The sequence below is a fragment of the Lytechinus variegatus genome, chromosome 17 (genome assembly GCF_018143015.1).
Source record: "Lytechinus variegatus isolate NC3 chromosome 17, Lvar_3.0, whole genome shotgun sequence".
In the NCBI taxonomy this organism is placed as follows: domain Eukaryota; kingdom Metazoa; phylum Echinodermata; class Echinoidea; order Temnopleuroida; family Toxopneustidae; genus Lytechinus; species Lytechinus variegatus.
Genome location: NC_054756.1, coordinates 27,928,208 through 28,072,386, shown reverse-complemented (window position 1 = coordinate 28,072,386; position 144,179 = coordinate 27,928,208). Strand labels below are relative to the sequence as shown.

The following is a 144,179-nucleotide window of genomic DNA, read 5'->3' as shown; positions in this document are numbered from 1 at the left end:
CAGTGAGTTCGACCCAGGACTTGAAGGCTCAACGTGTCTGAAATTTTAACTTGGGTAATGGTTTGTGTTGTGTAGCATACATGAACCATAAGTACAAGTCCAAAACTAAACTATTCAAGACCACCCACTACAGGCCGCACATCAGTGAGTAAAGGCTCTACATTTCTGAACTTATAACTCGGGTAATGCTTCGTGTACTCCACACAAACCATCAGCACAAGTCCAATATGTCTTCTTTAATAATTATAAAATAAGAACCTGTATGATTGATGCAAAAAATGAATGTACAACTTAAGCATCTTCATGATGTATTCAAATTGTATAATTCCCTCTTGTTCCAGGGCTTTATCTGTCTCAAAATTTGTGATTTTAGTGCTGTACCTTTTTCATCACATGTAATCCCTTCCCTGGCAAGGCTTTTTAGGTTTGGTTATGTGCTTTAAGTTTATGATATCTCATGTGGACATTGCTATTGTCTATTAGGCTGAATGAAGTTTTGATTTCAAGCAAATAGGAATCTGTATAAAGGAGATTAGGTATCCCATGAGTATCAATTAAAACACAGGACATTGTCATTTTGCTTTATTCAATAAAACTTTGTTTTCTAAGATTGCTCGTCCCTGGGGACGGGGTAAATTGCTTGTTGTCTTGAATTGTTTATCAAAAGTTGTTTGTTTAGCACTTTTGACAATTATAATAGACTGTATTCTGTAAACTAATGCACTTTGATGAGGCCATACTTTTTATTTTATAAAATCTCGATAATCATCATCACCATTATTACTGTTATTGCGATTTGCTGGTTTTGCTCTCATCACTTTGTCATGGTTATTAGCATTATTAGCATCTAATCAAGATGGAAAGTGCAGTATACAAATTTCATGCATTATTATTATTTCATTATCATCTTCATATTGGTCATTATCATCACCAGTATCGTCTTTGTTGAATGGTCAATTTTTTTCCTCAGAAATTTTAATTTTTTTCTCCACTCTCCATCTGATATGCACACTATATTTCATCCTTCTTATCAGTGGATTAGCCTTTAATGACATTCCTAATAATAATAATTATTTATTTACCCAGCTAGGGTAGCCACTTCGGTTATAAAACTACTCTTTCATTGGGCCATGCATAACATATTACGTGATATTTTTATTACCCTTCTCCAATCTAAATGCTGACCACTTAGCAAGAAGACAGAAGGTCCCACTTTTATAAGTCTTTGGTAGGACTCGGCCGAGGATCGAACCCACGACCTCCCGTACACGAGACGGGCACTCTACCACTGAGCCACCATGTCCAGTAATAACAATAATTGTCAGCATTGTTTATGTCTCTTTTTCTTTCACAGTGCCATGAGGATTTTGCTGTCCCGGCTGCCACGGCCATGGATTGTAGATGAAAAGAAAGACGATGGTTATACCGCCCTCCATCTTGCGGCTCTCAATAACCATGTAGAAGTTGCTGAACTCCTTGTCAACCAGGTAAAACAAAAGGGTTTTTTTTCCCCCATTAAATGTCCAGTCAGTAGGATTAATCGCCCCCCTGTTCTCATTACAGTCTTAAGTCTAGATTAGTGGAAACCAGTTAAGTGGAAACTAGTTTAACCTCTTGGAAGCGATCTTCCAAACCAGTTTGGAAAACCACCCCACAAAGGTTTTCGAGATCCCTTTGCCTTTTTAAACAGGTTTAAGCATTGATGAGAACATAATGGTTCTTCCGGAAGCAATTTTCGTTTGGAAGTAAAGAGTGTTTTTCCTCGCGGATGTGCTACTGCGTACTGCGGTTTCAAATTTTGCATGAAACATTTTACTTTACTCGGATCGTACCCATAGCAACAAGATTACAACTTAATTCTGAAAGTTTAAGCCCATATTTCAAGAAGCTCAAAGCTATGATCAATGAACTACGTATAAAGATGAAAAGAGAGATGATATACCAGTAGTTCAGATTCCATGAAGCTTGGATGGATTTGAACACAGCAAAAATGCTGTTTAAAATGTTTATGCAATGCTGATTACTGTACAAACCTTGCAGTAGTTGTTTAAGCAGTTGAAACAAATGTTTAAAATTTCAAACAACAAAGTTCCATTTTAAAAATTTGATTCACAATAAACAATAAGCATGTTTTTTTATTTATTCACTGCCCTTGTCTGAGATTAACTATCATACACTACACCTTTAAACTTACTGTTTAAGGAGTTCTCCAAAATTATTTCACACAACTTCTCAGTTACAAAATCATTGAAAGAGGTCATTTCCATGAAACTTTTACTCAAAAGTTTTTTGTGTGTGCAAAATTTTGATGTTGCAAAGTCAACTGCCACAATATTATACAGTATACATGTATTATTTCATGATGTTGGCAAGACTGTCAGAGTCACTTGTTTTTTAAGTGTTTGTTTGAATAATGGAAAATGGATGTGTACACATCATCATTAACATCGTTATTCATCATCATCATCATTATTGTCATCATCATAAACACCATTATCATCATCATCTTCATTGTCATCATCATTGATATCATCACCATTATCATTCTCATCATCATTGCCATTATCATCAAGTTGTCAAACTCTAAGGTCAATAAAAAAGGCAGCAATCCTTTTAGGAAGAGAGTTTACAGAAAGGAGCTACATGTAGGTTGGCTTCTTTAGTGAATTAGTTCTGACAGTCAATCCTTTTAGCTCTGTTTTTGTTTCTTTTCACTTCACGATAATTCTCTACAATTAAAGGAGATGAATAAGAAAACAGTATTTAGCCCAAAATGGCCCCCAGTAGTTTTCATTTTTTCAAAAACAAGAAAAGCAATGAAAAGAAAAATTGTGCTCACCCAGAGGAAAGCTCGGTTATAAAACATCCACAACTGCTGTTCTTAGATTATTCCATTCATAACATAATGGATAATTAGTTTTGACAGGTCTTACCGGCGAATGCTCAGAGCTCTCAGTGCTCGGGTATTACACAGTTGTGTTAGCTAATACATTGCCCCCATTTTTTCCCCAAGTAAAATGTAGGTTTGCAAATCAGTGCCAAAAATAAGCCTCATGAAACGTTTCCTAGATTAAAATTATACAAGGCCGTTTCCCAGTTTCTTTCGATATTGAAATTGGCTTTTATTTCAGTTGGGGTTTCCAACTTCCATTTCACGTTGGTGTTTAATTCGAGGTGAAGTGAATGGTTTTAATTTTTTTCACCCACTGACTGATTATCGTGATAAATTGATGGAATTTTTAAAGCTCAACTTTTCTCCGAAGCCGCTCGCCTTCAAGTCACTCATTTGAAGAACTATGTTAAAGTGATAAAAGATTAAAACAGAACTTATTTTCACAAAAGTACATTATCGTGGTTGGGCTGATAAAACCTTGTATCTCAAAATGTAAATAGTTTAATGACAGCTCAGAATAAGCTAGATTTTAGAGTTATAACGTGGGTAGGAACCTTCTTTTGCCTCGAAAGAGTTATACACAGGTAATAGAAGACTTTTTTTCAGACAATATGAGACTGCCACCATTGCTACATTATGTAGTCTTTTCTAAGCTGCCCTGAAAATTTTTAAATTTTGAGATACAAGGTTTTATCAGTCCAGCCATGTCAGGGACGCACGATTAGATATCCAGGGGGGCTGGAAATTTTTTCCCCAAAACAAAAACTTGACTCGTTATATTAGCCCCCCAAAAAAAATTGACTTACCATCAGAGTAAAAATAAAACTTGGTCACCGACAAATCATCTGAAAGGGGCAAAAAAATTGTCTCACTGGACTAAGAAAAAAAAATTCTCAAGGAGAAAAGAAAAAACATTGTTTCAACCGAAACTTCCAGATCCCCCCCCCCCCCCCCCCCCTCCCCGGATATCTAATGGTGCATCTGTTTTGCTGGTTCATTCTTGCAAAAGATTTCCAAGGAAAGTTTTTATTAATGGTAGAATGAGAAAGCTCCATTTTATCTAAAGGGGATATTCACCTCACATGTCATGTCATAGGCCCCTATTCTGAAGTCGGGTTTAACTTAGACTCAGGTTTAAAGTTGTGGTTTAAGTATGGCGAGCTGATTGTTACATAAATTACTAACAGTAGCGATATCATACTTCAGCTCATTTTGTTCTCAAATCATTCATAATTGTCTAGGAAGTATAAAAAGATTATTGTCTTCACCATCGATGAATCAGGAAAGAGTAAAGTAAACATAAGAAACATACAACTTACTAAAAAATATGATACTTTTGGCTTCCCATACTTAAACCACAACTTTAAACCTAAATTTAAGTTAAACCCGACTTCAGAATACGGGCCATAAAGTTCATCTTACAGAAACATAAGAAAAAAAAACCATTAGAAGTACCGGTAGTAGTAGTAGTAGTCATGGGCAGAAATCTAGGTGACATGTCCCCCCTACCAAAAATAGTAGGGGAGACACACTATCAAATGTCCCCCCTACTATATTCTTTTATGATGGAGAGAAAGATACATCATTCACAATCGAAATAATACACATATTTTGACCTTACATTTTTGGTGAAAACCTTTTTTTTAGGTCGGGGTCAGCCCCTGTCCCCCTACCTTCGGGGACAGATTTCGGCCCATGGTAGGAGTAGTAGAAGTACTAGTATAGTATTGTCATTGTTGTCATAATTGTTATTTGTATTATTATCATTATTACTAGTAGTAGTATTACTATTATTATTGGATTGATCATTTATTTATTCCATTATAAAAAAATATTTACTCAATTATTACAAGCAATGCATGTATACAAATATTAAAATCGAAACATTAATGCATGAAGAATGTTTATCATTTGCAAAAGATTGATAATTGAAAATACTATTCCCGATAGGGCCTAAAGTACTTGCAATGAATTAAACAAATGGAATTATACAATCTAAAAGAACTACCAAGTGCAACTGAGTGGGTTTTTAAATCCTTTATGAAAGTTGCTGGTGCTTGTCTATGTGTAGGAATACACATAAAGCAGAGCTGTCAGTTAGCAGGAATTTATCGTATTTAGGCCGTGTTTATGCTTCCACTTTTCAGGCCAGAATCAGCGTTTCCAAACGTGATTAGTCCAAAACACGGTTGCGTCCATGCTTACTTTCATTTAAACGCTGTTTCAAAACGCTGATCGTAAACTCACAAAAAGGTGCGTTTGTAAACGTCGTTTGACCAGAATCAGGCTTTCTGGGGAAGCATAAACAGAACCACGATCGTAAACGTGTTTAAATGACGTCATTTGGTACATGCTTCCGGTGAGATGAAAATCCGCGGGCAAATACAGTCGTATTGCTCCATGTTATCTCTACGTAATAACAACAATCGGAAAAAAAACTTCCGAAAAAAGGCGCGCCCAATTTGACCTCGCTTTACGATGCAAAGCCAGCTGGAGATCATGATTTGCTCTGAAAAGTGAAGCATAAACAGCACTCCCAGAACCACGTTTACGATCGGCGTTTTGAATCGACGTTTGAAATCGCTGATTCTGTCCTCGCAATGGAAGCATAAACACACCCTTAGTATAATTTTTAAGGATGATGTTTTGGTATGTTTTTCAGGATTTAAGGAAAATTGGATTTAAGATTTGAGAATAGGATCAAAAGACTGAGAATATTATTTTTTCAGAGTAGGTTGCAGTTCTGTATAAAGTGATGCATAAAAATATGGATTTCACATGCAGCCGGAACCATTGGCCTTTTAATGGCTAATGGGCATTCAACCAAAAAGACTTCGATAATGAATAATACACATGACTTATCATTTGGATTTTAATATTTTTTTTCTAACTTCTACTTGACCTCAGGATAGAATTCCCAGTTTAAATTGAAGGATAATACAAGATTGGTGAAGTCGTGAAATATTACCATTGGCTTTGGAGCTCAAGTGTGATGTTGCATTATGATAATGATTCTGTATTCACTCAGCTATGTTATTGCTGTTTATAAATTCCTAGTCCTATAATTTATCTCACCGACTTCTTATTCATAATTACCTTAGACTTAATGTAAACAGCAACTGGAAGTGATTTACAAATGGTTATAATTGATTCATAACAGTGGCAGGCCAATCAAATTCTCAGAAAAATTCTTTTTTTTTAATATCTCATGAATTATCAATTTTTTTTTCAAATAGTAGGTAATGACCCAAACTACGTAGTTTGGGTCAAAAAAGATGCACAATTTATGTCTTGACAATACATTGCATAGTTATTTTGATGTTATGCAATTAATCCGACTAGGATTGCTCTTAGGTTTATCATATGACATCTCTTTTACTGTAAAAACTTTGTTTGTATAATCATCTCTCTCTCTCTCTCTCGCTTTCTCTCTCATACAGGGTCGAGCTAATCTAGATATTCAGAATGTCAACCAGCAATCGGCTCTTCATTTGGCCGTTGAGCGTCAACACACACAGATTGTCAGAGTAAGCCTATTCTCAAATATCTTGAATGCGTTTGTTGGCCTGTGTTCAAGTATGGCAACCAAATTAAGATGGGTCTGTACTACAGTTGCCTTTTCCAACACATCTGTGAAGCTTAAAGACTCATTTACATTAATGGCGCTGTGCTTGGGATAAAGATCCAACAAGGAGCTGGAGCAACGGGCAATTGCATCCTCAAAACTGCCCAAATCACCCCCAAAATTCTCAAAATGGAATCTACTCTAACGTTGCCTCAAGATCTGCCACGTACAATATTCAGGAGCATTTAGAAATTAACATTCTAAATATGACAGAATTAGGAGATTTTTTCGACAGTATAATTAATCACTGTATACAAAAATTAAAATGAAAGAAATATCCCTCAAAATATAGAAATTACCTCATTGTGAATAGCCCCCTAAGAAATTCACATTTATATCTTGCTCTGCCCTGAAATGTAAAAAAGTGGCTACAGAAGTTGTTAAAGGTCCCCAATGAATTATTACGGGTTCAATACAAAATGAAATTTCAAATAAACTTTTTTTTTAATTGTATTTCTTATTGTTTGCTGCTAGCTATGATTGATTTTTTTTTGCCAAACAAGTCTGATCTATTCTGAATTTCCAAATATATATATATATAAATTTCATCACTGTATTTCCTGATTTTTTATAATACAATTGTATTTAAGCCTTCATATGTTCATACATAATGTTAAAAGTTAAATCATTATACAGGTGCAGAAATGATTACCTGCATATAAATACAAAAAAAAATACTATTTCTATATTGATGTACTTTTGTACTGTGGATGAAAAAGTTGAGTAATAGTCGTCAAGAGAGGGAGTCCTGTGTTCAGAGATGTGTCCAACATTCACCTCTTTTTCACCATAGTAATGCCAGCTCAATCGAGAAAGATATAAATGTTAAAAATTTGCAAACCTAAAAGATTATGGTTGTTTCCTATTGTGCATACATGTACATTTTAGAGCTGGATCCATTATTTTGTGGATGTAGGGGCATATTTGGCTAGGGAATACAACTGCACTTCCCTGAAAATCTTGCAAGCAAAATACACGTTATCAACTTCATAATTGGTTTAAAAATGTCCTTTTAAAAATATCACTAACTAAAGAAACGTTATCAACTTCCAAATCAAATGAAATTTTACTCCCTGAATGATTTGAAAAGCAAAAAGTGAATAAAGAAAGAAAAGGTTACCTCTAATAAAATAAATACATCAATGAGTCTTCCAGGGGAAGCCCCCTCCCCCCCCCAGATTTTTCTGAGCTATGTGTATAGTACCTTTGCTCATCCAGTCTCATATTTTTCATCTATGACCATGAATATTTAGCTGCTGGTGCGAGCCGGGTCTAAGCTTGATCTCCCGGACAAAGATGGAGACACACCCCTCCACGAGGCGCTACGTCATCACACCCTCTCGCAACTCAGACAACTGCAGGACATGCAGGATGTTGGCAAGGTAGGGTAATGCCATGTATACGACCTCCCAGATCAAACCTATATACAAGTCAACCAAAATGAATTTCAATGGCTTGCCCATGTGACCAGCCACCCCAAACCAACAATAATTCAATAAGAATTTTAACTAAATGAAGATATTTAGAGTGAAAGTGATACTGCTAGCCGCTAAGTTATTGGTCAAACATGTGACTTGGTCACTTCAAACAAACCTCCATAATACCTTCCTACATCACATCATTATGTATCTACTAGCTTTAAGATAATAATCCAACACTAATCAATCGTAAATTCAGAAATTATTGTTATCGTTCTTCTTCTTTATCTTGTTGTTCTTTTTCATTTGGGTTAATGCAGCAAACCAGACTTTTTTCATTTTCATTTTTTTCCCTTTCCAATGATTGTATCAGCTCTTAATGGGTCTAGGAACTCAGTCTGGTGACAAGAAGAGCAGTGCATCCATTGCGTGCTTCCTTGCGGCGAACGGAGCAGACCTGAACGTCAAGAACAAGAAGGGCCAGTCCCCGATGGACCTGTGCCCGGATCCAAACCTCTGCAGGGCGTTGGCCAAATGTCACAAGGAGAAGCACAGGTGAGATCGCAGTACAGGACCTCTCCCTCTTCTCCTTGTTCCTTCTTTTTATTTTACCCCTCTGCATCTTCCGCAATGGTATTCCTAATAATTTGCCATTGACCAAAGGTCACAAGGAGAAGTACAGGTTAGTTAGTGATACAGGACCGGTCTCCCTTCTCTTGCTCCTTATTTTCACCCTCTGCATCCTCCAAGGTGATTTTCTTGTATTTCAAATTGGTTGAATATCACAAGGAGAAACACACGTGAGTTGGTGAGTAATGACTTTTCCCTCTTCTCTTATTGTTCCTTCTTATTCTACCTCACAGCATCTTCCACAGTGGTATTCCTGTATTTCCTGTTGTATATATGACATAAGGAGAAGCACAGGCCCCCATTCCAGAGAAAGGAGCCCTTTGAGACCTTTGAAAAGCCAAACATTGGCAAAGTCTTACAGCAGTCTCCTAGATCACTGAAATTTGAAACCTCTTTGGAATGGCTCCGAAAGACCCCCTCAAAGAAGTCTGAAAGACTAATTGATACTTCTTGTCTTACTGGGCTTAGAATAGCCTATACCTATAGAGATCTTTCAGAGATCTTTTATGCAACAAGTGATCTTTCAGAATTCTTTCCATGGACTTTTCCTGGTCTTTCAATGATCTTTTAATGATATCTCATGGGTCTTTCAGTGATCTCTGCAAAAATCTTGTGACACTGTTTAAACATCATGGATAGACTAATAAGAACTTTGAAAGCTCATCAACAGAGTGCTGAAAGATTGCTGAAATATCTTTTTCTGAACCGTTTTTGAACCGTTTCAAAAAGTTGTGGAGATCATGGAGACCACGAAGATTACTGAAAAGATCAATCGTGAATTTAGACAGACCTCCGAGGTCTTTGAAAGTTCATTGAAATACCTTTGAAAGATGAGCAATTTTCATGGTCTTTCAGCAGTCTTTCAGAGGTCTCTGTGGAATCGGGATCCTCTTCTTATTGTCCCTTCTTTACGTTTTGACCCCCTTGGCATCTTACAAAAGGTCTGGCATTCAGTGTGTTTTAGCAAAGATACTACAAGGGGAAGATCGGACACTTCGGCGATTTTTTGAAACGCTCGATAAATGCTTATGGGGAAGGGCGCCCAACAGCGTTGAGTAAGTAAACCTTCGCATATCGGCACGCGACTGTGTATAAAACATATGGGGAAAATGAGAGAGTGGAGTTTGGAGAGGGCTCAAGAGTGGCTCGTGAAAATGTTTCCATATTTTCTTACCAAGAAACATCTGAAATATACTCATCTCAAATATAAGGGGGGAAAATTTGAAGAAAAAAAAATTTGAAATGTAAAAATAGTCTATCCCTTCAACCCTTCATCATTTCTCTCATATGTTTTGTACACAACTATCTCGTGATACGCAAAGGTCAAAAAAGGTCGTTACTTACTCAACGCTGTGGGGCGCTCTTCCCGAGCGTTTCATTTCTCGGTCTATGTACTGTCCGATCTTCCCCTTGTAGTATCTTTGGTTTTAGTGTCATTAATAATAATAATAGCCAATTTTTATAAAGCGCTTTTCCCAGAATGGCCCAAAGCGTGTTACAGCATATTATTACCCCGGTCATTGGATTCATTTCAATCAAGCAAGAAAAGTGCACAATTTCCACTCCCTGGGGAGCGTTCCTTGCATTCGTCGCAGCCACATTATGGCGCTGGCAAAATCAAACATACAATATCTTTCACATCCTACCGTGTCATTACTGCATTTACAATTGTTTTGCATGTATTTTCACTGAAAAAGGAGGATTACAGAGGCGATATGATATTTATTTAATTTCTATCAATGCATCCACTTTGTTTATTGTTTTAGCCAATCCAACCTGTTAATGGATGGCACAGATGGCGGCGAACAGGAATCGTTGGAGGAATGCATGGTGTGTTCAGACATGAAACGGGATACGTTGTTCGGTCCGTGTGGACACATTGCCACCTGCTCACTCTGCTCACCGAGGGTCAAGAAGTGTCTGATCTGTAAAGAACCGGTCCAATCCAGGACCAAGGTTTGTACCCCACAAAATTATACTTTTCTGAATTTTGGCGAGAATCATATTTTATTGTTATTATTATTATATATATTGTATATAAAAGATGAAACAAATCAAATTTAACAAATACATGTACTTCACTGGATGCAGCTAGATGAAGGCGTAGTGCTTGGGTCAGTGAGGCGGGTCACAGCGCAAGGAATTTTGTGTTATTGTCCTCGTTATAGCCATTCAAGTGGATGAATAGCTTAGATTAAAGGGATGTACATGTATCACAGTTATTGAAGTAAATAGTAAATGTATAACTGGTCCACAGATCACCGTAACCCATACCACATCCAGGAAAATCCAAAGTCACATTTGTATTTTTGCATTAAATCTCATTTTTGAGCAACTGGGGGTTTGACATGCACTTATAAATGTTGCTGGACTTTGGATCTTCAAATTTGGTCTCAAGATTTGTGAGAGACTCAAAAAAAAAGAGGTTATTTTGGGGAACAGATTAATCATTTTTGGTTCAACACATGTAAGTAGGCGGGTACATTATTTTGAGTATTCCTAACACATTTTTGTTGTTTTTTCACTCTCTTTCTCTCTCTCTCTTTCTGTCCATTAGATTGAGGAGTGTGTGGTGTGTTCAGACAAGATGGCTTCCGTCTTATTCCACCCTTGCAGTCACATGTGTGCTTGTGATGGTATGAACACATCCATTATTCAATTAAAACCTGAAACTGGGAATGGGAGGGGGTGGGGACCAGGGTTTGTGTAGGGTGAATTTTATTGCTCAACATTCATGTGGTACTGCAGGACAAGAACTTGTTAGTTTACAGGGCATAAACATTGAAAAATATTATTTTCACCTATCATTTTCTTTGTAAGAGATATTTTTGCTTCGTGGGTGATAGTTGTATTTACATTTAGTAGTAGAAGGTTCCAACCAGGGGCCTGTTTCACAATACTTGTTACTGTAACAAATTTGTGTGATTGAAATTTTGACTTCATCAATTTACATGGATTGTATGAATGTCTTTCAGTCAATTTTCAGTGAAAATGGTATTGATTGTTCTCATTTAGTTTGTTGATTAACATTTATGTGTTACTTTTGAGGTTATTCTTTTTCCTTCATTCCCAGGTTGCGGAAGTTTGATGAAGAAGTGTGTCCAGTGCCGTGCAGACATTGAGAAGACTGTCCCGTTTGTGGTTTGCTGTGGAGGAAAGGGTAAAATGTCAAGAAACTTAGCTATAACAGTAATGATAATGGTGGCGATGGTGATGATGATGATGTTGATGATGATGATGATGATGATGATGATGATGATGATGATGATGATGATGATGATGATGATGATGATGATAATGATGATGGAGGTGATAATGGTGATGATGGAAACTTTGTGATTTTATGGTGATGATAATTTTCATGAACTTCACTCTCATCAACAGTTAAATTGTTTTTCTTTGGTGTAAAAAATACACTAAATCTCACAGCTTTTTTCAGTGTTGGCTTAATTTGTTCAGACTACCCTCTCATTGATATAGACTTCAGGGAGAACTATGTTCTTTCTCATCCTGTTCTTATCTGTGAAAGTAAAGTTAATACTAAATAACTTGTGAATTGTGGGGAAAATACCCTATGCTGTCTTACTCATCTGTCTTTCATAGATCTTTCTCTTATTCCATCTGTTTTCTTCACGTAGCAGAAAAACTTTTATTAGGCCTGTTGCATAAAAGAAAAACTGGTATTTTTTTTACCATGAGTTTTTTAAAATAAGTTTAGTGTCAGTGGCATCATTTTGTTTGCCATTGATTTTTCTTGTGGCAAGTTTTTTATGCAGCAGGCCTCCTATGTACAAAAATTCTAGCGGATACTCTCAATTTGGAGAGCCATTTCTGTTTAGTTGCTTGTTAATGTTTTGAAGAGAAAACATGTGCTTGTGACAATTGATTACAAACTTGTGTTGCAAGCTACTGGCCAACTTGTACCAAGCCTTTCTGGTATTCCTTATAAATATTCCTTCTTCAATTTGCTCTTCCACCTTTAGCGCCACCTTCGTCACCTACAGCACCTTCTCCGCCATCCAACGCTGCAGCTAGCAACACTACCGCCAACACTAACACCAACACCAATCCAAGCACCGGGGGTGCCAACATTGCGATGTCATCCAGTCAGAAGCCGGTCAAGATGAACAATACTAACCTGGAGGTCACCAAGCTCAAGCAGCAGCTACAGGACATCAAAGAACAGGTGACATATGAAGATCAGTCTTTGGGAGGGGTTTCAAGGAATTTTCAATCAATTTTTACCTTAATAACAATATTAATATGGAATCAAACACACCTCAGCACATGCAAACACATAACAAACATGCATGAGTATTTCAAACCATGTTATCTCACAGATCTCCATGTTAATGTTGATGTTGAGGTGCATGATAACAAAAGAAACTGCTGAGAAACACACTCATCACCACAGAAAAGAAACAGTGACTTTCAATATTTTGTCATTTTGCAACTTTTGAATTTTGACCTTGCCCCCACATTTCAAGGCACTGCACCTTCATGTGAACCATAATCATATCATGTAGGGTATCATTTTAAAGAGAATAAAATGATCTAATCATTGGTGTATCAATCAGACATTAATATTTACTAGAACCGAGGAGGGATTTTTCATCACAGTCAGATTTCCAAACCTTTTTTGAGGGGTTTATGTATATATGTATTTTATGTATCATCTGATTATTGACCTTCCTTTGTTCTCATAAGTCTGTTTTTTTTTTCATAAAACTTGAACTCAATGTTATTGCAAATTTGTAATCATCAGCTTTATGCCAAAAGGGTCTTAAATTCCACTATAGCGATATATCCATTTGAGTAAAAAAATTGACACCTCACAAATTATTTTTTATGGCCTGAAAGAGTATCTTCTCCAAAATAATTTGATACCATATTTGTGTGGTATGTCTTCATGTTTGGATAATCAGTAGGTATTCTTTGCAGTGATGTAAATTTTGATTTGTGGCAAAGTGTGGCATGACTGGAATGAATGAATACAGATGCCAGTGATGTCATAATACTACAGTAGTTGGTAAACCTATTAACTAAGCCATTTTCATTGAAATTAACTTGAGAATTGATATGTGTTTATTACTGAAAAGGTGTTTTGAAATGGATTTTAATGCAACCCTTTCTTATGTGATATGTTATGTGTAATTCTCCTTATTTATGATTTTTTGGTTGAAAATGTACTGTATAACAGCTAAATATTGTCATCATTTTCTCTTTTTCAATTTTCTCTCTCTTTTTTCAGACCGTTTGTCCTGTGTGCTTGGATCGTATCAAGAACATGATCTTCCTCTGCGGCCATGGTACTTGCCAGCTCTGTGGTGACCGGATGTCCGAGTGCCCGATCTGTAGAAAACCTGTGGAAAAAAGAATTCTACTCTATTAAAATCAACTGCATGTGAAGTGGAACATGTGGCCAGGCACTGTGAAGGATACTCACGGAAATGCATGTGTGGGACTGACTTTTGTATTGCAGAGCAATTGGCAACGCACTGTGAATTATACTCACGCAGAAATGCATTTATGGGACTGACTATGTATGTCAGAGCGATTGGCAAGGCATTGTGAATTATACTCACAATTATTTGCATGCATGGTACTGGCATTTGTGTTGTGGTATATTGAAAATTTGGATGTGTTGAGGAAAGGGAAAACATCACCATTTTGGAAATTTAAATGTGTTTACAGCTGATTAGGAGTAGCAAAAAAAAACAGAAATTGTAAATTCGGAAAGCACTATTTTTAAGTTAATTGCCATTTTAAGGATAAATTGATTATTTAGTCTAAAATTTATTTTATTATTTCAATTTATTTCAACCATAAAATACTATTATACAATTAATGCACATTTATGAGTGTGTTATGACGATGCAGCACACTCGAGGGTATTTACAATTATGCGAAAGCAAGAGGCGCTTGCGCCGAGTGCTTTTGCATAATATTGTGAATGCCCGAGAGTTGCTCGCATCGTCACTAACATCACGAATCTTAAAATGTGCATTAATTGTTTTATAAACGGGTCGGCAAAATGAATTTTTCATGGAAATCTTGTTCAAATCCCTCCAAATTGTGTACGATCGCACAGACGAAGAGATCACAAGACTGTCAATTATGACATCACAGGCGTATCTACTATGCGCGCCTAAGTAAGCGCATCAAAATCCTAGCCAGCCTCTTTTACTGAACGCGTATCAGTTTTTACGTGCTATTGGAACTAATGCTGCACAAAAATTGCACAGTGCTGCACAAAAAATGCACAGTGCTGCACGAAAAATGCACGACTGGAAGGTTGCGCGTAATTAAAGCATGAACACGTGACTTGAATACGCACTCTCCATTGGCTACATCCTTGAACCCGTTTTATAAAAAATACTATAACTCAATACATCAAGCATCAAACACAATTGTTAGGCTACCCTTTAAAACCGGAGCCAACCCTACATGTATAGTAAAATTTAACAAGTGGGCTCAGCATGCTCAGATTTGTTTTTCTCTGTATTTTTTTTTTGGTAAGTGCGGGCTGGCTCTCAAACTCAAATAATGTCTGAAAACATAATAATCATGACATTTTAATTGAATTAGTGACAATATATTGTTCCAAAGTTACCTTGTGCACGTAATTCTTATAAATGTCTTTCATGGTGTGTATTTACTTGGATACTAGTAAGGTAAATTTACCATCCACTGGTAAACTACCTATCTTTACAATCAAGAAAAGAAAATACCATAACAACTGGGCGTTGTGGCATGCGCCTGTAATCCAAGCTGTGGGGAAGTTACAAATTGATGCAGAGGTTCGAGCCCTGGTCACGGTTTCGGATGGTGACGTTAAAGGTCGGTCTCAGACGTAAATAATATCTGATTGATACACATCTGACAAAACTAAAATACACACACACCATGAATATTTATAATGACTCTATAGAACTTGTGTATTCATCCCCATGATACAATATTACTAAAAACGATAAACAAATACTCTTTGTAAAGAAATGCCCTTTTCATAGCGTGAGGAAAAGGCAGTGGAACGTCATATTCTTTATACTCACCACAATTGAAGATGATGGTGTTTTGATGCAGCCATCACAAGTTAATATGATAAAGTTACTTGTACTTTTTAGCCATTTATTTATAAACATGATTTGACAACTGATTTGTTTTCTTGCTCTGCTCTGAATTGCACTGTACATGTTATCTGTGTAACTTACTACTCTGTCAAAATCAATATGAATGTCACATAAGAGATATACAACTTTTGCTGCTATAAGATTTATGAAATTTCATATTGAAAGTAGTTGAACTGTAGGAGTAGTTTGATGATGATGATGATGATGATGATGATGAATATTATTATTAAAGTAGAATCATGATTTTAATGTGTTGTTGATCATGATATATTTTTAGAAAGTTGTTAGGATTTAATGTTATTACCAAGTGGTGTCTTTTGGGTCTGTTTCATTGAATAAGAAACAAAACTGAGAGCTTTGATGGCTCAGGTATAAAAGGGCCTTTTTCGTGCTTTGTTTTCCAAATTTAAAAGTTGCTTTATTTATGTATGCCAGTCAATTAATTGTCTTTATTTATCCATTTATTTATTACTTTATTCAGTTTGTTCAATTAAAATGTATGAGACCTTACGCTCTACTACCCAGAGAGAGGTGTTGTGTCTCAGTGGATAAGTCTTCGAACTTTGAACCACAAGGTCCAGGGTTCAAATCCCACCACAGCACTAGCGTCCTTTGGCAAGGCGTTTATCTACATTTGCCACTCTTGACCCAGGTGTAGTTAATGGGTACCCGGTATGAAGGAATTCCTTGAATGCTCGAAGCGCCCGATCAGGGTAGCCGTGCCAAAGCTGGGGTGATAGTATGCTGCGCTTAAAACATTTGTATTAAGGGCAATATAAATGTTGCATATTATTATTGTTCTTCCCCCTTATTTCTTTGTTTCTCTGTTTTTCTCTCTCTCTCTCTCTTTCTCTCCCTCTACATTTCTATGTGTATGGGTTATTGCTTTTTATATGCAATTATTATTACATTAGGGATAGTCATGCACTGCCTTTTCTGTAGAATTCATTGAAAATTACAGGACTTATATGATGTTCTTTTATAGCATGGGATTTTCTGAACAAGCTGGATTTATTATTTATTTTTTTAATTCTTTTGTCAGTACTTTGTAGCTTTGTGTATAAACTTAAGATTGGAAATTTGGACAAACGTAATTATGTCCTTGTAAAAAAGCTGCTTTTGTTAGGTTCTTTGTTTATAAAAATGTAATCAGGTAGATTAGATCCAGATGCAATAGTGTTCATCTTCCTAAAAATAATGGAAATATGAGCAAACATAATTATGTCCTTGTAAAAAAATGAACTGCTTTTGTTATGTTCTTTGTTTATAAAAATGTAGTTAAGTATGTTTAGATCCAGATGCAACGTTTACATCTCCCAAATAGTGTATCTTCCAGTAAAATAAGTAAGTTGTAAACAGAATTTTGACAATTTTGGCTTGCCATAGTTTTAGCGCAGAGTTGGACCTCGGAGAAATGGACTTGAGAATGCAGGCCAGTATGTACGGCTGAGAGAGAAACTGACTTATATCGTACCTCAAGTGACATGAGTGGGACTGAAGATGCACTGCCCCAAAGGAAAATGGTTAGATGCATGTCACTGAGGGCGCTGGTTCAAACAGTCATTCTAACAGTCGTATATACCTATATTTAGTAAAGATTTCATAAACATTAGAATCTGAATTTGAGAGATCCTCAATCAAATTCCTAAAACTGCATGCTGCAGGCTCGTGTGTTCCCAATGTACGATGGTTCATAATCATTTAAAATAATTAATGCATGCTGATGTTTGCTTTATCCTCTAACGTGTACCCTGTATACGATGTCATGAATAGTTTCACTTGAACAGTAGGCATATTAATGATTGACGTCTTTTGCATTAGCCATGTGGGAATTTTCTTTAATCACATGACACATTTCCAACCATTCAACCGCAGAGATTATTCATGCGGAAAATGTTGTGCCCATCAATATTTAAATGGGGATACATGCACATATAGGTGTATGTACTTTATAATCCCCTATATAAGCTATTTTCCAATACTATTCATCCTCGACCGAGTAAACCAAAGTTCTGTCATAATTCTCTCAGCATATAATAGATGTAATTAGTTTGTTATGATTTGCATTGTTCATAGTTGTAATGAATACCTGTACGTGGTTAACAAAATGCTGCTTTTTTTTCTTTTTGCTGAAAATAGGTCATTTAGGATTGTGTTATCATTGTCAGTTTCAAAGTCAGTTAAGATTTTAATTGGTCATACATGTATTTGACATAAAGTTAAAGTATGCAATTAATGCAAATGCATACAAAGGAAATTATGCAAATTATATTCTTGTAGCAATTGCACATTCTCTTCAAGAATAATTTGGCACCCTATATATTTATTTATTCATTTGAATATACAAACACTTGGGTAGCCATTTTATTGGACTTTCTTCAAACATTGTTTGAGGTCGTTCCCACAACTCACATCTATTTTAAAGCATCCTACATGAGTGTACTATTACTTATTCTTGTTATTTAATGTGTAAAAAAATAGGGTTTAATTCTGTATTCAATCGATATTGTAAAAACAATTTCCCTGAATTATAATCACGGAATATTGATTCTCGTAGATATTCTGCATGTAATAAACTCAATGCCTAATTTTGCATTAATGCTAATTAAATTTTTGCTGAAACAAAATAACAACATGTGTCGTTTGAGTATTCTTACAGAGTATAGTAAATATTGAAGGGGAAGTGCGCCCTGACAAAAATTTGTTGTAAAAATAGCAGAAAAAATAATGAAAAAAAATATTGGTGAAGGTTTGAGGAAAGCCATTAAAGATTAATAAAGTTATTAGGATTTAAAATTTGTGATTTGCCACATCATAAGCAGCTGCCGAATATGTTATGTAATAAAAATTGCATAAATTTCAACAGTTTAATTGTTCATGATGGCTAAAAAAATCTCTACTTTCATGAGCGGGTGTTAAATAATGTGTCTGTTGATATACTGAAGGTATAAACAAAAATTCTTCATTTGGGGGGAGAAAATTATATTTCATTGATTTTTTTTAATTCATGATACATGGGAAGCTGCTTACATATGACATCACAAATAAATATATATATTTCTAATAACTTTTGAATTTTCATGGATTTCCCTCAAACCTTCATTGATATTATTTATTGTTTTCTCTGGTATTTCTACAATAAATCTTTGGTCAGGGTGAACTTCCCCTGGAAGTGAGGATATGTTGATGGGGGTGGCAAGAAGACAACCTAAAGGTGGTGGTATATTTTTTCCCAAGCGAATTACAGAGGTATTTCGCTAAACGTCTCCTTTATATACTCTTCTTTCCTCCTTTTTCACTGTTCCACCTCTTCTCTTTTTTTTCTCCTTCCCTTATCCATCTTTATTCACTTCTTGAAAATCTTATAGATATAAAATCTCAGGGTTCCCAGCCCAACGGGTAAAAGTATTTGACTTTTTTCCAGTAAGGAAAAATCGGAATTTGATTTTTAAAAATATCTCAAATAAGGGGAAAATGCCTCAAATGAGTGAAAAATCAGAGAATTTTGATCGCCCCAAAATTTGATAGCACAGTAGTCAGTCAGACTGTTATATTTTGTTGCATATCAAAACAACATCCATTGAATGACTGGTTATGGTGGTACTAATTAGTTTTACATTATAGTTTTTATACTGAAAATACATGAGATTCACTGCAACAACTTAGAAAACATGCATATCTGGGAATGGGCACTTGTTCACTGCTACCACCCTGCCTGTGGGGAATCTACAGGTAGGACTATGGTATGCCAATGTTGTACAGAGCACACACTTTAAAAAATCATTAAAATATCACTTTTGTGACCAAAATTACTAATTTCCATACAGTTGAAATCTATTTTTCATTAGTAACTTGGGAATAATTTTTGTATTCACCAGAGCGCTCAAAAACTTGAATTTGGGGCATATTTTTTGTACGCCCTCTATTGGTGGAAAGTAATATGTCAAGAAAATTTTCATTTTTTGATCTCTATTTTTAATTAAGAAAAAAATGATTTAAAGAATCAAATTTAAATAAGAGTCAAGTTGTATGAATAATAGGTGTGATGGAAATTGTCAGTGCAAAAAAATCAAGCATTCGCCCCAAAGAAAAAGAGAAAATAAGCCAAACATTGCCACCCTTATTTTGCCACACATGGAGATATAAGTGAGAACAAGGTTATATCATAACCTTGTTCATTGGATGAGTGGGAATGGGTTTAAATTATTATCAGGGAATTTTCAAACTTCATCTGGGAAAAATAAGAGAATTTTATTTTCTTGAAAAGCTGGGAACCCTGAATCTTACCCCCCCCCCCCCCTCTGTGGCATCACCTAGATGTCCATTTTATAATATATTAAAATATGTTTCATAATACAGAATGAAGATATACTCCTGATAAAAAATTAATGCTCAAGATAATGATTAAACTATGGCACGTCAGCTTTACATTTTGGGGCAAAAAAAAAATGCAAATTTTTCCAAATGATATAAAGATTCCAGCGTATGATACACTGTGTGACCTAAACTTGACTTGCAACAGATTGTAAGTTTTTGAAACACCCTGTAGTTGGTAGCAGATTCAGGATTTGAAATAGAGTGGAGCAAAGAGCAAATAGGAAAATAAAGGAGGTCGCAGATAACATTTTTTCTGAGATTTATCTGTATTGATGTGTTTGTTCCATGGCTGATCATCAAACTACAGAGGGGGCACTCGCCCTTGTGCCCCAGCCTTAATTTAATTTATTTAATTTATTCAAAACAAAAAAAAATTAATTGAGCTGTCACTGCTTCAGTTTTCAAGTGTCTCTTGAACTTGATGAAATGGGGTTTTTTTTGGCCTAGTGTAAAGGCCCACTGGGAATACAGGAGAGGGGCTCGGTCCCTCATCCCATTAACCAATGATATTGATGCAGTCATTTGCGGGGGTATGTGAAATCTTTTCTTGATGAATAAAAGTTGAAATCCCCCTTCCCTCTCCACTTCATGAAATCATGGGTCTGCCATTGGATTTGCTTAAAAGACCAAGCAACTGTGTTTATGGGACAATTAATAATAAATAGACAAAATTAGTTCAAGGCAATCTGCGAATTAGACCATCCATTGCTATGAAGCAAATTACTCTTGAGTTCAGTGGAAATCAATCGAGATTATTGCATTCCATAATACACGTGTCTGATGTCTAAATTTGAATTTTGCGGTCACGATTGCATGCACTGTACTTATTATGTCATTGTACATATTCCCACGTGTCATTTAGAGTCAGTCTGCTTTTATAGACCATTGGAACTTCTATTACTGTATGTACCAAATTTCTTCGCAAGGTTCAACGAATCCCGGATGATTTCTTTGATTTCTCCTATTTCTCCCCTTTTCACTCGATTTGTCACTCAGCAGCCCGGAGTCTGTTCGTCACACTAGTGTACGCGCACCCAATCAGACACATCCTTATATTAAGCAAATACACTACACCCACCTGCACGCACCTTTCACCCTAAATTCAACACACCGTATTGGTAACAGAAATTTCAGCCATTTATGAACCTGGATGACGTTTTAAACGACGCTTTATTTACACCTCAGTGTAAATACTACACTGCAAACGAATTTAATATAGCTTTTAATACCACCAAAATCGATAAACCAATCAACTTTAGCTTTATGCACGTTAATATTAGAAGCTTGCAAAAAAACTTCGATACTTTCAGTGAGTTTTTATCCATATTGAATACTTTTCCATTTTCTTTGATCGCAATGTCAGAAACCTGGTTACATTCAACAACTCCAAACATTTTCAATATTGACAATTATACTTTAAAACATAACGATCGTAAACATGGAATGGGAGGAGGTGTCGCTTTTTACATTCATAATGATCTACATTTCAAAATAAGACATGATATTAAACTTGAAGGTATAGAATCGTTATTCATAGAAATTGTTGAGGACAATAACAAAAATAAAATAGCTGGTATTATCTATAGACCACCAAATAACATCACTAACACATTTTTGGACAGATTGGAAACATGCCTCGAAAAGATATCACGCGAAAACAAGGACGTTTATTTCATGGGTGATTTCAATATAGACATTTCAAAGCCTTACACTCCACTTGGTCAACAGTTTATTGATTTATTTTCCTCATTTTCTTTTAAATCACTCATTAATAAACCAACGCGGATAACTAGCACAACACATACAATACTAGATAATATTTTTTCCAATGTAGATACTTTGAATGATAAAGACAAGAACGGTATAATTTACTATGACATTTCAGATCATTTACCCATATTCACGATATGTCAAGATGACAAACACTTACCAAAACAACAAAATAACGAAAAAATTACTCGACGAAAAGAAACTAAACGTAACATACAATCTCTCAAAACTGATTTGAGTGCAGAGGGTTGGGAAGATGTTTATAGAGAAGACAATATCAATAAATCATATGACATATTTTTGAATAAACTTCTTTACTATTATGACAAAAATGTACCACTGACAAGAATCATACCCCATAAAAATAAGAATAAACAACCATGGATCACCCAAGGTATAATTCAATCAATATTCACCCGTAATCGATTATATAAGATATCGCTTAAATCACCAACTCAAGAACATCAAAACAAATACAAGAAATACCGTAATAAATTAACCTCAATAATCCGCTTGGCTCGAAGATCGTACTTTTCTAATAAAATTGAAAACAATAAGGATAATAACAAAACATTGTGGCGTACAGTAAATGAAATGTTAAATAAAAATACGCATGATTTTAACAATGTTGATTTCCTTTTAAACGGGCATAAAACGCAAGACCCTTCCGAAATTGCTAATGCATTTAATTCTTTTTTTACCAATGTTGGTCCTAACCTTGCATCTAAAATTGCATCTAATGCCAATGACTTTTCGACATATTTAAGTAATCATGCCGAACATTCTTTATTTTTTAACCCTACCAATACTCATGAAATCATAGAAATTGTTCGGTCTTTTAAATCTACCAAATCCAGTGGCCATGACGGTATCAGTGTATGTTTACTTAAAGAAATAATTCATTTTTTAGCTTCTCCGCTTTCTTATATATTTAATTTATCTCTATCAAATGGAATTTTCCCGGATCAACTAAAAATTGCAAAAATAATTCCTATTTACAAAAAAGAAGACCCTTGCCAAATCTCTAACTACCGTCCCATTTCATTATTACCCAGCATATCCAAAATACTTGAAAAAATTGTTTATACACGATTATACTCTTTTCTGGACACAAATAAATTGTTAATCTCAAATCAATATGGCTTTAGGAAAAATCATTCAACCGACTATGCTATCTTACAACTACATGACAAAATAATAGATTCACTTTCTAAAAATGAACACACCGTTGGGGTCTTTATGGATCTATCAAAGGCATTTGACACTATGGATCACCATATTCTTTTGTGTAAATTAAAGACTTACGGAATAAGAGGTATTGTTTTATCATGGTTTACTGATTATTTATCCAACAGACGTCAGTATGTTAATTTTCATTATAAATCATCCCAAGTTTGTACCGTTAAGTGTGGGGTACCACAGGGCTCCATCCTAGGCCCACTGTTATTTCTAATTTATATGAATGATATAATTAATGCATCACCTGTACTTACCTATGTTCTCTTTGCTGATGACACTAATGTATTTTATTCTCACAAAAACTTAGACATGCTTGAAACAATATTTAATCACGAATTAGATAAATTGTCTATGTGGTTTAAGTCGAATAAACTCTCCTTGAATATTAACAAAACAAATTTCATATACTTTAAACACCTTAATTCTAAACATACATTTCGTGGTTCCATTAAAATTAATAACATAAGTCTCGTTGAAAAACAAGAGACAAAATTTTTAGGGGTAATAATCGATTCTAATTTAACTTGGAACAGCCACATTCATAATGTTAGCACACTAGTTGCCAGAGGTATTGGTATATTATATAAACTCAAATATTGTCTTTCCCAAAGATCACTATTCATGTTGTACAATTCTTTTATTTTATCACACATTTCATATTGCAATATATTGTGGGGTAACAGCAATAAAACAAAAATAGATTCAATTCTGCGCCTTCAAAAAAAGGCACTCCGTATTTGCTCCCACTCGCAATATTTAGCTCACTCTGATCCCATTTTTCGGAAACTCAAAACGTTGAAAATAAACGATATCCATACTTTACAATCTGCCATTTTTATGTACAAATTCTCAATCAATGCTATACCTACATCCTTTCAAAACATTTTTACTTACAATAGGGACATTCATTCATATCCTACACGTCATTCATCAGACTTTCATTTGACAAACCCGAAAATAATTTTAGCACAGAAAACAATTAGACACCACGGCCCAGATATATGGAACAACATACCCAATCATATCAAACTCACTGCATCTGTCTTTTCTTTTAAAGCTTCATTCAAAAAATACCTTTTATCCAGATATTCATAAATCTCCCAACTGCACTTGCACCCACTAGCACACACTAGCACACACTTCATTTTTCAATTTCTCCTTTTTTTCCCTTGGTTTGATGATTCGTGACATTAATTTTTTTTACAGACACAATTAATTTCTTAGGTTTCCATGTAGCCCTTCCCTTTTTTGGCTGCTATGCTTCAAGCATGTATTTGCTTATATAGTTTGCCTCTGCATTTTACTCATTATATATATATTTTTAATGTATTCATGTCTTCAGTCACTACATATAAGATTGTCACTTGGTTATGTACTTTATGCTATATTATGATTATGTTTCAAGCATTGTTAATTTGTTAAGTATATTATTTCAATAAATGCAGAAAATCCTGCAAAAAAAAAAAAAATGTTTCTTGGGATGGCATTATACTGTATATGAGCGTAGAGGGCAGCAGCTCAATTTAAGATCCGCGCTCAAGAGCTCTAAACACAAAAACCGTTTGGGAAGAAACAAGGAATAAAGAAAAGAAACAAGAGAGAGAGAGAGAGAGAGAGAAAGAAAGAAAGAAAGAAAGAAAGAAAGAAAGGAAAAAAAAAGAAAGAAAGAGAGAGAGAAAGAAAGAAAGAGGATAGTGCTGATATTTGCCTTGTTTCATGAGTTACTTTAAGTATTTTATCATATCAACAATTCATTATAGTTAATGAAAAATTAATTTTCACAGCAAAAGAAAATGTTATTTCAATATAAATTCATTTCATAATGATCATGGCCCCTCCGAAAAGAAATTTGAACAAGAATAACGTCTGCAATGAATTTAGAATAATCCTTTTCCGTTCAACAAAATAAACAAAAAATAGTCGAAGTAAAAGTAAATATTTAAAATAATGACAGTTCAATCATTGTGACATTTCATAACAAATAAAGAAGATCAATTAACTTCTTGTATAAAGGGCAAGTCCCTATAAACTTAATTTCAATATTAACTAAAGCTTTATACAATAATGGAGACGGAGACGAACTTAAAAATACAAGTAATCTACAAAATAACGTAATAAAGCAAATAAGCGACTACAAAAGGAAAAGAAAGTAATTTAAATGATAACAATAATGATAAGAATGATAAATAAAAAAAAAAGAACTATAAAATTTTAATAAGGAGAAAAAAGGAGGCAGAGAAAAGAGGGAAGGAGAGAAGGGAGGTGCAAATAAAACTGAAAATGAAAAGAGGAACATGACAGGTGCACAGGTAGTTAGCCATTAGGCATCATTATTTAGAATATGTAATTATTTGACAAATTTATTGGTAGATTGGGTTATACTGTTAGCTTTACTTGTTGGTGTGGAGTATTGACAAATTAGCATCTTGGGTTAAGATTTTGGTGAATTAAGATTTATTGTGGTGAGCATTTTGTCATTTTTCATGTACTAATTCTATATGAAATTGGATATTAACCAATTTGACATCCTTTCTCGGAGTATAGGTTATCATATTCATTTCATAAAAAGGCACTTTCGGACTTACAGATTTAATTAGTATGCCGTTCTAAAAAGAGGGGGGTGTAGAATGATCATGAATAGTCCAATCAATGTTTCAGAAGAAGTTTTATACACTCTAAAAATTCGGATGTTAAATCAACATTTGGAAGGTTGGAGGAGTGACAACCTTTTCCAAATAATAATAATATAGGGTATTTATATTGCGCACATATCCACCTTGTTAGTTGCTCAAGGCGCTCCTATATTACCCGGCTAAGCTAGGCGTTCATAGCGCACACAGCTTTTTAAGGAATTACTTCCTACCGGTACCCATTTACCTCACCTGGGTTGAGTGCAGCACATTGTGGATCAGTTTCTTGCTGCAAATGTTACATCCAACCTTGTATAAAGCTGAATCCAACATTTTAAGTGTTGGGTAGAAGCATTTAACGTGGTAAATGCAACATTTAGAAAATGTAGTCACTCCTCCAACCTTTCAAATGTTTAATTAACATTTCTTCTTTTTTTAGAGTGTACAAAGAAGAGAGAACAAACTTAGAGAGACCCAACAGTTCTCATTACGATATTAGGGATAATCCTGGGGCCTGTTGCATAAAACTTTTTACCTGAGAAAACTCTGGTAAAAACTAAAAACCATAAGTGTTCGTGATCAATAATGTTCAGTTAGATACTCATTCTGTTCATTTTTACACAAAAAATATTGAATGTCAAATATTCAGCTGCCGTCTGGCCCTATTCCCTCGCATTAATACAATATATTAATTTAATATTTAAGATTTTTGCTCCCTCTAGGGAGGGGGGCAGAAGACTTTCTCCCATAGCCTCCTGTACAAACTTCGATTTTTATTTTATAGTTCTAGACTAAAAATTTGAGGGGGCTTCTGAGAGCTTGAGACATTTTTCACGTTGGTTGAATCATTATAATGTAAACGGCCTGTCGTCGGCAGCATATATTGTACGTGGGATCTGACCATACATCTAGTCACCCGCCCCTGGCACTAAATGTTTTAAATATTATATAAGATATATTAGCATAGCGATCAAGCAAAAAAAAAACATATTTTGAATGTTCTTGATTTTTTTTCATGACCATTTCATTTACCTTTGTAAAACGCATCAGCTGGCCCTGGGATCGATTTCTCTTCTTTTCTTTTCTTTTACTGGAGTATTGATGTAAATTTTAAAAGAAAAAAAAGGGTTTTAAATAAATAAAAAATGGAAATGAAATTGGTCTCGAGAAATTTGAAGTGCAAAGGAAAAAAGCACCCCGCTGCTCAGGGCCTTGCATGCCCATCAGGCCCCGATTGGTGTTATACATGGAGATGAGGGCATGTGATCACACACTGGTGGATCCAGAGGAGGAGGGGGGGGGGCACAGCCGGCCCGTTCCTCCCCCATTGAGAGCCATAATAAAAATGTGTAATGTACACTGTTAAAAAAAAAGTGATTTTACAGAAAATAAACAGAAGATTATGCAGAAAGCAATAACAGAATCATTCTGTAAATTCATTAAATAGGAACTTTTCTGCAATTCAACAGCACAGGTCTGTTTAAAAAGGGGAAAAAGGGTGTTTTATTCAAGGAAATATGTAAGTTTCCGTACACCAAATACCAATTTCCTGTAAGATTACGCAATTCGCTAAGATTACAGGTGTTCTCGAGACTCTGCTGCAGGAACTTCTTTTATTTAAGGATAAATTTTCTAACAGTGTAGATATAAAGCTTTTACCCAAGGGTGCCCCCACCCCTTTTTTAAAGTGAGGATCGATTTTTCTTTTTTTTTCTTCAAATTTTCCGACAACGAAATGACCTCCGATTTTAAAACATTTTATAACATTTTCGAAGCAAAACCTAGCATATGGAGCACTTTATTATCAACTTTCAAATAAATGCAAGTCTACAACGCTTTCAAATTCACGAATGACTTGTGATACTCAACATGAAGATAGGCTACATCAGTAGCGGACCGTGACCCGGCGGAGACAAAGCATTGGGGGGGGGGGCACTGCATTGTTTGTGAACAATGCTGTGCCCCCCCCCCCCAATGCTTTGTCTCCTCCGGGTCACGGTCCGCCACTGGGCTACATGACTCTGGGATCAAGATCCCAATATTTCTTTTTTACTTTCGTGTATTTGTCCTGAAAATTCAATATTCTGGGCAATGTTATGTGTGATCCTGAACAAGATGGTATATAACTAGATGGTTACTGCGAACGCCAAGCGCGAGCAGAAATTTTTATTAACAATTTTACCATTATCGAAAAGGGACCTTTTAAGGACTGAGCAAGATCTACGGGGGGTGATTGGTAAGAGGGTTTAAACCCACTCCCCTTGGGCTGCAAATAAAATAAAGTAATGACCATTTGGAGCAAATCCTTTTTCTTTGTGTGATTTTCATTTTTTTCGGAACCCCGAATTACCTTCATTTTTTTTCTTCTTTTGCTCGACACCAATTTTTCGGTACCAAAATGACCTTCATTTGGTATTGAAACTTTTTTATTTTGCTTGTCAAATTTCTCGGCACAAAAATGACCTTAATTTTGTAGTGAAATCCTTTTTTTTTCTTGCTTGTCAATTTCTCGGGCAACCCCATCCTTGGAAAAAAAGCTAGATCCGCTGTTGCCCTGTATAATCCTGTGGTGGGAAGGGCGATCGTCCCATGAAAATATTGGGAAACAAACATATCCATTTGCTCCCCAATAATTATTTTGAAAACATTTAAAATTTATAGCCAATGCAAAAGGCATCGGAAAGCACCATAAAACCATTGAGTTGACATTGATCATTATTTAACTAAAAAAAAATTATCAACTCTTGCATGGACGCTGTCGATGTGCACATATTCTGTGTTGAAATTTGGCCGGGGACCGTGCCAAAAATTTTGGATTAGCCTATGTTTTGTCACCCCCATCCGAAAAAACGATCGACATCCCTACGCTGTAAACTGTATATTTAAAATAACATAAGTCTTAGTAAGGAAGAACAGGGGTGGATCCAGCCTTAGCCAATAGGGGGGGGGGCGGATTTTTTTTCAGCCACATTTCCCCGATCGTGTGTGTGTGTTCATATATGTATATATTCATATAACATCATTAGCCTTATTTAAAAAGTGCGAGCGCGAACCGCGAGCAGAAATTGTTAATATGCGTTTTGATCTACTAAAAAAGGATCTGTTAACGGCAGCTTCTTAGCCATGAAGACGTTACATATTTCAACTATCAAATAATGCGAGCGCGAGCTGAAAATTTTGACATATTTACCTGAAGAATGGAAAAAGTATATAACTAAAATGACGCGAGCGCAAAGCGCGAGTTGAAAAAAATTGAGATTTAAACCTAAAAATGGGACACTCTATTCATATTTTGTAAATCATGAAAAGGATGAGTAATTGGAAATCTTTCTATATTTATAATGCGAGCGCAAAGCGCGAGCAGAAATTTTTAATCTATTTTTGATATACGTTCTGATCTGATAAAAAGGTCTATTACCGGCTGCTTGTTAGCCATGAAGACGTTACATATTTTAACTATCAAATAATGCGAGCGCGAAGCGCGAGCTGACAATTTTGACATTCTACCTGAAGAATGGAAATTCTAAGCACTTTTTGTAATCGTGAAAAGGATAAGTAAATAACTAAACAATTGATGCGAGCGCGAAGCGTGAGCAGAAAAATTCTGGACACTCGATCTATTCATGTTTTGTAAATCATGAAAAGGATGAGTAATTGGAAAGTTTCCTACATTAATAATGCGAGCGCAAAGCGCGAGCAGACAATTTTTAATATTGTGACCTGAAACTGGATAATGATTTAAATAGAGAACAAGCTGCGTATCTGAATTTTTTTTTCGTTTTTCAGATTCCGACCTAGAATTTTGGTGTTCTAAATACCTTTCTTATCATGAAAATCAAAGCAAGCGCAAAGCGCGAGCTTAAAATATATAATATTCCGATCTGACAAAAGGGTCCATTTAAGCTCTGTATTTCAAGCACTTTGTAGAAAAATTGTGAGGTACCGTGGATATGGATCACAGAATAAAAAGAGCTGATATATTTCATTATTATTTCTTTGAGTTTGGCATATAGGATCGGGACATTCTATACATGCTATAAGGACATATATTTTCATATGTCATCATATGAAAATGATTTCTCTTCCTAAACACGAGAGCGCAAAATCTGTTAATATTATAGCTTTAAAACTGGACATTGTTTTAAAGCATTTCTTTCATTATGAAAAAGATGCATGAGTTAACATCTTTTAACAATCAATGCGAGCGGAAATCACGAGCCGAAATTTTTGATAAACTGTCATCAAATTAGGATTTTAAGTAGTTTGTTTTAAAATTAATATTGAGATATACATTACTCACCAATCAAAATGCGAGCGTCCAGCGCTAGCTGATACATTTTGACAATCTGACCTGAATAGGGATATTTTGATAACTTTCTGGAATACAGGAAAATGATAGGTACCTGACAAATCAAATTTTGCGAGCGCAGCGCAAGCAGATAATGTTAATATTCCGACCATAAACCATAAATTTTTAAAGAGCACTTTTTAAAAATGAATTTTTAAAATAATAAAAAAAAAAATGAAAGTTCAATTTCCGAGCTAAAATATGTTTTGTATATTGAATTCAAAATTCGATATTTTAAGCTCTGAGCAAGATTTGTAAATCACCTCGATGTCAATGCGAGCGCGAAGCGCGAGCGAAAATGTTATACTGTATGGTGACATTAAATATTTTTCAAATCATTTTTCCAAGTCTTCCCCTCATCTCATTTTATTCACTCGTCTTCCTCTTCTTATATTTCTTTTCTTTTTCTCCTCTCTTTGCCCTTTGTTTTCTTTTTTTTTCTTTCCTTTTTTTTTCTTTTCTTTTGCTCCGCCAATAGGTGGGCGGGGCGGGCCCCTCGGCCCCCCTGGATCCGCCTATGGAAGAATATACAGTGGCGTAGCTAGGATTTTTTCCCTGGGGGCACTGGGGGTCCTTGCTTTCTCAGGGGGGCACCATTTTTCCAGTGTGTGTGTGTGTATGTGTCACAAGGGCGGATCCGACTTTCGCATATAGGGGATGGGGCCCGAAATTTTCCCCGATCAGTCGCTTCTTAGTTTTATTCTTATAAAAGAATAAACATAAAATAATCTCATGAGCCTTGTAAAAAGTGCGAGCGCGAAGCGCGAGCGATTTTTTTACTTTCGTGTATTTTGTCCTGAAAATTCAATATTCTGGGCAATGTTATGTGTGATCCTGAACAAGATCATGGTATGTAACTAGATGGTTACTGCGAACGCCAAGCGCGAGCAGAAATTTTTATTAACAGTTTCAGCATTATCGAAAGGGGACCTTTTAAGGTTTGCTTACAGTTACCCACTAAGATAATGCGAGCGCGAAGCGCGTGCAAATTTTTTGACATTCCGACCTAAAAAAGATGGTCATTCCAAACACTTTTTGTATTAATAAATGGGATAGGTATGTAACTAAACAATTGATGAGAGCGCGAAGCTCGAGAGGAAGAAAATTGAGATTTTAGACCTAAAAGCGGGACACTATTCATAAATCATAAATAAGATATAGCTAATTGAGTATCATTAATAATGCGATCGTGAAGCGTGAGCAGACAATTCATATTCTGGTGTGAAACTGGATAATTTAAGTACATTTTCAATAAAGAACATGCAGGCTATCGCGCATGTTTTAGATTTAGACCTAGAATCCGGGCTTTCTGAATACATTTGTTTAATGGAACAATATGGAATACACGTAGACAATAGCAGGCGCGTACGCAAGGGGGGGGGGGGGGGTTAGGGGGTTCAAACCCCCCTTTTCGTTTCCTTTTTTTTTTAATCTCCTTGGTCTGGTTACGGATAGTTCCCCTACCCAATAATGTATATGACAGCAATAATGAACAGAATCTCATGTTTCCGACGAAAAACACAGAAAAAATTTCCGCTCGCTTCGCTCGATCCATTTTAATATATCTTTTATTTCCGCATGTCGCCGACATGATCACGGTATCGCCATTAACAAGGCCATACATGATTTTCATGATGTATACTTATGGATTCAAGTGAACCAAGACAAAGACATACGTTTTCTTACAAAATATGTTTTACCAATATGAAAACCAAAATGACGGAAAACGCTAAAATGTCGGTTAGCTCGCTCCGCTCGCTCGTAATAATTTATGAAATTCCATATAAGTATCTAGTCTCCTGTTCAAGACCGTATTATGAGTGTTACGAATAGAAGGACATGTAGCATCCACTAATACTTGATTTACTAACAAACTATTGACAAAAAATGTATGTTTTGACGGGAAAACGCGAAAATTTCGGCTCGCTCACTCCGCTCGCTCGTAATCATTTATGAAATTTCTTAAGTTTCCAGTCTCTTGATCAAGGCCATATCATGAGACTTACGAGCAGAAGGACATGTATCATCAACTAATATGTAATCATTACCAACAAGCTATTGAGAAGAATTGTATGTTTTGACGGAAAAACGCAAACATTTCGGCTCGCTCGCTCCGCTCGCTCGTAATTATTCATGACATTTCTCAAGTTTTTAGAGTTCTGATCAAGGCCATATCATGAGTGCTACGATCCGAAGGACATGTAGCATCGACTATGATACCAACAAACTATTGACAAAAAGGCTATGTTTTCAACGCAAAAACGAGAACATTTCTGCTCGCTCGCGGGTCATGACCGCACTGTTACATACCCCATCCCCACTTAAATGTTATTGTCTTATTTGCAGCGCTGAAAAAAAATCATCACGCCCCCCCCCCGCTCATCACTTTTTAGAGACTGGGCGGGAGATTTAAAAAAAAAATCAGCTCGAAAACCCCCCCTTTCAAAAATCCTGCGTACGCGCCTGGACAATAGTAACTTGGCTAATCAAACAATGTGACCACGCAGCGTGAGCTTAAAATGCTGATCTGTAGACCACAAAACGGACATTTTACAGAGCACTTAAATTTGTAAATGAAAATAATGAAAGCTCGATGTCTGAGCTAAAATATGTGTTATGTATATTGACTTCAAAACTTGTTCCATATCAGCCTACTGAGCAAGATATGAATCTCATCGAACAGGCAATTCTGGCGCGAAGCGCAATCAAAAATTTTATATAGTAACATGAAATATTTTTTGGCAAGTCTCCCCCTCACACTATTTCATTCACTCGTATTCCTCCTCTTATTTTTTCTTCTGTCTTTCTTCTTCTTTTCCTTTTTTCTTTTTCTCTTTCTCCCCTTTTTTATGCTCTGCCAATTATTTCAGGGGGGGGGGGCACCTGTGTGGGCACACCAAATCTCAGGGGGGCACGTGTCCCCCAGGCCCCCCCCCGTAGCTACGCCTCTGAGAATATATCGAACCACTAAAAAGAAAAGATTTATCATAAAGAATAAAAAACAGCGTTTTTGAAAAAAAGACAAATCTAAAGCCAAAACTTGAATTTTACGGCATTATATTTCGTGTTGGGTGAAATTTGAAAAAAAGAAGAAGCAGCCATGCCGCTTTGTTGTGGCACGGGATTATTCACTCGCTGTACTCGCATTTGAATAGAGCACCTGCATTTAGATGTTATGTGACGTGGTGAGTGTAGCGACCGAACAAGAAAATGCTCGAATTTGAATATTTTAGAGCACTTGACGGCATGAATAGGAATTGCATACGCATATAGGTCCTATTATTTTATATATCTTTGTTTTCTATGTGGTCGATTTTTTTATTTATTTATTTTCATTTATTTATCTATTATCATATTTATTATCATATAACACTGTAAAAACTGTGGTGTTAAAACTGACACCAATTGGTGTTAATAGTGGATCACACGCTGAGGTGTTAAAACTACACCCTAAAGATTGAACATAACACCAAAGAGTGTAAATGTAATGACCAAAGGTGTTGTAATAACACATATTGGTGTAAAACTAACACCACCAAATTAACACCGGTGTAAAATAACTGGTGTGGTCCTCTATGTACACCGGTTAACACCACAGTTTTTGCTGTGAAGGCCTACTTTAAAAATAATAGTTGCGCGTTTGGATTCACATTTTCAGGTATTTAAAAGATGAATAAAGAAATATTTTATTAATTTTTTTATCCCATATGATGATCAACTTGAAAGTTGTGCTAAATAAGATATTCAAGACAAATTTTGAAATACTGAGAAGAGATGAAAACCAACAAACCATGGCAGTTGATGCAATATTGCACCCGAATTGCGTTCCATTCCAAGGCCGATATTATGCTTATTTGATTACCAATTATTAGTATATATCCATGGAGCTAACAGCTAATAGCTCTATGATATATCTTTATGGTTTGGATACATTTAAAAGTTGTCCAAGTTCGTCAATGTGGCAATTAAGCCGAATTTGTTTCCCAAAACCCCCCAATACCCATCTATGTAACATTGATCAATCAACAACATAAAATCCGGGCATAAACACAAATTTTCCTCGTTGTTGGTATCCGGCGGGGTGATTCAAACAGGGATTCAACAACAGGCTTTTCTCGGAGGTGTGTTTCAATATAGCTCCAGTGTATAGCTCTTGAACAGCCTTTGCTCTCGTACGTCGAATATCATTGAAAGGCACTTTGTGGTTTTTCGGAACTGCGAGGAGCGTTCATTTTAGGAAATCGAGTGAGGGGCACGAATGAAAACATAAAACAGTCAAATGATACAATCATTCTCAATCTAAGATATATTGTAAAAATTAATTACTTTTTTTTATGTTATAAATTGGCAATATTTTCCCTCTTATACAAGTATGAAGTTGATATTTTTAGAGTTTAATCTCGTCCCTTCTATACAGATGGCAGATTTCCCCCTCAATATAAGTATTATGCCCGCCACAAGGGACGTCTGGTCCGATCTGGACCCGGCGTACCCTGACGTCACGAATCCGTCTAGACGATCCTGGGATTCACACTTGTCCTGTGTGTAGGCGACTCCATATCACCGGACCGAGTGGGTAAGTTTGAAATTACCTTAAAATTCAACCATTTTTACTGCTAAATGTGTGATTCTGCAATGATCATGGACAAGATTATTAGTGTGTGGAGAGTTTGATCGTGATATCTGTTGCGAAAAGATGAGATTTGCCTGTGAACGGCGGTTCAATTCACGACCCGATTCATCGACTCATCTCAATCTTTTGTTGTTGTCCTTGATTACGAGCTAAACACTGCCGTCCTATCTGCCATTACACACACGTTAGTTTGTGGCTAGTTAGCACTTGTTTATTACCCACTTGATCAACCAGGGCTGTGTGTGTGTGGGAGGGGGTGGGGGTGTGTCAAGTCAAGACAGTCTAACTTATTTATGCATCACAAAACAAACTCCAAAACATCCTCACGACCTACTCACAGTCATCATTAATTGCACTGAGTCTGAAAGAAATGTCATCAGCATGATCGAGATGGTTATTTACAATGTCAATAATATCACATGTCTAACGTTACTCTTCTTAGTCTTGGCTAGATATAGGATGGGGGGTCGGGTGTCCGGACACTTTATCTTTTTGAAGCCTTCTTTTTTTTCTGTGGATTACACTAAAAATTTGAATTCATTACTTCTAATAATTTTCTGTTTTGTTCTTTATAATATTTCCTAACATTTTGTACTAATAATTGATGAAACTTCGCTTGTAATTTTTTTCCAAAGACATTCTAAAATTGATCGTCCGGACACACAACCCGTCCGGATACACAACAACTGGGTATACTAGGCGCGTTGCAGTAAGACTAACTTAGACTGTCTTAGTGGGCTGCCGCCAGCTTTTCCTGATCAGTAGAGGCGCACGGCCAATATGGGAGACTCTCTCCAATAGGGGAGACAATCTCCCACATTGGAGACTTGCTTTGCAAAAGGACAAAAGAAACAACACCAACAAAAGCATGATTTTTTCCACCCAAAATTTTGTCTCACTGAGGTCAGAAGCCCATTTGTTTTGTGTGTGATTGACAACAAAAATCCTTATCAAAACAAAAGTAGACGGTGAATTTTTAAAGTAGACGGTGAAAAGGGGTAATTTTTCATGAGGAATCTGCTTATCACATTTTTATTTGCCGCCAAGGTAATCCTTTTGCCGCAAATGTAAACAAAGGAAATTGGTCTCCAAAACTGGAGACTGTCTCTGAAATTGGATACCCAAATTCTTCACAAAAGTCTCTGATATTGGAGATAATCTCCCACATTGGAGACAGTCTCCAATATTGGCCGTGCGCCTCTACTGCTGATGGAACCCAGTTTCTTAGCACGTGTTTGGAATATCGTGATGCTTGAGACCACAAATGTTAATGTATGGTCAGTTCCCCCATGTCTGCGCGGTCTCCTAAGTCTGCACACCCGCGTATCTGCGCGATTTTAGTTACAGAAGATACGCAACGAGCACGAACTTTACACATAGTACATGCACTACATAGACACGTATTCATAAAAATATCCGACTCAAAATGGTGGAAAAATAATGAATTCAGGGCATTTCATGTGACGGCCTCAAAATGCAGCCTTTTTCATCAAAATCCCCGAAACGTGTGCAAAGTGAAAGAGTGCGCAGACATGGGGTACCATTTTTTTTCAATCTGAAAATGACTGCCCCATGTTTTTTCAAGAAAATCCTATATTTCCTTTCATTTTTTAATAAGAAATTTGGTACACTTACTTTTAATAATATAAGAAACACTATTAACCAAGAGATTTTTTGAAATAAGAAGAAGTTCATGTTAAATCTTAACTCAAATTGTTAGGTGCGCAGACTTGGGGCCCACCATCATACCTTAAAACACCTCCCCAAAAATGGGGGGAAAAAGATGAAAATTATGCACCCACCTCAAACAAGCTCGTTTCTAAATTCTATACGTACTTCTCTTCCTGGTCCGTGTCTGTAGCATCAAATCATAAATTTAGCTGCTTTACCCTTTAAAAAAAATTAACAGATCAGCGTTCGGTCTCTTTCGCGCAGGAATTGCTATTGCTAGTGTATGTTTTTTTTTAAAGGAGAAATATATTGATTATAAATGTGGTCTTATTATATATCAATGGAAAGGTAATGATGTGGGGATTATCAGTGGGTCATTCAAAAATATCGAAAATAATACAAAAAGGTGAAAATCGCCGATTAAAAAACGCTAAAATGCCCCTCCGAAATATGCCTCGCATCGGTCTCTGAATTGACTGGAATTTGATGACGTCACTGTCTGTACGAGAGGCGTGATTGGCTCTCCCACGTGAAGCTCCACTTGCATGCAAAACCTGTTGCGTGGGTACGATTTCTCCACACTGTCACTGAATACTTCTATCACGAAATGAAAGAAAACCCAGAATTTTATCTAGATTTGGATTTTCAAATTGATGATTTTAAAGATGAAGAGAATGATGATGAAGTGAACAACACAGTGACGTAGTTGGAGGTAAATTGGGGGAACTATGCCGATGATGATGATGATGAAAATTCAACTTGCCTGACGATCACGTCATGTACATGCCGATTCGCTACCAACTCATGCAGCTTCTGCTATAAGTGCTAGCTACACCGCGCGGGCCAAATTAAATCCATGAAAATGAATAACCACATCGATCCAGACAGAGTCTATCATAAGAAGGAAAATAGTGATATAACTGTACTTACAAACAAGTGAATAATCCGAACCTGAAGGCAAATCAACTCAACGAATAGTAGCAGACGATATGGCATATGCACTGACGATAAACTTCATGTGGCTGGGATAGATTGTCACTCGTTCTGTTAGATGTAACTTTTCTCATTAATTTGACAAAATTACGAAACTCGGGGAATTATTTATCTATATAAAAATATAGTAACATCTCTTATCATTTTTTGAATTACGATAAAACCTGTTTTGAAGGAAAACATCGAGGTAAATTAAAATTAGATGTAAAAGATCATCCCATCGTGCGTAACATTATGTGATCGTAAACAAACCATCACAACAACACATGCCGTATTGTTAATAGCTCCATGCTGAGACTGAGAGAATAGATCTATGCACGTGTTGCACAGCTCTCAATCAGCAAGGCGAGCAAGGAAGGAATACGTGCATGTTTGAGATGGTTTGTTTGCAATGACCGTACATACAAGCTACGCATGTTGGGGATGATCTTTTACATGTAATTTTAGTTTACCTCAACGATTCCCTTCAAAACAGGTTTTATCGGAATACAAAAAAATAATGAGAGATGTTACTATATTTTTTATATATAAATAATTCCCCGAGTTTCGTAATTTTGTCAAATTAATGAGTTACAAATTACATCTAACAGAACGAGTGACAATCTATCCCAGTCACATGAAGTTTATCGTTCGTGCATATCGTCTGCTGCTATTCGTTGTGTTGATTTGCCTTCAGGTTCGGATTATTCACTTGTTTGTAAGTACAGTTATATCATTATTTTCCTTCTTATGATAGACTCTGTCTGGATGTGGTTATTCATGTTCAGCATGAATTCAATTTGGCCCGCGCGGTGTAGCTAGTACTTCCAGCAGCATGAATTGGTATAGCGAATCGGCATGTACATGACTTCACTTGTGATCGTGTTGCAAGTTGAATTTTCATCATCATCATCGGCGTAATTTCCCCAATTTACCTCCAACTACGTCACTGTGTTGTTCACTTCATCATCATTCTCTTCATCTCAAAATCATCAATTTGAAAATCCAAATCTAGATAAAATTCTGGGTTTTCTTTCATTTCGGGATCGAAGTATTCAGTGACAATGTGGAGAAAATGTACCCTTGCAACAGGTTTTGCATGCAAGTGGAGCTTCACGTGGGAGAGCCAATCACGCCTCTCGTACAGACAGTGACGTCAGAAAAAATCCCCAATTTCGCGGACGTAATTCTGCGTGTTCGAAGCATTCAGAGAGAGAACTTTAAACTATAAATTAACTGAGTTTCATCGGTCCCCATTATAAATGATGTACACCATCGTGTTCTCCTTATTTTCTCCTTTATTGTGATATACGATTCTCCATTTTTACGATTTTCAATATATTTCTACTTTAAATTGTGCACACAGAGCTAAGGAAAAAAATGACATATTGATATGGGGAGTTCCCCCTTTTTTTAGCTCTGCACAAGGAAAAGCACACAAGCAATCACAATTCCTGTGCATCAGCAGTGGTATATGTAATATGTACCTTATTAAGGTAAAAGAAACAACTTAATTGTGACATTTTTTTTGTTGTAAACTGGGCATTCCAAGATCTTTAGACTCGATTCCAAAAGCAAGTGCAAGCCACAAGAAAAGCCTTGTTTCATTAATATGCATGTGTGAGAAAAAGATTGGGGGCGGGCAGCAGTCCATATTTAGAGAGGCCGCACCACTATATACAGTTGAGGCCGAAAGTTTACATACACCCATGGAATTCAGTGAAATTTGTTCACTTGCCAAACATCATTAAATTTACTATATCTTCAATAATATAAATACTACCATGAAGAATTTGGTATCAAATGAAAGAGCATATTGAGCTCTTCCACATGATTGGAATACCGTTGAGATCAAAGTATATTTCAGGTGGAATTTTCTTTGAAGAAAAAAAGTAATATTAATGCCATTGTATTCTATTGTTAGTTTTTATATTTTCAAACATCGTTTCATAAAATATATAATGTCAAATCTATGATTTATATTACATTTTCTATCATGATTTGTCACCACTGAACAAAAATGTGTAATCTGAAATGTTTGTTTTGAGAAGTAACTAGCACAAATATGAAATGTTTTTGTCAAGTTTTTATTTTTAATTCGTCTAAAATATGAAGATTTTTTGGGAAAAATTTTCACCTAAATATTTTTCATCTCCTGGTGACAAAGCAATGTGATGAAGGGGCATGACATACTCATTAATTTGATATCAAATTTGTCATGATAGCACAAATATTTTATAAGATAGAGTAAATTCTATGACGTTTGACAAATGTCAGCTTTTCTTTGAATTTCCTGGGTGTATGTAAACTTCTGGCCTCAACTGTATCTGTGCGATGCAGCCTCCTGTTGGGTCTCTTATGCTGTAAACCAAGAGGCAGTTTTTATTTGCATGGTGCACACCCAAGTTTAAAGTGAAATTTCAAATTACCTCACCATGGCACCTCGCACTGATACACAGAATGTTTTCATCCCGGGATAGCTTTGAAGCTGCTGAAAGGGATTACTAATCAAGGTTTACTAAATTATTATATAAGATGGGTGGTATGAGAGAAGGCTTCTGATTGGTCAATTGCAATTTCGTAATCCGGTATATGGCCACGATCGTGGCATATACCGGCAATTTCTGCACGGTAGCTTGTGTACAAAACCTCATAAGGTGATCAATTGATTACAATTTTGTGTTCCCATCTCATATAACGCATAGTACATGCTTATTATCGTTCAATATACAATATCATTCGTATCCATAAATTTCAAATTTCTCTTGTGTGTTTATATTTAAACTTGGCCTACGGCCTCGTTGAAATATAAACGCACGCGAGAAATTTGAAATCTATGGACACTCATATTATGGTATATTGAACTCAACAGCATGCACTATATGTATAATACTCAAATTTGGGACAGTTGAATGGGAAATGAACTTAGAAAGCTTGGGAGGAGGGGGGGGGGGGGGGGGTAGTAAGGTCAAACCAAAAGTCTCAGATTATTGTTTCTGTTTTTTTTATATTAATTTATTTACCACTCTTGGGATGGAACACCCTATCAGTAAATGCTGTTTTCAATAAATTAAAGCTTGATTACCTAAACAGATAAAATTTCACAATTGTTAAAACTAATTTAATCTTTTAACACCAGTTATGCAGACATTTCCGGTACTTTAGTTTTTATGAAATAAAATATCTCCAGGATTTCATTTCTTTGTACACTGTAATTAGGCCTATAAAGTAATACATTGTCAAATATCAAAGTTAAGTAATTCTTAATAGAGTTTTATTTATGCATAATGCAATGGAATGGCAATTTTGTTTATTCATCTGTATTTATTTGTAGCAACAACAAAAAAAGAAGAAAAAACAAACAAACCCAAAACAGATGGTGTGCAAAGAGTACAAGGGATATTGAACACAGTACAGGAGTCAATAGAAAAGTCACTCTCTCAACTGGTGGTTAAACATATGTAGTATACATTTCTATTATATTAGTATGTGGTTTACCACCAAGTTTTAAGGACAAGTCCACCCCAAAAAAAACTTGATTTGAATAAAAAGAGAAAAATTCAACAAGCATAACACTCAAAATTTAATCAAAATCGGATGTAAAATAAGAAAGTTATGGCATTTTAAAGTTTCGCTTATTTTCAACAAAATAGTTATATGAACGAGCCAGTTACATCCAAATGAGAGAGTTGATGACATCACTCACTATTTCTTTTGTATTTTATTATACGAAATATTTTTATTTTCTCATCATTGTCATGTGAAATGAAGTTTCATTCCTCCCTGAACACGTGGAATTCCATTATTTTAACATTTTGTGCTTCATGCAAGGAGGTCCTAATCATCAAATTCGTAAAAATTTGAAATATTGTATAATTCAAACAATAAAAAACAAAAGAAATAGTGAGTGAGTGACGTCATCGACTCTCTCATTTGGATGTAACTGGCTCGTTCATATAACTATTTTGTTGAAAATGAGCGAAACTTTGAAATGTCATAACTTTCTTTTACATCCGATTTTGATGAAATTTTCAGCATTGTGCTTGTCTGATTTTTCTCTATTGATTTTTTTTCTGAGGTGGGCTTGACCTTTAAAAAGTAAAAATTACATAAATTACTGTATTGTATAGTTTATTTTGATTTGAAATCTGTCTGTTTAGAGGATTTTTTTAAGCATTGGCCTTAAAAAAAATGAGCAAGACAGCCCAGCGTAACAACTAACAAAATAAAGACTGAAGCTTTTGGTTTAAGTTTGATTCTGCTATTGAGACAGTATTTGTACAATCAATTTGACTCGGATTATGAACTAGGAAATTATATTTTTTTTTTAAATTGGAGCATTTGCTGAATATTTTTGGCTATTACTTTCACTTCAAGGGACTCTTTTATTGTGCAATGAGGCATGAGCAATTATCATATTTTCAATTTTTATGAATTTGATGATTAGGACCTCATTGCCTGAAGCACAAAATGTTAAAATAATGAAATTCCATGTGTTCAGGGAGGAATGAAACTTCATTTCACATGACAATGACAAGAAAATAAAAATATTTCATATTTCATAATAAAATACAAAAGAAATAGTGAGTGATGTCATCAACTCTCTCATTTGGATGTAACTGGCTCGTTCATACAACTTTTTTGTTGAAAATAAGCGAAACTTTAAAATGCCATAACTTTACATCCGATTTTGATTAAATTTTGAGTGTTATGCTTGTTGAATTTTTCTCTTTTTATTTAAATCAAGTTTTTGTTGGGGTGGACTTGTCCTTTAAGGAAAGGTGGTCACCCAAAAGCATGCAACAGCCTTGGGGGAAACTTAGCTGGTTGAGTTGGGTCGTCATGATGGCCAAATCAGTCAACCTCGTGTAGATATTTCCTATGCCGAGTTAACTTATTAGGCTGCTTTGTCTTAAAAAAAAAATCATAATTTGTGATTCTGAAAATCTAAAATGTTTGTAAAACACATGGGAAGTCGTATATATTTACTGGTAATCCAGAGATGCCGAGTTGAAATGTGAGATTTTAGGCAGAGAATCCCGATTCAGCACATGATACAAATGTGGGAAAAAGATTGGGGGTGGGGGGGGGGCAGCAGAAGTCCCTAATGCGTGAGACTTGTGAAGCATGTCTTACAATCAATCCTGAGCCGCGTGACTTGAACAAAATTGATTGTACGCTTGGTTTTTACGATTGATTGTGCATTGTAGTCAATGCCATCAATCCTAAAAAGAATGTTCGGCTTTAATTGCTAAAATGCTAAGCTTTGAGAACATTAGGGACCTCTGACCATGTTTCGCAGTAATGAATACTAGAAAATTTTCTTTTCAACATGTAGTCCCTATACACACGAAATAGTTGTATATTGCACAAAACCCAGCCTCCATGGTCACAACAGGCCAGTGTATTGTCTGGGCAGAATACTTTCAGATGCCAGCATAAACGCCTGAGTGGACGTTCAAAAGGAAGGAAAAGGGAAGCAGGATGGCTATTGGTCAAGCGACTGAATTGGTCAAGTGGTCAATAGTCAGAATGCCTCATTAAACAGCTGCATTGTACTTCAAGGCCACTGCGAAATGTGGTTCAGTGTGGCAGTTCGGTTTACAGTTACTGCTTTTGTTCCCCTGACAAAAAAGGCATCCAGCCCTCTATTGATTCTGTGCAGTGAATAGCGCAGTTTTGGGGGGACCCTGGCCTTTTTTCATGGCTTGATGTGCTAGTCTACCACTCAGACTCCTTAAAGGAGAATGAAACCATTGGAACAAGATACATGTAGCTTGTGTGAAAACAGAAAAATCAAAGAAACAGATCAACAAAAGTTTGAGAAAAATCGGACAAATAATGAGAAAGTTATGAGCATTTCAATATTGCGATCACTAATGCTATGGAGATAGCAAATTGGCAATGCGACAAAGATGTGTGATGTCACTTGTGAACAACTCTCCCCATAACTTTAGTATACTGTATATTTCACTTGAATTGCCTTTTTTATCACATCCATAGATCATTGTGTTCTTTCTACATGAGGGCATGTAATACATATTTTTTAAGAATACATCAGGGATAAAGAGTTTGTATCATCATAAGAAAAAACAGAGACATTTTGAGGGTATTTTATAATCCACCAAAGGGAAAGTTGTTCATCAGTGACATCACACATCCTTGTCGCATTGCCAATGGGAAGATCTCCATAGCATTAGTGATTGCAATATTTAAATGTTCATAACTTTCTCATTATTTGTCCGATTTTTCTCAAACTTTCTTTATTCTTATTCTTTGATTTTTTCTATTTCTACACAAGCCTATTTGTTCCAAAGGTTTCATTCCCCTTTAATGTCATCTACATGTACTGTACACTCTTTATGGAGTGGATCTGCTGGTAGTGGTACCGTAGAAGTATTGGTCTAGATCTGGACATTAGTCCCAGGTGGTTATATGTTTGAGAAACCACACACTCCTTGTTGTTCACAGTATACTTTCAACAGTAACTTTCAAACCAATTTCAATCCGTAGGACAGAGTGAATAGTCAGAGGATTGAGCATTTTAGTGTGTAGGCCTATATATGTGATGAGTGAGTGTAGGAATTTCCTAACAAATACTACTAACGTCCTTGGCCTGTTGCATAAAAGTATGATAACTTTGCCTTCCAATGGTAACTTTCATGGAATCCTTGATTTTGATTGGCTGTTGATCAGTGTTACCATGGTATATAGTTACCACTGGATGGCAAAGTAATTACCATAATAGTAACTTTTGTGCAATGGGGCTCATATCAAGACTAGTAGAACATTAGTCTCAGATACTGGCCATGGAATGCTGCCAAATACATGTCCAAACATTGTCTTGAGTCATTTTAAGGAAATAAAAAAAAGTTCCAACTCTTCCAATATACTTTTATTTTCAAAGTCAGTGTTCCTCATCTATAGCAGTTTGTAATGAAAAGTTTCAGTGAAAAAAAAAAATCCAACACTTTTGAAACTGTAAGATGTTTGTGCCCCATTCCATGAAAAGTGTGCTTTAGTTTAATTGTGCTTGAAATTTTACCTGTGTGAATATCCCAGGGGGGCCACTTCCATTCACGAGTGGATACCATGCGCGACCATGGGGTCTCGAAAAGCACCCTAAACACATAATTTCCATATTCTGAAAATGCACCCCTCAACAAGTATTGGTGTGTGAAACCCTACCCTTAACAAGTATTGGAAACAAAACGATACTCTTGGCAAATATTCCCTGAAATGAACCCCTTAACAAGTACAGGAATGTTTTATTGTTACGGGTCCTTCGGTCGTCGCTTTACCTAATTTGGTTTAGTACGACCCCACCTTCTACACCTCGTGCAAATCGGACTCTAAACACAAAGTTTTGGGGCAAAAAAGGACATCCTTTATAAAACATTTTAATTTTGTTTTATCATCCCCGCAAATTCGACCCTAAACACGTAATTTTCTTAGTGAAATAGATACCCTTTTTCATTATTTTTGTGTTTTTGAAACCCTTATCACGTTTCATACGTAACGTGCCCTATCATAAAAAAGACATCCTTTTTACGTGTTTTTTTGGTCGCGCATGGTATCCCCTCACCAATGTACATGTAAGTGGCCTCCCCGGGGTGAATATCGAGCAGGCCTTTTAGGGAACAATATCTTGCAATGTTATACATTATGGGCCATGTAGCCCAACATTTGGTGATTGATTTTACACTTGCTTTTTATGATTTATCAAGTCAATCCTACCATCAATAGCCTGTTATGTGTTTTGGGACAATGAGCTGCTATCAAATAATGACGATTTTTCCCCTCTGTTTTGGTACCTCTATGATTGAACTCATACATGTAGAACCGTATAAACCAAGACATACATGTAACCTTAGATCATCCTCACTGTTCCCTCCACCAATACAATACAGTCGAAGAGCCCTTTCCTTATCTGCCACTGTACTCTGTAATTCTCTACCGTTAAAGGACAAGTCCACCCCAACAAAAAGTTGATTTGAATAAAAAGAGAAAATTCCATCAAGCATAACACTGAAAACTTCATCAAAATCGGATGTAAAATAAGAAAGTCATGACGTATAACTGCACCATCCTTTTCCATATTTAATCGCTTCTCAAAACTTAGTTATTTTCTAAATAATGTTTAATATGTTCAATATAGTACATATATTGTTAGTTGTTATCAGTTATGTGACTTTTATGTATTGATTTAATTTATAATTTTTCTGACATATTTTAGTTTAAGGTTCAGGTTTAATGGATAGTTTAAATTAGGTTTAAAGTCATAATTTAGTAATATTTGTTAAGCACATGTCTTTTGACTACATGTATTATACACTGTAAGTTTATAAATCTAAAATATTGTTATTATTAAATCTGTTATACTTAACAGTGTTGCCCAGCACGATGGGGAACTCTCAAGGTCAGTTGAAATCGTCCCGCTTCGAAGCGGCCCTCCACATGTCAATTGAGCAGTCGCTGAGGTCAAGTGCAGCTACACCTCAACCAGTTTTCTCCCAACTTTATCTTGATAAAGGTAAGACCTCATCTCAAAATTAATTGTAGGGTTGGGAATTTATAAGTTTGGAGTAGAAAATAATATGAGTCCTAAATCAGCTGAAGAAAAAAGTAAAAAAAAACAAAAAAATATGAGAATTCAAAATTACCATCATTCTGAGATCAATTGCAGCTGTACACCTCAGTCCGTTTTCTCCCAATTTTATCTTGATAAAGGTAAAAACATCAGCTCAAATTTAATTCTGATTTCAGAGCTACCAAGTCTCACGCATTATGCGTGAGACTCAAGCATTTTGGACTCTTGTTCATCCCCTCAAATCTCTGTCTCACGCAACTATCACAACCTATCCCCATGTACATTGTACACAATGTCTGTGATTTGAAAGTGAATAGAAATTAAAAGAAATACATGTAGCAAGCCTGATGAGAGATGGATAGAGAAAGGGAGAGAGTGAGAAGTAGAATGAGGGAAAGAGAGAAAGCAGGGACTAGGTTTAATAATTAGGGGAGCAATAAAAACTCCTGAAACCTTTAAGGGATGTGGTAGGGAGCACTGCAAAGGGTTCTTTGACATGTACACTGTGCAAAGGGATTTTTTTGTTGGTCTGATTTATAAAATGGATGGAGGAATATACTGTAAAACATGAAATATACATGTAAACAAACATTTTTATTTCCATATGGGGAATGAGGCTCACTTTGCTGATTGTAGTCTTGACATTGGTAATTCAGGGCTTCTAATGTATACAGTGACAGAAACATAATGTCATCAGAGATCAACTCCTTCATTCATTAATATCCTTCATATAAAACAGCCCAACACATTTCATCCCTTTATCAAGACCTCCAAACATTTAAAGGGGAAGTTCAGTACTGGAAAAGAGGGAAATTGAACTACCTTGGTAGCTGAAATGAAAATTACTTAAGTGTACTAATTTGATTAATTTCATACATTGACATTTGAGAAAAATTGGTTCAGAAATAGCAGCAATATCAAAGACCTGAACATCAATTTTTGTGCATAAGCACCTAACTTTATTCACGCACATAACTTATGTGAATTCCATAGACATGACATGTGTACATAATGTTGTACACTGTCATGTTCAGGGTAAGTGGCCCTACCACCGGAAATCATGTGGAATACAAAACATAATGGTTTACTATAACAAAAACAGTTGTAGCAGCAGCAGCAGTAGTGGTATTGCTATAAACACTTAATCATAACATACACGGATGCATGTGCACTGAATATCAAGGTGAGTGAAGATGAGTGACACCAAAGTAATCATAGCCATATGATTTTATCAGGTATCTTTTCATTTCATGGACATAAAGCGAGATACTAGCAGTTCAGAGAGCTTACCCACCACTCCCTACCCCCCAACTCTGGATACATTCATCTACAGACCTGATTTTTTTTGTCAGATATTTACAGAATAAATGTTATTCAAAGATTGTTTTTAATCACAAACATTTTGAAGGGTTTGTAATGTTGTTTATTTTCAAAAGTCTCTCATTTCCACTAGTGTTGCATGAAGGCCTATCCAGGGGTCTATCTTGTCTGGCAGCTTCCTATCAGAAGGAAAAATAATTTTAATGAAATTGTGACACTTTACACATAATTTCGAGAACACTCTACACTGGTGAAATTAAAACTGTATTCACGTAAAACTTAGTCTTGCTTGATTACAATGCAATTTTATATACATCTGATCACAGTGGATGAACACAATTCATGACATTAGCAATGAAACAATGTGATGTAAAATGAAATCTTTCTCATGAAAGATGATAAAGCATATGTTGGAATAGGAAGTAGAAAGAGTGAAGCCAAGAACATACTGGAATGGAATAAGCCAGTTTATTAAACACTAAACTTACTCTTCCGAGAGGTGCTCTCCACACAGTTTTGTGCGCTTGAATGTTGTCTGCTGTTTTCATCCTGGCTTGATAATAAGTGTCTGCTGTCTCTGCGCTTGAATGTTGTCTGCTGTTTTCATCCTGGCTTGGTAATAACTGTCCGCCGTCTCTTGGCTATGTGTCATGGACTTGGCCAGAGATCATCTCTTGCCATTAATTTAAAGTTACAACCCACAACCAAAGGAGACAAAAGAATCAGATGTCTTGAATATATGCAATATTTTTCTCATTCTAAATGTGTGTTATTGCTTGCAATGTACATATTTTTTTTTTTTACTGAGAATGAGGTTTTCAAGGTTGGCTCTAACAGTTTGATCATTGACTGACACTTGTTCTACATTCAGGTTTAGTGATGCCAGAATAGAGATTCAACATGGAAGTAAAATGTACAAATAATACACTTGTGTATGATGTTGCTTGATTTCTAGTTTTTTTCTGCATTGCAGCATTTGACATTTTATGTCCCCAAAAATCAAATTTGCTTTATAGGTGAGTGATAAATCACTCTACCTGAAATGGATTAAGGCGAGCAGTAGAGATTGATCCAGTGATCCGCTCTTGCTCCCCTTAAATCTGAGTCCCTGAGATAGACATAAGGAGGGGGAGAGAGAGGGTGAAAGACTAGGTACATCCATAATACCATGCCTTAGATCTCAATATTTTTGGGGCAAGTCCACTTTTTTATATGGCGCATATCATTCAGTAGTGAATATTTGCGTCAATAGTTCACTCTGGTACATAGTCTTTATTAAAAGAGACAAATATTTTACACCTGTTTTCATGTTTCCCTCCAAAGACATCAAGCCCAATGTGCGTGACATCGAGCCACACGGCAGCTCCTCGGAGCAGAAGCGACGGAAGGACTCCCTCGCGTCCTTGCCCAGCGAGAACAACAACAAGGAGGCGATACCGTCCACGGCTACCTCCTCTGCTCCATCCTCCGCAGCCCCCTCCCCCAAGACGCCCCTAGAGCCAAGGATGGGCGGGAGTGGTTCTTTGACCACGCCCCATGCAAAGACACCCTTGCCTAGCCCCCTAGGACTGCACCCATCGGTGGTACATCCCCCTCAGCCCGGTGTCCCCGCAGTCATGATGCCTTCCCCGAGGTTACCTCTATCGCCCTATCTTCCGGCACAGAGGTAAGACTTAGGCTGTAACCCAACTGACCTAGTGATACCCGTAAACATTGATTTTCAAATTCAAAATTGAAGAAAAAAAAATGTGCCAAGAGTAAGACTTTAAAGGGCAAGTTCAACCTGATGTAAAGTTAGTTTAAAAGAAACATTAGTAAAGGTTAATCAAAAATATAGTTTAACAAATAAAGACATTATTGATTGAAAAAAAGTTTTGATTGTGTGACATGACATACAAGCAACTCTCCCCATTAGATGATACATATTCCATAAAATGTGATTTAAAAAAAATTAAATGGTTTTACATGTGCATTCATATCTATCATCAAACACATCATTTAATATCCCCCTGCAATTCGATTTTTTTTCCAAAGCATCATGATCCATTAAAACAAAGAATTTAAAAATGTAAACAAGCTACGTATCTATAGGGCATCTACCCTTAGGTAATGTCACCAATGATTTATTTTTAATTAGTAACTCTCTTCCTTGAAGGATTCAAAGACTTGGCCCCTTTGTTAGATGCCTGATTGCAACGTCTTTGAGATAAGGGGCCCATTTCATAAAGGACTTGCAACTGTTTTAACGACCATGAAAACCTTGATTATGATTGGCTGCTGAGCCCTGTTTGCATGGTAATTGCCATTATGGCAAAGTTACCACAGTTGCAACTCCTTTATGAAACGGCCCCCTTGACACATGGGGCCTGTTTCATAAAACTTTTTACCTGAGAAAACTCTGGTAAAAACTGAAAACTAAGGTTAGTCTGATTTCTGCCATTGACTTTAACACAGGGTAAAAACTCCGGTAAAAACAACCTGAGTTTTCTCAGGTAAAAAGTTATATGCAATGGGTCCATGATGTGTATTCTCTTTTGATTTCTGTTTTCACTAGATTCATCATACCAGGTCAGTATCCCACCCACCCTCCGCCCCCTCTCATTCAGCAGCCCCCGTCGTCGTCCCCCAGAACCATCACGGAGGCCCGCATCTCTCAGGCCAGCATCCCTCCCCCCGTCTCCACGGCACCGGGCTCTGCGTCGTCCTCTCGGGCCACATCGCCCCGGCTCATCAAGGACGAGGGCTCGTACAGACGAGAGGAGATTGAGAATTCTGGATTCCTTTACGGTGCTCTTACACTGAGGGGGTGCCAAGAAGTGGGTAAGTAGCTTGTTTTGCTGGTGCAAATCATCGTTATCAATAGGTGGATAGAGCTTCCATGCGCTCTTTTGAGACCACAGGAAACAATAAAATCCTCCAAAAGGTGAAGCGCGTAGGAGGGAGATTGGGAATTCTCAAGGGCTACCAAGAAGTTGGTCAGTGGCTTAGCTAGCACTTTAAAGCCTTCTACCCATTGAAACTTGCTTGTATTGGTGTGAATGTGTAGACTACTAAACTTCAATGCTCATTGTGTAATGGTGGTGTGCACGGGGAGGGGGGCACTCGACCAAAAAAGTGGTAGGGGTGTGCCGTGGGCGAGACAAAAATCGGGGGCCTTGGAGCGGGCTTATTGTAAAAAGGAGGGTCCTCGGAACAGGTTTCGGAACTACAAATGTTCTTTGTTCTTTTTCTCAAGACAAAAATGCTATGCCTTGGAACGGAAATTTGAGTGTAAAAATGGGGGTCCCCTCCGTGGCACATATCCACTATGCCTTATATACTGAGTGCCCCCCCTCCTCAGGGGTGTGCAGGCACAGACCCATGGTTTTTGGGATTCGCACAGTGCATTAAAAATACTAAAGAATCTGAAGACTAGATTCACTATGCACTTTGGCTGGCTTTACAAGCCTTTTGCATCTAGTCTTCACTCTATGATTGGTAAAAACGTCAAATATTAGTCTGTGCTTGTATACTATTAAGTGTAAAGTTGATAAAGGATGTAAATTGCAGATGAAACCCACTGTCTGGCTGAAACTACAATGTAGCTATAGTAGGCCATTTTTTGCATGCTAGGGTGATGCTGATTTTTTTTGGCTGTTTTCTTTGATTAGAACATCTACTTTTTGTGTGGAACAAGTAAATATGTGGTACAGTTAATGCAAATGTGATCATTCTGCAGTATGTAGAATATTGATTTTTTGAATGTTTCTTAATGTTGTTTCTAGCAGATCTTAGGGTAACTCTAGAAAATGGATGCCCCAAAGAATTCAATATAATGAATTTTAGGGGCAATTTGGGCTATGAGGGCAAAATTTGCCAGTTGTAATCGTTCTCATGTAAATCCTTACCTGCTCACTAAAGTTCATGTGTCATCACTTGAAAATAACTTTCTTCCCTCGACAGGTTTCTGTCAGGCTGGATCTGACATTCGTCTTACGGAGCTCAGTGACAAGCAGATTGAGGTCCCCAAGGGTTTTGTTCTGGTCGGTACCAAGTCACCCTACCTCCCAGAGAACATCTTGGTTGCAGCGGTAGATGCAAGGTTTCTTCCAGATCCCAATACTAACCTTGCTCTCCTAGGTGAGTTGATGGGTGGTGGGGACCTTGTGGATGTAATGATGGTGGTGGTGATGATGGTGGTGGTGGTGGTGGTGGTGATGATGATGATGATGGTGGTGGTGGTGGTGATGATGATGGTGGTGGTGATGGTGATGGTGGTGATGATGATGATGGTGATGATGTTGATGCTGGTGGTAGTGATGATGATGTTGATGATGATGGTGGGTTGGTGGTGGTGTTGGTGTTGATGAGGATTATGATGGTGGTGGTGGTGGTGATGATGATGATGATGGAGCTGGTGAAGATGATGATGATAGGAGGTCAGTAGCTCAAGCCCCGGCTGCATCAGACCAAATGATATTAAAAAAAATTGTTGCGAAGCTGTTTAGTTTTCAACAATTTAAGTAATAGAGCAACATTGATCTGGCACGCTAGGTGGCTGCTGGGCCCACAATCAATTTAATTTTCGGAGGATTTTTACATCTGATTTCAATTTGGAGCAATAAAATATGTATAATCAGGGAGCTACATAAGCACTTGCCCGATTGCCCGGGGCAAGTAAAAGTTAGAGTCGGGCAAGTGTTTTAAAGTAAAAAACCTAAAATACTTGCCCGAATTGGGCAAGCAAAATTCTTACAGTAGAATGGCCAAAATTAGCGTTGATATGATATGATATTGATCCTAATTTTGGTCATGGCAGGTAGATTAGTTCATGTCAAAAGAGAGAAAAAGGTCAATAGTTTATAAAACCACAATACTTTCTTTTGAAGAGGTGAAACATTTTTGTTGCAAGGATTTTTTGGGGAAAGTGAAATAGATTTTGGGGCAAGTATATTCCAACTATTTGAAAATATACTTGCCCGACTGGGCAAGTGCTTCTAAAAAGTTATGTAGCTCCCTGATAATTGTTATCACTATATAAGTATTCTCTTTTCGCATCTTACACCCTCAGGGTTCAGCGGTAACTGTGTGGGATGTGGCGAGAAAGGATTCCGATACTTTACAGAGTTCTCACACCACATCAACCTCAAGCTCACTACCCAAGCCAAGAAACAGAAGCACCTCAAGTATTACATAATCCGCAACAAGCAGGGTCATTTAGTCAGGGGACCTAATATACCATGGAAAGGTAAGGAAACAGTTACGTCTGCCTTATTGGGTACGCAAGAAACTTGTAATCCATTGCAGTTCCATTTTTTGTCCAAAAATCAATCATAAATCTTGTAATTCTGTTTCTGTTTATGGTAACTCCCGTAGGAACTAGGCAGGACAGCGGTCTGCTGGTAAACGCGAAGCTGGTATATAACCAATTACCTAGGAAACGGGATTTTACGTCTAGTTCAATCAGTCATAGTGGCTGACCTTATAGATGACAGAAATTACTCTCGGGCCTTTTTTATCAAAGTGGAGACAATGGCAGAGTAGGGATTCAAACTCACAACCTTGCGATTATAATAATTATAATTATACTTGCTTGTATAGCGCTTAATACTTACTTTGTCAGAAGTCTCTAAACGCTCTACAGTATATGCAGCATAATTACCCCGCTTTAGCAGTGCAGCTGTTACGCGTGCTGCGTTTTAAGGAATAAATTCCTGCCAGGTACCCATTTACCTCACCTGGGTTGAGTGCAGCACATTGTGGATGAATTTCTTGCTGAAGGAAATTAATGCCATGGTTGGGATTCGAACCAACGACCTTCTGTTTCAGAGTCCGGAGACTAATCCACTGGACCACATGATCCGTGTGAATGTGAAACTTGCACTCAAATGCCGTTGATCTGCTTCTTGAAACAAGAAGCCCAAATCTATTTGCCATTGATAAAATTGATCTATCAGTTTTATATTTGCAACAGAAATTTGCGATTTATTGCAAATATGTCTTGCTGCATCCCATTGATCAATGTCCAATAAAAATGGAATTTTTGCCTTTTATTTGCAATTAGTCAGTGGACCTTAAATATAATGAAGTACAGTTTTTGCCTAATTTGACCTCTATTAAATAAAAAATAGTAATGATACTAATGATAATAATAGCAGTAGTATTAATGATGATGACGATGATAATGATAATAACAATAACAAAAATAGCAACAAAATAACAACAACATAACTGCAACTTCAACCTCAGCTACAATTCGAAATAATTGTCTTAGGTTCAAGTAATTTGTCATACCAGATTGTGCAAAGCTTATGATCTGTGCCTCTTATAATGTAAAAGCTATTTCTAAAAAGAGAAGCTTGTTTTTGAGTGTATACAGACTTGACTAGTCAATACATGAAGTGGTGTGTTTAACACAACACATTATTATAATTATTGTAATTATTGTATGAATGTTCTTAATTTGTTCTTTATATAACCTCTTTCAGAATGTAGAAAGACCAACTATTCATCCACCTCTGTCTACCATGGCGGCTTGTCACCCAGTATGGCGGGTCAGACGTCTGGTAAGTTGAATCTTTTGTAAAAGTGCAGTCCATTTTTTTTTGTAATTCATGCTTTATTGATCCTTTTTATCCAGAGAAAACAACAAAATGTTTGATATAACGGATCATATATGTATAGTAAGATTCAAATGACGTGGGCATATAAAAAAAAAAGTCTAATACTTAGTCACATTTGCTCTACGGTGGCCACATGGCGAGTCGAAAACAGCCTTTTTATTCAAGCCACCTTTATGTAGCTGGTACAAAATATTTTAAAATGGCTGTTTTCGACGTGCCGTACGGCCGCCGTAGAGCAATTGTGACTGAGGTATAACATACGAAATCAGATAACCTCAGAAGACATCTTATTTACAAAACAGATATTTCAGGTGCTATTCCAATAGATAGATAAAATCAGTTACTCTTTGGGCGATTCCATGCTAGAAAAATCAGCCATTTTCATAACATTTTTCAACCTGCTGTCTAAACGAATACAGAACTTCAATTTGCTTTGTGGTAATATTAAAGTACTACTGGGTAGACATGCAAAAAACTGACAACCAACAAAAATATGTTGTCCATTGGTGAATTAGAGCTTAAAAATGTTGCGTCGTACGGGACATTTCTGCGTCCCGTTTCACCTATAATTTACCCATAATCAATTTTTTTTGTGTTGGTTATTAGTTTTTCACATGACTACCCACTATAGCTTTGTCATTGACAAAAAAGAATATTTTATTGCCCAAGCATTCGGGTAGGAAACTAGAAAATGTTGTCAAAATGTCCCGTACGGCCCGTATGGAATCGCCTCTTTTCAATTTTATTGTACAGTCTTTCATTTCTCTCCAACAGTGATAGTAAGCAGACCCGCCAGTATAAATCCCAGTAGCCAAGACAACACCCAACCCAGAACTTCCCCATCGGCCAACATAAATCACTATGGCCACAGCAGCAGTGGTCAGTTACGGTCGCCTGGCCAGGCCAGTGGTGAGGGGTCAGATTCGCACGGTGGACCCGGGAGGTCAGTCCCGTCACCGTCGTCCGGCGAGTCCCAGCTCCGACCAGGGGAGTCCGAATCGCCCACCACGGTCCAGCAACCGCTGAAAAAGAGACGGCGGTTTCATAGCATGGATGATGAGAAACTACGTCCTGGGCAAGGTATCATATTGATTCTAGAAGCTTGTGTTATGCCTGTGAGAGTATATCAAGTACATTAAAAAGACTTGCCTAAAAAACTAATAAATTCCATGGTTATCCAAGCAAAGTAGAAGGTGTAAAATAAGAAACAAAGAAAAAGCAGTTAGACAAGCACATAAGGTAATAATTTAAACAAAAAGAAAGTCGTAATCACAATACCTACATGAATCATAGTTTTGTAATATCCTGTTTGAAAGTGTTAAATTCAGAAAAATATGGCTAAATAAGAAAAAAAGATTTTTTTTAAATTAAATAATATAGGATATTTATATTGCACACATATCCACCTTGTTAGGTGCTCAAGGCGCTCCTATATTACCCGGCTAAGCTAGGCGTTCATAGCGCACACAGCTTTTTAAGGAATTACTTCCTACCGGTACCCATTCCCCTCACCTGGGTTGAGTGCAGCACACTGTGGATCAGTTTCTGGCTGAAGGAAATTACGCCATGGCTGGGATTCGAACCCACGACCCTCTGTTTCAAAGTCCGAAGACTAATCCACTGGGCCACAATGCTCCACAATTAAAAGGCTGTTTGAATTGGGATTTTTAATGCAAACAATTATGAAGTATATGAAATATGAAGCACTTTTCATACCTCTGCTCACCGAAGATTGTTGTGGAAGTCATCATGCTCTGTCCTTGTACATTCATTTACAGATCAAGTGCGTCCCACCCACCACATGAAGCGAGCCTCCATCCCCACCTTACCACCCCCCGCCCTCATGCACCCACCAAACTTCGTGCCCCCTCCCATGCAGGCCGGGGTGCAGGACTGCACCTTCGTGCCCCCCGGTCTGGCCGACGCCTGTGGCACCAAGATCATCATCCTCGACTGCAGCGGGAACCTGCCGGTGTTCCACGGTAATATGATGGATATCCTTGTCAGCGTGCAGTTCAGAGACAGCTTGAAGCCCAGGCAGCACATCTCACCACACCTGGCAGAGAGCCTGGGGCTTGTTGGAGTCCAGAGTATGAACTTTGAAACTATGGCCCTTGTGATGATCCAGTATATTGTTCAGCTAGGTAAGGCTTTTTCTGTTTCCAAGGAAATATTAAAGATAGTCAACAGACATGCCAACCGTTCCTTTTAGGGTATTTATTCCTCTTTTTTGCTATAGATACGCCATTACTGTTTTTTGTTTGATTTGTTAATTTCTGATCATGGAGTATGTAGTATACACAGCACGCAACACTAGCACCGGTCTGATAGTCCCTGACGGGTTAAAATCACTGTTTGGCCAGTAATTTGTTGCATGAAAAGAAAAAGTGAATTCTTGCCTATGAGCTCATGTTTAAAATAGTGAATTATCATGTTTTCAAGTAGAGTCATTTCACATGTTTTTTCACCGATCTCACTAGTACAGGCCGGCGATTGTTACATTGAGACAAATTTTTAAAAATACTCTTTTCTGTCAAAAACTTTTTTTTCCTTCTGAGAATACTTTTTTTGTTGTAGAAGGTTGGCAGGTTTGAGTCAAGTAGTGAAAGGGAAACTCCAGGCTGGAAATAATCTCTTCATAAATAGCATGAAATTCAACAAGCAAAACATATGAAACATGACAAAGTTATTGAACTTCAAAGTTGAGCAATATTCTGTGAAAACAGGGCCCCATCTTACAAAGAGTTTTAATTAATCCAATTAATTGTAACTATGGAAATCTTTTTTCTACAGGAAATTTGCAAAATGTCCTTCGTAAACAAAGGAGAACACACCAAATTGTCAAGAAATCAATGTCTATAATGATGACATGTATGTGGTGATTCTTGATTGATATTCTTCTCTAGGTGATGATGCGCCGACGAAAGGAGAGCTCGATGCTGCCATGCTACGGGCAAGACAGGATACGTCTATCAAGGATCTGGCTGGCCAGCACAACATTCCGCAGTTTACCACTGTCGCACCTGCACAGCTCCCTCTACTGGCAAAACTAGCCGTAGCATCCTCAAATGGGCGTGTCAAAATCCTGATTTCACAGGTGGGTTAAGAAGGTTAGGGTCCTGTTTGGTAAAGACATGTTATGATAACAAATGCACAGGTTCTATAACAAGTTTACTATCAGCCATTCAAGAACGATTTTAGTAGCTTTTAACTGTTACTGCAAATCCTTAGGAGTTGCACATTTTGAAGAATGTCAAATTTTTTAAATGGAAGCCCTGTGAGGAGGAGAATCACCACCTTTGCATGTTTAGAACCCACTGCACTCTTCAGATAAGAGTAGGTGGAAACCCTGGAGTAGTGATCCACCTGCACCCCCCCCCCTCCCCCCCCCCTCCCGTCATATCGGGAGGAGAGACTTTTGGGTCATAGTGATTCAGTTCGCTTTTTACTTCCCAGCCCGGGGTGAGGCCAAACAAATAGTGATAATAATAATAATTCTCATCTCATAAAAGCAGAAAGAAAGTAGCTGCATCAAAACCATTATTTTATGAGAAAGTCTTTAAAATAGATTTTTAATAGTTAAAGAGAAATTCCAGTAGTTGCAGTAAACAATGATTTCATGAGAAAGTCTGTAAACCAGGCTTAATTGTCAGTATATCATCGAGGATCTAGATCTGGTACAGTTACATAAACTGAACTTTGTGAAATCTTGAAATCTACGCTGAAAAATATTCACACTGAAGATCACCAACACAGATAGGCACACGTGGGAGAGTGTATTATTTATTGCTGGAATAAAGACCCGACGGAAGTGATCGAATCGGCGCTTATTTTGCTTATTTCTCAGCAATTACACGATTTCTTCCAGAATCTTTTGGCACATATTTTTTATTCATACAAACAGACACTTGGGTGGTCATTAGATTCTGTAAAAAGTCATTTTGAGATCGTTACCAGAACTGGAATTTATCTTTAACCATATTATTGTAGATCTAAGTCTGGTACATTAACACACTTCTAACTTTGTGGTATCCTGAAATTTTTTACTGAAAATTTTAACTGAAAAGTGATCACACTGTAGATTAGCAACACAAATAAGCACATATGGGCCATCGTATAATAATTTGCCTAAAGACCTGATATCTGGCCGAAATGCCATGCTGATTTCGCACATTTCTCAGCAATTACAGATTTTCCTGAAGAATAATTTTTATTTATACATACATAATAATGATAATAATAATAATATGCAATTGTTTATATAGCGCATAATACAAATGTTTCTACATACACAAATATCGGCCACTCAGGAGTGTATAGTTGGGACTTGCGCTTGATTTCTTTCAAGTTTTGATCAAACAAGCCTTCTTGCAACAAACCCTTGTTTTAAAACTGGTTTGTGAAGTAAAATGAGTCCAGATGAATCTATGATTGGCCTCCTGTCTTTTTTATGTTTTAAAAGAATTCCATTGCTGAGGGTTTAAGTGAAATGCTGAAATGGCTTGCCAGCTCGAGTAAGGATACCAAGCGTCCCAAATATATAGTGGTGATTCATGTATCCAGGCAACGAGGAACAGAGTTCTGTGTCGCTGTTGTAGGTAAGCAAAATGCTGAAAATTTCAACAAAATCTGATAACAAATAACAAAGTTATTGAATTTTTAAGTGTAGCAATATTCTGAAGATGGTCCAACAAATATATTTTTCGCAAGATCAATCTTCATCGGATGAATTTCCTTTTCCACAAAAATGAGAAATTATTTCACAAGTTAGTGCATTCAGTTTTATACTCATTTCTGAGAAGCTCCCATGAAAAGTAAATCAAATCATCATTGAATATTTCAAATATTAAAAATTCATGTATGATGTGATCAATGAAGAAACTGCTCACATATGACATCACAAACTTCAAAATACTTGGGGTGGATAAATTTGAAAAAAAAGACACAAAAGTTAATTGACTTTTAGTGGGAATGCATCAAACATAAAAAAAAAGAATCGCGTAACAGGCAATGAGCAGAATAATATAGTCCCCACCTGTGTGTTTTTGTGTTTGTATTAACCAGGTAGCAAGCAGGTGCGTGCAATCACAGAGTCTAAGCTTTCCACTGCAGAGACATTCAAGGAGATCAGTTATGAGATCATTACAGGCAAGATGCAGCTGCTTGATAGTCATTTCTTCAAGAATAGTCCAAGTGAGTACCATTTGATGGCTCGAGGGTTTCTCTTAGAATCTAATAAAAAATGCCACTTTGATCTTCCAGAAAATATCCGATAGCTCAAGGATCTCTCGCTAATGCAATAAAACACCAGCAGGCAAAAAGTTGTCCTTGGACAAGTGGTATGCCAGGGGTATGCCAGGCTTTGAACAGGTTAGAGTAAAATCAAACAAAACATTGAAAATTCTATCAAAATTGGTCAAGTAAATGCAAAGTTACCACAGTTCAAAGCTTTGTATTATTTTTCAGGCATGAGAATTTAGTGCATTTTTGTGGATTTTCTTTTAAATCTGTGAAGAGAACAGAAATTTCAAAAGTTGTATTTTTTTCTGATTTTGTTCAAATTTGTATCTTTAGCGCTACGATAGATATTGCACCCCGTGCCTATGCGTGTGAATGAATTGAGAGCAATTTTGCAATGCTGAGCTCCCTGTCCCATTGTGATCGTGCTGGCGCTATCTCCCCTGAGCTGGCCGCGCCGGGTAATGGAGCTTCTGTGTGGCTAGGCACTTGTGAGTGCTCTTGTCGTTCGCTGTCGCGATAAGAATTTTTTCTACCTTGTGGATTTTTTCCAAGAGGAAGTTTTGCAACCATCAGATATTTTGTGGATTATCATCTGTCTTTCTTGGTGTGTTTCAGCGGGCCATGACATCGATGCTTTGCTCGATAATTTCTCATCGAGTCTTGGAGGAGAAGTCTTCATTCCATTCGATGGTGACATACTACAGAGGACACCGGAGACCGATGCACAGGATATGATCGTTATTTCTAAAGGTTAGTGGAACAATATTCTTCTTCTTCTTTTACAGTTCACCTTTTAGTTGTAATGTTGAGTTTCCCCAAGGACTGGCCTGTGCAATACAACGGGTGAAATCAACCTTTTTGCACTCATTCAATGAACAAGGTTATAATATAACCTTGTTCTCAGTTATATCTCCATGTGTGGCAAAATAAGGGTGGCAATGTTTGGCTTATTTTCTCTTTTTCTTTGGGGAAAATGCTTGATTTTTTTATACTGACAGTTTTCATTACACCTATTATTCATACTACTTGGCTCTTATTTCAATTTGATTCTTTAAATCATTTTTTTCTTAATTGAAAATAGAGATCAAAAAATGAAAATTTTCTTGTCATATTACTTTCCACCAATAGAGGGCGTTCACAAAAATATGCCCAAAATTCAAGTTTTTGAGCGCTCTGGTGAATACAAAAATTATTCCCAAGTTACTAATGAAAAATAAATTGCAACTATGAAAATTAGTAATTTTGGTCTCAAAAGTGATATTTTAATGATTTTTTGAAGTGTGTGCTCTGTACAACATTGGCATACCATAGTCCTCCCTGTAGATTCACCACAGGCAGGGTGGTAGCAGTGAACAAGTGCCTTTTTGTTGTATTTTCGTACTGTTGAGTTTTGCTGGGGACTGGTAGTTGCAATAGACACCTTTTTGGTGTATTTCCATACGGTTTATTTTTAATTATTAATGTTAAAGGACAAGTCCACCCCAACAAAAACTTGATTTCAATAAAAAGAGAAAAATTCAACAAGCATAATGTTCACTGAAAATTTCATCAAAATCGGATGTAAAATAAGAAAGTTATGGTATTTTAAAGTTTCGCTTATTTTCAACAAAATAGTTTTATGAACAAGCCAGTTACATCCAAATGAGAGAGTTGATGACATCACTCACTATTTCTTTTGTATTTTATTACATGAAATATTGTTATTTTCTCGTCATTGTCATGAGAAATGAAGTTTCATTCCTCCCTGAACATGTGGAATTCTATCATTTTAATATTTTGTGCTTCAGGCAGGGAGGTCCTAGTCGTCAAAATTGAAATATTGTATAATTCAAACGATAAAAAAGAAAAGAAAACAGTGAGTGACATCGACTCTCTCATTTGGATGTAACTGGCTCGTTCATATAACTATTTTGTTGAAAATAAGCAAAACTTTGAAATGTCATAACTTTCTTGTTTTACATCCGATTTTGATGAAATTTTCAGCATTGTGCTTGTCTGATTTTTCTCTATTGATTCAAATCAACATTTTTTTGAGGTGGACTTGACCTTTAAATGATTTTCACTGTGTTCCACACTGTGAACACACTGGGGTAATTGTTCTTTCCTGCATGGAATCACAGCATGAATTTGTATATGATTTTAAGACTTTTTTAAAAGACTTTTAAATGAGTAAGTGCGATTGCCAGCAAATTTCTCTCTCTTTTCTTTGCTTTTTCTGTCTTCAAAGCGCATAGTGACGCATTTGGCATTGATACATGTATCATTATTAGAATGATGATGCAGTATTATATGTATTTATTTACTATATATTGTGATATTTTACAATATATTACTATATATATTTACTATGAAAATGAAAATCCATAATTTATTGTTTGAAATAGACATGAAATGAAATACTCCGAAAATTTGCTTTGCCCAATTGATCGTGGGCCCGGCAGCCACTGTGCAGCGCCAGATCGACGAGGCTCTATCCCTTATAATCGTTGAACGCCAAACAGGATAGCAGCAACTCCCATCTTTTAACGTCTTTTGGTCTGACGCGGCCGGGGTTTGAACCCCCGACATCCCGGTTGTGAGACGGACGCTCTACCAACTGAGCCAACACACTGGTTAACTGCATGGTTATGTCTGTTATCGTTATGTTTTTAGATCAATCAGAACCAATGTTCACCCTCCACCAAGCTCAGATCACCGCCGCCATGAAGATCCTGTCCCAAGTCTGTACCATCGCAGACTCGGACCAAATGGCCCTGGACCTGGGCCGCTTCATACAGGTCCATCTCCTCATCATCGTGCCACCTTCCAAGGCCCTCTACAGTCAGACTTTGACCAGGCTTGTTCAGTCAAGTAAGTCTGAGGTGGATAGGGGATGATGATAGTGACTGTAATAATTACTGCGGTGATGACTGGTATAACTGATTTGCATGATAATGCTGATTATTATAATATGTGGAATTTCTCTTGTACCATGATGCCGTAGAAGTATGAAGTAAAAATTGTGATGGTTATGATGATAATGCTTGTAATGTTGGTGATGGTGATGATGGTGGTGGTGATGATGATGATAATGATGATGGTAATGATGACCGTAATAATGATTACAATGATGATGGTGTTGGTGATGGTGTTGATGTTGATGATGATGTTGGTGATGGTGTTGATGTTGATGATGATGTTGATGCTGATGTTGATGTTGATGATGAAGATGATGATGATGATGGTGTTGGTGATGATGATGGTGATGATGAGGATGGTGTTGGTGTTGGTGGTGATGATGGTGGTGGTGATGATGATGATGATGATGGTGATGATGATGATAATGGTGATGATGATGATGATGATGCTAATGCTGCTGATGATGATGATGGTTGGGTTCTTAAAGATTGATGATACATGTAGTTTTAATGATAATTTTCATAATGGAGGTGATGTTAGTTATGATGATGATGATTAGTCAGATTGATATAACGCTAACGCCTACATTCTAACGATAATACTCTATCAAGAATGGAAATTTCATACCAGGTAGCTGACTGTCTGAAAACCTATCCCTGTGACATTGAGACCTCTATATACATATGTAACTCAGATGCTCTACAACTTGAATAATTTTATCAAAATTCTTCAATACTTTCCACCCAAAATCTTCAGACCTTCTGGTGGACCTTGGTCTGGTGTCTACCAACGATTTGGACTCTGCTGAGCCGTACGTGATGCAATGTGACAGTTCCAGCGAGAACCAGGCCAAATTTGACATGTTCATCAACAAAGTCAAGACCATGCCTCACACCCTCTTTGTTCTGGTCCAGGACCAGGCCCATCTTGATATCAGGTTAGTGTCCAAGGATGATAATAATACCAACATATAACTTAGTTACAGTGGAGCGTCTGAGTTACAGTGGAGTGTTGTGGCCCAGTGGATTAGTCTCCGGACTCTGAAACAGAGGTTCGTGGGCTCGAATCCCAACCATGGCACAATTTCCTTCAGCAAGAAATTGATCCACAATGTGCTGCACTCAACCCAGGTGAGGTAAATGGGTACCTGGCAGGAATTTATTCCTTGAAACGCAGCGTGCGTAACAGCTGCACTGCTAAAGCCAGGGTAATTATGCTGCATATGTATAGTACTGTAGAGCGCTTAGAGACTTCTGACAAAGTAAGTATCAAGCGCTATATAAGCAAGTATAATTATCATGCTTATATATTGCATATCACTGCAAAATGTGTCACTATGCTCTTAATTGAATAATATCACATAAGAATAACTACCAATATGTGATAAAATATTACATTATTTACAATTATTTATGGAAATAAATTGGAATGGATGCTATATATACGACTTGGGTATTATTACCAGAGATGCCAACCCTCCCGATTTCATCGGGAGGCTCCCGAAAATTCATCCCAACTCCCGCCCTTACGATTACCATCCTTATCCTCCCGAAATTACGATTTTTTTGCATTGATCAAATTGGATTGGAAGGACATGTATCGTCTGCTAACTTTAGCATGTAGTAACTCCATTACGTTCGCTGCTACTAAATTCTGTGTGAAAGGTAGACAAATAAGGAGCAGCGAAAAGCTGGTGCATGTGATATGCCCAACGGGAATCCACTGTGCACCAGGCCGGTAGGCCCGGCTAGCTTCGCGAGGCGTGTGCGCTCGCGGCCACTGGATTTGTCGAGTCGTGCGGTGGAATATCGGTGTGTGATTTCGGCGTATTGATGGGTTGATATTGACACAAAATGGCGGAAAATCGACAAAAGAAGATCAAGAAATGGTCTCAGAAGTATAAGACTGAATACAGTCTCCAGTACCTGTGTGTTCGGAAGTCCGAAAGAGGAATTTACCATGCATTTTGCGCAATTTGCAGCGTGGACATTTCAGTTGAGCACGGAGGTCGTGATGATATTCGGAAGCACTTAACGTTCGGGAGCAAACGGCATAGGCCTACGGACATTGCGAAGACAAGATCTTCGAGCTCCACTAGTACCCTGTTGTCTTTATTTCACCAAGCAACTTAGCAAGGGACCAGCGCTGAGCTTTTCTTTACTGGATTTATAGTGGAACATAACCTGCCTATAGCCGATAGTGATAATTCCTCCTTATTATAGCAATACTAATAGACATTTCTACTTTGATCGATGAACAGGCTTCGTCCTACAACATCGTTGGAGTAAACTAAACTAAACTATTATTGTTGAACAGGTACTTCTTTTGTCCCCTTATTTTTTTTCACATGTAAAAATGCATATTTGATATTTTTGTCTCACCTGCGAAGCAAAGTGAGACTATAGGCGCCGCTTTTCCGACGGCGACGGCGTCAACATCAAATCTTAACCTGAGGTTAAGTTTTTGAAATGTCATCATAACTTAGAAAATATATGGACCTAGTTCATGAAACTTGGACATAAGGTTAATCAAGTATCACTGAACATCCTGCATGAGTTTCACGTCACATGACCAAGGTCAAAGGTCATTTAGGGTCAATGAACTTTGGCCGAATTGGGGATATCTGTTGAATTCCCATCATAACTTTGAAAGTTTATGGATCTGATTCATGAAACTTAGACATAATAGTAATCAAGCATCACTGAAAATTTTGTGCAAGTTTCAGGTCTCATGATTAAGGTCAAAGGTCATTTAGGGTCAATGAACTTTGGCCGAATCGGGGGTATCTGTTGAATTACCATCATAACTTTGAAAGTTTATTGGTCTAGTTCGTTAAACTTGGACATTAGAGTAATCAAGTATCACTGAACATCCTGTGCGCGTTTCAGGTCACATGACTAAGGTCAAAGGTCAATGAACTATGGCCGAATTGGGTGTATCTGTTGAATTACCATCATAACTTTGAAAGTTTATGGATCTGATTCATGAAACTTGTACATAAGAGTAATCAAGTATCACTGAACATCCTGTTCGAGTTTCAGGTCACGTGATCAAGGTCAAAGGTCATTTAGGGTCAATGAACTTTGGCCAAATCGGGGGTATCTGTTGAATTACCATCATAACTTTGAAAGTTTATTGGTCTAGTTCGTTAAACTTGGACATTAGAGTAATCAAGTATCACTGAACATCCTGTGCGCATTTCAGGTCACATGACCAAGGTCAAAGGTCTATGAACTTTGGCCGAATTGGGTGTATCTGTTGAATAACCATCATATCTCTGTAAGTTTATTGGTCTAGTTCATAAAAAGTGGACATAAGAGTAACCATGTATCACTGAACATCTTGTGCGAGTTAAAGTAGTATTCAAAGTCAGCACTGCTGCTATATTGAACCGCGTGATGCAGGTGAGACGGCCAGAGGCATTCCACTTGTTCACTCATTTGAGGCATTTTCCCCTTATTTGAGATATTTTTAAAAATCAAATTCCCTGATTTTTTCCTTACTGGAAAAAAGTCAAATACTTACACCTGTTGGGCTGGGAACCCTGAGATTTTATATCTATAAGATTTTCAAGAAGTGAATAAAGTTGGATAAGGGAAGGAGAAAAAAAAGAGAAAAAGAGGTGGAACAGTGAAAAAAGGAGAGTATAAAAAGGAGACGTTTAGCGAAATACCTCTGTAATTCGCTTGGGAAAAAGTATACCACCACCTTTAGATTGTCTTCTTGCCACCCCCATCAAAATATAGTCAGCACTGCTGCTATATTGAACTGCGTGATGCAGGTGAGACGGCCAGAGGCATTCCCCTTGTTATGTTAAAAAAGTTGGAACAATGTTTTTTTGAAAACATGTGAAATGCCCCAAAATAAGGGTCAGATTGCACCAGAGAGCATCAAGAAACCCAGATCTGGACCCTGGCCACAAGGGTCGAGCGCTCCGCGCTCGAGATGTGCGCTACGCGCACATAATTTGGTGGCAGTTGCAAATCCTCCCTAATTCTGATTTCCAAAAGTTGGCATCTCTGTATTACTCCCAAACATCCACTGCTTCCTAATATTATTCACTCCTATCTGTCCATTTTTTACAATTGATTTCTTGTGTATTTTTCCTTCTTTGTTTTTTGTTATCCATTACATACATGTATATTTGTATGAGTACATGTATGTTTATACATTGTATCTGTCGTTTAAATGTTTATATGAGAGGTGTGAAATGAATGAAACTTAAAATAAGATTTATTTTGTATTAACAGGATACCATCCACCGGCCAGCAAACCCCTGCTGGGGGATTTGCTCACAAGTATGTAAACAGCCATGACGTCCTGGATGCCCCCAATCTACTAACCTTACACATCAGCAGCCAACCTTACAGTTTACAGACCAAGAAATCCAGGATTGCACCTCAGAATGAGATACCAATGCCCATCTCGGTGCCGAATGCAGCTACCATGCCTGACCAGGTAAGTCTCACTCCCGCATTAGGGATTATACAACTCCCAAAAATGTTCTATAATCTGATTGGTCCATATCGGGATCACATGATATTCAGCGAATTGCACTATTGCATCCAAACACTATTGCATCCAAAATGCACTATCCTGCACTCTGACGTCATACCAAATGTGCTATCCTACACTCTGACATCAGAGTGCAGGATAGTGTGAGGTCTGGAATTATCTAGAATTTAGAACAAGTATAGCATTCGGGGCAACTCAGTAACATGGGTAAGGGAGGGGAAGTTGTATAAAACAAACGATGTACGTATTCATGTGCATAGAGGACCTAAATAATGAACTCTGTGCTCGACTCGCCAAATGGATATACAGTCCGACCTCTCTTATCCGGACACGTTGGGACCAGCACCAATCCGGATAAGGGATTTATCCGGATCTGGGAGACCCAATATTAAATACACGCAGCTGCGCTGCCGGCTGCCTCCCCAGGCCACTGGCGGTAGCTACACTGCACTGTTGTAGTGGGCGTACGGTTAAGACAATTCAATGCAGAGTCAGTGCAAATTATAGGCAGTGTTTTTTATTGAAATGAAATCGATCGATGGCCAAAACTCTTGGATAATTTACCTGCTAAAAGGACTGAGGTATACATCGAGCATACTTCCAAAGAAAGTGAATGACTCGATGAAACCAAGTTTTAAAATTAGATCATCGCGGCGGGTATCGCAGCTTCGCAATGTCAGCCATTGTTCCACTGACTGTAGGCTCAAACATGAACTCAAACATGTAGATGGCGCTGTCCGTATTGAGGCCTAAAGTTAGCTAGCAAGACATGTGTTGTTTTTCCCGCGAAGCAAAAAGAGAAACGTGATGAAATGTTTGCGCTGCACCCTGATTTACTGGAAATTATCATTCCTAAAGATCTTTTGGTGATTTGGGTGAGATATTTTCATGAAAAATATGTTTGGTGTAGGGTGACTATGTTGGGAAATATATGTAATCAGAGTGGGTTTATGTATAGGATTGAGTTTAGATTGAAATCTCATTTCATCACGTACCTGTACTAGATTAAAAAAAAAAAAAAATCTCGGCAAGTGTGCGTCCGGATAATAGAGAGATCCGGATAAGGGGAGGCCGGATAAGAGAGGTCGGACTGTACTGCACTTGGTCCTGCGGACCTCTGTGAGGTATATCCATTGGCTCTTCTCGCAAACCGTTCATTATTTGGCCCTGTATACATGCGCTTACGTGCATTATTTCTATACTCTTGCCCATCCCCCCCCCATCTCTTTCTCACACCTGTATTCCAGCCTTTTCCAAGTATATTATACATAATGTATGCCGATCTCATGCCGAGTCACAGAAAATCCCACACATAAGCTGATCTTTGAACTTGGCATCCCCGGGTACATGTGTATGACCTGTAGAAATTTTTAGAAATTTCCATATTAATAGAGGTTAACTTTCTTAAAAGTATGTCCTGATTATCCTTAAATTGGCAACATGTAGCAAAATACATGTACCAATGAAGCCAATTTCCATCTCAGTCCTTAAAGAGAAATGCCAGTAGTTGCAGTAAACACTGATTTCACAAAAAATCTGTAAAACCAGGCTTAATTGTCAGAATATCATCAAGGATCTAGATCTGGTACAGTTACATAAACTGAACTTTGTGAAATCGTGAAATCTACGCTGAAAAACGTTCATACTGAAAATCACCAACACAGATAGGCACACGTGGGACAGTGTACTATTATTGCTGGAAAAAAGACCTGACGGAAGTGACCGAATCCTCTCTTATTTTGCTTATTTCTCAGCAATTACACAATTTCTTCCAGAATCCTTTGGCACATATTTTTTAGTCATACAAACAGACACTTGGGTGGTCATTATATTAGATTCTGTAAAAAGTCATTTTGAGATTGTTACCAAAACTGGAATTTATCTTTAATGCACTTACCATGCTAGACCATGTAGGGATAAAATATCTGACCCATAAAGGAACACAATTTTCCTGAAGGTCAGTACAATTTATTAACAGTATTATCTTATTTCTTCTAGACGGATTCTGACGCACCGCTGACTTACTTTGGAACAGAGCAATACCAGGATAGTTTGAATTGGAGTAATAGGACCCCATTACTGCAGACTGATGATGGGTATGAAGCAATGGCCGATTCCCTCTTGAAGAGGTAAGTTCCAAGCTCATTTCAGTTCATTTAGTGCTGTTCAATTCAGGTTAATTCAGGTCAATTCAGTTCAGTCCTGTTTAGTTCAGATCAGGTCAGTTCACTTCAAGTCAGTTAATTTCAGTTCAGGTCAGTTCTATGCAGTTCAGATCATTTAAGTTCAATTCAGTTAAGTTTAGTTTTTGTTCAGTTAAGTTCAAATCAGTTTGGTCAGTTAAGTTTAGTTAAGTTCGTTTTAAGTGTAACATTGGGAGTAATTAGACCCCATTTTAAAGACTGGGTATGAAGCAATGGCTGATTCTCTCTTGAAGAGGTTAGATCTAATCCACTTCAGATCATTTCAGTCCAAGTTAGTTCATTAAAGTTTGGTAAAGGGGCCCGTTTCAGAAAGAGTTGCAATCAATTGCAGCTCTAAAAATTTAGGCGCAACTTGATTTTCAACCAATCAACAGCGCGCATTTTGGACTTGCGATTGATTTTTTGGCTTGCGTTTAAACGCAACTATTTCTGCAACCGGCCCCTGATCTGATAATTTCAGTTCTGTTCAGTTCTTTTCAGATCCTATCAGTTTAGCTTGGGATGCTTTGGTGTGGTTTGGTTCAGTTCAACTTTTTGTATTAAACCATTTAATCCTAGAAGCTCCTGCCCCTTTAACATTTTTTTAAATAGACCTAAAATGCGAAAATCCATGATTGCGATGTTTCATGCCTTTTTTCCTTCAAGTCTTGCAAGCTCAATAGTCTGGTCAGTTAGCGGAATTATGTGGACACGGTGGACAAAAGCATGATTTTTTCTCCAGACCTTTGTTTATGTATAAGAATTAAGAATGGGGTATGCTCCAAAAAATCTGGCTGCAGGAACAGTGAAAAAATGGGTGAAAATGTCAGAATTTATGAGTTCAGATTTGTCTGATATATAGACTAGCGCTAGTGCAAAACTCAATAGCAGTGCATTATTTTGCATTGGATTAGTTCTTGAATTCAGACCCTTTTTGAACAGATCTTCTGTTTGTCCTCGCATCTCAATGCACCAAATATCTGAATGAAGATGCTAACCAAGCCGAAGGGTGACGGTGGAGGGGGTTGAATGTTGGTGTGTGTGTACATATCTTGGTCTTGGGGTAAAGGTGTGCAAGACACATTTTTTGCATGTGTTGGAAATTGTGTTGCCATGGTAACAGTGTATTATTGCAAATATAAGGTAAAAATCTTGCAGTTAGAACCACTTCCTCTGTTTTTAACCGATTCTCATGAAATTTGGCACACACATTGGTCTTGAGGTGAAGATGTCTAAGACACACTTTTGTGTGTCTTTCAGGAATCTTGTTGCCATGGTAACAACATATTATATGGTGAAAATTGGGAAAAAATCTTACAATTCAAACTGCTTCATCAGTTTTCAATCAATTCTAATGAAATTTGGCACATACATTGGTATTGAAGTAAAGATGTACTAGGCACTTTTTGTGTGTGTTTCAGAAACTGTGTTGTCATGGTAACAAATTATCATATGGCAAAATTTAGGTAAAAAACTTGCAATTTGAACTACTTCATCAGTTTTGAACCAATTCTCGTGAAATTTGGCTCACACATTTGCCTTGGGGTAAAGATGTACAAGAACCTTTTTTTTGCATTTGTCAGAGAGTGCATTACCAGGGTAGCCACATATGATATCCAGAAATGTAGGAAAACTTATTGTGGATCAAACTTCTTCCCCTGTTTTTAGTCAGTGCTCATAAATATTCATCTTAGGGTAAAGATTCATATTAAATTCTAAATGTCTTCTCTGCATTAAAATGTGGGGGTATTAATCCCCTTCATTAATATTTCTGGGTTTGGGGGAAGGGGCAGGATTAGTCCTTTAAATCTGACATCAAAGAAGGTTAAAGGCAGTGGCCATTAGAAACATAAAAATGATAAACACTCTTAAAAAACGCAACCCCTTAAGGGCATATAGGCTGGAGGTACACTGGGTGAATATGAAACCTTCCGCTGAAGCAGAGGAGTTCCAACACTGGCAAGCAAAACAAAATGTGTACCCCTTCTACTTTCAATAGCTGATTTTCCAAACCTTAGTTCCACCTCCCCAAGATGTGCACCCCTCCCCATACCACTTTTAGTTCTACTTCCCCATGCTCAAACCAGTCTACACCTTTGTCCCTCAGGGGTCAATGCAATTTTAAAGCTAGACATCACTCTTTTTTTGGGGGGTGGGGTCTTTAGAAAATGACCTCATTAAAATTACAGTTAAAGGATTATGACTAGGAACTTAACACCCCCCGAAAAAATAGGGGGCTGATAATACTTTTTAGCAGAAAATCCCCCCCCCCTTCAAAGGTAAGAAGAGTCCTTTGCACTTCAGACCATTCATTTGAAGCTTAATGCATTCTGATTTGATAAAAGAAATTGTTTACAGTACCCAATTAACCATTGTTTATTTATATGCTCCTACTCAGTCTTTTATTCATATTCCGTTCATACTCTTTCTTTTTAACTTTCACATCACTCTTGATTTTGAGCTTCACTATGCCATCTCCTTCTGTTTCCTGTCTCTAAGTATATTTTTTCTGACATATTTTAAAGTGTACCTTTAATCATGCAACTATATACAAAAATATCTGCACTTGTTTTAGAAATTCACTTGCAAATCCATGACTCAGTAACATACCATGTCAAAAATATATCTATGTGCACAAGAGATTTTAGCCTTATATTTTCTTTCATTTAATTTTTTCAGTATATTTCTGTGACAGCCCCTGCTTCATGCTTCAAATAAAACATTGATTAATTGGACACCGGAAACTTTTTTTCAAAGCAGAATGTTTGAGGCTTTAAATTAATATGCTGAAGTGTAAAGGATTTCCCTTTTTTTTTTGGGGGGGGGGGTTAAGCTCCTAGTCGTTATAATTTCATTTTAATCTTTATGTGGCAATTTTCTAAAGCCCCCCCCCATAAAAAAAATGTAAGGGGTGTTTTTTTAAGAGTGTTTAAGTTCCTCATGGTCATGGCCTTTAACCTTCTATATTTTTATGTTGTCAGTTTTTAAGGACCTTCTCCGCCCCCCCCCCCAAAAAAAAAGCCTATAATTATTGAAGGTGATCAATACCCTGCGCTATTATATGACGTTATAAAGGGGAATCAAACCCAAATAAACACATGTTTTTAGAGGAAAATGAAAAATCAGACAAGTTTATAGGTCAAAGTTTGAACAATATCGGACAAACCATAACAAAGTTGTGAACATATTAAAGTTATAAACATTGGTAATCACTATACCCATGAAGACTTCAAATTGACCGCATATGTGATGTCACAGTGATTTCAGAAGGCAAGGACCACTCTTCCATGTACTGGAATAATTAATTAGCTAAAATTTCTTTTTTCAAAAGTTTTAATTCAAATTATATCTTTCTTTCATGAGGACACAGAACATACTACCGGGTTTATACTACAGCCCCAATGGAATAGGGATTTAGGAGAAAACCAAAAATCCTGATAACTACTAGTCTTATGGGAAAGTTGTCCTTGCGGCCCCACCCCTTGTCATAATTTACTTACCCAGTTGCCAATTTGAATTCTATATACTAGTAGCCTTAGGGATCTTAATTTTAAAGCAGCCATAACTTTATTTTGCTTGTCCGATTTCTTTAAAACTTTCACCATTCTTATTTTTCTCCTTTTCCATGCACAAAACATTATGACCAAGGCTTGATTCCCTTTTAATACTGAATATGAATCTTTACCCAAAATGAATATTTGTGTCAACTTTTATGAGCACAGGCTGAAAACTGAGAAGTAGACTGATCCACAATGAGTTTCCCCATATTTCTGGCTAAATGTGGTTACCAAGGCAATGCACTCTCTGACAAAAGGTTCTTGCACATCTTTACCTCAAGGCCAATGTGTGAGCCATAATTATTTCATGGGAATTGGTTCAAAACAACAACAACAAAAAACTGATGAAGTAGTTCAAATTGCAAGGTTTTTACCTAAATTTTGCCATATAATATGTTGTTCCCATGGCAACACAATTTTGGAAACACACACAAAAAGTGCCTTGTACATCTTTACTTCAATACCAATGTGTGTGCCAAATTTCATGAAAATTGATTGAAAACTGATGAAACAGTTTGAATTGTAAGGTTTTTCCCCCAATTTTCACCATATAATATGTTGTTACCATGGCAACAAGATTTCTGAAAGACACACAAAAGTATGTCTTAGACATCTTCACCTCAAGACCAATGTGTGTGCCAAATTTCATGAGAATCGGTTAAAAACAGAGGAAGTGGTTCTAACTGCAAGATTTTTACCTTATTTTTGCAATAATACACTGTTACCATGGCAACACAATTTCCAACACATGCAAAAAATGTGTCTTGCACACCTTTACCCCAAGACCAAAATATGTACACACACACCAACATTCAACCCCCTCCACCGTCACCCTTCGGCTTGGTTAGCATCTTCATTCAGATATTTGGTGCATTGAGATGCGAGGACAAACAGAAGATCTGTTCAAAAAGGGTCTGAATTCAAGAACTAATCCAATGCAAAATAATGCACTGCTATTGAGTTTTGCACAAGCGCTAGTCTATATATCAGACAAATCTGAACTCATAAATTCTGACGTTTTCACCCATTTTTTCACTGTTCCTGCAGCCAGATTTTTTGGAGCATACCCCATTCTTAATTCTTATACATAAACAAAGGTCTGGAGAAAAAATCATGCTTTTGTCCACCGTGTCCACAAGTAGGGCATTTTTGACGCTAACAGACCAGACTACAACTTCAAGTCTCTTTTGAGACAAACTTTTAAACGCACAAGCTTGTGGCTCAAAAGTTATGCAGCATTTATAAAGTGCATATCAGACTTCAAATTGCTTTCATGAAATGCTCACCAGGAGTGTGCAAGAGAATGTCACCATTTATTGTCTTTGGGTCTGCTTTGATCTGATGTAGGTACCCCAAACTTCACAGCATGGTGGTCCGTACCTACCTACTGATCCGTCAATACTCGGCCGCCCTGATGGCCCTCGCCGGCATCACCCACATTCAGAGCGACACCACCAGCCTGACCTACAAGATCCTGCGGGACCTGGTCCTGGCCCCCTTCCAGACCCCCGATGGCGCCGGTCACATGGTCCTCCTGCGCATCCCGTCGCCGCAGCTGGCCATCCTGGCCCACGACAAGCTGCGGACCGTCAGGGATAAGATCGGCTATCAGTATCGTCTGGACATCGTGCTCTGCGCGCAGGACCAAGAGATCCTTCTGGATGATTATTTTCTCAAGAGACTGCAGGTATGGACCTTTAAATTTATTTCATTCCGGACAAATTATTTGTAGGAATTTTATCAGCTTTTTCCTTCATATTGGCAACATTATAGTCAAGGCCGACCCAGAAGCCAAATTTTGCAGGCCTTGGCCTCTGGCTGAGCCACGTGTATAAAGTCTGTAGGAGAAGGTTTCCTGCAGCGGTCTCATGACCTGGAAGTATGGGACTCGGTATCAGTCTCAACTAAATCCCTGATAATTTTTGTTCATTGCTTCTTTATTTAAAATTTTGTTTATCAGAAATGAATGCACTACAGATTAATAAGAAATGTCTGATTTGTCAGTACCACTTTGGCCTTTCGTCTCAGTCTTTAAACAATCCTCTTAATGGAATCACCCATCAGTTAAATTTTTACTATTATTGTTATAATGTTTGTGTTTGGTCTTAACAGGGATTAAGAGATGCAGACTCTGAGTGGAGACCTCAGAGCTATGAGGATCTTCACAGGCTACCCTGTATCGTGGTACTCGCTGGTGAGCACCTTGCGGGAGAAACAATGCCAAAGTGAGTAGAATCAAAGAAAAATTCATCAGCGTCTTCTGTATCCCACTTTCAAAGCAGGCAAGAATTCAGACTCTGGCAAACTTTTTCATGTACAAATTGAAAATGGTTTCATCTAGTCAACCAGGGGGTTGGGATGTCAATTTCTTTAAAAAAGTGTGAATTTGTTTTAAACTATATCTTGTAGGATATCAATAATTCAACTGTTATGTCACTGCGGATTGATTGGAATCAAAATCGTCAAAAACTCCATAGTACATGGATATTAGTGAGGGGTTGGGCAGTAATGTAATTGGACACACAATCTTTTGTTTGTGTGTGTGTGTGGGGGTCGTACATATATTTTAGTTGAGGGTGTTTCTTTGTAATGAACATCCATTGAGGGGGGCTTCAAAGTTTTTAAAGTCCAAAGTTGGTTCTTGAAATGATAAAGGATGAGAAGCAATTTTGGTAGGCGTCTAACATGTAATTTCAACTGTCCACTTCTTTCAGGTCACTAAAGGTCATCGACCTACGACTGGTCAACCATGGTGTGTACGACCTGACCAGCCTCGAACAAGAGCTTGGCCTCGGCTCCACCCACTGCCCCGACTCGGCCATCCCCTCCGTGGTCACAGTCGCAGAGGACAGCGACGATGACGACGACGATGGAGATGAGGATGAGGAAGACGGGGTCTTTGAGGAGAGGATGGAGTATGAAATGGGTGGATCTCCGCATCCTCTGCAGATTGATGTCGCCGCCTCTCATGCTGGAGGAGCTGACAACGCTTCCATCAAATCAGGTAATTAACGATTCCTTGTCTTTGAAATATCATCAGGTATATCGGGGAAATGTTCATAAACATTTGTCTGACAAGTCGGACCCAACATCTTTCCCGTAATATAAAGCTTAGCAATTGATTGTATGGCTGATTTCAGTGTATTGAGTGTAATCAACTTATCTTTAAATGCTTGATTGGTATGAATTATTTTATTGATGGTAAAATGATCGCATCATTGAATCATTTTCTGTGGATGAAACCTTGATCAATTCAATCCTTGGGTCGTCATAAGTTGGTTAATTCAGTTCCATTTCATTGCATGTGAATTTATTATTCAGCAGATAACATAAGCAGTGCTCGCTCCACCCCAAAGTCCTCCGTCATGGAGACCTCTGGACCTCCGTCAGTTGAAGGGGCACCACCCTTGAGCACCATCCGCCCCATCCCCAGCCCTGGAATGCACCTAAGCTCCCCGCCCCCATGTCTCACTCCTACTAAGGCCCAGTCTCCCGCTCCCTTGACCCACGACCACTCCCACGCCCAACCGACCAGCAATGGCTTCTCCAAGCATGACCTGGGGGAGATGGAGGTTGTCGCTGCGGGAGAGATCGGGAATGGGGATGTGCCGATGGCAGCCAAGGAGGATGTAGAGATGCAGGAAGGGGTTGATGGGGGAGTCGAGGACAATAGGAACGACGGAAGCAACCATGAACTGCCGATGATGATCTTGTCGGGATCTGTATTCAACTTGTTGCATAAGAAGGATTCAGAGGTAGGCTTTCAGCAGATTTCCATTGATTGAATATTCCTCAAACAGCAGTGTTGCAAAATTGAAAATAAAAACCTGTGCATCAAACTGATCAATCATTTATTTTATTGATCCATATGTGTCCTATTGATTCTCTTCCAACATGGATGCTTGCGGAAATGCTCTATCCTGAACCTGGTGGAAACAATGTGATGTTTGACTATTCCAAGCTCTTTTGAAAATAATTTTCTTAATTTCCTTAATTTTATTAAACAAAGGAAATGTAATTCCTTTCCTATTTGAGCAAAACCCTTTTATTTCCATTAGAAAGAATGGAAGGTCTGCTTTAGAAGCCTTTATGAGTTTACATGTACATCAGTGATATTGAAAGAAATTAATTATTTCTCCTTTGGTCATTGAAATATATATTTGTGTGTACAGAAGAATAAAAGTATTAAAGCACCATGTGCACATGCAAACTACAATGAACTTATGTTCAGTATGTTGAAATTACACTTTCACTGGAAGAAGAAGAGGGTTATAGTCCATTATGGTGTGAAAAAGCACATTGTGTTAGTGCTTAATGAAAATTGTCATCTGCACCCCCTATATTTCAAAACCCTGGATCCTCCTCTGATTGTCGCACCATTTTGAATGTCCTCAAATGCATTGAAAGGGATGATCCGGGCTAAAAATATTTATATCTTAATCCCAGCCATGGCGTAATTTCCTTCAGCAAGAAACTGATCCACGATGTGCTGCACTCGACCCAGGTGAGGTAAATGGGTACCGGTAGGAAGTAATTCCTTAAGAAGCTGTGTGCGCTATGAACGCCTAGCTTAGCCGGGTAATATAGGAGCGCCTTGAGCACCTAACAAGGTGGAAATGTGCGCAATATAAATATCCTATATTATTTATTATTTATTAATACATAGAGTAGAATTCACTGAGCAAAATGCCGAAAATTTCATCAAAATCGGGTAACAAATAATAAAGTTATTGAAGTTTAAAATTTAGCAATATTTTGTGAAAACAGTTTTCATGAATATTTATTAGGTGGGCTGATGATGTCACATCTCCACTTTCCGTTTTCTTATGTTATTATATAAAATCACATTTTATTATTATTTCATACTTGTTTGAATAATGCATGTCTCCCTTATAATGAAATAAGTTGTAGAAATAAATATCTAATACACTAAATTAGTTGTCAATCTAATTTTTCTAGTTCTTTGAGGAAAAAATTCGAAGAAACCTAATTTCATATAATAAAAATACAAAAGAACAAGTGGGGATGTGACATCATCAGCCAACCTAATGAATATACATGACGAGTGTTTTCACAAAATATTGCTAAACTTCAAATTCAATAACTTTGTTATTAGTTATCCGATTTTGATGAAATTTTCGGCATTTTGCTCAGTGAATTCTACTCTATTTATTAAGCTATAAATACTTTCAGCCCGGACCATCCCTTTAATATCCACTAACACACTAATGCCTGTGCATTATTTGTTTTATGAAACAGGTTTATATTATCATTTGTATATCATGACCATCCTATGAACGGCTTATTTTGTTTTGATACAGCTGTTCCCCGCCGTAGCCGCTCTCACCTCCAGTCCTGATACCTCGTGGTCGGGTTCTCTCAGGCCAGTCCTGAGCGAGAACAGCGGGCCTGTCAAGAGTGCTTTCTACAGGAAGTGGACCGAGCCAAAGTCCTATCACTATGACTACGAGAGGAGCGAGGATTCTGCAAACTACCATCCAAGGAGATTGCTGCTCTATGGACCACCTCAGGTAAAGCCCCCATCACACTTATTCGGAATCAGCAGGAATCAAGCAGATGCTCGAACAAAAAAATATTTAAAAAATCTAGAAATTCTTTGTGAGGAACTTACGAATTCACCAAAGTGGGGTTGAAATTCAGTAAATTGACCAGGTGAAACATCATACACTAGTCAAAATGCACCGCAATGGAGTCGGATTGATAATTCATGCTACATTCTTGGACATTCTAGGCACATTCTAGATATTCTGACTGCATTGAAAATATTTTTGTCATTTCTTTTGGCTGTCCCAAAGGTTTTGGTCATGTTCAAAACATTCAAGGGGTATTTTCGAACGGTGTTCGAAGTAGATTTAAATGACCAACTGGTGGTCGAACAATAGTCCTTTCATTCCGGCCAATTCTGCTTGATTCAAAATATGTGTGATGGGGGCTTAAGGCATCATGGCCCCGTTTCTTAGAACCTGTTATATTAACATATATGCAGTAAGAGTTAAAAGCTACTGTAATCCTACAGTCTGATTGGCTGCACGATTCTTATTAAAAAAAAGACATGCAGCGACCACAATCTTTCCACCTGCAATACATAGACAGATATTCATTAAAAATCTGACTCAAAATGGTGGGAAAATGTTGAATATCAGGCATTTCATGCGACAGCCTAAAAATGCAGCCTTTCTCATAAAAATGCCTGAATCGCCAAGGCCAATGGCCAAGGTTTTTCCCCAAGAAAATCATGCATTTCTCTCTATTATGAGATTTTTGGCACACTTATAAGAATATAAGGAACATTACCACTGACATTTTCTTGTGAAATAACAAGAAATTCATTTTTAATCTTAGTTAAATTTTTGCTGACACAAGGTCCTTCTTCATACATTCATGTATCTTTTAAAAGGTTGGTAAGACCGGTGCCTACCTCCATTTTGCACGGGTCCTCCTACGTATGCTTATCAGACTCCAAGAGGTAGAAGTGTTTGATGAACCAAACCTCGACATCCCACCGCCACCACCAGAGGGCAGTATGGAGCTTCCAGAGGGTGAGGAGGGCACCGGCGGTGCCTTCGGCCGAACAGGATTCGATTATCGACTTCGTGAAGGCAGGTTCAAGGGTCATAGCCCTGTTTGGCAGACGGACACTAAACAGCATGGTATGATTATAAAATTATTTGTTGGATGCCATGTATGCCTGTGAGGCAAAAAGCGAACTAACTTACTTTGACCTGCGGGTCTCTCCTCCTGATGAACCTGACATTGTAGTGTGCAAGTTGACTGCCACCCTGGGGTTTTCGTCTACTCTTTGTTCTATGACATTTGCTCCGATGGAAAATAATAATCATACGACATTGCTTGTATAGCGCATTTCACTACCCAAGGCCGTTTCTATGCGCTTAAGACAAAAAAGAGAGAATTAAGGCTATTATGTGGACTGCCTCAATCATAAAACTGCTTGAACAAATAAGTTTAAAGGCGACTTTTGAATGCAGAGCATGTAGATGCCTCCTTAATGGAAGAAGGGATCGTATTCCAAAGTTTAGGGGCCGCATGACAAAATGATCTCTCCCCATAGAACATCTGCATGCTAAATTAAGCATTAAACCTACATGTAATCTTCAAAACCAGATAAACCCTAATCTAAACAAGAAAAATCACACTATTCATTACAAAATAATTACACGCATCGGCGGACAAACACTTATGAGGTATGATGTCATATTTTCATTAACATACAGCCAGTAAAAACCTGTTACTGACAGTGAATGATAAATATTCATTAGCCTACCTTTCATGCGTTGACCTCATTTATTAACGAGCACACGTCTATATTAGCCAATCGGCGAGCATAGCACCGGGGATCGGTTCATGATCATGCATACTGTATGCATAATAGCTAGCTGTGGAGCTCAGAATTTGAAATACCAGCGGAGAGTGAAATCGAAATACCAGCGCAGCGCAAAGCCTAGGCACACCTATTGCCTTAGCACGCCAACTCGCTCATTATGAGCCAAATTCGTCGTGTCAGTGCAAGAATGCCCTTATCAAAATGTGTTCTTGCACCCCAATGGTGGAGAAACGCCCTTGCGCAATGCACTTCAGGGTGTTTTTGTGCATATGCGACACATGAAAATACGAATCTGTTGGCATTCTTTCCCCTACTCGAAAACTTGCTTACTGGTATTTATATATTTTTGCGTTATTTTCTTTGTTCGTTGAATCTATAATTTTTTGTGTACTGTTGGGCAATAGAAACAAATAATTCAGATGGTAAATATTCTGTGTAATTTACAATGTAATGGATCAGCTTGTGTATTACTTTGGAATACAGAATTAATACAAAACTAAAAAAAATGAAATCACATGTCAGTTTGAATACATAATCAGAAAATGAATTATAAGCTGTACTGTACATGGTAAATTTGAAAATAGTGAAAGCTTGCTGAAAACCACCTAAAAAAAAAACCAACTGACTGACAGAATCCCTTATTTTTTTTTTAGTTGCTGAGCAATTACCAGTTAGCCTATCAGAATTATTTTGCACATGATGCATATTTTATTTGTGCAAATGACTCACGGTAATATTGTTTTGATTCTTGTAGAATTTTTTTGTGTGTGTGATTGCTACCACAAGAGGAAATTATGTTGAATGTTTTATTTCTGTCTATGATTTAAGTGTTTGCTGCGTTGGATTCAAAGAATGATCAAAAGAGGGCGACAACGTCGATGAGGCTCACCAAATACAGTGCTCATAATGCATTCCATCACTGTGACCAATGTCAGCATTACAAATACTTGACAGCGACTGAGGTAAGTCATTGTCTTTGTCATAGTCCTTGTCGTTATGATCATCCACATTGTCATCACTTTTATCTTCATCTTTATCATCCTCTCTTTTCATCATCATCATCATCATCCTAATCATCACCATCACCATCATCATCACCATCATCATCATCATCCTCCTAATCATCATCATCACCATCATCACCATCATCATCACCACCATCATAATCATCATCACCATCACAATCATCATCACCATCGTCATCATCATCATCATAGCAATGTTTTCCCAGCATTTTGCCATGAGCATCGTGGTCGTGTGTTTACGAATCTCGTCTCTCAATGAGAGGGACGTGGGTTCGAATCTCAGCCACGGCGTGTTATCTTTCTGCAAGAAATTTACCCACATTGTGGTGCACTCAACCCAGGTGAGGTGAATGGGTACCCAACAGGATTAATTCCTTGAATGCACCAAGTGCCTTTAGCAGCTGGAGCTACAGTCAGGTTAACATACATGTATAGTGCGCCATTGAAAAAGCAAAAGAGATAGATCGGCGCCTCATAAATTCTGTACATATATATTATTATTATTATCATCACCATCATCACAATCGTCACTATCATCATCTTTATTGTTCCTGTCGTATTCATCATCATTATCATCACTACCAACATCATTATTTCTCTCCTCACATTTGCCTCAGAAAGAAACTACCCACTGACGCTCAGTAATTGATCTTGGCACTGATCATTACGATCGATGGGATTGATAATTGTTTGTGATCAGTTTTAACAATCTGCCCCATCATCCATCACTATATTACAGGGGCATAGATCATCTTGGAGTTGATTACTTTGTCCCATCTCTCTCACCTACTATAAATGTTTCTTACTCAGTACCCTCTATAATGTGCGTCCCATAAAATAAGGAAATATGTCAGAGATAGATTTCACAATTATTAACTCTTTGTGCTTTGGGCCATGAACCCCTTTGTGCTAGATTATTTGCAGGTAAGGAAACAATGCATTTTTTAGCGGAAAATGCGAAGTTTGCGTGGCATCAGCTGTGCATTGGTGCAAAATACTCATGGAAAGGTTTAAATATGTTTTTACTATAAAATCGAAACTTACATGTATGTTAAGAGTGGAATCTCATATTTAATTTGAGAACAACAGCTTAGCAAATTGTTTACGCATGGCAGATTGCAAACGAGAAATCTTGTGGCATATCAGAAAAGATTTGCGCAGAATCTCACGTGTGAATTTGAATCCACTCTCATTTCGGGGATCAGTGAGAGAAACTTAACAAATAATACAAAATAAATGCTCATGAGGCAAATGAGCCCATCATTGAACAAGCGCAGTTGTTGTATCATGAACCAATCTTGTACAATTTTTGCCCATTTTGATTTTGACATTGAAATTTCAAACTCGTCTTGCTCATGCATGGAGTTTTTGTCTCATTAGGTATCAAAATACAGGAGAATAATTGAATTGTACGATGATGTAAATGAAATATCATAATTCATTTGCCTTTGAAGAATAAGACATGGGAATCCCGGTTTCCTTTTTTCTGGGACGCACTGTAGATATGCCCAATGCTTTGTAGTGTAGCCATTTATCATTGCCGTTACGTCTATCATTTCTTCATAACATGACAGGCTCGAGAAACCAAGGCATACAGCGTTCAGCTGAACACGAGGTATTACGGCGAAGTGGAGATGCAGTTTGTTATACCAGCTCAACAGGAGAAACACTTTGTGTTTGTTATGCAGAGTGGTCAGCTTTCAAGCATGGTCTTGCCCACGAAACATGAACAGGTTTGTACAGACCTTTGGTCAATAAAAACCCTCATTTCACAGAGAGGATGACAGCTATAAGATCCCAGATAGACCATTATATCTTCTTGATATTTCAATGGTCTTTCAGAGAACTTTCAATGGCTGCTGAGATCTTTCTGGGGGCTCTCAAACTGGTTCCATGACATTTGATCCGGTGACGATTGCTCCGCTGCAAATTTCACACATTAATAGAATGATCAACTTCAATCATTGATTAAAACACTCTATCCTTAACCTTAACCTAAACCTAAACCTTATGGCAAACATAACTCTACAGTATATCTTAGACAAAAGAAAACCATTTTGTGTAATAGGGGCCTATGGGAGAATATCGCGGTGAGAAGATCAGTTGCAAAGTATCTTCACTTCAGATGCCCCAACATTCAAAACCTGACGGAAAAAACAGACGTACAATGGTTGAAAAAATTCTCAAATACCTGCTTAGAGATATTTGTGGGAAAAAAAGAGAAATGGAATATGTCAAGGATGGACCATTTTATTCAAATGGTCCATAAACGGACTATCCGTCATTTGTAGTAAAGTGATTGATGGGATCTACCTCTTCCATTCTTTACCAGGGTCCTAATGCAGTGAAGACCCCTATCTTCATGCCATCCTTCGGTCGTCAGGAACAGGCCCTCATTAATCTCTACCACACCATGGAGGGCAGCAAACACGTTCACATCATCGTCTGCAAGCAGAAGGACGCTCTGGCGTACGAGAAGCAATGGCCGAATCACGTCTTGCTCATCCTGCCTTCTCTGGCTAATGAAGCTGGCCCAGGTGTGTGTCTCTTAAATCTGTTCGTGTGTGTAATTGCTGAGAAATTGAAAAAATTTATCTTTTCCTTCATTTTGATACCAAATGCAGTGTGAATAGTTCATGCCTAGATGATCTTGAAGCATTTGCAAAGTTCAATGTCAAAACCAAATTGCACAGAAAAATGAGTTGACAATGTCAAAGATGCGATGACCTTGTGTGAGAAGAGGAAGGCTCATTAACGTACCGTAAGTAACGGTGTAACATTTACATGCATATTTGAGGTACGAAGAAACAAAAACTAAGTTTAAGATTTCAAAGTTAAGTATCCAAAGAGATTACCGGTATGCGGAAATCTGCTGTTCTTGATCAATTCATCTACAAATGTTAGAAAGAAAGAACGGTCCCGCCAATATTGGCCACTTACACACTCACTCACAGTCACAGTGTACACACACACAGAACTGCCATTTCATTGCAAACTACATACAGTAGCAGTCATGCCAATACAGCTTATCAAATTATGATCTGTGTCTTTCCCAGCGTAGGAGGAAGAAACATTCACATTTCTTGCATCACAACCTCACAATCACTTTCAGAAATTTGACGTTTTAGCATGAATTTTGGATACGGGATTACAGGAAAGTTCAAGAAACAAAGAAATTGCCTTTTTTTTCCAGTTGTTTTTTACGGCTTCGTGCCGTCTCTCTCGTGCGTGGTTTACATGGTATCTTATGAAGAGCAAACAGGAAGGAAAAAAACGAGCTGGCGCGAAACGGAACTTTTAATAGCGCCAGCTTAAGTCGCACTAACCATATTACAACGCAATCTCTAAGCTCACTCAACTCCCGCTCAGCGGTGACAAAATTTTACCGAGTATGCTTGGCGTCCCTTTTAACTTAGCCAGGGAACTTCACTACTTTGAATTGAGAATAAAGTCAAAATTAGTGTCATGAAGGTGGGTGCGTTTGTTTTTGACAATATCTAATTAAGATCGTAATAATTGCTTCCCATTACCCGCGGCTCATACCCCTGTAAACGACATTGCCTGGGCGGCTACGCCCGGCCACTCGATGTGTTGTGAACTGGCAGATATCGTACATGTACGGGAGGGGTTACGGCGGGCCGGCTCAAACCCGTCACCGTGTATAAACCGCACCCCCGACTTGCTTCTATCCCGCCGAGAAAAAGGTGCGGTTAATACACCGTTACTTACGGTAATATTTGTATTCCTTAAGTTTCTTTCACTAATCTCGAAACAAAAATAAATACAGATGTCGTATCTGAGTTTCTGTGCAAATCGTTTGATGTGCCGCGGTATTTGTTTTTACTCTGCATTGCTTGAACAACTCACCAAGTATTTGGTCACAGATCAAAAAGAGATTTCAATTTTACTGATGATGTTAATGTGATCTGAACATTATTCAATATCTAGCTCTAAAGAGGGTGTCCTTTTTTTGTGGGACACACTGTATATAAGATTATTAATACCATCATCCTTCTACTCCCTGTATCTTCCAGGTGCAGCCAAGTACTTCATCAAAGAGTTAGCATCGCGGAATCTTGAACTTGAGAAGAATCGTCAGAGTAAGCTTGGCCTACAACCTGACGCTGTCTGGCCTTTCATCGCCCTGATGGAGGACAACTGTGTTACCTGGAGATTGAGCTCGGGCAGCGGTGCTGATCAGCATGAGTAAGTAGCCGATGTTTGGCAATCTTTCTATGTTGTTAATGACAACCGGACGTGATGGCTCAGTGGTAGAGTGACCGCTTCATGAACAGGAGGTCAGGGGGTTTGATACCTGGTCAGTCATACCAAAGAGATTGGGAACTTCTGCCATCTTTCTTCTTTGTTTCACTGTCGTACATTCAGAAAGATGGGTGTTAACCCATGTTATAAAACAAATAATGCACTGGTATAATTTCATGATGTTAATGACGATGCAGGCATCTCAGGAATGTGCATTGTTGCACCATTGTAAGTACCCGCAAGTATGCTGCATCGTCACTAGCTGACCGTCTTTCATCGTCATCATAATCATCAATTCAGAGTTTTAAATGTCCACACGAAAGAGGGTTGCCGGATTCACCTTACGCTCATCAATAATTTTTTACTGCCAAAGAACAAAAGACTATTGTAATGTGACCCAGGGGCCTCTCAACTATTGCTGTACACATGCCCAACAAAAAAAAGCCTGCGTTAACGATACTTTTTGCTGATTATGGCGCATCACACTCTTGACACGTTTAGGGTGTCAAAAAGGCCTTAATCAGGCAAAAAGGGTATGGTAGTGGGGGAAAACATGTATATTTTTTACAGGTTATACTTGTTTAGGGGATAAAATTGTCAAAAAAGGCAAGCGAAAATACTTGAATGGGTGTAGATTTTGGATAAAGACTGTTTAGGATGGGTTTGTAAAACCTGTGGTTACGCTTGTGTACGGCAATCTAGTGAAGTGCCCCCCCCCCGTATGTGAAACTGAACATGTCGGCTGTGCATATGTACCCTCATAGGATAAGAGGACTTGTGAAGTTTTCCTCAATTCAGCTAATAACAACATGCACTCTTAATATTTCATCTTTTTAGGAGTGACAAAGTTGTTCCTTTGAAGACCATACTGGAGATGATGGAGAATGTTCCAGACATCGAGGCTTATACTGCCCTCGGTGTTCAACAGTGGAACAGCCAATTAGCAAGTGGCTCTTCCAGGTCAACGTCCAACGCGACGCCTACGTCGAAGTGTCATCTATTCAACATGATATTTCTCAATGTGGACAGAGCTAGGAATGTAGACTATGGTTTCAACAGGTCAGTCCGTCATTTTAAATTCAATCAAAATCTTTTCCATTGCAAAAAATAAATAACAGACCCCATTCTCATTACACTTTCTAAGACTAGTTTACTGGAAACTGGTTTAGGAAACCAGTTTGGAAAATAGGTTTGCAAGCAATCGCATTTGATCACCCGAATGGTTTTCAGAATCACTTCACGTAAAACAATCTTGTTGCTACGGGAACGCTCTCAGTGGGGTGACACATTTCGCACAAAATTTGAAGCCGCAGTGAAGGCATTTTACAAACAGTGTGTTGAGTAGTGCGCTCAAAATGTGCGAAGATCGCTTCCCGAAGAATGGTTGTGTCCTCACTTACGCTAAACCAGTTTAACGAGGCAAAGCAATCTTGAAAACCACATCGCAAGGTGGTTTTCCGAACTGGTTTGGAATATTGCTTCCAAGACCGCTTCGATCGTTCTCATTACACTAAGTTTCCAGTAAACTAATTTTAGGATGGTGATGAGAACAGTGTCAAAATCATCACCTACATGTACTAATGTAGGTGATGAAGACGGATGAAATAGTGTATGTGTATATCATTTAGATTTCAAATACAATTTAACAGTGTAAATATGAGTGTTTTGTAAATGGAAGTTGATAGATATCTCTGGGAATGGGAGGGATGGGTCCAATAAAACTTTGCGTGCATAAGAAAAAAAAATCAACAAATAATATCAAATCTTTTATTTGTACAACAATATATAGAAATCCAATTACAAATATATATCAAATAGAATATACAATAGATTATGAACAGCGGGAATAGTTTTCACTTCCATAGAAAATTAGTATTTGTATAAATCATCTGATGAAAAAAGAAAGTATCAAAGGTATTTAAGGGTAAGAAAAGTCTAATGAATAGATCAGTTTGTTGAAGATGCTTGTGGTAAGATTGCATTCTCCATCAACTATCCAGAAAAAAATTTTGAGTATAAAAATCTTAAATCCGCAGATTTTTTAATGAGGATATCGAGTTCAACTTGAAGCTGGCATCAGAAGGTCACACCTTACTCCGACTAGACTACCTCTCCGTCATGGTGAAGTCCATCGAGGCCAATAATCTGGCCCATTTCACCCCCAAGCCCCACCCGCTGGCCACGCCCACCAAGAAGCCCCCTCCCCACCATGCCATCAACCCCTCCAGCTATGTCCGCACCCCCGATTCGGAGGAGCTCATCCCGTTGGCTGCCCCGCCTCAGTTCTTGATGGAGCGCTTTCTTGAGAGGATGAGTGAGAAGCGCATCTTTCCGTCCGCTGTGGACAATGCAGAGAACCCAGTGCTTGCCGTTGATTGCTATTTTAACCTGGGCCCCCGTATAGCAGGTGAGATGCCAACTGTTCATTTTGGCTATATTTTGTCCTTTTTTTGGTCATGAATTACTTTAATGAAAAATTTACTATCACCTTCAGTGATATTTCTAGTTTTTTTCCTCAAAATATATACACACGTCTATTGGAGAAAGTTGAAAATACTCTTTTTTTTCTCACTTGAAATCATGTTTTCATCACTCAAAATACTGCATTTCTTTTTTATGGGGTTGGTTTCCCTGAGTAGGTCACAAGAGCAGTGGACGAGTATGTCACAAGTGAACAAGTGCATTGAACTTGTAACCTTTTACCGGTGTGTTTTGGAATAGCTTGAATAGTTGCATGGGTGAGTACATGTAGGTCACCCATGAAGTGAACTAGTGCATTAATCCCTTTAACCTCTGACATGTGCGTTATCGAATGATGAGAAACTTGTTGCATGGGTGACCTGGTTACAAATGAACAAGTGCAATTCAATAGATTTTATTTCACATTTTTCATTTTTTCCAGTGCACTTTGCCTCATCCAGCCAAACGCCAGCCAAAGACTTGACTGAGAACACACGGTTTAGTGGTCTTCTTCTTTTCATGTGCAACAATGCTACGATGGAAAGGGAATTCCTCAAGCATTTCAAGTTTATTAATGGTAAATACTAGAAGTCACTTCTACGGGAATTCTATATTTTCAAGTATTTAGGGAATATAGGATTTTCTTCAGTGGGATGCGTAGAAATATTGTACGAGCTGAAGAACAATATTGGATGAGTCGGAGACTAATTCAATATTATTCTTCAGCGAGTAACAATATTTTTACGCATCCAACGAAAATTAGTCATCCAATATTGTTGTATTATTTAGATACCCCAACAAAGCTAAACATAAACTAATAAAGCAAAAAAGAAAAATTGTACACACCATTTAAGTCAATCCCGTATATCATGAGCATGGCGACTGAGTATTGTCATTTTTCAAAAAAAGAAATCTCTTCAAAGATTTGTATAGTTCAAGCGCATTTGAATTCAATAAATTGCCACACCTGGCAACTAATATGCAATGTAATTCCATCGTGATGTAACAATAGCTTCATGCACACAATTGTTTATTAACCAATAATAATCTTGTGGGTGGGGCAAAATATTCATTTCATCCAATATGGAAAATGTTGGACGGTTTTTATAGGCATACACGTTAAAAATCAGTTTTAATCTGTCATGCTGGCTCACTTTTATACTGTTCCAAGTCAATTGGATATGAAATTCATAAAAGGGTGGTTGTATGTCATCGTAATTCGTCTGTTTAACTAATCTAAGGCTAAATTTAGTTGTTAAATGGTCATTACAATTATTTTCTCAGTGTGTTTGAAGCATTTGATGTAAATTGGAACATTGTCACTTTTCCCCAGGTGCTCGTCTTTGCCTGATCAGTTCGGACAGGAACTCCTTGAGACGCCAGGTGGTCCAACTAGATCTGGAAGAACAGTGGAGGTTTAGACTAAGGGATGAGTTCCAGACCGCCAACGTTGCAGTGGAGCAACCGCTTTTCATGCTGACGGGACGGCACGAGGAGGAACGTGTGTAAGATCTGGGTTGCGTAGCACAAAGCTTAGCAATCATCGTAGAATATTTGTTGTATGATTGATCGCATTGACGACGATGTACAATCAATCGTATGATTAATCGCTAACCTTTGTGTTACAGGACCCTAGGCACCATTTTACCAGAAGTTGCAATAGATTATGGGTGATTTAAAACTCCCATTTCTTATCCACACAAATTCAGATCAATGGCAGCTTGAGTTTGTCTTGAATCCGTCAGGAGGCTGTAAGGATGGGCCCTACATTGTTGGGCCAAGCTCCAGATGACCAAAGTTGCCGTGAAGTAACTACTTTTCATCCTTACAGGATGGCATGAGGAGGAACGCATGTAGGACCTGGACACTGTCTTACAAAGAATTAAAGTTTTTTGTCAGCTAATCATTATTGGCAATAAAAGTGAATGTTCACGATAGTGACCAAATTAGTGATGACCACCTCCTGGTGCTAGAAAATCACATGAGTCTTTGGATTCGCCCATCATGGTGAGATTTTACCTCCGAATTATCAGCTCCTGGGGAGCATTTCACAAAGAGTGAAGTCAGTGATTTTAAATGACCGAATTCCTCTCGGCCAATCAGATGTAGGGATTTTCAGTGACTACAGTATTAAGGGCCTTTTCACACGTGAATCTTGAATCATTGTATTGATGATTGCAATTCGTCTTTGGAATCATCGGACCTGTCACACGCTCACTCGAAAACTGATTTGAATTTGAATTCCTGAGTGAAGGCGGTATATGTCCTTGGTGACTTGTCAATCAAACACCGCATTGATATGATGAGTGCATGCCAATTGTATTATCTACGGAAGTGCTTGAAAAAACATGTAAGCTCCGCCCCCCAACCAAAGATGTTTTGGAGGTCAAGCCTTTCACACGTAAAATTTTCATACCGTAATTTGAGTGAAACTTAACTGGAATTCACCTCCGGAGTAGAATTTGAATTAATGAATGTCATTAGCGTTTGTGATTCTAGTTTGGTTTCACACGTGCTAAGGATTTGTCATTAGCCTTATTTTTCACTGGAATCATCATTCAAATTAAGATTTTTTTTACTGTGTGAAAGAATGGTGTGTTTCATAAAAATACTCCCTTGGTTATACCATCGGTGGCACTGCAACTCTTGCAGGATAAAGTAGATAGGGACTATGAAGAAATCAGATGAAGTAAATAGACATTTCCGTATTCTGAACTCGGGTTGAATTTTAACTCTTGCAGAGCTGCCAAGTAGTACTGATTTTCCGTATTTTGTACTGAAAATAGAGAAGAATACTGATGGTTTCATGCAAAATACTGATTTCTTAAGTTTCAGTTTATGTGTTGTCCTATGGTATTCCTGTGAAAATAATAACTTCCTCACCAAAATACTGATTTTCAGCCTTGAAAATACTGAAATGTTCTTCTTCAGGTTGGCAGCTCTGCTCTTGTATAAAGTAGTCGGTATGGTTAGCCAGTAGTGGTAGAAAATATCAAACCATACAAGTTCATTTTGACAGCACATTTGGTGCACACATTCATAACTGTAGCTGTTTGGAAATGATATATAAGTTAGATTTCTTCACCATTGAAGCTTGGAAAAAGAACACAGTAGATTTGACCAGGCATGGAAAAACCCACAAAGAAAATGCCATAAATGAATTTCTGTTGAATATCCTCACTGAAAGAGGAGAATCTCAGCTTAAAGATGATATACAAATCACTACTATTATATGTTCCTTATCCTCATTACAATGAGAATAACATTGACTGCGTAACCAAGGAACATTACTTTTGAAAAAAAAGAGGGATTGAAGTTGACTAGTCTATTGAAGCACACTTTACCCTCACACTATTGTGCAAGGTGACAAAAAAAGGATTAGAACTCATTCAAATTATCTTAGAAGGGGTAACCAAAGTAGCTCTAAATTTGTCTCATTGTTTTGGCGCATCTTGTTCTTAATTGCAGAGAAGTATCAATGAAAGATCTCATCCAGTTTTTTATTCATAGGAGTTCATAATAAGGGGGATACTTTGGTTTTCAGTGGGAAGAACAAATTGCACACAGTAAAAAAGACAAAATATGGCTCCATTACTGTCAAAAATCTATTTGGGTTTGTTTGGTACATGTACATTCATCTTTAATAGTCCATAGAAAAATTTTAAACTTTCAAAAAAAAAAAAAACACTACAAACTAAAATTTGACCATTCTGACCAAAACCCACTGGTTAAGCCCTCCTACTGAAAATGACACAGAGTGACTTTTGCCATGCCTGGTCAGAAACATGAGAAGCGGTAAATGTTGATAATATTTAAAAAAAATTTGGCTTCCCATACTTAAGCACTGAGTTACTCCATGGTTTTAATTAAACCAGACTTCAGAATATGTTGCATTGTCATAAAAATATTTTGTAAATTAGAGGTGTACTTGATTTATCAAAAGGGTAGAAAGAGAAAAATCAAAGAAGAACAAAATAATAAAGTATGAGAAAAATCGGACAAATAATGAGAAAGTTATGAGCATTTGAATATTGCGATCACTATTGCTGTGGAGATCCTCACATTGGCAATGCAACAAAGATTTGTGTTGTGAACAAGTTTCCCTTGGACTATAAAATGCCCCCAAAATGTATCTTTTTGCTCTGTCTTATGGTAATACAAACTCTTTATCCAAAATGTATTCTTTGAAAATCTGTATTACATGCCCTCCTATAGAAAGAAAAATGATCTACTGATAGATGTGATAAAAGAGACAGTTTAAGTGAAATATATACAAAATTGATGGGAATGTCGTTCACATGTGACATCACCACTGATCTCAGTGGACATCACACATCTTTGTTGCCTTGCCACTGGGAGGATCTCCATTGCAACAATGATCTAAATTTCAAATGCTCATAACTTTCTTACTATTTGTTCCTTTTTTTCTCAAACTTTCGTTGATCTGTTTCTTTGATTTTTCTGTTTTCACACATACTATATTGTTCCAAAGGTTTCATTTTCCTCTAACAAAACGAGAATTCTGAATTATGATTCATGGAACCAAGTATTATGATTAGTAGTTGAAAATGTATTCTGTATGGCCAGGAAAAATGTGAATACAAAACAATAGAATAGAAAGGAAGGTGGATTTTGAATAAAATTTATCTTAGTGTTTCATTCCAAGCATCGTTCACACTAAAAAAAAAAATACCTGCAGTCATGTCATGAATCTTTTGTCTTTTGAAATGCCAGCAGCATTATCATGCTATATTTTAAAAGCTAATTAAAGGTAGATTGAATTCCGGAGAGAAACTTTAAGGAGACCTTTTAAAATATTATAGGTAGCAAGTGTGTGGTTTTGGTGCAACAGAGCATTAAATGTTCTCTAATTACATCTAATTTACTAGGCAAATAATTATCTGCCCCCTTATTTTTTAACTACTTGTATATATATTAATATATTTATGTGGGTGTCCAGTCCAGAATGCATATTGTGCATATGCAGTCTATACATGTATGTGTAATTCCTTTTAATATTGCATGTTAATCTATTCTTGCATGCATTTGAATGCATAGGAGAACATATTTTACCTCATTTGTTTTGTATTCCTTTAATTTATTTGCGGATATTATTTTATGATTATGTTATAATGCATGTATGCTGATACATGTTATGGGTTTTCCGTCAAGTATTCACACAATATATACGTATTTGTTACACACATTTGCTAATTTTTTCAAATGTTTTTTTTTGGTTTTGCGGGGATATACTTTAAAATATTTATTGCATGATCGCTGATGCATCTCGGTATACATGTACCTTTTAATTGTCACTAGTTGCACAATGCCTTAAGAAGGGATGTCACTTTTGAATGGTTATTGCATAATTCCTGATGAACATATTCTTTATTTGTTTGTTATTACACATTGCTTGGGGAGGGGCGGAGATGGCACTTTTTAAATTGTTGTAAAATTGCCGATGCATATCTCTTATTGGTCTGTAAACCCAGTGGAACAACACTTATTGTTTGATTGCCACTTGGTCTACAACAGATTCGTCTAATACCGCTTCGTGTTATTGCTGATCGGTCCATCCTTCTGTTCCAATCCTACTTAATCTACTAAACACTTGCATTTGGTCTAATTGCCATTCAGCCCGTCATCCACTTAGTACAACTCCACTTATTCGACATGTATATGGTTAAACAAAGCTGTTTATAAACCAAACTGATTTGACAAAGTATAATCGGAAGACAAGGTGGGTATGAGACCAACGTGTGCTTTTCTGTGTTAGTGATCATCAGAATTATCTACTTTGAGCTTTTACTTCATGATTTTACAAAAGATAGGTTTACATGAATGTACCTGATCTAGATGTTTGATAATATTTTGACTCTTAGCCTTGATTTGAAAGACCTTCCCATGAAGTAATTGCTGCAATTACCGTCTTATATCTTTAAACCCGAGTACATAAAATGGGCCAATGGCTTTAGCCAGTGTGGTATCTGAGAAGTTGTTGACCAAATGCTGGTTGACCAAGTGAGTGTAAATCCCCCAGGATTATGATAGAAATATAGGGAGAGATCCTTCAGAAAGATGTTTTTTCTTTCTGTTTGAAATTATCCTCTCGGCCATGACAGGGTATTTACCTGGGATTCTGGACATATTTTCGGAGTCCTTTTTTCGAGATCTTGGCAGGGATCAACACTCCGGAACAGTGCTTTTTTGTCCCAGGTTTTTATAAAGATTCCCAGAAGATGTAACACAACCATGGGTAAATCCTTCTAAAATGCTATTAGTTTGATCGTATGTCCATTTGGTTTCATGCTTATTTCACCTGATTGAATACCTTCATTGACTGATCATTCTTTGCCTTCATGGTCCGATGATCACGAGGTTATCATACTTTTTTTGTTCATCTAAGAAGTACCTTTATTTGTTACCTTTCCCTTCAAACTGAAGTGGTTTATGGTTGTGCTCAGAAGTTAGCGAATTCCACCACAAAATGCACTCCTTCATGCCGAGTGTTGAACGTAGACAACAACACTTTAATGCTTAGTGAGCCCAGAGAAACAAACTTTATTGAATGTAATATCATTACCCAACTTCACAATTGTCTAAGACATGGAAAGACTTGAACACTTTAAAGGTCAAGTCTACCCCAGGAAAATGTTGATTTGAATAGATAGTGAAAAATCAAACTAGCATAACGCTTAAAATTTCATCAAAATGGGATGTAAAACATGATAGTTTTGCTTATTTTTCATAAAACAGTGATAAGCACAACTCAGTGACATGCAAATGAGACAGACGATGATGTCCCTCACTATTTCTTCTGTTTTTTATTGTATGAATTATACATTTCATTTTTTGCAGATTTGGCAAGAAAGTCCAACTTGACTGAACCATATACATGTAGTATAAAAAATCCTAATTCCACATGTTCAGGGAGGAATTAATCATTGTTTCACTTGACGATGAGGAGAAAATTAGAATATACATGTTTCATGTAATAGAATCCATTAGAAATAGTGAGTGGATGACATCAGTCTCCTCATTTGCATACGGACCAGGATGTGCATCTACCTTTTTTGTGAAATTAAGCAAAACTTTGAATGTCATAACTTTCTTTATTTTACATCCGATTTTGATGAAATTTTCAGTGTTATGCTTGTTGGATTTTTCTCTTTTTATACAAATCAACTTCTTGTTGGGGTGGACTTGTCCTTTGAATATGTTCATTCTCTGGTAAGGTTTGCTTACATGTACTTTCGAGCACCGCTGTATATACAGCTTTATATTGATGAAATTTCAATTTGCCGATAGTGATTGCACATTTCATTAAATTGCAATTTTTAGATAGTCATAATTATTGATGAATAATTATTTGTAATTAAAATAACTTGTATTCAGGAATTGCATTCTGTAATGAATTATAAATTTAATAAAATGATTGACATTAGGTTTTCTTTATTCCTGGGCAGACATGTGTATGGGTAATTGCTACGATTCAGGAAAATTAAAAAAAGTTTTTTTATATAAAATACATGTATTGTGCCACAGGGGGGGGGGGGTAAGCTAGTTTAATGAATTTACAGTTGACAATTGGAACAATGCAAAAGGAATGTTTTTCTTATTTGTTTACCGGTGCTAGTTTGAATTGAGTAATATTTTAATACCAAAGCTGCTTATAAACTTTCTACCTCTATTATCGCAGCTACTAATGTGCATCAAGCACATTGCATTTGATGTGAAATTACTGGAGTCGTAGTTCTATGAATGTTAGTATGTCCCTTTTTTAATTGACCAAAAATTGGTTCATGAAATCAATTCATGTGTGTAAGGCGAATGAATTTTAGATTTGTACATTTTTTATTAAATCATTTGTCTGGAAGGGCAAGTAACATTCAATGAAATTTGAAAGAAAAATATAATTGGAGTTGGAAAGATTTTAATTGATGAATAAAGATCAATGAATTTTGACAGATAAATGGAGTTCATTGTGATATGACAGATAAATCAAGTTTCAGTGATTTTGACAGAAAATGAATATGTAAAGGTGAATTAATTTTGAAAGGAAATGTATGCTGGTTAGGTTGTGAATGTCTGTACGGTATTGATCTACATTGTACATGGCTTACTTAACTAGTTGTACACAAGCAAATTGGAGGCTGAAAGTGTAACATTTGTACTGTTGCATATGTACCGTTGCATGATTTAGCCCTACCTAGCCCGGGGGGGTGCCTTTTTTAGACCTCCCCCTCAACATTATTTGTAATAAATCTGTATTGCAGAAAGATTGCTCTGCAATGTTTGATGACTTTTTTTATATTCATGAAAAATAACCCCCCCCCCCCCCCGTCGGCAGTGCATTTTTAAAATTGATAGGTGACGTCAAGAAAACAAACTAAATTGTGGCTGTTTGAAAAATTAATTGGATCACTACATCTATGTTAATCCCAAATTGGCATCTTTTTATTACTGGTAGATTTTGACAAGGTAAGGGAAATCACATTTGTCATGTACTTAATTATCAGGAATCTGCTTTTCTCCAAAGCGCCCTTTTCCTCAGGAAGTTATGAAATTATCTAGATAGCATGTTGGTATATGACATCATGAAAGAAAAAAAATACTACTCTTGAGTAAAAACCTGAATAAGATCATATGTCATTCATTATGTATATAAGAATAAATGGATGAATAAACCTGTATCATAATGACATTACTTACTGTATGTTGCCAATTTCAAATTGCATACTTTTAGTGATTTAAACTTGCAACTTAACCCCCCCCCCAAAAAAAAGAGAAAATGTTTTAACTTCTTATTCTTAAACAAATTTTGCCAAAACTTTCACCATCTACCTCTCTGATGGTTATTTTTTTCTTGCTTCAAAAGAATTTTCATTAGGGGTTATATTTCTCTTTAAATTGTCTTAAATATATTTTGCTGAGTCCACATAATACAGCGGCCTCTTTATAAAGATTTTTTTGTGTGTAATGAATAAATTGAGGTCTTTCTTAAACAGTAAATACAGATTAATATTTTGCATTTTAAAAAGTTATTTACATTTTACTTTAGAATGTACATTACTGTCTCAAGAAGGTCAGGTTTCCTGTGCTATAGAAAAGACTATTATATTACATTGCATCTTACAAAGTCATGTTCTGGAGGCTTCAAGATAATGTAGCTTTGATTAACCCTTATCTCTTTAAGTTAAAAATGGCATGTTCTGATGCATATCTTTATAGAAGCATTTGCTTTCATTCAGCTTTTATTGATGTTTTAAGCATGTCCAATTATGGTATGAATTATTGTGTGCTCGATATTATCAGTATTACCTTCAGACCACCGCATGTTTTCTTAAAACCTTCGTGTACATACATTCTTTGTATATATACATGTATGTATTTTTGCTGTATTTCTTCCTAACTTTCTCCAATGTGATAAAAGTAAGGCTTTTTTCTTGCCATCTCATGTCACGTTTGCTCTTTCATTTCATTTTGCAGTCCTTTTCAGTGCAAAGAAATATGAGTATATTGAAAAGTTATGATTTTCTTACGTATTAAAGGCAGATTATTGAGTGTTTTCATGGGGAATGTAACACCATTTGCATTTCACCAAGATTAATAATGACAATAATAATAGCTGGATTTTGGGAAACGCTATTCGCCCAAGGATCCTAAGTGCTGCTATTATCACCCCGGCTTTAGCTACGCTGCCCATATAGGCGCTCATGCATTCAAGGAATTTCTTCCTATCGAGTAACCCATTCACCTCACCAGGGTTGAGTGCAGCATATTTGGATATATTTCTTGCTGAAGGAAAACACGCCGTGGCTGGCAATTGAACCTATGTCCCTCAGATTGAAATTTTGAAAGACAAGAGTCGTAACCACTAGACCACGATGCCCCCACTCATAGAACAAGATTTATGACCAGTTGCAGAAATGCAATACCACTGGAAATTGCCTTTGTGGTAAACACCAGTCTAATAAAAATTACCCAGAGTAGAATGAGATTTATGACCCGCAGCCGTTATGCAACACCATTGAAAATTGTAAAGTTATTTTACTTTTCCCTGGCCCGAGAGTTGCCTGAGGAATGCAAGCTTGGCCCAAGACACAGGTAGACCTGGGATCCTTTCATCATGGACCTACCAGGTTTTCATCTAGGAGCTCTTTTGTGGTATTGACAAGTTGCCATTACCCAACAATAATGGTCACGCAGCTTTGCCCTCTTGGCCATCCGAAAAGTAGGGTAATTCAGTCAGATCTGACAACATGGAAGATGATGAATAAAATAGATCACCCCCCCCCCTCTCCTGATGAATTAAACTTTTGTCATCAACACACTGGAAACGCTAGTCTGCAAACACAGACTCATTTGACAACCAATTATACCATGTCTGGAGTGAAGACTATAAGCCAAGCTCTCAGTCTGTGTCAAATACATAATCTAGTCTCACTATTTCAGACTCTGAATTATGCCCTACGAAAATTGTGAAAGCCAAGGGTCTGCGCCCGCCGACCGCTTCAAATTTTGAAGGGCTACTTCTCGTGGTGTTCAAAGTACACCATAAAGTTTGAACACAACGGAATGACAAACGGAGTATATAGTGTTTTGATAACACTAATGGTTGTTGAGTCAACACCTTGAATTTAACAGTGGTGTAATATACTTGGGGAGGTTATCTGGTAACACTGGCGGTGTAGTTTTAGCACCGTTGCAGTTACAGTGTCATGAATGTGCAAGAAGTTTTTGCATCTGGAAGTGTTATCGGGTTACTTTTTGGTCCTTGATGAGTTAAAGCAAAAATCGCCCAAGCTTGAGTGTCATTAAAGGCCGGTTACTGAATTACACAATGGAAAACAATGCCTTTGTGAACCAATTGAGCAGTGGTTTTTTTAAGTCGTGTTATAAAACGTAAGTGGTATCTTGAAGCAATCATTATGCTCACAAAATCCTCTGAAGGAAAGTCGGATTCTGCTCGATTGGTTGGGTCCTTTTGTAAACATTTCTGAACAGTTGTAAACAATTGGATGATTAGGGAAGTTTCGTTCTGGTTGATCGGCTGTTTTTATTTTTATGCGATGTGGAAGGGCGGCGGGGGGGGGGGAATGGTGGAACTATTTCAACCATAATTTTATATCCTTCATTTGCTTTCCATAATGAGTCTTAAGAAATATACTTTAAAAAGTGTCGATTCAGTAATATCCTTTAAAATAATGTTTTGATCAACTAAAAGCAGTGGCATCTGCATACACTGCATTTTTTTAAAGCAGGGATATGCATGAAAGTATGTTGCATATCTCTGATTTAAGGCAGTTAGCACGGTCTTGTAGCGGTTAACATGTGCTAACACAGAAATTCATATTTTTTAACAGAATTTTAATTTGTTTAAAGATTTGTATAGTGTTTGACCTCATTTTTTGTTTGTATTTGATATGTGAGTATCATAAAGGTCTATTTAATGATACGGAGCTTCTACGGTAATGAATGATCTTGTTATGGCCCTCCCCTTCCACGAAGTTGACCCTTATGTGTTAAATATCCTCCTGATTTTACAGAAAAAAGGAACATTTTGCAGAAAGCAATAACCGAATCATTCTGTAAATTCATTAAAAAAAGGAATTTCTGCAATTTAACAGAACAGGTCTGTTTAAAAAGGGGGAAAAAGGTGTTTTATTTTAGGAAATTTGTTAGGTTCCATCCATACACCTAATACCAATTTCCTGTAATTTTACATGATATAATGTAAGATTACGCAATCTGGTAAGATTGCAGGTGTTCTCGAGACTCTGCTGCAGGAACTTCTTTTATTTTAAGGATAACTTTTGTAACAGTGAAGTGACCCGAATTCGAGTGTATAATTCTATTATTTTTTAGGACATGATGAGATTCAAGTCTTGAGTACGAGTTTTCTATATTTGTCATTGTATGTTTTGTGGTGTTTTGTTAATTAACAACGAATGATGATGAATTAAAAAATCGTGTAATATTATTTCATCGAATGTATCTTTCAATCGCATTTGTTTTGTGAATCATACGAATTGAGAGAGTAAGAGAAGATGGAACGATGAAGGAGAGAAGTTATGAGAAGGGGAAGATGAAGAAGAAGAAGGAAAAGGAGAGGAACTAGAAGAGGAAGGAGGAGAAAAAGGAAGAAATAGGGGGGGGGGGGTGAAAAGAGGATAACAAGAGAAGAGCGAAAGAAAGGAGGAAGAAACAAATGGAAGAAAAATTATTGATTTGTGACACTGACAAATCTTCCCCAAAACAAATCAAATCTTTAAAGTAAACACAAAAAATTTAAAAGCACGCAGACGCATTTTGCGATGTTGCAAAGCTTTTAAAAAAGGTAACAGAAAACATGAATAATGAGGTCCACAAATAGTAATTCACAAGTCATAAAATTGTAATTGAAATATATTCCCTACCCTGCGGCCCCTGGTAAAAATGGCAGAGGCAAATATACGAAAATTGCCATTATTGGTAACCGTGACTGGTTCGGAATTTCGGCGACGAATTAGGCTGTATATAGATTACAGGTTTTATTGTGCTATTTTTCATCATCATAGGACTGTAAGTAAAATTCACTGAGCAGAATGGTGAAATTTTCGTCCAAATCTGTTGAGAAATAACAAAGATATTGAATTCTAAACTTAAGCAATGTTTTGTGAAAGCAGTTACATTTACGTCGTCATGAATATTAATTTAGGTGGGCTGATGATGTAATTTCCCACACTTTCCTTTTTCTCATGTTACAGTGATATATGTGTGTATGATATAGCCCCCTTATGATAAAATAAGTTGCTGCAGTGAATATCTAATGTATGAAATCAGTTTTCAATCTAACATTTTTAATTCTTGGAGGACGAAATGAAAAAATCCCCACAACTTCATAAAATATAAATAATAATAATAGTCGGGATATGACACCATCAAGTTGCCCAATATTCACGAAGGTACGCATAGAGCTGTTTCACTCAAATAATGCGATTCTTTAAAATGTCATAACTTTGTTATTTCTTTTCCGACTTTCATCAAATTTCCAATGTTTTGTGTGCTGATCCGTCTTTATCTCTTCAAACCAAATTAGTTTAAACATTGAAGACCCTTTTAATTCAGAATAACCACGCCAACGCACCGACGCACCACAAATAGGGGTTTCATGGCGTGCGCCTGCAATCCAAGCTATGTCGGGAAGTTAAAAGCAGAAGTTTGAGGTCTTTCGCCACGTCTTTCGGACAGTGACATAAAGTTCGGTCCCAGATGTAAATAATATCTGATTGAAACACGTCTGACAAAACTCAATTACACCCTCTAAACCCACCCCACCCGAGATTTACAAATTTGGGAACATGACATACTTCCACTTGTTACTAGCACTAGTATATCATAACGCTTCAGTGTGTTAAATTTCATAAGTGTTCATGATTATTAAAACATCATTCCTTTTAGTTATGAAATACCGGTGAAATAAATTTCTTTGTTTTCATATTAAAAATGGTTAAACTTAAGTTTGGCATTTATTATAACACGTATACTTTTTTTTCTTAATGCAAAATATACACTCTAAAAAACGAAGAGCTAATTTAGCTCTTAAAGAGCGTGTATAGTGACTGCACTTCGGAGTGCTGATTTGCCTAGTTCAAATTTCAACCAGAAAAATCAGCACTCCGAAGTGCAGTCACTTTACACACTCTTTAAGAGCTAAATTAGCTCTTCGTAGCTCTTCATTTTTTAGAGTGTGTCATTGTTCAGTTTGGTACGGCAATACCCCCCCCCCCCAGAAGCTAGTTCAAGTGGATGTCAGGTTCCCAAACTTGTCAATGTTATCGATACCAGTGTGTGCACGTGTGTAAAGGTCAAGTCCATCTCAGAAAAATGTTGATTTGAATGAATAGAGAAAAATCCAACTAGCATTAAACTGAAAATTTCATCAAAATTGGACGTAAAATAAGAAAGTCATTTTTCACAAAACAGTGATATGCACAACACAGTGACGTGCAAATGAGACAGTCGATGTCCCTCACTCACTGTTTATTTTGGTTTTTATTGTTTGAATTATACAGTATTTCATTTTTTACAGATTTGACAATAAGGACCAACTTGACTGAACCATGTTCAGGGAGGAATTAATCGTTGTTTCTCTTGACAATGAAGAGAAAATTAGAATATATCATATTTTATATAATAAAGTACAAAAGAAATAGTGAGTGGATGATGTCATCAGTCTCCTCATTTGCATATCGACCAGGATGCGCATATAACTGTTTTGTGAAATTAAGCGAAACTTTAAAATGCCATAACTGTCTTATTTTACATCCAATTTTTATTCAAATCAAATATTATTGGGGTGGACTTGTCCTTTAACAAAAATAAAAATGACCTAACATGAGTTGACAAACTCTATGGTTGTTAATCCATTCATTACAGACCCAACTTGGAGTTAATCAGTGATTTGAAAAGGACTATTATTATTATTATTACTATCAGCCAATTAGATGCAATCGATTCGCTGCAGTAGCTAATCACAATATGATACCAATAAGCCAGTTCGTAGTTCCTTTCTGCGCATGATCAAAAGATTCTACGCATGATCAGAAGAAGGTCATTTGTACTAAAGTGACATGGTGCTTTAAAATCTAATGAGATAAGCACCAACTTTGATATCTTGATTTATTCTTTTGAATTGTCGTTTTCATTTACATCCACAAAAAACAACAATGCTTCCACGAACGGCTGGTATTTCACAGTTTGTTAAGTACATTGTGCAACATGCTTAGATATGCATTCAAAGTAGGAATGCAACAAATACTTTCATCAAGTATTCATTGTTGTGCTATTCTAGTCACCTGGTCTATTCAATTTCTTCATCCTGCTATGTAAGGCAAGCTTACGTAATATCTTGCTTTGAAATCTGCATATCATCATGAAAGAAATGAAAGGTCATTTGACCAAAATTGCCCATGAAGTAACTACGAACTGGTCTATACGATATAGTCCATGGCCCTGTGAAACGGGGGGGGGGGGGTGCTAAGCACTCCCAATATTTCAATGGGGGGGGGGGGTTGTTGGGTGTATTCTTCACCACAGGCGACATCCATACAAATCATGTAGGTATGCTAAAAATTATTTAACCAGAACCACCTTCATGTTGTAGTGAGATATTTTCTTTATTATTTTGCTTGTCAAAATTTTCTTCCAAAGGAGCACCCCCTATTGAATAGGCCTAAATAGCTTGTGTTAGAGAATGGAGAATCTGTTCGAAGAAGATAAGAGACGGTCTAATTGGTAACGAAAAGGGGCCACAAAACGAACTGTAATAGGGTAAGGCCGTTCTTGATGAGTGGGGAGTGTTTTTGTGTTGGTAGCTCAGTAATTTCTTGTATTAAATCACGGGGATTACTGGGAAATCAATAGACAACGCTGGATAAGGGCGTCAATATAATCCGGATCTAAATCCGGCAGTACTCCGTAAATGCGTTCAACTATTGTAATGCGTTCAATAACGCCACTTCAACCGTTTAACGGTTGACCAAGTCGAAGATAGTTTGGATAAAGAATCTACTTTAACCAGCATGCCACAGCGCCACTGGTGTGTATACTGTTTAGTGAACAGGTCAGCTCATCGCCCTTTCCACGTTCATGGATCCATTTTAAACTCGCTGTACTATTTAAAATTCAAGGAACCGTGAGAACGTTTCCGCTCGAATTATCCCCCAAAATTGTGATTATCCATCTACAGAAACCCACAAGAGCCTTTCCACGAGTGAATCCACATGACACTTAAAAGCTTGGTTGACCCTGACGAAAAGTTCGTTTTAATAAAAGCCCCCCCCCCCCGAAAAAAAAGATTGCGGTGAAAGTTCGCAGGAAATCCACCAAAGAATAAGCGTTAAATTTTTAAAAGTTTTTATTTGTGACATAAATTTGCGAGTAGCACACTGAATTTATCTTGTATTCTATCAGTTCGAATTTCTTTCTTAATCATGTTAATGGTACGGAACAAAATGGCAGAAATAAGACTATGAGTAGAGCCATGTATTATGAGTTCAATTTTCGATATTTAATTTGAATTACCTTCAGTACTTGAGCTGAATAATGAACATTATTTACCTCGAATTGCCTACAATGAAATTTTACCCGTTCAGTATTTTGTAAACTACTTTTTATCAGTTTCATTAATGCCATGTAACATCATGCCTTCTAATTCTGGTTTCACTACTTGTACTTTATTTAGAGCTATTTCACCTTTGATTTTTTTAATTGATTTAGTTTCGGTATCTGTATACAACCGGATCTAAACTAAAGATAAAACATCTAAATTCATAAAACATTGCTCCACTTGGAGTATTATTTCAATTATTTTTTTAAATTAAAATTACATGTTAAGAATGGATAATGAATACAAATATTTTTTATTAAGATTACATGTGGTAAGAATGGATAATGAATACAAATATTTTTTATTAAAATTACATGTGGTAAGAATGGATAATGAATACAAATATTTTTTCTTATAGAAGGGAAAATAAAATGACGCTTCTGATGATATATCGCCCGTACGTATTTAAATCGCTTTCATTTTTTTTTTTGGGGGGGTTGTATTTTAGGGAATACATATCAGACGAAGTATCGACGAGGTGCTTGTCTGTGACGCCAGAAGATGAAAACTTAGTTTCACATTTCAAAGAAGAAGTTCAACCTGAAAAAAAGTTTATTGTAAAAATAGCAGAAAAAATAATAAAAAACTATTGACGAAGGGCTTCGAAAGATCCACCCAAGAATTAAAAAGTTATTGGAATTTTAACTACAGGTATTTGATTTGTGAAGTCTTATGCGAGCAACACTCCTACATAGCGAATGGTAAAACATCAAAGAAATGTCATTTTCTAAAAAAAATGAAATGGGTTTCACTGTTTCTTCTGTACATCAATAGACATAATCATTTCGCACCCGATCATGAAAAGAAAACAAAAATAAGTCATCAAAAACCATTAAAAAAGAAATCAGCATTTTACTTTACATAACATATGGGACAGCCGCTGCTCGTTCCTTAATCTTCAACTGATTTTCCTCATACCTTTACCTATATTTATTATTATTTTTTCTTCTATTTTTACCACAAACTTTTCTCTTCAACGAATTTTTGTTCATACCTTCACCAATATTTATAATTTTCTGCTATTTTACCACAAACTTTTCTTCAGGGTGCACACTTTCCCTTTAACTCCATTATTGTTTAAACGACATTCGTCAAATCTTCACCAGTAATTTTCTCGAATTTTATGCTTTTATTAAAACAAACTTAACGTCAGTGTGAACTTTCGCGAGAAATATTAGGACTTGTTGTCTAGATAATTGTCTTTTCATTATACATCACGTTAAGCATGTTAAGTGTCTACTTTTTCCCCATTTTGAAATAAGGTAAATAGATTTAATATGAATACAGGATTTCAATTACCCGTCGTTTAGAATGAAAGTAAAATTGAACGATGTCAACGTGTTTTTTTTTCCAGGGGAGGTTTCACGAAATGTTTAACATATTCTTTTAAACGTTTCAAGAAAGAGACCATCCCAGCAAAAATTGGGGGTTACCATGGCAATATAACCTATTCTTAATTATTCATGAATATATCATTTTATTGTCAAATCCGCATGGTCTGTATTTCATTTGATAAAAAAAAAAGGAAACATGAAATATAGTGAGGGAGTGACATCGTCGACTCTGCATTTCCCTATGACTGGGTTGTGTATATGATTTTTGTAATCTCTTCTCAACTGTCAATCTACGTTTTGTTGACCTAGGCTTGCCATATTATTACTTTTGTTGCTATTATCATTATCATCATCAATATTAATATCATTATTATCACTTAGTCTATTATCATTGTTATTAGCTATCAATATTATCATTTACTACCGCCCTATCATAGATAATCATGTTCATTACAATTTTCGTTGCCATCCTTATCATGTTTTGTTAATTTCACTGTATATTTTACGAGTAAACTGTCGTCTGTTGTAAATTTCTGTCACAATGCGATGCGATAGGTTGATTTAAGAAACATACTTATCTGAAAACAATTTTAAATTATTATTATTATTAAATTCAATAATCATCTGTCTTCAAAAAGTGCATAGGGACGCATTTGGCAGTGATATACGCTATATATATATGAAATAATCATGTTGGTATCATTATTATCTTTTAATATCATCATCATCATTAATATTAATATTAATTATTATTTTTACCTAGGCCTAGTACTTTATCCCTCCATACGACGTCTTAAATCGCTATACATGAATATCTGGATCAAGTACATAATTAGATATTCAGATATCCAGATCAGGATAAACTATTGATGTCTTTAATACTTCCAAGGTTTTAGTACTTTCGTCCAATGCAAATTTCTATGCTAAAAGGTCTAGCACTTATCCATCCCAAGAATTCTTCAGATAGAATCATTCACTCAGATATCCAGATCGATACGGAGGAATGTCCCCCTCCCCACCCCCAATGGTATATTTTACAAAAAAAATTCACGGTTTCAGAACTTTCGTCTAGGTGAATTTCTGATGAGTGAGGTTAATGATGTTTATATTTCTAACATCTAACATCTCCCAAATGTTCCTCATAAATCGTTCAGTTCATTCTCATAATACTCGGTCAAGCAATAAATTTCATTATCCCCAAGTTAAAACCCAAATTTTACTTAATTCATTAAGGCACCGTGGCCCTCGTATATGGAACAATCTTTCTAATGTTATCAAGAGTTCAACTACATTAACTTCATTTAAAGCCAAGTTAAAAAACGTGTATATAAGTGAATATTCAAAATAATTTTTTTCTGCCTAATTTTACACTTCCCCTGACTGTCCCCCGTCCCCCTTGTATGTATGCTGGTGATTGCTGATGCTGTGTGTTTATTTTTCATTTGATCTTTATATGTTTTTTTTTGTTATTGTTCGGGAGCTACAACTCACATGTTCTCATGAACTTTTAAGTAGTTTTCCTTTTTTCTCTTTTTGTGTAATTTTTACTCATGTACATATTGTATATTGTTTTTTTATATTGATGAGAAAATAAATAAACTGAACTGAACTGAAAAAAATCGTTAGGTCTAGTATTTTATTCACCCGAACGACTTCTTCATGCGCTATACATATTATATTCAGATACGTTGATTAAGATCACCTTTGTTGCCAATTTTACATATTTTACAAGTAAACTGTCGTCTGATGTTAATTTCTATCACAATGCGATGCGATAGGTTAATGATTTTAGAAACATACTTATTTAAAAAGAATTTCGAATGAGTTAGTGCCACGACTGCCAGCAAATATTTTTCTTTTCGTTGCTTTATCTGTCTTCAAAAAGCGCACATGCAGGGACGCATTTGGCAGTGATACTGTGCTATATACATGATGCATTATTATAATTGTTATCATCATCATCATTATTATCTTGACTACGTAGGCCTAGTACTTTAGACTTCCATACGACGTTTTAAATCGCTATACATGAATATCTCGATCAGGGACATAGATATTCAAATAAATAAATAAATTTGAATTTTTGAATTTAGATATCTAGATCAAGATAAACTTCTGATGTCATTAATACGGCTACGGAAAAAAATCGAAGTGAATCCCCAGAAAAACACATTTTGTCAGTATACTTCCAAGGTTTCAGTACTTTCGTCCAATGTAAATGTATACTCTAAAAGGTCTAGCACTTATAATAATAATAATACTCAATATTTATAACGCGCTTTTCCCAAATGGCCCAAAGCGCTCACAATTTCAATTAACATGTAAAAGATACAAACAAAAATCAGAATGACATATTAAATGAAGGCAATTGCTTAGAACAAGAGAGCTTTGAGTGACTTCTTAAAAGACTTGATTGTTGGGGATTGTCTTATTGCAAGAGGGAGTTTGTTCCATTCCATTGAGGATGGAACAGTGAATGTTCTATCTCCAGTCTGTTTTCTTTTTGTTGGATATGTTAATTTAAGTGGGTCTTCAGAGGATCTAGTTCTTCTACCTGGGACATAAATTTCTAAACAATCAGACAAGTATTTTGGAGCTTGGTTATAGAGTGATTTATATACAAGGAGTAATAACTTAAAAATAATACGTTGTCTAATCGGGAGCCAGTGTAAATTATATAACAGGGGTTCAGGAGGTGTGTCACGGCGGACTTCGAAAATAATACGGGCAGCCCAATTCTGGAGGTGCTGGAGACGATTAATGTGAGACAATGGTATTGAAGACAGAAGACCATTACAAAAATCAAGACGAGAAAGGATAAGGGAGCGTATGGCATGGTTATCCATCCAAAGAATTCTTAAGATAGATAAGATCATTCATTCAGTTATCCAGATCGATACGGATGAATGTCCCCTCCCCACCAAAAAAAAAGAACTGTATATTGTAAAAGAAAACTTCACGGTTTCAGTACTTTCGTCTACTGTGAATTTCTGAAGAGTGAGGTTAATGATGTTTATATTTCGTTTTACCAATTAGGTCTAGCACTTTATTCACCCTAACGACTTCTTCATGCGCTTTACATACTTAAAACAGAGAATTAGATATTCAGAAACCTTGATCAAGATCAATTGTTGTTGCCTGTAATACCGAACGACTTAAGCACTTTACATAGATATTTAAGCCAGGGGATTAGATATTCAAATGATAATAGGACAAGTACTGTTGTCTTTAATTGATATTGCTACGGAGAACAATCTGAATGACCCCGCCCCACCCACCCACCGATAAAAGGCGTCATTCAAGCATGCGGGCGTGCCGCCCTCTCAATGGAGGACGACTTTTAGCCAATCATCGTCAAGCGAAAGAAAGAGACAAGGTTTGGGGAGCACGAACAAAAGGTCGAGACACGGAAGAAGAACTTTCAAAGAACATACGCCATACAACATCAACAACAACAACATCGCTTGACGCGTATCTTCGGAAGACACTTGCTGCGGTAGCGTCCAGCACTTCGAATTCCAGCAGATTCGATCGCTCCCGAGATGCGGTGATAATATTTGAAGAATATATCAATCCTCCTACAAGTTAACGCAAAATTATCGAAGGTAAGAGTTTATATATTATTACTGTAAATATTTCGGGGAGAATTTCAATGAAGTCGTAATTGTCCGGCCCAATTTTATGTTAAAAGTTGGAGAAAGCAAAGGAGTAAAAAATAAAAATAAAGGAAAAAAAAGGAAATTGCTTTAAAACATCTCCAAACAGTTAGATGGAATTAAGCTTTCTTGGAAAATCCTTAAAGTGGCGGTGAAAAATTTCTGCAAGTCGCAAAAAAATTGCCGTATTTTTAAGGAAAATTCATGGCAACTTGGAGTGCGATTTTCTACTGTAGCTTTTATGGTTTATCGTAAAATTTTGGGATTTTATCGTCATCGTAACATGGGCTCTTTCGCAAATCCCTTTTTACCGTTAAATTGGGCCCAAAATTACCATTTTTCTTTAAAGAAATTAGAAGTTATATTCTCTCTTAAAAAAAAGAAAGATTTTCACTCGTTTTTCAATTTGATTTGTATAGTAACGTCAAGCATCACTCTCTTTGGGAGTGAACAAAGTGTGAACAAACGAACCATTTCACACACTCCTTCACACACATTTACAATTATGCGAGCTCGAAGTGTATGCTATCTGAAATTATCTGATATTCCGTTCTAGGACTACTTGTAGAAATTAATGAAAACGATACGTATCTCAACAATTAACTGATAAATGGGAGTGCAATCTTTTGATATATATGTTCAGACCTAAAAAACGGGACATTTTTAGCACCTTTTGTAATCATGAAGAGAATGCGCGTGTTAATAAATATTTTGGCCTGTATTTTGAAGTCAGGTTGAACTCCGACCATGGTCTTACTCTGTGCTAAAATTATGGGAAACCAAAAATTCAAAAATTCTTTTTGTATTGTATATTTCTTACTAGTTTTCTTTTGCTTTCAAAATAAAGAATAATACCTCAGTTATCATTCCCAGACAATTACAAACAATTTGAATGTCATATCAGTTAATAGATAATGTGCACTATTGGCCAATTGGCTCCCCCTAGTTAAACCACAGCTTTAAACCAGGGTTTAATTTAAACCCGAGTTCAGGATACGGACCCTCAACTATAAATGCGTGCGCGGAGCACGATCCGATTAAAAAAAAATAAACCAATATGAAAAACTCTTCGCCAAAATACCATGGATATTGTACATTATTCGATATTGCTCTAAAAAGAGACAAGTGTGCCTGTGACAAGAGATTGGATAATCTCTTGTCACATGCACACTACCGAATTGCTTCTTGGACACTGTTAGAAAATTTATCCTTAAACTGAAAGAAGTTCCTGCAGCAGAGTCTCGAGAACACCTGTAATCTTACCAGATTGCGTAATCTTACAGGAAATTGGTATTTGGTGTGTGTAATCTTACAAATTTCCTTAAATAAAACACTCTTTTCCCCTTTTTCTAACAGACCTGTTCTGTTAAAATGCAGAAAAATTCCTGTTTCATGAATTTAAAGAATGATTCTGGTATTGCATTCAGCAAAATCTTTTTTTATTTTTCTGTAAAATCAGGTTTTTTTTAACAGTGGACTTTACTTGTTGGAATATCATCTATGCCTTGGCCTACAACATCTCGCCATTCTCAATCTTAGGGAGACTGAACAATTGCAACGACTCATTGCTTTGATTGTAAACTCAGACACCAATGATAATATAATGTATAATATTTCGCTATGAACTTTTGCATTTTGGGTGCGTTTTACTGTTAATATTTATAAAAATTGGATATAACTGAATTGTTTTTTTTACAATGATCAAGGATTTTGTTTACAACCGCCTTCTGTTCTTCAAATTTTGGAGTGTTGTGAATAATGAGCATACTGCCGCATATTTAAACACTAGGCTGGCCTATTATAGCATGTTTAGTGTCACGCTCAAGCTCCACGGTGCACATCAAACCTGATGCATAATTCTCTTGACATCGATTGATTCTACAAGCATTAGAGTGCCTACATTCAAGGATAGCAAGGGAATGGAAAATGTTACCCCTCCCACTCCTCCCATCGAAAAAAAAACCCCAAAAGGCACAAAAGGTGAGAATAGAAAGATTGTTAAAGTAAATTAAACCAGTGCGAAACACGAAGAATAAAATGGACAGACGACATGGGCGTGGCCCTTATCTCAGCACCCACCAACCACGCTCCTACCTCCCCATTGGTGGAAATCTCGAGCCACGTGACCCATTTTGTATCTTGGGCCGGTGTACAAAGACTATAGCAATCAACTCATTATAATAAAACTTGACTTTAAACCAATGGGATGCCACGGTTAGTGACTTACGATTGATTTTTCGTTGTTTTTTACACGCAACTCTTTGTGCAACAGGCTCCCGGACTAGCATTATGCCATCGAGAACAATCTGTAAAAAATATTCGATCGGAATAGCGAAATATCTATCTAGTCACTGGTTCTTGAGCTCCTAATCTATCATGAGCTGATGGTGCCTATGTGGCAAGGTTGTGCCCTCCCTATATATAGGATTATATATCAAGGGAAAATACACTGGGGTGGGGTTGGGCCATGTGAACGATATCTTAACGGGGCGGGGTGCTGATGTATATTTGACAAAAAAAAAACTTTCACTGAAGATGAAGGTCATTTTGCTCCCGAGATATTTAATAAGCAAAAAAAAGGGGGCATTTTTATGTCACATTTCTCACACTTCCTATCCAGGGGTGTTGCTAATAGAGAATAATACACGCAGCACCCTCTGGAAAATCTTGGAAAATATTGGGGGTCCTTAGCACCCCAGCTTCCCTCCAACCTATTTTTTCAGGGGGATGGACTCATGTATTTACGCCCATTGAGGGGTAGCAATTTATTGACTAGCGTCCCTATTTTCATTCTAGCTGTTATATTATTATATTGTATAGAATAAGCAGCTAAATAATCGGCGCTTTAATGCTATTCTCGGATATCTGTCGAAACTAGGGCTCTGAGATTGTGCCAGAATGTTCCAGATTAGCATTCAGACCGACATCGAAGAATATTATTTTCCATTACACACTTGAAATGACAATTTCCACTACGCTTTCTCATAGCAGCGTAAATCTTTAGAAACGCATTTTTTTGTTTTCTATTGCAAGTGCAAATCCTTTGAGTGAAATCCGGCTGTGGGTTATATCTAAAAATGATCTAAATATAAGTGGTAACCCATAACGTAAAATAGAAAAAAAATGCAAACAAGTCATTTGCGAAAGAATAGTAATTAAGCATCTCATTGATTAAGCTACGCAAATTCCCGCAAGCGAAGCAAGCGAGTGCTTCCAAAATTGCCATTTTCTTTTCCGTTGTTTGTCCACCACTTGCTCCTCCTTTATCAGGGACCTGGCAATAGAGGATTATCCTCATGTAACTTCTGGGTGGAGGGGAGGGGGGGGGGGTCTGGGTTTTGGTACGTAGAGCACCCCCAGTAATCCTTTAATCCCGATTGAGAGGGCGTGGTCCTGTAGTTCTACCAATGCACACATCAACTGCATTATACGCAGTGGTCAGATAATCTATGTCGACTTTCAAAGGACTCTCTCTCTCTTTTAATCATCTTGTTCATTTTGTGTGTGTGTTGCATCCAACTGTGCAATATCTCACACATTTTCTTTTTCAATTCGAGGACTTATAGATATAAAGTGGAACACAAACACCCGTCTCACATTTTTTACTTTCGTCCGATAGAGGGCCTCCCAACATTATTACAGTGTTTAAGTTCTTTGGTGAATGTAATAAAAAATCCTCGAGATAAAAGAAAAATAAGATAGAATAACATGTTACCAAATTAAACTTTTTCTATCCGAAACCGATCTTTATTCACCTTATTTATAAAACAAAAGATTTAAGATTTCTTCAAATTCACATTTTACAATTATCTTCTTCAGTTAATTACATTTGAACTGCGATTACTAAAATGAGAATGAAACGGTTTCTAATGATCAGAGCATGCCCTCAACGTCAATTTTTCAAACCTATTACGTTTCAAGTTTTGTTTATTTAATTTCGACTCAACATATCACACAAATATGAAATAATGACCATACAGATCACTACAAAGGAATATACTCTGTAAGCAATAAGCCCATACAAAGGACATAGATAAATGTTTTCGGTAAGCATTAAAACTTTGATAACCATCCAATTATGATATATACAATGAGGGTAAAACAACATTCACAACAATCTAGTTTAAACATCTGCAAAGTTATTTATGTTGATCTTTTTTTTTTAGAAAATAAAAGTTGAGGAAAAAGAGGGATGAACTGTAAAGCAGGGCGCGTTAAATGTGTATCCCTCAAAGAATTAGATAAAAGATAGTTTAGGAGGTACAGTATAAGTATAACATAGGAGAAGAAGGGGAGAAAATAAATAAAGGGTTTCACATAATCAGAGCCTGCCCTCAACGTCAATGCGTTCAGACTTTTTAGGTTGACCAATCAAAGGGGAGGTTCAACCTAGTACAAAGTTAGTTTAATAAATGCAGACAAATGACCCCCCCCAAAAAAAAAATGTTGGTGAAGGTTAAATGAAATCAGTCAAAAATAATAAAGTTATGAATTTTGACAGTTTCAATTTTAATATGACGTTACATGTAACTAAGTCATCTATGTGTCATGTGATATAAACTCCAAAATTAAAATTTCGCCCACAAAAAATTGAAAGTGATTTCATTCGGAGTATTTCTATTACATGACATGTGGGAAAGCTGCTGTACGCACGCGTATGACGTCATAAAATCAAAACTTCCAAAATTCATTGTAACTCTCTTATCCTCTGAAGGATTTGAATAAAACCTTCATCAAGAATACAAACCTATGAAATTGATGCTTTTAGGGAAAATCGGAAACATAAGTGGTCCTAGCACGGAACCCTGTGGCAAACGTATGAATTAACAACTTGATTTCTTCATTTTACGACAGGTCAAACCGAATTCCGAAGCGAGATCAAAATGGAACTATCTGCTCAGGATGGATCAAATAACAATACGGTAAGAAATCTCGAATCATTATGTACAGACTCATTGGGCGGGTACTATTATTATTCATTTATTTATTCATTCATTCATTTAAAATATTTTTTGGGGGGGTTAATGCAGTGTGATGTCTCCTTATAATCATTAGATAAAACAGAGAACAAAATGGCCTTTAATTACACCATTGCAGAGTGAATGTATTGAGTAATATAAAATGGGCCTACTTTGCAAGACTACACTGTTCCGAAAGGTTCCATTATGGGTTGTGAAACAAGCCAGATTTTAGTAATTTTAGGACTTGAGATGGCGCTAATAAGGCTGGTCGTTCTATCTGCTTGAAGGCACATTTTTCCAGATTTATCTAGGTTTATTTCTTTGACATTTTGTTAAACCCTTTGAACCCCCCCAAAACAATCAGAGTGGCATCTGAAAGACATTTTTGCCCAGGTCGAACATGTTCAGTCGTCTCTTATGAAAGGTGAGACACACACCCTCTCTCACACACACACACACTTACACACACACACGTTTACACACACAGATGCACCCACATTCTGTCAACGCAAAAAGTTCATGTCAATACTGATTACCCCCTCCCCTTAGTGAGGGAAACTGACTTGGGCAAGTTCCAAAAGAAAATGAATATAGAAAGGGGCGGGGCTAAATCATCTTCTGAATGATGACAAAGCTTTTATATCAGCTATTTGTCATAGGTTTATTTAGTTAAAATGAAAAGTTTAATATTATTTCTTGCTATTGTATTTAGACAACTCGTATACTCTGCTACTGAAAGGGAGGAAATGGTCCATAGGACCGTGGAGTGACAGCGTTTTTAATGAATCAGAGATTGTTGCTTACTGTTAGCGTGTCCGACTAGTGGACCGGAGGTCATGGGTTCGATCCCAGGCCAAAGAACTTTAAAAATGGCGTTCGACGTTTTATAATGGAGAAGGGTATAATGATTACATTATGTTATGCAGGGCCCGCTGGCAGAACAGCTCATAGGAGCAATTACTCAGGGTTATAAAAAAATGATAGAAAATCGTCCTTTTCTTTTCTGTCTTTATTGAGTGAAAATGCATGAATTCAAAGAAACTGGACTCAGAAAGTCATAATTGCAATTTTTGCAATAATTGCAAACTGATCCACAATGTGCTGCACTCAACCCAGGTGAGGTAAATGGGTACCGGTAGGAAGTAATTGCTTAAAAAGCTGTGTGCGCTATGAACGCCTAGCGTAATATAGGAGCGCCTTGAGCACCTAAGAAGGTGGATATGTGCGCAAAATACCCTATATTATTATCATAATTGCAATTTCTCCTTTTCCCCTTTTTTGTAGCAACTTCCCGTCGATGCGGCACTAAAAAAAGTGGTTCCTGATGAAATTAAAATCGGTGGTAAAGTGATACAGACCCAACCGGGCGTGGCCAAGGTGTCGTCTTCTGTCTCCAACGTGGTGATGAAACAGCCCATGGCCGGGGACACCATAGAAGGCGCAACCAAAGCTATCGAGTTGGGGAAATCCCTGAAGGGTAAAAATATGTCTGATGTCAAGGAATTCGGCAAATCCATCAAGGACAAAAAGGTGACAAAGGATGGTGCCAAGAAGATGGGCAAGTCCCTATCGCAGATGGACTTGGAGGGGCCAACTGTGAAGATCGGGCGAACCCCGGGGGAGAAGACATACTTCGTCGCGGATATAGGATGCGGGGAGCTCTCCAAGGATTGCTGTAACGGTTGCTTCATGTGCCTCGCTCAAGGCCCATCCGTTGGATTGGTGGCCGCGTGCAGTAAAGGGGAGGACGGGGTGTACATCGACAACGGCTATCGCTTGTCGGCGGGAAGCTTCTCCACGATCTGCGGGTGCTTCATCTTGACCTTCAAGCTGGGTATGGATTCAGGAATAGCTTGGACCAAGGACAAAAAGCAGTTCGAGGTGATGGGGACAGGTTTGAATTCGGAAAAGGGGTGCACCTTCAACATCCTGGGTAACGAAGTTGGCTATGTCGACAGGAACAAGTATTTGAAAAAGTACGAAGAGAGGAGGCAGCGACGGGCAGCCGGGCTGGAAGCACCACCGCAGAGTCTTCGGAAGCAAATGAAGAGGGAAAAGGAGAAGCTGGAAGGGGAGATGAAAACAGTAGTGGCGGATGCCAAGCAAGGTGTAGAGGATGCCAAAGAAGGCGCGGAAAATGCCAAGAAAATGTCGATGAAGGCGAAGGATGGGAAGTTAAGTATTAAGGAAAAGTTAGCAAATGCAAAGGACGGGATAGTCAACGCCGACATGGTCAAGGTAAAGGTGGAACAAGCCAAGGAAGGGTTAGTGAAAAGCACTAAGGAAAAGACAGTGAATGCCGTTAAGGAAGGGATAGCAAATCCTGCGGCTATCTTAGAAGACAATCTCTAACTTCTTGCTACCTACCTGGTGTTACTCCCAGTCGTTTAAGCGTTTATAAGAGGGGTCATTGTCATTTGAAATTATATTTGTAAACCGAAGAGATTTGAGGAATTTTCGAAACTTTTTAAAAAGCACTCAAAAACCCCAAGGACAATTAATTGTCGGGTCGTGTGGTCCAGTGGTTAGAACATAACGATGTCGAACAAGTCCTAGAGGAGAGGCTGTATAGTCGTTATTGGCAACCCAGTCAAGAAGATAAAAAAATATGGAATATCGGCGGTCATGATAAGATTTGAAAATAAATCTCAGTTTTCGCTCGGTCAATTCATGCAGTGTCTATGATTGAGTGAATTTTACTCCTAAAACATGATTTTTTTTTCCTGATATACTCTACCCAACAAACATTTATGCTCCGTTTTTACCCATCATTGAGTAATTGTTTTACATTACCCACCTTTTTTCTATAGTGTATTGTCTTGAATATTTGAGGGGAGGCATTGTTATGATATTTTTCTTGGGGTATGCCCCCCATTTATGTATATTGTTATAGTCATCACAATGAGGGCATTTATTTATACTGGATATTCTCATTTTAAGAAGTATATATAAATATTTACAGTGCGTCAGTTAAAAGTCTACACTTTGAAAAAGTCCTGGACATTGTTAGAATTTACAATGAGGGGATTTTTCACATAAATTTTCGGCTTCGGTCTCTTCTACTCTTTCGTCCATGAAAATAAAACATTGTACCTTGTTTGAACAATTTTGCTACCGAAATTAACAGTCTGACCCCAGGTAAACACAACTTCAGTTTGTTTGTGACAGCTGTATCCGATGGGGACATAAAAGTTCATCACGAGCATTTTTCTTGAAGGAGTTTTGTCCTTTAATATCAAAAGGGTTTTCATTTCTTACGCATTTCCTCTACCGTGTCTACACTTTCTCAAGCAAAACAATAGCAGGTAGAGGGAAACAGGGGACCGGGCATGGTGGCTCAGTGGTAGAGCGTCCGCCTCGTCAACTAGAGGTGTTGGGTTCGATCCTTAGCCGAGTCATACCAAAGACTTTCAGAAATGGGACCTTTTACTTTCTTGCTAAGCGCTCAGCATTCGGATCGGAAAAGGGTAATAATAACATAATGTTATGCAGGTACCGCTGGTAGAGCAGTTTCCTAACTGAAGTGGCTAAACCCTGGGTAAATAAAACGTTATTATTGTTATTTTCATTGTATCATACGGTCAAAAGCTACAATGTAACGCAGATATGACACGATATTCTACACGAAGGTTGGGGGTGGGGGAGGGGCTTGTAAATTTCTGCGCAAGTCATTTTTAACGTACTTATTAAAAGCAAGTGCATGGTGCTTACTCAAATGGATCCCCGACATTCATGAATATTGTCATTTGTATAAAGAAACTTACATTAAACCAATGTGGAGATGTGGAAAGAGAAAAGGTCAGGATATTGCAAATTTTTGGGTTATAGGATTTTTTCAAAGTGTAAACTTTTTTATGCGTACTGTATATTGATTCTTGTAATGCAATGTATATCAATTCGATTATCTGCCTTTGGCATTTGTAAGTTTTCTGTAATAAAATCCTTATATTTGTATACTATATGACAAATATCTTCAGTAAGGTGCTTTTATTTCGTGTCAGGGCATTGTTCATGCTGATTGTAATTCAAAGGTCAAGTCCACCCGAGAAAATTTTCATCCGAATCGAATGTAAAATAAGAAAGTTATAATGATAGATATTAATATTGGATTTGTGTAGCGCACGTATTCACCTTATTACTAGGTGCTCAAGGCGCTCCTATATTACCCCTGCTAGCTAGTCTACCGATTCCGGTGCGCACAGCTTTGTGAGGTATTACTTCCTGCCGGTACCCATGTTTCTCACTTGGGTCGAGTTCAGCACAATGTGGGTAAATTTCTTGCTGAAGGAAAACACGCCATGGCTTGAAATCGGACCTACGTCCTTCATATTGAAAGACGAAAGTTTTAACCACTATAGACAACGACGCCCCCACATGACATTATGGTATTTTAAAATTTCGCTTATTTTTCATAAAACAGATATATGCACAAATCAGTGATGTGCAAATGAGTGAGATTATGATGTCCATCACTCACTATTTCTTTTGTTTTTTATTGTTTGAATTATACAATAATTCATATTTTACAGATTTGACAATTATGACCAACCTGACCATACTTTATAATTTTTAAAGAATTTTAATTCCACATGTTCAGGGAGGAATGAAACTTTATTGCACATGACGATGAGGAGAAAATTGAAAATTTCACATTTCATATAATGAAATACAAAAGAAATAGTGGGTGACGTCATCAGTCCGTCATTTGCATATCGATCGTGATGCGCATATAACTGTTTTGAGAAAATAAGCGGAATTTAAAAATGTCATAACATATTTATTTTACATACTGATATTGATGAAATTTTCAGCGTTACGCTAGTTTGATTTCTCTCTATTCAAATCAGCATATTTCTGGGGTGGACTTGGCCTTGAAGTATCATAATCTGAAAAAAGATAATGCAGCCAAACGAATGACTCAGATATAGAGTGAGTGTTTTTCATTCAAGATTCAAGAAGTTTATTTTCATTTCCATGACAAATATAAATCCAATACAGATACAAATCAAAGTATGAGTACAAGATCAATTTTACCTCAGCATAAATATATAATAAAAGCTTGTATAAAATAGTATTAAGCCTGTATGGAAATGAGGGATCCACTAAAAAGCACTGCTTGTAGAGCGTGGATCCCCTATAGCGAGTTGAAGAAATAATTTCTATTAAGTAATTGAGAAAAGGCTGAGTAATAACAGTTGATGAAATGTGGAAATTCATTCGATTGTACAAAATGTACAAAATGAAAAAGTGGCAATGGTCGAGTATAGCAAAGACCCTCAATTCCTTGGAAAACTGCGGCCGAAATTTCTGACAATTTTTATCATCACTGTTTTCAACTATGACTTATCTTTCATAATGATGATTGTGATTAATATATATATTAATATATATATATATATATATATATATATATATATATATATATATATATATATATATATATATATATATATATATATATATATATGTGTGAGGGTGTGTGTGACTTATCAAGAGACAAATTCACTCTGTCCACTCGAGTGGTTAAAGCATTGGACTCATAATCGCAAGGTTGTGAGTTCGAATCCCTACTTTGCCATTGTCTCCACTTTGATAAGAAAAAGGCCCGATAGTAAGTTTTGTCGTCTATAAGGTCAGCCACTACGACTGATAAACCTAGACGTAAAATGTTTCCTCGGTAATTGGTTATATGCCAGCTTGGCGTTTACCAGCAGAGCGCTGTCTTGTCGAGTTCCTACGGGAGTTACCATAAACAGAAACAGATGTCTTCAGGAAGTCTATTCCATAGTATGGGGCACGCATGGGCAACTACCCCCCCCCAAATAAATGAAACTTCTGGAACCCCAAGCAGACCTAGTGGGTATGTAATAATTCATAAAAAGATTGTATTGACAAAACTGATCCATGAATGCAAATGAAAGGCGAGAAACAAAATCTTGAAACTTATCCGATCATGATAAGGAGCCAGTGCAGCGAATTCAGAATTGGGGTAATAATAGTTAAATTGTTGGACAATGTAACAATACGAGCTTCAACATTTTTAAGCTTTCGAAGCCAAGATAATGGTTACTGAGGTAAATTGAAAAAAAGTGCATTTCCAATATATATATATATATATATAAACTTCTCCAAAAAAGTTTGGAAATCTGACTTTGATCGATAATCCATCTTCAGTTTTAGTAAACATCAATGTGTAATTAATATCAAAGAATAAAGCATTTAAATTTCTTTAAAATAATACCCTACATGATATGATTATGGGGCACATGGGGGTGTAGTGCCTTGAAATGTGGGGGAAAGTCAAAATTCAAAAGTTGCAAAATGACACAATATATTAAAAGTCACTGTTCGTTTTCAGTGGTAATGAGTGAGTTTCTCAGCGGTTTCTTTGAATTATTTTCATGCACCTTTACGTAAATTACATATTGACTTTGTTTGTCATTACTTAATAGTAGAGAAATTAGTAGAACTCTTGGCTCCGAGTTGACAAATATACATAAATGGTATTCGTGCAATATGTTAATGATAAATCTTGATAAGACTTGTTTTATGATATTTAAGCCTAAGAATAAGACTGTTGGAAGTTAATGAATTGGAAGTATGTATACATAATTTAAAAACTCAAGAAAGTAACTCAGACTAATTTTGAGGTTTAGTCATAGATGATCAATTAAGTTGGAAAGAACATGTTAATGATACTTGCTGTAAAATGTCAAAATCTATTAGTGCAATGTATCGTCTTAAACAATTTATAATACTGTGGTATTGCCTTACATTACCATGATTACTTACTGTCAGGGAGGGTGAAATCTCTCCCAAAAGGTAGGGGGACAAGGGGCTGGAAAAATTGACAAGCAAAAAAAAAAGTTATCACCCAAAATATCAAAATATAAGGTCATTTCGACCAAAACCAATTTAACAAGCAGAAAAAGGGTTATCGTCCCAAAATTAAGGTAATCTCGTCCAAAATACATGTTTTATTTCGATTTTGAATGATGTATTTCTTTTCATCACAAAAGAACAAAAATAGTAGAGGGGACATTTGATATTGTGTCCCCCTACTATATATTTTGAGTAGGGGGACGGGTCCCCCTGCCCCCCCCCCGGGATTTCCGCCCATGCCTACTGTAACATTGTATGGGGCCATTGTGCCAAATATCTGTCCAATAGAATAGTTATACTTCAAAATCGGGCAATCAGAATTGTAAGTAATACTCATCCCCCTTCACCAACTGCTTCTCTTTTTTATCAAATTGAATATAGAATTTTGAGAGTTACAGAAATATATGAAATCCAAACAGCGAGTTTTATGTTCCTATACTTTAAAAAATCTCTGCCTGACACTTCCAATGATATGATTTTATCTGACAACTCTACTCGCAGATATGAAACTTGGTCATCTATTGCATGTAGTATGCGTCTCCCCTCATTTAGATATATATATATTTTTTATACAACTCTAAAATATTTAGGACCTAAAAGTTGGAAGAGTGTACAATACAATTTAAAAAGCTTGTAAACACTTGCATCATTTAAACGTAACTATAAATTATTCATTCTGAAAAGTCCTTTCTTTTAAATACTTTTTTGATCATTTTGATTATATTTTTTCTTTTTATTTTTTTGGTATATCTATCTTTTTCAACCATATGACTTTGGGAGCAACCTCGATAGGTATTTGACCTTTATTGCTCCGCACATTCTAGACATATTATATTATTTTTTCTGTATTGTATTTTGGGGGGTATATTTTCTACTTTTTAAATTCTGCTTTGTATTCTGATGTTATGTGATTTTCCTCTATAATGGTGTCTTTGACATCTTTATGTACGACTGTGGAAATAAATTTTATGAAGTTTATAATTGCATTGTTGTTACCAAAACAAAGTCTTGAGTTCACTAAATGCATATAAATAATGTTGATAACCCGTGGATTAGTTTATATTATCCTTACTTATATCACCACAATTCTTATCATTATCATTATTATTATGATTATCATAAATATCATCTTAAACATAAGCATCATCACTACAACTCTCATTATCATTAAGATTATTTCATAATTTGCAGGAGAAGGATTGTCATCATAAGCAGATTGCTTGAAAAAAATGACACTCCCAAACTTATACTATGAATTAATTAATACATTTATAAAGCAGAATGGGCATATATTATTAAATACGAAACATGAATTCGTGCAATATTATAGTATGAAGATGATAAAGCTGTTTGAAATAGATAAATCTATTTCAAATAGATTTTTGTTGTTCTGCTCGTGCATAACCTACTGTAATCAACTAAATCTATTACCAACAAATTTATAACATATATAATGAACATTTCTACAGCACATAGCAATAATAATCATTTGTAAAAAAATGGACCCACACTCTAAAAAATGAAGTGCTAATTCAGCTCTTAAAGAGCGTGTATAGTGACTGCACTTCGGAGTGCTGATTTTCCTCGTTCAAATTTGAACTAGACAAAACAGCACTCCGAAGTGCAGTCACTATACACGCTCTTTAAGAGCTGAATTAGCACTTCATTTTTTAGAGCGCATCTTCTAAAATCTCCATTTAAACAAACAGGTCAAGCTGAATAACTTATTTATTTATACTCGACTTTTGTGTATATGTGCATTATATGCTCTCATATTATTTACATATACATGTATATTATCTGTTATTACTTTTTTCTTCTTAAAATTGCAATTAGCCAAAGTACCTGCTCCTGCTGCCTGCTTTCTTTCTACGTCATGTACACTGCACTTCTCTGTCCCTCCACTCTTCTTCCCCTAACCTCCCCTCTCTCCCTAATGCTATAAAACAAAATATTTCTCACATGATCCATCAGTTACCTTTTTCTTAAAGTGCACAAAAATTGTTAGCATTTATTTTAAACAAACGTTCTATATATTATAACAACCCATTGTTTTTTTTTCTTGTGTAATGAAACTAAGTTAGGGGCTTGCCTTTTGTACAAGCTTTGCTTTTTTTCGGCAAGACCCTCCGTTATACTTTAAAATACAAATATCATATTAGGTAATTTTATTCATTGAATTGTGTTCCTTAAATCTAAGATTATATTATTTATATTTTATTATGTCTTGCAGTATTTTCGACCTTGTTATGTTATATTTATCATAATTATGTTGTGGAACGGAAATCAATAAATCAAACCAAATCAGTAGTGAAAATACCTGTAAAAAGAAAACCAAATTTTTAAATTACATTCCATTGGAATATTTATACATAACACGTCACAGTCAATGTTGTATAGAAATATTAAAACATCACACAACCACATTTATTGATCGCTGAAGTAATGAATAGGGCAATTCACAAAAATAGTACTGATGTTATAGGCCTAATATAGTCTTCACATACACACTAAGAAATAAAGGTTCAAAATTGAACCCCGAAAGGTTGATGCAAAATCAGCACCCTAAGGGTTCAAAAATTGAACCCTGCGGTTGGTGTTCATTTTTGCACCCTGCGGGTTCAAAACTGCACCGCTGAATTTTAAATTGAACCCCTAGGGATGCAGTTATGAACCCACAGAGTGCAAAAATGAACCCCAAACCGCAGGGTTCAATTTTTGAACCCTAGGGTGCTGATTTTGCATCAACCTTTCGGGGTTCAATTTTGAACCTTTATTTCTTAGTGTGTAGAATGCTGGAAAAAGGATACTCCGAAAATGTATCGACATCATTTTCATTGCTACCTTCATCATAACCATCATCATCAACATCGTCACCACAATAAACATTATTATCATTATTGTTAGTATAAATAAATTTCCCCTTATTCTACACGTGCATGACTTACTGCAATTCGCAAAATACATAACTAACAACCATAAATGTATGAAACATGAAGTGAAACGTTCTACAATGTAAATGCACCCATTTTCCTTCAAATCTCGATTTAAAATTACCCCTAAAAATCAAACAACTTTTTCAGTTTAATTTCATCGGTATATTAACGACCCAAACATTTTGAATGAAAACAGTGAATAGAATATTAGAGGAGATAAAAATAATAACACAACCAAATTCATTGATTGCTACAAGTCATGAAAAGGGCTATTTATAAAAAGAGTACTGATGTTTAAGGCCTGTAGTCTTCACACGGAAGGCAGAAAAAAATACTCTTAAAAATATATAGTATTTACTATTCAATAGCAAAATGTCATGTAGCCATTTAAGAATTTTTCATAAAAAGAAACATTGACACTAATACATTTTATATATACTATTATAAGAATCTGACTTCGAATAAGAATTCTGTATGTAATGTGTACCCCCTATACATGAATTATATACGATCGTTGATTAAATCAATGCATGGTAGGTGATAATATTCACATAGTATTTTTTTTACATACTGTAAGTGAAAAAGAATATTCGTGCAAAGAAACAAACCGTCATTTGACCAGGATTTTATTTTTATTTGAGCCAATCTTATTTAAGACGAACAGCTCACATATGGAAATGATATTTTCTATCCTGAAGCACTTCTTAATGAGATCTTACTTTCTTACTTGTTAAACTCTGATTATTTGCTCTCTGGTCATTTCCTTCTTTTCCGTTCCCTTCTTTACATCATTATTGTTTATGTTCCCTCCCCCTTACCCAGGTGAGGTAAATGGGTACCGGTAGGAAGTAATTCCTTTTAAGAAAAAACTGTGTGCGCTATGAACGCCTAGCTTAGCCGGGTAATATAGGAGCGCCTTGAGCACCTAACAAGGTGGATATGTGCGCAATATACATACCCTATATAATTATTATTATTTTCTTATCATTCAATTTCACCTTTAATTTTAGCTATGATACCCCACATCGAATGACTTCTCTCAATCTCGCTCAAATAAAGTCATACGTATGCTGATCTTGGTTCTGTATTTGATTGGCATACTGACACTGAGTAGCAACTGGTCCGTTCTCATACAGATTTCCCAGGGCCTCTCCCATAGAACCAGTACCTAAAGTTTCGTAGGGGGATGATGGTGAGGCGGTTGGCACCAAGTCCATGTAGGGATCATCGAGTTGCTTATCTCCATGAAGAGTCTTCACGGGATGTCTATATTGATAGCAATGGCAAGTTGGCAACAAAAGTGGTAATACCTGCTCAGTTAAAAAATGCTGCTTATTTTTAAAGATATCAATAATGATAATTACACTTGTTTATGTAACGCCCATCACTAATTTTATTAAAAGACTCTAAGCGTTCTACAATAATTTACCTAGCTTTGTAGTAGGTGCAATGCGTTTAAAGGAAAAAATTCCTGTCTAGTCCCCATTTGCAAGACCTGGGTCGGACGCGGCACAAGATGGAAAATTTTCTTCCTGAAGAAAATTGAAACATGTAGTAGGATTTAAGCCTGCAATGGGATTTTTAAATCATACTCCAGGCATCAATTAAACAACCCAAGACACTCCGAATTTCATAAATCTGATATTCTTGGTCATTTTTTTCGTCATAGTTTTTTTAATAACAATTTCCTAAATTAATGAATATTAATTTGATGTGAATGAAGATTTTCTTTTCAACATGTTCAATATATCACATTATGTCGGTTAACCCCCCCCCTCCCCAAAAGGGGGAATGTGTGAGGAAGTGTGTGTGGGGGGGACGTGTGCATTGGTTTGTGTACGATATTTAATGTAAGCAATTACAATTATTTCATGAATAAAATAAGTTGAAGGGGTCCCCTTTCCAGGGGTTGTACAATCAGAGACAGCATCAGGATTTGTATGTGTGTGTGTGTGTGGGGGGGGGGGGGGTGCATGCCACCCCCTCCCTTGGTGCCTCTACTGTATGACATTTTATAGCGTATCATTCGGTTTTCCCCACTAAATTCAAACGAAATAAAATTCAATGAAATTTATCTACCTCTTTCTTCGACGGACTACTACAATAATAATTACAATGAGTAGTATCACAAGACATATTCCTCCTACTGCACCGCCGATCGTCTTCGGTTCTGCATGATAAAGACACACAAAAAATTCTCAACTTTTAAGTCAGCTTTTGATTGTGTCTTTTAGGATAATTCCCGAGGCAACTAGCTTTTGTCGGGTGATTCGTCTTCTTGGGCGCGTTGCATAAAGAGTTGCAATCAAACGCAACTCTAAAATTTAAACACAACTGATCAGAAGCGCCATTCGGGACTTGCTTATAACATATTGACTTGCGTTTAAACGATCTCTTTGTGCAACCGGCTTTCCGTTAGAGTGTCTCTCCGCTGGAGCTATTAATTCATCTATTTATTTATTCATTTATTTTTTTTCATTTTTCTTATACCAGGGTAGCCCCTTCGGTTACGTAAACTGATTTACAAGAGGGCTATGAGGACGAGGATGATGTTGAGGATAATTTGGAAAATTATAATCTGATTGTCAATCGGGGAATTTGTCCTGCAATTTCTGTAATTTTATACGTTTTAGTGAAGAAAACTGTTCTCTACTCACAACCTCAGCCGGGAATTAAGCTCTAGATAGATACTGAAAAACGAGTTAAATATATAATAAGATCATTCTGGTTGATATATAGTGGATGTCAAAATTGTGTGTCGGGGGGGGGGGGGGGCATTACGGATAAGAAAAACAAATACAAAATTGTAGTAAACAACAGTTCAATATGTAAAATTTAGGGGGATATATTCAGCTATGTGTTAATTGTTTACCTGCCAGTCTATTAGGATTACCGCTATCTATTTCACATGAGACATTCGAGGGCTTCCAACGGCCATCATTCATACAGATAATAGTTGGTGGTTCGAAGTTGACTTTGAAGCCAGTGTCGCACTTAATTTCCAGAACATCACCCGGGCTATAGTAGATCGTCATGGTTCCGTTGTACCGAGTTCCGAATCGGGGTTGCGGTCGACTGCAAGTGGTTTGAACTGAATAAAACGAAATGTTTGTATCATACCAACTTTAATACATTAAATCAAGATTTTGTCATGGGAGTAAACACTTGAATTCACCCTATTCAAGTGTGTGTATGTGTGTGCAGTTGCGTAACTACGGGGGGGGGCATGGGGGGCACGTGCCCCCCCCCATCGGCTGGCCCCCAAAAACGGGGAAAAGGAGAAAAGGAGGGAGAAAGAAAGAAAAACGTAGAGAAAGATACGTTAGCTCTTAATGAATAAATAAAAAACAATTCTTAAAATGTCAATTTTTCTAGTCTGAATATCGAAAATTTTCAGCTCGCGCTTCACGCTCGCATCATTTGTCCAGTAAAATACTTATGGTCTAAGTGAATTCCTACGAGCAAGTATTAGAATGCCCCTCTTCAGGTTTGAATTAAAAAAAAATCCAGGTCGCGCTTCGCGCTCACAATATTTGATTAGTGATATACGTATCATGTTCATGATTACAATGACTACAAAAAGTGTTTCATGTGTTTAAATGTAATTCTAACAAAAAAAAAAGCTTGGCGCTCGCATTAGATGGCTTTGGTGAGATGCGTATGCTCTTCATGAATTTCTAAAAAAAAAAAACGTCATATTGCTGTTTGGGATCAATATATGCAAAAAAATATCAGCTCGCGCTTCACGCTCGCATTGTTTGTTTAGTGAGATAGGTAGGCCCTATGTATCATGGTTGTAAAAAATAGCTCTTTTTAGGTCTAAATAAAAAAAATCAGCTCGCATTAATTGATCAGCGAGATACATATCCGTTTAATGGCACAATCCTTAACATTTTTCTTCCAGGTCAGTATAGGCCTGCCTGGCAATGGAGCGCGCTTGGCGCGCCCACTAAGTGACACAAAATATTTGCTGGTGCCCCCCAATGCCATGACCCACGGTACGCCACTGTGTGTGGGGGGGGGGGGGGGGGGAGGGTTGTCACGAGTACCTCTCAACCCACAAAAAATTGCTACTTGACTTTAGGTCAGTGACTCGTTCCTCAGCTATAACGTTGAGAAAGAGATAGGTTTGGTTGTGTTAATGCTGCCGCGCGCCACAAAATATGGTCAGTGTAGCGTGCAACTGTAATCAAAGCTACCTGTGAACGACCTGATGCAGAGATTCGAGCCCTGGTCACATCTATCGAAAGGCCCGTCCCAAACGTTAATTGGGACCTTTCGCAATCATCACGGACGCTAGTATTAGGGTCCCCTAACACAAAAGTTAACGCTTAATCATACACTTGATTTTTAAGATTGATTGTGCATTACAGTCAATAGAATCAAACGTAGAAAACTGCTCTACGATCAATGCTAAGCTTTGTGTAACAGGGGGATTACAGGCCCTACAAATCTGCTTTTCGTGTGCAAAATCCCTTTCCGCGACACCCGTAGCGCATACATGCATGTATATTACGACTGATGGCTGGAGATATTCAAAATGCAGGACCTAAAATACATTTATGACATGGAGAATAAAGTGGTTTTTCAAACAAATCGAGAACATATTGAGTGAGGAAAAACTTACTGAATGAAGGCTTAAATATAGATCATTACAGTCCATCGAATCGATATTACATTTAATGTGGATTATTGGTGGATCACTGGCAATTGATTTCATGGATAAGATCAACCTCTCCAGCCGAACATTTCGCATGCGTTGATATGTACACATCATATGCGATACCTTTGAAGTTTGAACTCGTTTCCTTTTGTTTCTTTTGTTTACTCCTTATACACAAACGATATGCCTCTCGCACACGATGTGAGGGGCATTATGTTTTACATTCCCCAGAAATGGGGATTAGATTCAAATTCCGGGGGGACCACTTCCATTGATGAGTGGATACCAGGCACGACCATGGGGTTTCGAAAAGTACCCTAAACATGCTAAACAAGGGAAGCAATACTTTTCCAGATTATGAAAATGCATCTCTTAACAAGTATTTGGCTTGTGAAACCCTACAAGTATTGAATATATATCCCTTATTTCAGCATTTTAAACATCGTTTTGACACCCTTATAACGTTACATAGGCCTATATACGTAACGTACCTGCCCACTCTGTCCCCTTTTACGGGTGGTCGCTACTGGTATCCACTATTCAATGGAAGTGGGCCCCCGGGCGGCCTCTCGAGCTCTAGGAGGAGTCAAATGTGGCTTTGGAAAGTCTTCCTCAATCGGATAAATCGCTGTTACCAAAGTAGCAACCAGAATTTTGCACACGAAACGCATATTGAATGTTTCCGTCGCAGATGCGAAACGAAAAAAAAATCTCATGTCACACAATTTGCATTGCAGGACTGAGTTTTACGACCATGATGACGGGCCCAAAAAGTCCCTTCCAAAGTCAACTACCGTTGTAAATAAGCGTCCGCGTCCTCAAACGAAAGGTCGGGAATATTAGTTTTCAGTCAACGACTTTCGCAAATCCACCATCTTGGATTTTAAGACCACGATATCATGCTGTTACATCTTCAAACGTAGAGGGCAGCAACACACGACTAGAAAGTAGAGAATCTGTTATCAGATGCCCTTCGTAAAAAGTCGAGGGTCGGTGAATTTTTTTTTTTCTAGACAAAATATGGGACCCTAGGAAAGCTTACTGGGCCCGAATTCACAAGGTCGGTTTTCAATTCATGGTTTATGCATTTTCATCCTTCACACCAAGAAATAGGAGATCAAATTTAAACTCTCCGGGTTGGTATAATAGCTTCACCCAAAGGGGTGCTAGTGAGTGTAATTATGCTCATTTGAGGGTGTATTTAGCTATGTTAAGTATCAAGTACTATGCACCGTAAGAGGTTCATATTTGCACCTATCAGGGTGCAAGCGAGCATTTCTTGGTGCATTTAATGATAAAAAGGTGCATTTTTTACCTTTTGTCACTTAGGGTGCAAGATTACACCCCTAAAAGTTGGTACAAGTGCTACATTAGGGTTCAAACATTTCTTAGTGTGTTGAATTAAATGAAAACAAATAAATTACATGGCGTGGTAATAACTATTATGGTATTGACCGTGGCCGATGATGTAACACGAGCAGCAGTAATTGACGTTACTGCTGTTGCTGATGAATCTGGTTTCAAATGGAAGTGCAAGAGTCATGATAATCATGTCTATAATGTAATAATAATGTACATCATGAACGAACAAAATGTACGAACAAAAACTGTTAGTATGTAGTATTTAAAGGAGCCACCGTTTCCTGACAAGATATGGGACTTTAGGACGTGTTAATTGGCCCGAATTCACAAGGTCGGTTTTCCATTCCACGGCTTATTCATATTTCATCCTTGACTTAAATGAAAATAAAATTACTTACACGGCATGGTGGAAACTGTACCACTGACCGTGGCCGATGATGTCATACTTATGACGGTAGTTGGCGTTACAGTTGTTGCTGATAAATCTGAGCGTGAATGAAAGTGCAAAGTGATGATGATTAATATGGTTATAATGTGATAATAATGAATATCGATCATTAACCACAGTAACAAAAAGAAAGAATGTTGATATTGTAATATTGACTGGCCTTGAGGGGACCATAAGTATATTATTTGCCCGCGAGAGTCTTTAGACGAGGGCAATACGGTTCCTTTAAGGGCAATAGATGTTTCCCCAAAAGAAGAGCCAGGTTATCCAAATCAGACATCTTCAGCAAAATCGTCAAAATTTAGATCTTTTACCCTTTAAGAATATATTTTTTCATGCTGATCAGACTGAACTTCTAAGCTAAACCATTGTGAATCCGTATTTGAACTGTTGCAGTATCCGTCTTGATTGACATTAGCGAGTTTTCGCAAACCTCGGGAACGCATCATTAGGGTCCGGAAACCCCGGAGGGGGGGCACTCGACCAAAAAAGTGGTGGGGGTGTGCCGCGGGCGAGACAAAAAACGGGGGCCTTGGAGCGGGCTTATTGCAAAAAGAGGGTCCTCGGAACGGGCTTCGGAACGACAAATGTTTGTGAAAACGGGGGTCCTTGGAACGGATCGCCAGCGTGTGAACGCGTATGCAACCCTACGGAACGGTCACGCGTGCATGATGCAGCTAATGCGGCCTCCGCCGGGGAGCTCTGCGGCCGCTTTTCACCAAAATTGCAGCTCATTCAACGCAATCGGAGCGGCGTAAAGAAAAATATGCGAAGCTTTGGAGCGGATTTCTCTCTTCTTTTTTCTCGATAAGAAGAAAATGCTACGTATGTCTTGGAGCGGCTTTCTTTGCTCTTTTTCTCAACAAGGCAAAAATGCTATGCCTTGGAACGGAAATTGAGTATAAAAATGGGGGTCCCCTCCGCGGCACATACCCACTATGCATTATATACTGAGTGCCCCCCCCCCCCGGGCCGGAAACACAAAAGTTACCGATTATTCATACATTCGATGTTTAAGATTGATGGTACATTCCAGTCAATAGAATCAAACGTAGAAAACTGTTCTACATCAAGCATGCCTTTCCAAGATGTGGGATTAAATCCCGCTCTCATGCATGTACGACTGGTCATCAGCGTATGCCCGCCTGAGCCTGCGGCGGGCCTCTACTCTGGCAGCTGGCTTGAGATATTCGAAACGCTAGGCCTACATAGTAGATTATGACATGGAAAAGAAAGTGGTTTTTCAAACAAATCGAGTACATATTGAGGACAAACTTACAGAATTTAAGCTAGGATATAGATCAATACAGTCCATCGAATCGATATTGCATCTAATGTGGATTATTGGTGGATCACTGGCAATTGATTCCATATGGGCCAGATCGCCTCTCCAGCGGAAACCATGCATTTCGCATGCGTTGATATGTACACAGCATAATTATGCACTAGGCCTATCCGTCTGAAAACCATCCGAATGTGCAGGTTTTTTGTCTGTAGTTCTCTCCTCCTACACAAACGATAAGCATTCTAGCACACAATGTGTTGGGCATTATTTTTTCTTTCCCTCGAAATGGGGGATTAGATTCAAATTCCCTTGACGAGGCGCGACCATGCGGTTTCGAAAAGCACACTACACAAGGGAAGCAAGTCTTTCCAGATTATGAAAATGCATCCCTTAACAAGTTTTGGAAATTTGATCGAAAATACGTAGCTTTCCTAACAAAATATATCCCCCTTTTCAGTATTTTAAATATCGTTTTTGACACCCTTATCCCCTTATAACGTTACATAATACGTAACGTACCCACTCGTGAAAAGGAAATCCCTTTTTACACGTTGACGCGCCTGGTATGCACTCGTCAATGGAAGTGCCCCCCCCCGGCTGCCCCTAGAGCTCTGGGAGGAACCAAAAGTGGCTCTGGAAGCTCGTCCTATATCGGATATATCGCTGTTACCACATAGTAACCGGAATTTTGCACACGAAACCCAGATTGAATGCTTCCGTTGCGGATGCGAAACGTACAAAAATCTTATGTCACACAACTTACATTGCAGGAGAGTTTTGCGACGGGCCTTAAAGTCTCTTCCAAAATCAATATACCGTCGTTAAGTCTGTCCGTGTTGCACAGCGAAAAGTGAGGATTATGACGTGTTTTTGTGCTGCGCGGATCAATATAACGCGCATAAAGGTATATTTTGCGTCGTCTCTCCATGCAAAGTCAGTACGCACTGAATGACTGAGGAAAGTACAAATAATATACCTATCCCTTCCTGATATTCACAAGATCTAGGGCAATACGGTTTATAAATGACCTGCTCAAATGTTTGCTACTGGTCATAATTATTGACTTGCCTCGGGGCGATACGACATATATCGCCCAAACTAGATTTATATCGCCCGAGTCGTAGACGAGGGTGATATCAATTTATTGAGGGTGATATATGTCCTTTCGCCCCCAGGCCAGTCAATATTGCTATTATTAACCAAATCAGACATCTAGGGGCGGTATTCTGAAAACGTTCTTATCTTAATTTTGTTCTTATCTACGTCACTTTCTTAAATTGGTATTCTGAAAACGTTCTTATCTTTTTCTTATCTTTTGTTCTTATCTTTGTTCTTATCTTGCTCTCCACCCAATGCTGAGTGCGTAAATTTACAACTCGCGCATATAATACCAAAGCGCGCTAAAAGATAAGAACAGAATGTAGATAAGTGGTATTCTGAAAACGTTCTTATCTTTTTTTCTTTCTTATCTTCCACGATATTTAAGATAATATTTAAGATAGCTAGAGGGTTATCACATCTCACGATATCCGCGTTTTTTCTTGCTCAAAATCGATGGCCTCTAGTAGTAACAAGTACCCACAAGTATTCCTCCCACCATTTATTTCATTCACCCTATATTTTGCCCGTCTCTTTTTTCTATCCCTTCTTTCTTTTCCATTTTTATTCCTTTCTATCTGTCTGTCTTTCTTTCTTCCTTTCTATCTGTCTGTCTTTTGTCCTTTCTATCCTTCTGTCTTTCTTCCTTTCTATCTGTCTGTCTTTCTTTCTTTCTATCTGTCTGTCTTTCTTCCTTCCTTTCTATCTGTCTGTCTTTCTTCCTTTCTATCTGTTTGTCTTTCTATCTGTCTGTCTTTCTTCCTATCTGTCTGTCTTTCTTCTTTTCTTTCATTCTTCATTTATATCTTTACTTTTGTTCTGTTTGAATCTTTTGATTTCTTTTTTTTTCTTTTGCTTTGTTTCATTTATACTTCATCTTTCTTCCTTTTTTATTTTCCCTTTCTCTTTTTTTTCTTTACTGAGTCTTTTTTCTGCTTTCCCCCCGTTTCTCTTCCTTTTCTTTCTTTTTCTTTTTTCTTTCTTTCTTCCTTCACTTGTTTGTAATCTTTATTTTTCTTCCTTATTTTTCTTCCATTCTTTCGTTTTTATACATGCTTTCCTTTTTTAATCATTTCATTTTCCCTTTTTCTTCCTTCCCTTTAATAATTCTTAATTTTTCTTATTTTTTTATTTCTGCTTTCTGACACTTTTGTGTCTTTTTTTACTTTCTTTATTTTGCTCATTCTTTTTTCGTTCGTTCTTTATTTACTCTTTTTCTTTACTTTCTTTCTTCTCTCTGTCTTTCTTCTATTAACTTTTTCTTTATTCTTTCCATTGATTTTTTTTTCGGTTTTTTTTCTCAACTTTTTATTTTCCCTTTCGTTTTCTTTTTCTTTCTTTTTTTTTCTTTCTTTCCTTATTTCTTTTTTTCTATGAATTTACCTTTCTTTCTTTATCTTTTTGTAGTCTTCATATTTGCGTCAAATTTCCTTTCATTTTTTTCTCTCATCTTTATTTCTTTGTTTAATTTTCTTTTTTTTTCTCTCTTCCTTCACTTTTTACATTTTTATTCCCTTTTTTCTCTTTCTTTTTATTTCTTTCTAACTTTCTTTCATTCGTTTTTTTTAGACTTTTTTTTCTTTTTCGGTTCCTTGTTAATTTATTTTATCTTATATTAGTTTGACCTTTTTCTATTTTTGTGTGTATTCCTTTTAGTTAATTTCTTTTTTTTTCTTCATTTTTGTTCCTTCACTTTATCATGGATAATTGTTCTATTTTTTTTCTTCCTTTTCCTTCTTTTATTCATTCTATTTTCTTTCTTTTTTATTTTTGAATTCTTTTTGCTTGCTTTCTTTCGTTTACTCTTTATTTTTTCATTATTTTCTGCTTTGTCCCTTTCATCTTTTTTTTCTGCTTCATTCTGACCCTTTTCTGTCTTCTTTCTTTCATACCTACTTACTTTCTTTCTTCATATTTTGTTCTTTATTCGTACCTGCTTTATTTACTTTTCTTACTTTTTTTGCACGTGGATGTCTCGAAATAATAAAATCAGTCATTGCGTATAAAATGCCTATTTCGCGCAATGCGCCAGAATAGGTGAACGCGCAGCGCCCATGATATTCTCTTCACATAAGGAACGCTTCTATTGGTTAAACTGCCAATATAAAACTCATTTTGATTGGTAAAATCTTAAAAATGGGCGTGTTGGAGATAAGAAGGGGGCAGACCTTACAGAGATAAGAACGCGTTAAGAAGATTTTCAGAATACCGATTTGCAATGATTTTAGCGTCTTCTTATCTCAGTGAGATAAGATAAAAGATAAGAACAAAGATAAGAACGTTTTCAGAATACCACCCCTAGAGCCAAAATCGTTAAAATTTAGATATTTAAAAATTTAGTTTGTTATGTTGAACAGACTGGGCCTCTGAACTTTACCATTGTGACGTAATTGAAATGACGCGTCCCTGGCCTAGGGACGCAGTATCGAGCGTTGTCTCAACTTGATTACCATTATAGGCGAGGAGCGAGAGGCCAAAATTTGGGACTTTAATCCCCCCGACTGGATCAAAGCAAAAACATGCATCATTTTGAAGGAAATTTTCTGAATTTTTCAGAACTGAGAGTTAAAAGTGTCGCAGAGTGTAGCTTTACCATGGAAACCAGCCTTGAATAGGCCACGCCCATTTTTGTGATAAATGCAAAGCAGCAACTCATTATTTAGATTTTTTAATTAATCATACTAATTTTTATATAAATATAGAATTTTCAAGGATAAAATCACTACAGATTGAATGATATGATAATGCCTAGCAACCAAATATATATTTCATACATATTCGATTTCAAAATCGTTGCCTAGCAACATTATTTTCCCTTGCAACCATATTCACTTTTCAATATTCTTTAATTTTTCACCAGATTAATTCATTTTATAATTTTTAAAGTTTTTAATTTGTAAAAAGTAATGAAAAAGGTAAATTTTGATGAAAAAGTGATAAAAGAGGAAGACTAGGATGTATAATGCATATATGATCATGAAAATTTACCTTATTGCCGTGTTTGTTTAACCCCTGCATGTGACGGATATCACTAAATATATATGTTTGTGTGTATTTACGACTATATGAATCATTTAATGGATATTGTAATATCGTTATAAATCAAATAGATACCCTACTGTGTCATGTTATCTGTTCTAATCTAAATATTTGAGTATTCACAGATTTTTTATGTTACCTATGGAAACCATTTTATGTTGCCTAGCAACAGTATTTTCCCTAGCAACCATCACTTTTTGGCTTGTAACCTCCACGAAATTCCTGTTTTTGGTCTTCAAAATGCATCTTATACTATTTTAAGCATTTATTGTGGTGATGACAAATAATTTCAGCCATCTGGCCAGGAAGTCAGCATATTGAGAGAGGGCGTGGCTGTAAACAGAAAACTTTTCCTTGGGGGTGGCAAGAAAGTCTCCAAGAAACAAAGCGAGGAAGCAAAGCGACTGAGTTTGGCAAGGGATGCTTTTTCATAGTAAATGGAAGGATATCATGCACACTTAGTGAATTTTGTGAAAATTTTCAGTTAGATACCTTGTGTCAAGTTATCTGTACAATCTAAATAATTCAGTATTCATAGAATTTTCTGTTACCTATGGAAACCATTACGTTGCCTAGCAACAGCATTTTACCTAACAACCATCACTTTTTTGCGATATTTCAAGCCTGTAACCTCCACAAAATTCCTGTTTTGGGGCTCAAAATGCATCTTGTACTATTCTAAGCTTTTATTGTGGTGATGACAATTAATTTCAGCCATCTGGCCAGGCAGTCGGTATATTGAGAGAGGGCATGGGCGTATACAGAAAACTTTTCTTTGGAGTGGCAAGCCGACTAAAAGTCTCTGATAAAAAAAGCGAGGAAGCAAAGCGACCGAGTATGGCAATGGACGCTTATTCATAGTAAAATGAAGGATATAATGCACACTTTTGGTGAATTTTGTGAAAATTTTCATTTTAAAAATGCATACGTCCATGGTAGAGGAAATGGGTATTATTAACAGTATCATTTAGTTTGTTATTTGGAACATTTTAGGAAAAGTAATATATATCCAAGACCAACCAATAAGTCTTAAAGTGTATCCAAGACCAGCCAATAAGTCTTAGAGTGCCTGCCATGGGAAAACGGAATTATTTATCTTGTGGAAATATAGTGATTGTGAACTTGACAGCTAAACTTGTACTTTATGAGGTTTCTACTAAAATATGTAAATCACAATGATCTATCAAAGTTTCTATCTGCAATTCTGGCAACTCTGTATATTGTGAACTCAAAAACTAATTACTTTATGAGGTTCCTACTAAAATATGTAAATCACAACGAACTATCAAAGTTTCTATCTGCAATTCTGGCAATTTTCCTGTGTTAGAAGTTTTTTCTTTTTTGTTGTTGTTGTTATACCAATGGATGGGCAATAGGGCAGTTAACACAGTAGTATACTTGCAGACCTTCAAACAGGATTGCTGGTTTATCTGCACAACTTGATGGAAAAACCTTTTCAATGATCACTATGCCATGATTTAAACACAGATCAAGAGATCCTCAGTATGTCGTATATACCAACTAGACAACAAAAATTACTGTAATCTGTGCCTGTTGCTCACTAGAACCGATTAGTCTCTGTACATTAGTGGGCATTACATTACTGATTCCAGCAGTTAATTAGCAGGTCAAATATCTGTTTAAGTAGAATTAATTAGGAGTAAGCCCTGCTATTGTCTCATCAAGATAAATGGCAAAGTCCTAACCATAGAACTTATAAGTATTCCCATTTAAGTTCTTTCTATAAACCTCCAAACCAATTTCTCTCCCTTTCTCGAGAAGCCACCGTACCTCCGGTCGAGGAAATGTAATTATTGGGGATTTCAACAGTCACAGCATTATCTGGGGGTATGGAGGAACCAGCGAGATGGAGAACTTGTGGAGAACTGGTCAGATGCAAATCAGATTGTATCACCCAACAAAATGTGACAAATTTGTGCTTGACCCTCTCCCGCACACTCAACATCAACCTATTGGGCTGAAGGTGAATGAAGCCATCACTCTACGCACAGTTCCCTTTCACAGATGTTTCACCCTGAAGAAAGCAATCTGGGAGCAGTTTGTCATAGATCCGGATAACTATCCACAGGATCTTCCAGCACTCCCTACTCATTACAACACATTTATAAAGCTATTGAAGAAATCATCACAGAAGAATATTCCACGAGGATGCTGTACAAACTATTCTCCGGGCTTGACGAATGATGAAGCTGCTGTACAGTAAATATTTCAGGAGCTTTGAGAATGACCCCTTTGGTGCCGATACACTTGAATGTGGGGGAAATTGACAACTGCCATTATGGATAATAAAAAAGAAAGTGACAGTGATTTAATAAATCAATGGACATGACTCACAACAGCAGAAAAGCCGGGGAAAACGATTCGGATCCTTGAAAAACGATTCAATATATATATACCCCTAGTGACCACCGACCAAGTGGCCCACTATCTTCTTGTGTACAGTCAAGGTAACCCTATTTATTGCCAACGAAGGGCCAACTTCGCTTAAATAAAAGTGCAGTGACAGTCTCCCAACTAAGAGTCATTTAAATGCACAAGACCATTCAGCCTGAACGTCTTGTCTGCTTGTGTTAGGCTATCAAAGGGAATAATTAAGAGCAACAAGGTACCTGGATTAGATGATGTCCTCTGTGAGCAGATCACCCTTCTTGGACCAATGGCTGCTGACATGTTAAACCACGTTTGCATGAAGAAAAAAAAACAATGGCAAGAGGAAATTTAGGGTAGTTGCCAAAGTCAAGCCAGGCAAAGACCCAATCAGAGTTACAGAAAAATATCTCCGTCACACATACAAGCCCTTTGAAAAGCTCCTGCTTAACCGCATTGTACCCTTTGTGACTGAGTTCTTCATTCCAGTAGATTAGGCCAGTAAAGTCCTTTACTTATCAAGTACTGAATCTGACTCGGTACATCAGATGGTTTGAGGAAGGTCTGAAAACCAGAGCAGCCTTTGTTAACTTAACTGCAGCTTATGAAACAGTTAATCATGGGGTAGGCCTTCTTACGAGGAAAGTTATTGTGATGACAAAGGAAGTCAAGTTAACAAGGCTAATTAAAAAAATGCTGAAACCGGTTGTGAATCTCAGTGGTTCCAGCAGCAAATGGTAGAGGCTGAAAAATGGTCTCCCACAAAGAAGTGTCCTTGCCCAACTCCTCTTTAACATCTACACAGACGACCAAGTAATCCGTCTGTCTGCTACCATAAAGAGTAGATGATCTTTACCTATTTTGTGGCACAGTCCCCCAGATATAGAGGTATCAGCACGGGTGGAAAAAAGAGCAAAAAAGATGTCCTTCTTCCACTCTCTTACTATGAACCTGACACAAAGAGACTGGAATCAAGACAATTTCCTTCACTTGACTGAATCCCTTGATAGCTATGCACACAGTCAAATTAGGATCGCCCTAGGGACAATTCACCTCCAGTCTGTGAAGCAAAAGCTTTCCATGTGACCTACGAATCACGCCCCAGGTTCAAATGACAATTGGCCATCCTGGCTATGTCTGACATGGCTATGTCTTACATATGGTCTGGAACAAAAAGGTGCAAAGTCCTTAATATGCAGTTCGCGGCTACAGCAGGGATGCAGACACTATCTACGACTGAGGTGAGGATCAGACAGTGCATCACCTTTTGGTCTGCCCCCCCTCCTACCAGAGCCGTGCGCTGCCAAAGATCTGGAGTCACTCAACCAAAAAGCCAGATCTTGCTTGAACCCTCTACTACAAAGGACTTGTGTCGTTACCCGAGAAGATGGGCACAGAGCAAATATTTCCCTTTAAAATCATTCAGTATACTATGACCAAATGGGAGCTAAGGTGTGCAGGAGTTTGTCTCTCCAAAAGGTGGCTTTTTAAAGGGGTATGTAGATATTGAGTAAGATTGTTAGCATCGAATATCTTTGCTCTTTCACTGACAAATTGTAAATTTCACCTAACATTCAGAATATAGGCACCGTTTTCAGCAAAGTTTTAGCCTCACCATGGACCTAGGTCCATGGCCTAACCGACAACCCCATCAGGAACCAATTAAGTCCCTGTCCCCTCCCCCATCCAACACCCCATGACCAAATAATCATTTTTCCCCAAATGTCAGATTATTATAAATAGGTGTATTCTACCAGTCAGATAATTAATGACACACTTCTTCTTAGCTCATTAAAGATGTCCTGATAATGGTACAAGATCTACATGTAGCTTTCCTGTGAAAAGAATCGAGTGCAGTGGCAAAGGCAGTGGCAGTTCAAAGCTCTGGTAGGAGGGGTATGCCAAAAAAGTGTTGTATCCTGTGATCATCCTTACAGTTGCAGGAAGTTTCTTCACTCCTATTGTAGTCCCATAGGCGGTTCAACAAGATCAGGTAGGCCATTCTTTACTTGGACCTGGAGAGTGATGTACTAAGTCCATACATGTAGGTGAGATTGTGCATCACAGACTGGAGATTGTTAGACCAGTGGGTGACGCTTTTATGCGAGCAGAGTCATCAAGGGATTCTATTGAGCAGAGAAAACTGTGTCTAGATTTGAGTCTCGTTGCAGGCTCATGATTGACGAGTGGAAAACTATGTTCTTGACTGTTTTTTTCTTTCATCTGTGCTGATGACTTCTCTTCTGACGTACGGGGGGGGGGGGCAATAATACATAGTAGGTAAAGATTACCCACTTCTTGTAGTCACAGGCCGTCAGTGATGGCTCTGCAAGCTCCATTCAAGATTTGGGGTCAATATTTAGCACCAAGGGCTGCGTACTCAGCAGTGAAGAAGCATAAAGTCAGATCTGTGGTACGGAGAGATTTGGCATCTATCAGTTCCCCATATGTTTCCCAGCTTCTTCAGAAAAAGAACTGTCTACAATGACGCCAAGGTAGGTTGGCTTGTTACCACCTGACCCTCAGTTTTTGATCTGCTCTCTGTTCTTAAGGTGGAATACACTAAGTTTAATATAGAAGCGATATAGGTCAATTATTTGTATTTTCCTATGTCCAAATGCACGTATTTACTTTGCATGCAGAGACGATACAAAATATTATTCAAATAATGCATGCAGCAGAGTGTGTTAGTGGAAATGCAGAGCACGCGAGGTTTCTTTAGATAGGTGCCGCACTGTGCATGAGCTGCTGGCGGTGAGTGCCCAGTGTGCACCATCTGAAGAAACTGAGCTTTCCCCTGCATTTACTTGTACGCACGACAGAGCAAATGTATTGTTTTTTTTTTATAAAATAGCAACACAGAAACAAATTTCAAAAAAGTAACAGTATAGTTTTGTTGGACTTCTCCTGGGACTTCTACCGCACTGGTTTGCTCGAGCGTGTAATGTCAGTTTTCGTTGCGCACCTTTTGCACTGCCGTGCAGTTCACCAAAAAAGTTGGATGCTATGTGACGCGTATTGGCCAATCGCGATGCTTGAAATAATACACCTATTTTATTTTCTCTGGTCTCACATCCGGGCATTTGAGGATGTGTATAAAGAGATACGCTTCATAATGATTCGCGCACCAACAATATACGTCATAATAAAGACAACGCTGGATCCGGGCGCTTGCAAGTACGTCGAAAAAGTGCAGAGCCTACACCCTGATATTAACATGACACAATAGAAATCTATTCTTAAAAGATATATCACCATTATCATGATTTTTGCTTTAGATATTTTACTTGGATAATAATAAAACTATTGACTGGCTCTTCTTCTTAAAAGACACATATTGCCCTCGTCAAAGCCTCGGGCCAATATGATTCTTTTGCGGGCAATATATTTCATGTTCCCCTCCAGGCCAGTGAATATTGTCATGATTGTATAAGTATTTGAAGGACCCACCTTATAGCCTAATTCTAAGTTTTCTACTATTATTTAAAAAAATAATTTGCAATTGTAAAGGTGTTGACCAATTTTACTGAATAGCTATAATATCAACCTCAGCCATGTTAAAAGCAAGTTTACAGACTTGCAACGTCCCACAATGGCACGCTGGGGTACCCTTTTTACTTTCAACCATTTCCTCCCTCGATTTGTTTAATCTTTCTTCTTTTTCAATTGTATTCATTGTGTGGAAATTATTTTTTCAATGTTAATAGTGCCGTATATACACAGGCCATAAGGCGTCCGTTGAAAGTGTTTATACTGTGCCATATTTCTTTGACACTTCCGATGGTTCTCATATTCTTCCTTGTCCCCTCACTTTTTCCATCATTGAGTCCCAATACCCCCCCTCAAAAAATATATTTAAAAACTAAGGAATACAATTCATTACAAACCTCTGAGATAATTCGTCGGACGAATTTTCATCTCTGTTTTCCTGAGGGTGTAGGGAAGGCCTCCTCCAGTGGCCCAATCATACCATACCACACCGTGGGAGGTTTTTTCTGCTGACCTTTTCTCCCCATACTGACCGTTCAGGTTAGCATAATGGCAGGCATGGTACCACCAACCCCCTTTGTAGCGATCGGCACAGTTTTCCCACTCATGCGGGCTAATGTCGTTGTCCCTGTCTCGTGTACTGAAAGGACGACCAGCATGGTACGACAGACAGTCTCCTGCATTGAATTGAAAAATTCATTTTATGAAAATAGGGTATCAATGAGATGACGATGGTGAGAAGGAAGAGGATGGGAAGGGAATCTTTTCAAGTAGAGAACTACTTCTAATGAATATGCATTTCAAGTGGTATGTACCTGCGTTTCCAGCGAAGTTGTCAACTCTTGAGAGTTCGTAATTTGTGGTCTCGTTCGCGACACTGAAATTGCTGTAGGTTGCAAAGCTCTTCTGTCCGTCGAAATCCTCGAGATCTATCCTTAGTTCGTACGTCTTTTGTCTAGAGAGAAAGTGGATCTTGTCGTTGCCGAGCCAGTGCTCCGAAGAGACGTTTCCAAAACCGCTTTTGTAGTCGGCCCAGTACCGGTAGAAGTCGACGGAACCATCCATTCTCCGCTGGATGACCTAAAGCATGGACAGATGTAGAGAGATAGAGAGAAGAAGGAAATGATAGAAACATGGGGTGGTTACAGTGAAAGAAAGAGAGAGGCTTGTGCACGTTGGACTTTATCAGGTTAAAGGCATGGTCACACCGCCCGAGTGTTGTTGGAACGGTTGTGGAGCGGAGAGAAAAAGAAATCATCACCGCTCGCTACCGTTTACCATTTTCGATTTCGATTGTTGTTTTTTTGTTTTCGATTTTTGTTTTCGTTTTTCCCCCAATTTTGAGAGCGCGGAAATTCGACCCTCTTTCCCTATCGCTCTACCAACGCTCGGGCGGTGTGACCAGGCCTTTACATTCAACGTTTGTTTGCCCATTCTAAAGTAATTGCTGCCTATTTTTAACATTACTGGAGAATATACTTTCTGCAATGGGTAAAATACTGCCCGAAAATTGGTTCGACACATAATTACCCTCGTGCTGGTTAATTTTGTTTTTATAGTGTAAGCAGTTACCGATTTCGATGCTCAAAGTTTTTGGAGGAATTACTTCCTGCCGGTAGCCATTTACCTTACCTGCAGCACAAGTTGGGTAATTGTTTTGCTGAATCGAACCCACGTCTCTCAGATTGAAAGATGAGAGTCTTAACCACTAAACCACGACGCCACCGTATTATAAGTTATTATAAGTTATTATTTTGTCCCATTATAAGTTATTATTCTTTGCTAGAAGTCCAGTAATATCATACTCACTGTCCAGCCTCCATTTTCCGTTTCCATATCACAGTAAACGGTGATGGGAATAGCATCATCTCCATCGGGGTAAATGAGATAAACTCCGTTAGGACTGGACCGTCCAACGATCTTAATATCGGCGCAGTCACGGGGGCGGCCAGGGCCTGATCATAGAACACAATGACATGATGGGATTAGAAGATGGGCCTGTACTTGTTATAGCCCGCGTTCAAAATATATCAATCGAAAGATCTACTTTCTACTTATTATTATTATTATCATTATTTTTCTATTTGGCGTCTCCTGTGCCTGGGAGGCGAAAAGCGAACTGAATCGCTAAAAAATCAGTGAACGATAGAATGTATATATATATATATATATATATATATATATATATATATCGGAATAAAAAAAATACATGTTGCCGATTACTAACAGTGAGTTTCTTCATCCTTAATTGCATCATGACATGACCGTATGCAGTTGGAGGGGATGACAGTCAGTGGCGTATAGATGGGGGTGGTCGGGGCTCTTCCCCCCCAAAAAAAACACTACCAAGAGAAAGAAAAGTAAAAATGAAAGAGAGTATCGGGTGAAAAACGATATAATTTCCTGAATATCAAGTCAAAATGTATCACAGAATCAGATTTATAAAATAAAAATGTCAACAGTTTTGCTTGCTCGCTTTGCTTTTTCGCAACATTTCATAAATTTTTACATGATATGCTTTGTCTAGCTCTTTCGATTTTTTTTTGGGGGGGGGCTCATTACGCCACTGATATCAGTTGTTCGCAAATTAGATGAATATAAATAATGTTCATAAAAGATTTTCACAAGAATAGTGTGCAAGGTTTACAGGCGTATGCTGAAAAAAAGCACTATCGTAGAAGTCAATACAAGTAATTTCCCCCAAAGCAAGCAAAGTTTGAATTTTAAACTTCCGATTCTGGTTACTGGTACTTGAGCGCTGCTTCTATTTCGATAGACCACCATTAACTTCTTTACAAAATCCTTCCGCTTTCCGCTGTCACCGGCAATGCCATCTATCCCTAAAAAAATGCAAATCTTCCTTCAACATCATGAACATTGTCGCAATGAATTTCAAATTAAGCCTATCTTACAAGTTCCCGGATAGGGACTTGAGGGTGTATGTGCTTATTTAACCCCCCCCCCGAAAATACATACTGTAAAAACTGTGGTGTTAAAACTGACACCAATTGGTGTTAATAGAGGACCACACCCTAAGGTGTTAAAATAACACCCTAGAGATTTAACATAACACTAAAGAGTGTAAATGTAACAACCATAGGTGTTGTAATAACACCTATAGGTGTAAAA

General features: G+C 37.2%; 5 protein-coding genes across 6 annotated transcripts in view; 3 read left to right on the top strand and 2 right to left on the bottom strand.

Moving 5' to 3' along the window:
• Positions 1 to 1,350: 1,350 nt before the first annotated feature.
• LOC121431266 (E3 ubiquitin-protein ligase MIB1-like) lies at positions 1,351 to 13,974 on the top strand. The gene is made up of 9 exons (XM_041628776.1): positions 1,351 to 1,487; positions 6,334 to 6,420; positions 7,772 to 7,900; positions 8,310 to 8,491; positions 10,333 to 10,522; positions 11,124 to 11,202; positions 11,640 to 11,726; positions 12,550 to 12,752; positions 13,818 to 13,974. Exons 1-9 carry the CDS (start codon positions 1,359 to 1,361, stop codon positions 13,956 to 13,958), a joined length of 1,227 nt encoding a protein of 408 aa, XP_041484710.1. The 5' UTR covers positions 1,351 to 1,358; the 3' UTR covers positions 13,959 to 13,974.
• A 20,572-nt stretch (positions 13,975 to 34,546) lies between these two features.
• LOC121430514 (GREB1-like protein) lies at positions 34,547 to 89,566 on the top strand. 2 transcript variants are annotated; one of them, XM_041627796.1, is made up of 31 exons: positions 34,547 to 34,639; positions 45,729 to 45,872; positions 48,573 to 48,915; positions 49,804 to 50,069; positions 51,192 to 51,368; positions 52,300 to 52,476; positions 53,717 to 53,794; positions 54,626 to 54,931; positions 55,630 to 55,995; positions 56,758 to 56,948; positions 58,314 to 58,449; positions 58,916 to 59,044; positions 59,708 to 59,842; positions 61,745 to 61,942; positions 62,747 to 62,927; positions 66,241 to 66,448; positions 68,504 to 68,634; positions 73,593 to 73,932; positions 74,358 to 74,470; positions 74,960 to 75,249; positions 75,570 to 76,000; positions 77,567 to 77,776; positions 78,664 to 78,916; positions 80,437 to 80,570; positions 82,208 to 82,366; positions 82,966 to 83,170; positions 84,668 to 84,839; positions 85,734 to 85,955; positions 86,933 to 87,303; positions 87,799 to 87,933; positions 88,690 to 89,566. In XM_041627796.1, exons 2-31 carry the CDS (start codon positions 45,743 to 45,745, stop codon positions 88,863 to 88,865), a joined length of 6,363 nt encoding a protein of 2,120 aa, XP_041483730.1. In that variant the 5' UTR covers positions 34,547 to 34,639; positions 45,729 to 45,742; the 3' UTR covers positions 88,866 to 89,566. The 2 variants fall into 2 exon arrangements, with proteins under 2 accessions (XP_041483730.1, XP_041483729.1); XM_041627795.1 differs by having other exon boundaries at positions 75,567 to 76,000.
• An 18,692-nt stretch (positions 89,567 to 108,258) lies between these two features.
• LOC121430443 lies at positions 108,259 to 117,421 on the top strand. Its single transcript, XM_041627710.1, has 3 exons — positions 108,259 to 108,448; positions 113,354 to 113,421; positions 114,745 to 117,421. Exons 2-3 carry the CDS (start codon positions 113,383 to 113,385, stop codon positions 115,810 to 115,812), a joined length of 1,107 nt encoding a protein of 368 aa, XP_041483644.1. The 5' UTR covers positions 108,259 to 108,448; positions 113,354 to 113,382; the 3' UTR covers positions 115,813 to 117,421.
• Positions 117,422 to 124,269: 6,848 nt separating this feature from the next.
• On the bottom strand, positions 124,270 to 129,772 carry LOC121430442. Its single transcript, XM_041627709.1, has 4 exons — positions 129,702 to 129,772; positions 126,151 to 126,369; positions 125,358 to 125,448; positions 124,270 to 124,544 (listed from the first exon to the last, which is right to left on the bottom strand). Exons 1-4 carry the CDS (start codon positions 129,745 to 129,747, stop codon positions 124,328 to 124,330), a joined length of 573 nt encoding a protein of 190 aa, XP_041483643.1. The 5' UTR covers positions 129,748 to 129,772; the 3' UTR covers positions 124,270 to 124,327.
• An 11,668-nt stretch (positions 129,773 to 141,440) lies between these two features.
• LOC121430610 (ryncolin-4-like) overlaps positions 141,441 to 144,179 on the bottom strand; it is a 12,155-nt gene continuing 9,416 nt past the window's right edge. The window contains exons 2-4 of the mRNA XM_041627928.1: positions 142,860 to 143,005; positions 141,866 to 142,130; positions 141,441 to 141,727 (exon numbers count right to left, since the gene is read on the bottom strand). Coding sequence (XP_041483862.1) covers positions 141,441 to 141,727; positions 141,866 to 142,130; positions 142,860 to 143,005 — 698 coding nt within the window. The remainder of the gene's footprint in view (positions 141,728 to 141,865; positions 142,131 to 142,859; positions 143,006 to 144,179) is intronic.

Bases quoted from the DNA above. Each gene is read 5' to 3' on its own strand.
- LOC121430514 (XM_041627795.1), top strand. From the start codon at position 45,743: ATGGGGAACTCTCAAGGTCAGTTGAAATCGTCCCGCTTCGAAGCGGCC. The intron at 45,873-48,572 runs GTAAGACCTCAT...TTCCCTCCAAAG, and splicing joins CCAACTTTATCTTGATAAAG to ACATCAAGCCCAATGTGCGT. The intron at 55,996-56,757 runs GTAAGGCTTTTT...ATTCTTCTCTAG, and splicing joins CCAGTATATTGTTCAGCTAG to GTGATGATGCGCCGACGAAA.
- LOC121430442 (XM_041627709.1), bottom strand. From the start codon at position 129,747: ATGACATCATCGGCCACGGTCAGTGGTACAGTTTCCACCATGCCGT. The intron at 126,370-129,701 runs GTAAGTAATTTT...CGTTTTATTCAG, and splicing joins TACAGTTTCCACCATGCCGT to TTCAAACCACTTGCAGTCGA. The intron at 124,545-125,357 runs GTAGATAAATTT...CTATCAATATAG, and splicing joins GTAGTCCGTCGAAGAAAGAG to ACATCCCGTGAAGACTCTTC.
- LOC121431266 (XM_041628776.1), top strand. From the start codon at position 1,359: ATGAGGATTTTGCTGTCCCGGCTGCCACGGCCATGGATTGTAGATGAA. The intron at 7,901-8,309 runs GTAGGGTAATGC...TGATTGTATCAG, and splicing joins ACATGCAGGATGTTGGCAAG to CTCTTAATGGGTCTAGGAAC. The intron at 10,523-11,123 runs GTTTGTACCCCA...TCTGTCCATTAG, and splicing joins CGGTCCAATCCAGGACCAAG to ATTGAGGAGTGTGTGGTGTG.
- LOC121430443 (XM_041627710.1), top strand. From the start codon at position 113,383: ATGGAACTATCTGCTCAGGATGGATCAAATAACAATACG. The intron at 113,422-114,744 runs GTAAGAAATCTC...CCTTTTTTGTAG, and splicing joins ATGGATCAAATAACAATACG to CAACTTCCCGTCGATGCGGC.